Source organism: Lagopus leucura, unplaced genomic scaffold, assembly GCF_019238085.1.
Source record: "Lagopus leucura isolate 7727_CA_CO unplaced genomic scaffold, USGS_WTPT01 Super-Scaffold_100157, whole genome shotgun sequence".
NCBI classification, from domain to species: Eukaryota; Metazoa; Chordata; class Aves; order Galliformes; family Phasianidae; genus Lagopus; species Lagopus leucura.
Window position 1 is genome coordinate 11,050,318 of NW_024962334.1, and position 125,378 is coordinate 11,175,695.

Sequence of the window (125,378 nt, forward strand, 5' to 3'; positions counted from 1 at the left end):
TTTCATCAAGCTCAGCTTATTATACATGGGCTTAGGGAAAAAAAATCCTAGAGGTTTTTTTGTATTCTATGGGTGGGCTTTTCACACCACTGTGCATTCCAGCCCCTTCAGCCAGGGCCTGGCAAGGCTCCTCCATCTGTGAGAGATGTTAGGGATCCCTGGGATGGAGCCTGGGAGGTGCTTGAGTAGAGTGATGCTGGGAGTGCTGGTGGAGGGTGAGCTTGAAGGGGCAGTTCCAGCACAGAAGGGTGAAGCAGGAAGAAGAGCCCAGGTGAGCCAACTGTTAGTCGGCACATCTGCACTGAAATGGGAGGAGGGATTTTGTTCCCCGTCTTTCTTTTTTTTCTTCTTTAATTTTATTTTGTGGTTATTTGTTGCGTCTCTTTGAAACTGCATCCCAAGGGCTTCTGTATGACAGAATGTAATAGCATTAGTCACCGTTTTACACATTAGGGAACTAATATGTGGCTCTTAAACGATTTCCAGCTTCTGAGTGCCACACAAACATTAAAAATATACAGTATCTTTCTTGTATGTTTTTGTTTTGTTTTGAGAGAGAGCTCCTTGCCTGAAGCTGTGCAGCTTCTCTTTCTACTATCTCACACATGAAATGAGACTCTTCTATCACACCTCTGCCAAGTCACAGGCTGTCAGTTTATGGCCTCATACTCTGGAGAAAAGGCACTTCTCTGCTTCTCCCCATTCACAGCTCTCATGCACCTGCCACATTCCTGACCACTAAAGCCCATGCCTCATGTCTGGCAGTGTCATTGGTGGTGTATGGGAACTGTTGATCACAGCCTGAAGCACTGATTGATCACCTGAGGCGAGCACTGAGTCAGCCATGGAGCACAGGTGAAGGCGATTCAGCTGTGTGATGGAAGGGCTGGAGCCTGGCTGCACCTCTCCTAGACCCATTTAAGGGCTGACTGCGATAGAGAATGGCTTCTTGCTAGAGATCCCTCCTCTGTGAAGTCTTTCCTGCAAACCTACCTCTTCAGACAGAGGTGAGCATTCCTTCCCTGTTTGCTTCTTTTCCCGTTTTCACCACTCTAATCTTTCCAGCTGTAACAGGTGGTCAATCAGTGCATCCTTTGGCAGCCTGTCCCATTGTCTGTACAATCAAAATGACAGGATATTTCATCAGCAGAACAGAACCTATCCCATAATTTGAGTCTTTGCAGCGAGCCAGCTGTTGGCCAGTGAAGAACTTGTGGGGGCAGATTCGAGGTTCATTTCTTTGTGCTGTGCCTCAGTAAATGTTTTTTGATCCTTTGCAAAGCAGTTCTTAATTTTTTTATTATTATTATTATTATTTTTCTCCTGTGTTTAGATAACTGCAAAAGGATTAAGAATACTGTCTCAGTTGGACATTTCACGCAGGGTTTGTATTTGTTTCCTGGCTGTGATTTGTAGCCCAATGAATTCTGAAGAAATATCTTATGTTGGCAAGTGTACTCCTCCTTCAGGCTGGGTGGGATCTCCCATGGGGCATCCAGTCCCTACCTGGGAGTCATTGCTTTGAAACCAGTGGTGTGGCATTGGTTGTGTTGAAAGATCCTCAGTGAAAGGTAGGGAAGGTCTGTCATGATATGTATGTATCACACGTTCAATTTGACAAATAGAAAATAACAAATCTAAGAACAGCCAAGCATATAAATATGTCAATTCTGGAGTCATAACAATCTATGGTTTCCGTGAATTGCATGTGTTTTTCTTCCACCAGCCACAGCCCTGCATGCCTCATGCATTTTAATGCATGTTTGCTATGCAAATACGTTTCAAATAACTCCTGTTTGTCAGAAGAACAAAACTCGCAAAACGACAAAAAGTTTCTCTAGACCCAATGGATGATCATTGCAGTTCCAGCCCTGGCCTGCCCTAGTGTCAGTGCCTCTTTCTCAGCAGGCCTGGGCACTGGGCAGCTGGTCCTCCAGCAAACTGGCTTGGGGAGGGGGTTGAAGGAAGAAGATGGAGAAGGATCTAGAGAGCAAGATGTATGAGTGGCTGAGGTTCCTTGGTTTGTTTAGCCCAGAGCAGAGGAGCTGAGGGGAGGCCTTGTAATCACTCTTTTGAACATACCTGTCCACTGGCTTGTGCAGCCCTCCCCCACAGCTGTCTCATAGTCCCATTGTTTTTTGCAGGATAGATGTAACTTGCTGATATTTAGCTGGAGATTGTTCATGTATTTGTCTGCAACAGCTCAGCTGAGAGAAAAGTCTTTTTCTAGAACACAAATTTGAGACTTTTCTACTTTGGAGATGCATGTTTTCTCAAGTCTTACCTGCTCTCACCCAGTACCCATCAATCCCCTCATCAGCATTTGCAAGTGATGCTTTGAAGTATTCTAGTTCTTCTAGGGCAGAACCATTTATCTGCAAAGAAAAACAAGTCAGCGATGATACATTGCTCCTCCTCTTCCCTTAGCACCTCTGTGCACAGTTTGGGTGCCGCGCTGACTGGCAGCTGTTGATCTGCAGACAGAAGGAAAAGTGATTCCATAAGCAGCATAGGTTCCAGTTCATAATTAGCAGGTGCATGGAGGCACCCAGGATCTCCTATCAGTTTTCACTAGCTTGCTCAGATTTGCAGAAGTAGGCAATGCACAGATTATTGTTCACAGGCTGTGCTCTAGGGCACACTCTGCAAGAGAGCTGGGAGGAGGTGAATTTCCCTGGTGTGGGCTCTTCTGCACAGCAAAGCATCAGGGTGATCTGGGTTTTAGCAGTGGTTAAAATGTCTCCATTACTGTTTCTCCACCCAGCCCACAAAACTAAAATAGACTCTGGATAAAGCCATGGCCTTGCAGCCACCCCTTGTGCCAACTGAATGAAAGTCAGCAGATAGTGCCTTACTGGCAAGACTAAATGGCCATACATACTGTGTTTGGACAATGTAAGGAACTGATAAAGGACACTGATTAGCTTTAGGAATATGATGTAACCTTCTGCTCCTCCTGAAGAAGAAGGCATTCAAGCAAAGCATGCTTATTTGCTGTGACCCAGAAGTAGGGATGGAAGCTGAGCAAAGCAGGCCAAAGAGGTGGCCAGCAAAGAGAACTTGGAGTGACTGACAGTTGAAGTCAGCAGAGAGGTTGTAAAATAAATAACAGTGTAAGGATCCAGGCATGAAGCAGAGAAGTAATGCAGGGTGTCAAAATGAGCAATTGTCAATGGGCAGTGCATCCATCACACAGATGTGACACCTCAGAGGAATCTCACAGGTGACGGAATGGAGAGGGCACAGGTGGAGTGGAGAAAGGCCCCCACAGGGCTGCAGGACCCACTTCAGGCAGAAAATCAGAGCGTGGGAGCAAGAGGGGTCCTTTTCCTAGGAGTCAGTTAATCCAGTGCCATTCAGCAGCATAACTGCAGCAGGAATGCAGCATTTCAAGCGTCAAGTAAATTTATATTAAAGCAACTGCAATTATACACAGCCTGCACTCACTCCCATGGGAGGCTGCAGCGGGTTTGTGATGGACTCCACTGGAAGCAGAATTAGGATGATAATCAATACAAGCACAGCCATCATTCTGCATTTTCTTATAGCTGCCAAAGCCCACGATAGTATAAAGCAAAGGGCTTTTTAGATTACAGAGCAAAGGCCTGCAGAGATTTCAGCTACTCTTGGAATAATAGCATGTGATCAAGTCCTTTTGTGAACAACGAAAGAAGAATTTCCCACTACGTGCATGTAATTCCAATGCTACGGTAAGTTATTTGTTTTGCTGCTGGCTGGATCACTGCACAGTGTTCAGAGGCATAGCACGTTTTGGTCAATCAATGCATTTTTTTTTCTCTCTGGTATAAATATTGCTTCATGTCTGAACTGCATTAGTGGCAATTGGATGTCTGGTTTAAAAAAGCAAAACGAATTCTGATACTGCGCACAACCCCCTGTGCTCAAAAATTAACCACTTTCTTCAGTTACATGCACTACTTGGTACCTGCAAATATTTAATATATGAAAAGTTTGCTTTTTCAGAAACAAAACAGAAAGAAGAGCAGTTTGCTGATCCAAATGGCAGTGGGCTGAGTTTTGGCACTGGGACAAAGGGGATTAATAGGGGCAAGCAGTGTTGCAGGTAGAAGCAGAAGATTGCTCCCCCAGGGCACCTGGAGTCAGTCAGTATGAGGGCTGCTGGCTGTGCACTGCTACTAGGCAAAGTTGAGGGCTGCAGGTGACAGCGTGATCCCATTGCTGAGTGGCCAGCAAGGAGCATGACCAGCCCTTCCCAGAGCTGCAGCTTATTCCACTCCTCTGCCTTGGAGATTATGGCAGGAAAATCCTCATTTGGCTGCTATGCTTGGCTAACCTAGACAGAATTTATTTTCTAAGTAGATAATTTAGGGCGCGCCTGGACAATCCCCACAAACCTCACAGAAGGAGGATTTACACCACACAACAGCCTGGCAGCACCCATTTTTCTTCCTGGGACTCTATCTTGGTAGTGACATGACCTCTGGATTTCAGCAGATACTCAGAGAAGTGCAGTGGGAGTTGCATGTGAGGAGCAAGCAGCTCTATTTGCATCTGAAGGCATAAACTCATTGTTCGCTTGCTTTCATTTGATGCCAGTGATGGTAGTCATTAGAAAACTTCAGTGGTTATGATAGAAACAGAAAAAATGAATCTCAGAGACAAATAAAAGAGGCAGTGATCTCTCACAACGTACAGAGAACAAACATTCAGACAGGCATTTCCAGCACAAGAGGCCTTCACTTCCTCCAGTGCTGTTCCTTCCCACCATGTGCCAGTGCATTTGGTGAGCAGTTGTCGCCCTCCTTGCAGACACTGTGCTGCCAACCCATTCCTTCTTCTCTGTGTCCCTTTCAGAGCATACTCAGGCATTGCCACTGTTCTGGGAGGAGCAGTACACGCTTTGGCTTCTGGCTGCTCAAAGTCCTAAAGGAGCTTGCGATGGAGAAGGGGATCATGATGACAGACAGTGGGAGCCAGAAAAGGGAGATCCAGCTGCCTGGCTTCTCACCAGTCTCAAGGTAGTCACCCCTCCTTCTAGTGACCGAAAGCCTTTTCCCTGAGGGCTGGTAGGATGTTTGTGCTTTTCACAGTATTTGTGTTCCCTCTGCAGTCTCTAAGAGAGAACTAAAGAACTAAACTAACTTCATCTCTGCAAAGTTTTCTTCTCTGGAGGCTGTAAAGCAAATGCTGCCTCTTTTCTCTGCAGCCCCAGGCAGATGGGATCACTGTGCCCTTGGTGTCCCTGGGCTGAGAGCAGGGGACACACATTGTCCTTTCTTGCTCCACTGCGTGTATTCCTCCTGGGAAGATGGAGATGAGCAGGAAAGGTTGCTTGAGGCAAGGGGTTGTCCCACTCTCTCTGTGTGGCTTCACCTTGAGCACTGGGTACAGCTTTGGGCACTGCAATATAAGAAGGATGTAAAGCTATGAGGGAGTGTCTAAAGGATGGCTACAGGGATGGTGAAGGGTTTGAAAAGCAAGTTGTATGAGGGGCAGCTAAGGTCCTAGTTTGAATTTTGAGTGGTCCACTGTGGAGCCGGGGGTTGGACTTGATGATCCTTGTGGGTCCCTTCCAACTCAGGATATTCTGTGATTCTGTGACTCTACTTCTGCCCTGCTGCTGGGGGAGCACAGCACTGCGATGCAGTATTGAGGCAGACTGAATAGTTCTGAAGCATTTGTTCATTCACAGAGAAAATGCTAGAGCCTGGCAAGGCACCTCCCTGCCTGCTTTCTGCTGAATGCAATCAGGAGCAAGGATAGTTCTGAAAAATGGTCATCTCACTCTGCTAGTATTCACTGTGACTGCGGGGGTTAAAAGGGTTTGAATTTTCAGCGCTTTCCTGTGCATGTGCTCCTTTGGACAACACGATGCCTTCTCACAGCTATTCTGCAAATCTCTTGGCTATGCTGGACAGATAAGTGACAGCAGATTTGGGTACTGCAGGTGCCATAGGACAGGGCATGAAGATGAGGAGTGCTGCAGCCGACCACCGGCCTCCCCTGGGTGCCCTGGGGTCAGCCAGATTTCATGTTTGCATTTTGCTTGATTCATTCACCGCTCTATCAGCGCAACCCAAGGCAACATGGGGGACATTTATTGTTAGCTGGCCCCTTTTTCATTAAGAATTGGCCTAAATCCATACACATTTAGTGGTAATTGCCAGGCAGGCAGCACAGAGCAAATACCTTTTATTTCAAATCCAAGACAAGTCAGAGCTGGCTGATAGTTTGTTGGCGCTTTCCTACATTAATTAAGTACTTCTCATCTAATACTACACATGGTCTTTCTGAAAACCTCCAGTGAAAAGTCTATTTGTTAAAAGTGCCAGTTTAAGTCAAAACAACATCCAATATTGCAAATTAGGACTCCAGATTCCAGGATGAGATCTATTAGTCTTTCTCTGTTTAACTAATTAAAAACAGAGAGGGACAGAATTTGTTTTGTCATTCTTCTGTCCGTAGGATTCCTTCCACTCGTTGCAAAAAGGACACAAAATTCCCGTCATTTATCTTAAGATATCGGCTGGCTCACCCATCTGTGAGCAAAGAATGTTTTTGCTTAGCTTGCTTGACTAAATGAAGCTTGGTTCACTTGCTTGCAGCTGAAGACAAATTAGGCTGATTATATAGGAAAAGGAATACAGTGCATCTAGGAATTAAACCGCGACTGGATATTTGGGATGAATAGGCTGCAACAGCTCTGCATCACTCTGAGCAGTCAGCATTCCCCCTCTCTCTCAATCTTTTTAAAGCTCTATGAAAATAATTCTGAGTTATTCTCGTGTGTGTTTAAGCTGCTGTTTTGCAAGGATGGATTTGTAAAGAAACAAAGAAATCTGCATGCAAACTTTGTCATTTTGGTACGGAAGCATCGCAGAGCTGAGCCGCTCAGTACATCAGCAGCAGAGCTCCTTCCAGCCCATCCCCAGGTTGCTCGGTGTACAAAGGCAGCAGCAGCACTGCATCCTTCAGCACCTTGCTACCCACATCACTCAGTCTGTGAGATGCTGTGGAACATGCACCTTACCTCTGCGAGTGCCTGCCAGGTGGTTTATCACATTGCCCGCTCTGGGGGGGATGGGGAGGAGAGTGAAGTGCTGAGTTCTTCACATGTGGACGGTTTACAGTTATTAACATATTTCAGCCCAAATCACAAGCATCCTCCCTTGAAAAGAATGATAATCAGTGACAAAATCTTTGGCACGCTGTTCCATCAATTGCAATTTTGGGCTAATAACATGGGCTGTGCTGGAATAAAGCACACCATAATTTCGGTAAGAAGTCATCTCTGCTAGCATTTTAGGCACAATGATTTTTGAGGAGACATCCATTATTTTCGTGTTTAGACCATAAAAGTGTGTATTCAAAAAAAACAAAGATTAAAAAAAATCTCATAGGAGTGTTCTTGTGGCATAGCATGAAGATGAGACCATCCCTTCTATGCCTGTTTTTTTTTCAGTAAAACTGAAATATCTGTACAAATCAAAACAATGGAGTTTTAGTTGTGCAGATCCCCTCTGGAACACACGTCCTCCTTTCTGCTTTTCCAGGTGCTTGCTGAGGTGTGCTAATTTTAGTTTGGTGGTCTCTCCCCTCAGCATGGTGTGAAAATAAAGGTGGAAGAGTGCCTCTGTGCTCACTGGAGTCTATACAGACTTTGAACACCTTCAGCCCTTTTGCAGTGCTGCTTCTGCAGTTCCATAACCCCCTCACAGGGTCGGGAAGATTTTTGCACCTGTGACTGATGTCAATGGGGGAAAGAAAAGTAATTCCTCTTGCAATAGATAACATACATTTTTTGGATAGTGGATGTTGCACATATGCTGAAATCAGATGAAAAATAAAAGGAAAATATTTGTGCCAGGACAGGATAAAAGTTAAAGTTGTTGGGAAAGGTGATGGAGGCTTGAGCAGACAGGAATGCTACCAGGGAATTTCCCATGGAAATTCCACAGAATCAGAGAATATCTGAGTTGGAAAAGACCTATAACAATCACCGAGTCCAACTTCTGGCTGCACATAGGACCACCCAAAAATCAGACAGTGCACCTGGGAGTGCCCATGTCCGTGTCCAGATGCTTCCTCAACTCTGGCCACCTCTCTGCCCTAAACCACTTTTCCATGACCCCTTTCTCTAAACAAAGGACTCCACAAAGATCTGTGGATCTTTGTAGAGATCCATAGATCTCTTCTAGACCAAAAGTTCTTTATCCTGTTACGATCATCTTGAGGAAAGATGGTCTTGAGGAGCAATTTGACTTGTATTTCCAACTGTGTGTAAAGCCTCACCTACTGGCTATTGTGTACAGATGAACTAATACCTCTAAGGCACCATGGGCAAGGAAAAGACAGAAATACTGAAGTTGTTTCACTTACTGTGATGCTGGGACTCCAAGCCAAAGTGAATACTGAACCCAGGTCCTCAGAGTCCCAGCTGACAGTTTCGGCCAAAGCCATCTCTTTCCCATCAGAAGTTTCCAAAATTTCCTGACTTTCCTTTCCAACTCCTTCCTGCAGCTTGGCCATCCTCTCTCCCAGCTGACCCCTGCCTGTATGCCCAGTCCCATCCTCTTTCCCTAGATGACCAGTTGCTCTGGGTAGCTCTGAAGCCTGATGTCAGTCTTGTATTTTCCACGCTGTTTAAGCAGCATGGATTGTCATGGCAGGCTGCCTCTTCTGTTTCCTCATTTCAGCTACTTTAAGGAATATTCTGTCTACAGAAAAGCAACAGAGCATTTTCTAAACCATAGACAAAAGCTTTTTTCTCTCAATAAAATATTCAGACCGCCGTAGTAATGCAGACCCAGTCATTCTCTGTCCACTGAAATGTGATGCTGATCTTATTAAGAAAATCTGAACAAACCTTTTCTTTCAAAGCTTGCAAAAAACATGGGAAGCAAATATAACAAGCCAAACCCGCAGTGTGAGATAACGTAGCTGATATAATACAGTTTAGAGGGTTTGGTCTAAATTGGATGCTCTCTTCCTAAATGCTGTTAGGTGTTATGAATATAGGATAGCTTGCTTTTATCTGATGTTTTGGTTTTCTTCTGATATAACAGCTTTACCATATAAACTTCTTTTGATGTATTGATACACGATGAATTTGTCAATCCTGGGGAAAGCAGGACAAATGATCATAATACTGTTTCTTTTGTAACACAGTTGTTGAGCTTTCATGATACAAGCATCATAGTGAAATGACTAACTGCATACAGGAGTGCACATCCAGCTTTCTTTTGAAAAATTGCATTCCAAATGCACACACAGATTTCTATAGCAGCCTTACAAATACAGACACTCAGTCATATCCTAACTTACAAACCGTACGCTACAGGCAACCAGAGAGATAAACCCTTGTCTGACAATGAACAGCTTTGTCTCTTCCTCGGCTACAGCACTCTGCCGTGCTGAAAACAAATCTGCATCTGCTGGAGAATCCCAGCTCTGCAATCAGAAAACTGCTCTATCTCTGTGCGCTACAGTGACCAGATGCCAGATTAAAATACAGGCAGGCATTATATTATTTCATCACACAAATGAAATATGTGTAATGCACAAATACATCTCCTTTTAGACATTATTTAAGAAACTGCAGTTCTTTTCAGAGAAGACTGCTTAAGAATTTTGGGTTTTTATTACTGTGTATTTATAGTCATGCTGTAGGTATCTAAAGGGAAACAAAAAAGCAGCAATTCACATTATACATATTTGGCATAGAATGGTTAGTTTCTTAAAAATCAGCACAAAGCTGCACCCACCCGGGATGGGAATATTTTGTAAGATAACAGTGCTTTTCTTGGTGTCATGGAGGATAAAATTTAATTGAAATTTTACTTGACTGCTGACACACATTTAATATAACAAAACTCATACCCTTAGCAACATTAATAGGTAGCTTGCCGTAGCAGCTCTCAGCTCCCTGATCCTCAGAACGACTTTCTGCAGAAAGCTGCAGTGTCTCCAGAAATCTGTATGCAGGGAGATTTTATAAAGCAGTCACACAGCAAGAAACAAAATGGGATCAGGGCAAAATGAACAGCAGAAACTCTTTTTTTTTTTTTAGCAGCATAGCCCTTCTCTCATTTGCAGCATCCCCCTAAGGAGGGCAGCTCCATGGCTCTATATGTTGGGAAATGCCTCGCCCTGCCTGCTGTCGGGATATCAGCATGCTTCTTTTTTGCTGGCAGGGCAGCAGGGAGAGGAGTGAAAAGGAGCACAGCAGGGTCAGGGAGCTGGGGGTGACCCAACACCTGGCAACACTTTACCCACACCTCCTCACAGGCACCTAGAGGAGTTTCTGGGGAAAAAACAGGATTTACACACAAGTGAGAGTGCTACGTTTCTGTAATGTGGGAGAACAAGGCTGCACGTCTTACATGTAAAATCGAAGCCAGCCACACGCGCTGGAACTGCAGTCTCACTCGAGCTGCATCATTTTATATTACTGCTGTGCAAAGAAGAGCATGTGCAGCCTGAGATGAGCCCTTCTGGGCACACAGGGATTCCCCAGCCAAATGCCCAGCGAGAGGCATAATGAAAATTTGTAGAGAACGTCTTTCCCTAGAAAAGCCCTCTGTGGATGGACATGAGCTGCAGCCACAATTTTCAATCCATTCACAAGAGGCTTTCTGCTAATAACATTTCTCTTCTAGGGCCTTCCCCTCCACATAAACAAACAACAACAACAAAAATTACAAATAAATTTACAAATTGACAAATAATAATGCACAAGCCATGGTCAGAAGCTGATGCAGACCCACTCTAACAATCACATCTTGATACTGCATACGCTGTTATTTCCCAGTTTTGAGCAAACCTGTCAATGAATACCAACTCTCTTCCACAACCAGGGCAGTGCACAGAGCTCACAGCATCACCAGCCGCCCCTGCAGACACGTTTCCACCAGCATCTAAAACATTTGGTTGCTAATTCCTATCTACCCAGCAAACCCTCCATCCAGGATTTCCTGGAAATCTATTCAGGATTCCCAGCAAGTCCCTGATCTGCCATGTTCTCAAGCTAGGGAAATGTCAGACAAGAATTTTAAAGGGATAATTATGGGAGCATGATACACGAGCCAAAAATGGAAGCAGTGCTTACTATCCTCTAACATTTCCCCTTTCATATTATCAGAAGATCAAGTACTTAAGCCTGCTGAACCTCAAGGGCTATGAAACCCCGAGCTCAAACAGAAGCTGACAATGAAAGGCATTTCCTAAAGCTGCCCTAGCAGTGCTTCCTGCTGAAACGGGGAGGGTCACAAATGTAAATCTCATTTGGAAAGTTTCTAACCCCGGGGATAATATTCAGCGGTGCTGCCACTCTCACTGCCATCTGCACTAGCAAGTGGTTCAGACTGAACGAGGCAGCTCCATCCCACTGTGTGAGCCCAATTGTTTGCATTCTTGCACAAATGTGTGAATGGCAGCCTTCCGGCGAAGCAAATGCTGGGTCTGCTCCCTTCAAAGTGTTTGTGAGTGATCCTTGCCCTGCTGGCTTCATCCTTAATTGGCCTACACGGTGGGGAGCAATTAAAAATAAATGGAGGCTTGCTGCGCTGCTGGAAGGGAAGTTCTGCCACTCCAGGCATGAGCACAGCTACCTTAGTACATGGCACACACAAAGCACGGGGAATGGCAAGAGGGAGCGGAGAGACCTGGATACTGAATGCATGTGCCACGGAAGAAAGTCACCCTGTAGGCTCCAATAAGGTGTCAGCAGACTCAGGCTTCATGGCTCAAGCGTCTGGGGCAGAAGCACGCTTGCCCTGGTGTTTCTGCTTGGCATGTCTCCTGCTATGCCTGTAGCTCAGACTTGGAACTTCTCATAGTCCTTACAAAATAGCTCCTGTTCATGTGAAAAAGGAGGTTTCTTCAAATGAAACTATCACAAGTTGTAAAGATAACTAAAATGTGACAATTTCCAGCTACTTGTTCAGGAAAATCCACTGTAAGGATGAATCCACAATCCTTACCAGCTACTGAATTAAATCCTGAATTAAAAATACAGACTTTTACCACACACCAGCCTGTATATTCAGGACATTCAGTCGCGGATTAAAGCACAAAAAGGGGGAGGTGAGTCACTTGCTTTTTCCTGGTTCCCAGAATTTGATGCTGAAGGCGATCAGCTTCACCCAGGGACTAAGCAAGTAACTCATGTCACCAACAGCCATTTAATAAACACTATGTATGTGTCCTTATGAAACTGCAAGTTTGCATATCTCTTTTGCATCTTGCTGCTTTGTTATAAATCATTTCAATTCTTCTTGTAGCAAAGTTGCTTCAACCCTTCTAGGAAATTTATTAATTTCATAGTGGAATAAAAAAGGGATGGAATCCACACTGAAAAATCTCCAGGACATCCTTTTCTCTTGTCTTTATTTGTTGATACAGTTAATAAAGAGCTTTATGCAGGTCCTGTGATATCCAGAAACAATCTAAGCTGTTATTAGTAAGAGGTTAGATCTTTAAAGGAAGCTGCCACTCTTTCTAAGCAGATTCAACAAGCATAAGACAGGAACAGAGTATGGGCAGGTACTGCTTGCTGCTCTCATTTCTACACTCAGTGTTTAGAATGGAAATCTAGATATATTTCTGAAAATTACCTCTCCTATCGCTGATGTGTGGTGTTCAATTTCTGCAACAAAGGTAGCGAGTGTGCCAGAAAGGTCTACGTCATAGAACCACAGCTGGAAGGGACCCACAAAGATCACTGAGTCCAACCCCACCTCTACGCAGCACCACCCAAAACCCAAACCCAATGTCTGAGGGCGCAGTCCAAATGCTCCCTGAGCTCCGGCACTCAGTGCCATGCTCACAGCCCTGGGCAGGCTGTTCCATGCCCACCGCCCACTGGCACAGACCCTGTCCCTCACCCCCAGCTGCCCTCCCCTGAAGCAGCTCCATGCCGTTCCCTCGGGCCCTGTAGCTGTCACACAGAGCAGAGCTCAGCGCTGCCCCTCTGCTCCCTGTGAGCAGCTGCAGCCGCCATCAGGGCTCCCCTCATCTCCTCTGCTCTGCGTTGAGCAAACACAGGGAGCTCAGCCACGCTTCATATGTCTTGCCCTACAGACTCTTCCCCATCTTTGTTGCCCTCTTTGTACAGTTTCTAATAATTTTATCTCTCAATACTCCCTTTAGCATCTTCCACTTTCAAATTTACTTAATATAACTTCCAGGTCTTTACTGGAGTCATCAGTAATAACATTAAATAAAACTGGTTTGAAAATAGGGTCCTATGGAATCCCATTAGTGGCAATCAAGACAACTCTCAGGCCACAGACTCCCCTTGCCCAACACACCACGTTTTGGTCATCATGGAGCATTCTTAGGGTTACACTGTCATGGCTGTTTGTCACAAGCTGATGACCCGTATAAATATGGGGACCCTGACAACAAAACACCAGTTGCACAGCAACTTGCACCTTGGTGGCAGCAACAACTGACACAAGGAACACTTTGGAGAGTGGCTTTCCCTCCCACTGTGGGAGCCTTTCTGGAGGAGGATGGATCCTCCTCCACCAAAGAAGCTAAAAGCTTCGGAGAAGCACCAGCAAAGCCAAGATGATAGCTACTGATCCACCTGAAGGTGACAGCGAGCCCATGGAGGTGGACTTACCCCCAGAGGAAGAACCAGTGGAGGTGAATTCACTTCCATCAGGGCAGGGCAGGCACTATAACATCATGCTTGCCCAAAGACGTTGCCACATCCATCAGCGGTGTGCCAGGGGGTGTCAGTTTCAGTCTCAGGATTGAATTGTCACCATCTGCCAGAGCCCTTGCACTAGCTGCTGCTCTCTGACACCTTTCTTCCCTATCCCTCATCCTTCCCCAAGACCCCTCACCTCTTCTTTCTCAAGCTCTGAGAAACAGGGAAAGACTGGGATGGGACTGATATCCTTTGAGCTACTGCACAGGGACAACAGAAAGAGTCCAGACAGCCGTGATCTCCTTGCAACCTCCAGGCAAGCCCTGAGGAAGAGGGAAGGACTGGTCTGGCATCCTCTGAGCTGCTGCATCCAGACATCAGGAGGAGTCCAGCAGACAGCCCTGAGCTCCCTGCAGCCTCCAGGAAGTGTCAGAGAAACTACAGAGGCAGTTGTTCCTTTGGAGAAGCAGAAGACTTTGGTTTGGATTAGAAGAAGGGCTGAAGTTCAGCATGAAGGTCCATTCCAGTTGCTCCATTGGAACTTTTTTCAGGACAGGATGACAAACAATTTAAAAGGACAATAGAAAATAATAATAAAACAAATCTAAGCAATTAAAATAAAATAAAATAAAAAAGCAAAATGAATAAGTTCTTCTCCCTTCTTCATACTTCAGAATCTGCAATGGGACTCCACAGTGCCCAGACTCTCCAGCATGGAACAATTTCTCCCTGTGGGGCAAGGGCCCAGCCCTGGCCTTGGTCTGCAGGGCAGGCCCAGCTCTCTGTCCATGCCCAATGGCAGCAGTTGAGCTCAGTCTCCAGACAGAACATCAGGAGGAGGCAAATAGGCTGACAGCATCAGGATTCGCAGGAGAGCATGGCCTGGGGCAGGTGCAGAATCCAGCACTTGCTCTTGTTCAACCCTGCACTCTGGGATTGTAGAGAGATCCACTCTCTTAGGGAGCAAGCTACCATAAGCAGCACAGAAATACTTTTTGCAGTGGATTTCAACCTCAGAGGACAAACAGGTCATATTAATTGGATTTCTGCATAGAATATCTCGAGTCTTAAATTTCACTGGTATCATATGATTTGCTCAGCTGTCGAACTACGATGTCTAGATTTATGTACAAGCACATCCATTTGATGCATTGTTTGTAGACACCGCTGAAACACCTCCAAACCTGCAAGATTTCAGCAGCAGTAGGATGCTGTGGGGGCTGCGGAGAAGCTTTTCATGTTCTCTCCATAGAGAGCTGGAGAAGATAATATAATCCATAATTCTTCTACAAAGCAATGTCACTCATCCAAGGCACTTCCCTTTTAGCCCATTAATTTGTAATACAGTTTGTAAAAAGAAAAAGTTCAAAATGATGCAAATCTCTATAAAACAGCTCTGAGTGGAGAAACAGTGAGGGGCCAGTTGCTTAGTGATAATCACAAAGACAGGGAAGAAAACACTGCAAGCCCAGCTATATCTGTGCAGTCAATGTGATGAAAAGGCCATGGCCTTGCAAGGGAAACAACATTGAGCTGCTTTGTTGTGTTGCTTGCAAAGATTTCCTATATGCTCATTCTACTTGATTACACTCAATACTGATAATTAGGTCTTTTGACTCCAGGGTTAAAATTCTCCTACTAAGTAATGCTCAGAGTTCTAATATATTGTTATTGTGACCTTGATAAGGAAGTCTTTAAAATCAGGTCCTATTTCAAAGCAAAGAATAATCCGATGTGTCTTGCATATACTGTGTGCTCCTCACAAGTATTTAAAACTCAGAGATTAAGCACTATGAAGGGTGTTCAGATGAGGCACACAAAACATGCTGATGATTTGAAGGCTGCCCTAAAAAGTAGTGCAAAGATTTAAGCAACCATAACAAAATGGCACAAAGGGAAATTCAGATTGCCCACTATCTATGCTTACGTACAAACAGAATACTTCTACTCTGTGTGTGCACAGCTGAATTTGCAGCATCCTCAGGATTTCTAACACTTTCCCTTGAGAGCATATATACATGCCAGCAGACAAGGACCTGTGTACCACGAACTACTGGACAAGTACCAGACATATGACCAGTCCAAGCCCTTTCATAGGACTTGGGCAAACTCCATCCCTCATCTGGGGCCACCAGTGCAGCAACAGCTGTGGGGGACAAGCACACTTTAGACGAGATCTTGCCAGCACCAATGGCTGTACCCACCCATCCTTTTTAACACAGACACCCTGAAAAATTTCACATTTCTGCTCCTTCTCTCTTCTTTTCAGCTAAGATAAAGTGATTAGTCATGGTAAGCATATGGGAACTCTTGAGTCAGGGCCTGAAGCACTGATTGATCACCTGAGGTGAGCACTGAGTCAGCCATGGAGCACAGGTGAAGGCGATTCAGCTGTGTGATGGAAGGGCTGGAGCCTGGCTGCACCCCAAAAGAGCATGGGCAGCATGCTAAGATAACCACACTTCTTTTGCTATGGGAAATGCCTCTGTTTGTCCTTCCTCAGGGATCTCCTCACCCTGTGTGTGGTACAGGCAGGGCCTGAAAGACATTACTGAAAAATGAACAAATTCTTTGCTTGTAGAAAGAAATGCTATTATTTAGTAAAATTCTCATGAGTTTAGGTTTAGTGTTTTTTTGTTTGTTTAGCAAAACCTTACCTCTTGGATCTCTTTTAGAAACAAAGCAAGATCTCCAAGTGCTAAGGATCCCTGAATAATATATGGAAGAGATGAACTAAACAATATTATCTTAAGATATTATCTTTCGAGTTAGATATAGGAAAAAATTTCAGGAAGAGCAGTGAGGCAGTGGCGCAGGTTGCCTTGGGAGGTGGTGCAGTCACCATCCCTCGAGGTGTTGAAGAACCGTTTTGTACTGAGGGACGTGGTCAGTGGGCATGGTGGGGTGGGTTGGCAGTTGGACTCGGTGATCTTATATGACTCTAGCATATAAGTTTTATACTGACTGAAAGATCTAGCTGCCAGGACCCTCTGACTGAGTTGCAGGCATTATTTGGTATCAGCTAAGCAACTGTTCATGCCATAAAGCAGCTCAAGATGGCAGAGAGCAGATGTAGTTAAGAGACCTAATTCACTTTGTTAAAGAAACTATTTTTCCACTTTTCCTGGTTACCCCAGTGGACTGAGTTAAAATAGACAGATCTGTTTGTGTCTTCAGGCTTTCTGGGAGAACTAACTTAATACTAGTTCCCAGCAATCAAGAAAGTGTCCTCTGTTATGTTCTTCAGCTAAATACTTTCTGTCTAGAGTTATTATCATATCAAAATATTACTTTGTCATCACTATTTGTCCACAGCTTTGCCATTCACTCCTGAAAAATCCAATCTAGTCTCCACAACCAACATTTCTCCTAAAACACTTTATGATTCTGGAAAACAATTTATCTTGAGAATTTCATAAAATAGCAGGAGCAAATGAGCATATCAATCACATGCATTCCTATCTGTAAGAACTTCTGGCACTTTAATACAACATAGTTTAATTTCCTCAAAATAAAAATAGTTTTTTTCATAAAAGGTACCTTTTAATATTAAGAGTACTATAGTTGAATAATCTGAATGACATTTCTGATTCTGTTTCCAGCTCTTGTGAGCAACAGCAAACAGGAGGGAAGGTCTTTCTGACTAACAGTGTTCCCTGAATCCAGCTAGAGACTACCAGCAGTGGCTATTTACAGTATTAGAAGACAGATTTACATGCCCCAAATATTTTTCAAGTGCTAAATGAATTAGTCAATATTTAAAGGCCATATATGATTAAATTTTTCCTTCAGTTGCCCTGCACACGTTTCTACTGCTATTTCGCACACGTAGCACACAGTGGCAACCTGCTATTTCCACTACTTGGTGCTGCACTCTCGTTCCCATGAGAGTAGTTCCTGACCCAAGAACTTGCAGTTTAAGAGGTCACCAGAACATTCACATAGGTGTTGCTTTGAAAGACAACAGACATGAAACCTGATGTCAGAGTTCAAACCAAGGTTTTAGGTTCATTGTATGAACTGCAGTTTTCATGCACGTCAGGCATTCCTTTAGCATCTATTTTCACAGAAAAGAAGACACAGGCATTATGAAAATTGTTGGTGAACCACTGATTTCAGGCAGCTTTATGGTCACTTTGAAATCCACACATCCCCCTAGTGAAAAGACATGGTAAATGCGAAGAGCGTGGATGCTCGTTCAGAAACAAGAGGTCAGCCCAGGCTGCAGGGCCCAGGGACCATGCATGGGGCTGGGATCAAAGCCTCCCTCCTGCCCCAGGTAAGCACCCGCGGGCTGTGCCCATCACACATGCCTCACACCTTTGCCTCCTTTTATCATCTCAGCGGTGTCTTTGTTGGCTTTTGTCCTGCTATTTTTGTCTGGAGTTAACCAATACCAAAAAAGCCATCACATTGCTCTGTGTGACCCCACGCGTAGCCTCTCAGCAGTGCAGTGTGCCTGGCTGCACTGCAGGTTGCCAGGAGGCGGGTAAGTATTGACATCTACCTCCTTCCCACTCCACAGTTAGCCAAAGGGGAGGACAAGGATATCAGAAAACAGGCCTCTGAAGAAGCAGTGTTAGAAATGAATACTGCACACAGTGTCCAGCCTTTTAAACAAGACAGATGTGTAATTCATCTGTCCATTTTAGCAAATACAGCCTCTGAAGTAAGGCAATACTGTGTGTTCATGGAAGTCTGCAATTAAACTAAAGTAAAATGTTAGCTAGAAATTCCCAAACAGACTCGCAACTAGAAATAATCGTTTGAATGTGGGTACACCTTTGAATTTGCTCAATGGCTAGGAATGGCAAAATGGGAGGACCACAGAGTGTGTTTAAGTGGCAAAATCCTATGTGAAAATGAGATACAAAGGTTATTAGATCTTGTGAAGAGACACGGCAGCAAGTATATCCCTCCAAAGGTGGTGCTTTCCGTCCAGTTTGGCTTAGATGTGATCAGCTGAATAATTTCAGGCATCATTCTTAGCACACAGAAGGCAACAAACAAATTTCACGTGTGTTTTTTCAGATGCCTGAGTATGCAATACGAATGTGAACCATCACCTGGCTCTTTTCATGCTTCAAAATAGAATATGAAGAACAAACATATGCTGCAAGTAAAAATTGCTATTGAAGGCATTTATATCTACAAGAACAACTTTTAAAAAGTGTAAGTAAGATATTTACATTTATTTGTAATTTTACTACACAGCATAAACTACATGTAAGAATGCTTTTCCTGTAAATTCACGTGGTCCAAGGAGGAGGTTCACTTGTTGGAATAATTCTGAGAATTCAGACTTATCACATGGTTAACGTTAGGTGGTTGACTTAGATGTCAAAGTTAGCTGCAGACAAGAAATAATATTAGATCTTTCGAAGCTGTGTCGCTTCCCTCTTTTACTTACAGGTACAATTAGCTTAAAAGACAATTGAAACTACAGACCATGTTACTTCTCTAATTGTTCCAGTTTTCAACAATTCATTTCCAATATCTCAGATCTCAATTCCGATTTCTTGGAAGATGAACATTATATCCATCTTATCTTACAGATTAGTAACAGTTAATAAGATTTAACTAGCAAAAATGGGCAGGAGATATTACTTTGGTTTATTAATATTTCTGTGTGCCTCTGGTGGAAGAACACAAGAACGGTGTACCACATTCTTAATGCTCAGTGCATTTTGATAGCAAGAATACACAAAAATATTCTGTGCTCTGACAGTGCCTCTCCTGGTGTCCTTCTGAGCTGCAGTCTGATTATGAGCAACAAGGGCTCACAGCAGTTCAGCCAGCAGGCAGGTTAATGCCAATCAGCACAGAGTGGAAGGAGCAATTTTGCTAGGAGGTCACAGCAGACAGGAAGGATGAAGTATTGTGGCCAGAATAAAAGATGTCTCCCATGATGCTCAGAAGGAAACAGAGGTCAGAATGCAGCTATTTTAGCTACGTGCTAATACGAAAGTAAGTAAAACTAGCACTGAATCATACTGTCTCAGATGAAGCTGTATTTTTGCTTCCTTAAATGCAAATTCATCAGACAAGCTCCAAGTTACATTTGTTTTTATGCTTTTTGTGATCAGTGTTGGTTCCCCACTTAAAATGTTTCCAGCTATAGAGCAAGGAATTTTTTTCCTATCAGATCTGGATTAACTGAGAAGCCTGATATAATAACTAACACAGGTATGTGTTGGTTAAGCAGGGCAACTTTCCTAAATTTGAAGCATATGCAGTTATTTTTTGATGATGGTGGATATAAACAAGAAATTACTATTAGAAAAAAAATTATTGTGAAAATCTTATCGCTTCCATGCATCCTTTTGTACTTTCAGCCTGCTCCAAGCTTCCAGCAGAGCATGGAGCAAGGCAGTACCAGCCAGCTCATTCAAATCCCTTCCACAAAGCTGAGGTTACTTTGCTGATGCCAGGTTTCAGTGGCAAAATGGTAGACGCAGGTCGAGCAGCAGTGTTACCACCAGAAGGGGACATACCTTTCTTTCCTCACAGCTTCCTCAGAAATCCAGTAACTTATTCAGGCTGCAAAGAGTAATGTCACTTCGCAGCTGCTATCCAGGGTGCCCTGATTTCAGGAAACTGTTAACACACTGAGGGCCTTCTGACCACAAGGATCATAGAATGGCTTGATTGGAAGGGACCTCGAGGATCATGAATCTCCAATCCCCCTGCCACAAGCAGGGCCACCAACCTCCCCATTTAATACTAGACCAGGCTGCCCAGGGCCCCATCCAATCTAGCCTTGAACACCTCCAGGGACAGGGCATCCACAACCCCTCTGCACAGCCTCTTCCAGCACTTCACCACTCTTTAGATGAATAACTTCCCCTGATATCCAACCTAAATCTTCCCTCCCTCAACTGAAAACCATTTCCCCTTGTCCTACCCTTGTAAAGAGTGGGCTTCCCTCCTGTTTGTAGGCTCCCTTTAGGTACTGGAAGGCTATAACTAGGTCATCTTGCAGCCTCTCTTCTTCAGGCTGAACAAGACCAGCTCCCTCAGCCTGTATTTGTGGAGGAGGTGCTCCAGCCCCCAGCCATCTTTGTAGCCCTCCTCTGGACTATCTCCAGCAGCTCCCTGTCTTTCCTGTATTGGAGGCCCCAGTTAACAAGTGTAATTCCTATGAAAGCTCTCTGCTCACATGCATCTTCTCATAAGCTAGATATCCCCTGATAGCAAGTCCTGTCTGTAGCCCTACAGAAGAACTTGTAACCCACAACTCTGTCAGCAGTAGGACAAGATCTGGAACCTGCCATCTCTTTCTGTGGACACTGACACTTACTAAAGACTAAGCCTAGTATCTCTTTTTTTCTCCATGGATCATTTCTCATCTACATGGATGTCTGTTTCCATGACATATGCAGAAATGTAATATCTCTGTGGTCACCATCCCAGCACAGTCAAATTTGGATGAAGTGGCCCAATGTTCTGTACCTACTCAGCAGCCAGAGAGGAATGACTGAAATAAATGGGTACACATATGCCATGTGCAACACCAGCACTGCAGACAAGAAAAAAATTAACTGCCCTACTATTCTGACTTGTCCACTGAGCAGTGACACTGCTATTAATGTATAATCACTTACTGCCAGCCTTATTTCTAATAGAAAGCTTTTGAAAGAACTTCTGAAAGAGAATCTCTTTCCATAGTTTACCCTGGTTGTGCCAGTGGGTAATATTTAGAAACCAGCACATTAAAGCAGTTGTATGCTGCTTCTGTTGGAGGAAGTTTTATAATCAGTCAGTTGCTCAATTCAGTCAGCATGACTGAAAAAATCATTTCTCATCAACTGCAGAAGGTATTGTCATTGTTAGAGCATAGTATTGTCACCAAAGAGAAAAGGGCAAGCTGCAATCATTTCCTAGATCTGCAGCTCAGGAAAAGTGCCATTCAAGTTCTGAAAACATACAGTAACTGCAAATAACTCCACAGGCTTAAAAGCAGTAAAATTGTAGAATATATTGATGGATGTGGAATGATCTGATGATTATGGGTGAAGTGTCCAAGGGGGAAAATAAATAAATAAATAAAGATACAGGAAGCTGTTCTGACTGTAAGGCTCCACATTGTGTGTGTCAGCCACCTCAACATTAAGTGGGCTTCAATGTAAGGTCTTAATGGCCCCAGTACAAGAAACTGAAGCTAGGAGTCAGTCACTGAGGTTAGTTCAATGTCCAGCAGCAAGGTTAATTAGGATTTGGATTCTGGTTTGCTATTGATCAGTGTCACCACCCAAAATTGAAGGCTCTTGTAGTTTTTTTCCTAAGAGTACTGCTGAAGATGCCTTCGTGTTTTCTTCAGTCATTCTGAACCACAAAGAAGATCCTGTGACATTCTGTCTTCACCACACCACTCCTTCTTTTTAAGGGCAATTTTTTTTTTTTTTTTTTTGGAGCAATTTACTTTTCCCAGGTTATTTACTATTTTATTACACTCTGCTTATTTCTTATTCCACTGCTACTGTTTCTAACTCCATGGCTTTTCTAGTGCTGATCCACCAAATTTCAATTCTCCTTTTTAAAATTTTTTTTCATTCAGAAATCATATTTCCAAGTCCTTTTTGGCAGTGAGATGGAGGTGTCACGTACTTGCTGGATTGCAGATGCCTTCCTCTTATGTTCAACATTTTTTTTTCATCCAGCCACTAGAAGAAGTTGATTCTGAAGGCAGATTCAGTGGTAGGTGTGTGGCTGTGTACCATATAGCTAAAGCAAAGGTATGTTTTATTTAGATAATTTAAATATAATTTGAGAGTTAATTTGTATTCTCCTGTTTGATCGATTAACTTCTATACCTGTATTTTCTGAATTTCAAATTCCAGCTACTTAGTTTCTTAAACTCCAACCAGGAGATGGTTTGTTTTTTGTTTTTTTCTTTTTAGAGAAAGAAATGAATGCAATGAAATTAATGAATTTTAACCTAAAGCAGCAATTCTCTCACGGGGACTTAAAACTGATTAGTGCCACTTTCTACAACGTTCAGATCAGAAATGAGCATGAAGATAGCTGGTCAAGCAGCATGATTACAAGTATGTATATATTTAATGCAAATGGCACAGATGACTTTTAAGCTTTGCAAAAGCTCTGTGTGAGAGGTCCTTATTCCTTTTAGGATCATTCTTTGCCAAAAACTGAAGCAGCACAAAATGTGCCAGAGGGAAACATTGATTCCACACAATCAATAATTTTGATTTTCGTGCTGTAATTCTATAATAAATTAGGAATCGGAGGATTTACCAAAAAAAGCCAGATGGTCCATTATGAAATACACCAGCTGTCCTTTCTCCTCCATGTCTCATTTTAAACTAGTGGAAAACGCAGTTACTTTAATCTACTCTGTATGGCCCTATAATAAAAGAAAAACCAGCAACCAAAATAATGGTTGAAATACCAGCCACTCGCTGCATTCACACAGTCTACCCTCATATGTCACACAGTGTAATTACTTTGCAAAGCAGATCACACATCTCCTCTGAGGTACCTCTGCTTTCAACACCACAGCGGCTGTACATCAATTAATAGCTGTACTACTACTATATTTATTTCTAACAATGTCAGCAGTAAGCTCTGGTTTCCAAGTGCATCCATTGGTATCCAAACACAACTGCTGTCTATCAGAGTTCACGGTGACACTGCAGACAAACATCTTTTAGTATGAATCGAAGACGGTTTTAGAGAGTGGTGTATATATCTGGAAACACCGTAATTCAACTGGCAAGCAATAAACCTTTCTCCAAAATGCCCATGTATTTGAATGGAAGGCAAGGAGGAAAGAAGTTGCTTAAAAATCACATTTGTGCTTAGTATCTTTGGGTGCTAACTTTGGAAAACCAATATAGAAAATAATAATTCTTGGGGTTGTAGAAGAATACTTTCTTAGACACCCTGGACTAAAACTCTTCCCTATTTGGTTTTAGTTGTATTTCTTATGGGATTAATTTGGCATACTCTGGGAATGTAACAGACTATGCACATTATTCACATCTCAGCCTCAATTATTACAGCACAGATGAAAACTTCATGCTAAGGTTTCCTGGAGTTAACAAACCTATCCCTCAGCCAAGCATGAAGATGTAAGCAGTGCAAAAGGAAGCAGTCCAGTGGGATGTATTTCACAAGACAATTCATTTTTAAAATGTTTCCAGTTGCCTAAGAAGACTTAATTCCTGTTGCTAGGTGAGTGTATCAGTAATGTTTAAAATACAGCCCAGTAAAATTTGTGTGGGATTTACTCACCTATGTAGCTGTTATTTATGTGTTTCTAAATATCAGCCCTTCAACAACTCAGGGAAAGCTGGTCGAACATATCAGTGTTAGATCTGCAGCCACAACTTCTCCACACTGATAATGTAAATAATGTTGTTGGGGAGGCTAAGCACAAACACTTGCTTCTCTTGCCCCATCCCTGGAGGCATTTGAGGCCAGGTGGATGGGGCCCTGGGCAGCCTGATCCTAGTGGTTGGCAACCTGGCTGTGGCAGGGGGTTGGAACTCAATGATCTTGAAGGTCCCTTCCAACCCAAGCCATTCTATGATTCTCTGAGAGAAGGAAAAAACAGTAATTTTTCATAGTCAATTTCAATAGTAATTATGTCAAGTCAATTTCATAGACTTGACATAAATCGAGTCACATAAATTCCTTTGTCTCTCTTGGAAATTGACAGCCACCTCTGAGTATATCAGTTATTCTGAAAAAATATATATTTTTAAACACTAGGATTCCCTGTTTATTTTCATACACACAGTACCCAGTATTTCTGTGACTGTTAAAGTGTCTAGGATGAACAAGAAACTAGTGAAGCACAGAAACAGATAGCAAAAGTTGAACTAGCTTTAAAGCTTAGATATGGTAACGAAGCCTATCACTTAAAAACATAGGAGAGGCAAGCATTTATCTTTATTTCCAAATAAGACAGAATTTCAGAATATAAGTTTAAACATCTACTGTAGCATTACTAATTCAAATGTTCAAATGTGGAAATAACTCATTTCCCCCCTTAAGCTGTTTATTTAATTTTTAAGTCATTTATACTTTATTAATCTACAGTTTCAATAAATGTTTCACACCATTGGTTTTGTTTGTTTTTAATAGTATGACTTTGTATTAAATCTCTGCCTCTTACTTTAGGCATTTTTAAAAGACAGTTACCTTGATTCCACTCCGAAGGATAATGTTTATACTACCTCTCCTTAGCAATATTTCTGACTGAATGCAGTCTGTTTTTTAACATAATCCACAGCTGCTTCAGAATGTCCTTTCTGAGGCTCTAGTCTTTTTTTTTTCCAAAGGGCTTTCATGAAGAATGTCTTTAATTAGTATTCATTTCAAGTGCATTTTTATCCATTTCATAAAAATCTGGTCTGACTGAAGTTCTCATTATTGTAAATAACTGACTGGATACTAAATCTCAAAAATGATACCAGAAAGCAATAAGCTAATTCAAATGCCGTTTTTCCAGATTCCCATTAATACTGCTTTTTGGTTCATTTTGTTGTATCGCTACTAAAATTACAGTCTATATGACACACTGGAGCTTGAGAAGGTTGAATTTTGCCAGTGATGAATGTTTTATCTAACAGGCACCCTGCAGCACACTCAAGATGGTAGGTGTTGCGCAGTTAGCCCAGGTCTTTACTGTCGCCAGGATCTGAAGCACAGCACCAAGCTGAAGGGAAAAAAGAAAAGCTAAAAATCCTGTATTTTCTGCTTTGGTAAGTTTCCGTGTGTCACTCACTGACTTTTTTCTACTTCACCATATACATGCAATATAATGTTATAAGGAGAAAGTTTTCAAGCCTGTCTTTTATTTCACAGAATCGCAAAATCGTAGGAGTTGGAAGAGACCTCTGCAAATCATCTGGTCCAAATCCCTGCTGAAGCAAGATCCCTACAGTAGATTGCAGGAAAAGTCCAGGTGGGTCTTTGAGTATCTGCAGAGAAAGAAACTCCCCAGTCTCTCTGGGCAGGCTGTTCCAGTGCTCACAGTAAAGAAGTTCTTTTTCATTTTTATATGGAACTTAATTTCCTCACTTTTGGAGAGGTTTGCCCATGACACTGTTCCTGTCATTATTTGGATAGTGATATGTTATCCCTATCTGTAGATGGAGATACAGGCTAATTTAACCACAGCTGTACTGCAGGCCAACGCTAGTTGGCTTGGACTCCAAGGACACCCATACTCTTCAAGTTCTTCCATTTTGCAGCACCATACTTCTAGAAAGGAGAGACACAACAAACTTCTTGGGGTTGGACTGGATGATCTCCAGAGGTTTTCTCCAACCCCTATAATTCTGTGACTCTTTTCTGTGCACAGATCCTGGGGATGATCCCCAGGCAGAAACAGACTGCTCCCTCGGATTATGAACATCTATCTGCCTTTATGCTGATCCCACTGTTGGTGTTAAAGTGACACCTTCCTAAATTCTGGCATTTATGATTTTCCTAGCATTTTCCACAACAGCGTTTTGTAATATAATTTCTGTGTTCACATTCTCGCACAGTAAATGGTCCTGAAACTTTGTTGGCATCAATCTGTGTTGGAGATACTGCTACATTTGAAGCCTAAAAGTCAATTTTGTCTGTTTTCTGACTATATAGTCTGACTATTTCATCTACTTTGTCCCAAAACGCCTCATTTGAAATACAAAGCCTATGTAAACTGCCAGTACGCAACCAAGTGCATCCCCCTCGTTAAAAGAGTTGGGATATCTGGGTTTTTTTTCTTTTCCATTCAGGTCTGGACGACTTTGGCGTTTGCAGCCACCTGGTGTTTCAGAGGCACATCAGCCCCTGCCCTGCCCCAGCTCCCGCCCGGCGAAGGGACGCTGCCGCCTTCCCACGCTCCTACGGCCTCGCCGGGCCTGGCAGGGGCGCGGCGGAGCCTCCCTCACGCCGCCCGGGCCGCCATGACGCGACGCGGCGTGGCTGCAGCCCGCTCTACTCCGTGAGCTGCTCGTCGCTGGCAGGAGGCGCTGGGCCTTGAGAGCCGGAGCAGTGAACTGAGAAGTGGCGACGAACACGCAGTGCGGGGGAGGGGGTGGGAGGCGGCAGAGCCGGTGGTGCTGTTTGTCTGTGAGGCAGCAGGGAGGCGTGGGGTGGGAACTGGCTGGTGGCTGTGGGCGCGCAGGCTGTGCTTCTCTCGGGCCGGGCTCTGCTGCGGCAGGAGAAGGTTGTGCTCCCTTCCTGCTCGGGCCTGCACTTCTCAGGGCCCGGGCTAGGCAGCGTGCTGGTAGAGGTGTGCAGGTGTGTGGGGTTTGCAGGGCTTGGTGGTGTCCCCCACAATGCCGCAGTTAAGATCTGGGAAGGTGGTCGGGGCTGAGACACTGCTTGCTCTCCGGGCTGCGGAGGTGGGGTGTGAGCTAGGGAAGCAGGTGATAGTCGAGCTGAGTCCTCAGCTGGTGCCAGAGAGGGAATCCGAGCAGCCCTCACCTTCATGTTCCCAACCTGCTGCACTCTCTGTAGATTCCTCTGAGCAGTTGACTTTTCTTCTGTCTGTGCAGAAGGAGCAAGCCAAGAGTAGGCAGAGGCCAGGTGGTAAGAAAAGCAAGGGGATACAGAGTAGGGTGTCTTCTGAAAGGAAGAATGATTCTGCTCTGCAGGTATCAGACAGTGCTGTGTGTGAAGGTGGGCAAGCAGTCATAGTGGCGGGAGCGTGTTTGGAAAAGACTGTAGGCAAAGACACAGGACAAGGTCAGCAGTCATTTTGCTTAGGAACTGACTTACAGAAGACATTGTCAGGCAGCCCAGAAAGACCAAACCTCTCTGGTTTCCAGGAGAATACGCGACCCTCAGGAAAAAAACGCAAGCATTCCTATATGGAATTGAAATTGCAAATCCCAGCCTTGGAGGAGAACCTTGAGAGGACAGAGGGGCATAGTGTTGTTTCCTGTTTGTCAGAACCTGAGGTGCTGCAGCCTAGAAAGGGTGCGTGTAGCACTGAAATGAAAGGCACTGCCTCTTTAATGATACTGAATCTGCAAATCCCAGGTCTTAAGAGTTTGGGGACTGAGGAGTCTTTCTTGTCTGAACCAAAACCTCAGGAAGTGGTAGGTAACCCAGAGAGTGTGGATGGGTGTTCCTTAGAAAGGCTGAAAAAGCCAAAGAAGGGAGGAAAGAGAGACTTGACAAAGAAAGGCAGGCAGTCTTTGGTGAAATCAGAACTACAAGGGCCAGGACCTGCCCTGTTAGAGCTGTACACACAGTGTGTGGAGTCCAAGGAAAACTCTGCAAGTCTGACAGAGGAAGACTCATTGCCATTGCTATGTGTGCAGGGCTTAAGTGGCCAAGAACAATCAGAGATTGGAGGAGAGCAGCGCAAGTGTTGCATCCTAGAACATCAGCTGAGCTCGGACCTTCAGAAAGGAGCAGATAGCAAGCAGGAATGTGGTAAGCGTTTGTCCCCCATTGTAGAAGTACAGGTCTAGAATTTGGGCTTTCAGGACAAGGGATGGTGCTCGGTAAGACCTCATTAGAAACTAAAAATAGGAGATAATTTTATTTCTGCAGGTGGAAGTGACTTTGAGGGACAAAGTCATGCAGGCAGGAAAGAGTGGTGTGTATCCTGCCTTAAAGAGCCTGTTAACATGTCGCCAGTCATTTAGCTCTTATCTCTACACTTCTTGAGATAGGGACTTTAGGATGGGGGAAAGCTTTTTTGAAGTAGAAAAGTGGTCATTTAGCCCAAAAGAGAGTAGACCATGTTACCTGGGGGTGAATAGTGGAAGTAAGAGGTATCAGGAGCAGCAGGCCCTGAGTAAGCATTTTAGATTTTATTTTGTGATATTAAGAGGATGATATCAGCTGAACAGTTCTGGAATAGGGTTTTAAAAAAATCTCCTTTTTTCAGGACAATAATCTGTAAGACATTCTTTCTGTTTTAAAAATGAATATATTCAAATGACAAACATTTGCTGTAGTTTACTAATAATTAATCTAGATACCGTATCCTGAAAAAATGAGATATTAAAATTGTTTTACTTTGAAAATTGAGATCTTAACAAAATTTTACCAATATGTTCTCAAGTTAATTCTTCGTATTTTTGCATTTACGGTTTACAGAATCTGTATTTGCTCTCAAGTAAAAGTATTTTACAAAATTGCAAGTCCTGGAATTTTCTTGGATCTGGGACAGTCTTAAGCATTTAATCAGACTATATATCTGAAATAAATGGTTGTATTATTATGTTTATAAGCTTTTCTATTACAGAGAATGTACTGTGTAAACAAAAGATTTGTAAGGCTGATTGTGCAAATGCCATAAGCATTTTCTTGGCAGACTTGCTGTAATTGGTTTCCACCTATTTTCAATATACAGCTTCCATTGACCTTTCAACATCTTCAGGTTCTGTTGTTTATCTGTAGCTTTCTGAAGACAACATAATTTGATACTTTTAAGGCTGCTAACAGTGCTTACTTAAAGAAAAAAAAATGGTGAAATGCAACTGAAATGTGTTTGCCTTATATAGTGTTATGCTCTTTACTAACCTTGACTGTTTTTTGTTCTTTTTCTACAATTCTGCAATAAGGTTGTTGTTTTTCCCTTAGCATGCTGTTTAATAAGATTGCTTTGTTTCTGAGCAGCAAAGAAAAAACAGAAAAAAAATAAACAAAACTCAGGTATACAAGCTGTGAAGAAGTGTAAGGCAAATCTAATGAGATCAGAAAATCCCTGCGAAAAGGAATCTCACTTCTTGGAATCTCCTGCAGTTGATGCATTAAGTGGGACACAAAGCAATATTTTTCTGTGTCATCCTGAAGCTAAAAAGTCTGGTGTACATTTTAAAAAAAGGAAACCCAGAACTGATTCTATCACATGCTTGCAGAATCTTAGCCTAACTGCAGCTGAAAAAGTGATAAATGCAGAACATGCTGATACAGAGAATAGTGGAAACAGCCTAAACAGCTGTAACAACTTGCTTGATGTAACAAAAAAGAATCCATTTGTAAGACTGGAGGCCTGTAGTTGCATCAATACATTGGTAAAATCTTCAGTGAATGGAGGTATCAGCACCTTTAATGTAAGAGGATGCTTCCATAAAGCCCAGGATGAGAGGAATTCCAGTAGTCCTGGTGATAAAGAACAGAGTGATATAAATTGCAGCACTAATAGAATGCAAAATGAGAGATCACTCATAAAAGATAGGTTAGTGTTTAATAAAGAAGTAAAAGCTCAGCATAAAGGGCATTTTTTGTGCAACCAGAGTAAAAACAGTAAGTTCTCAAGTGAAAAAAAATGTAATGCTGTTAGAAAGAGTAGAAAAAAGATGAAAATCACTGAGATGTCAGCCATGCAGACTGTTTTCCCAAATGTCAGTAATGAATGCAGTAAGTGTGAGTTACCAGCAGAAGCTGCAGTTGCCTCTTCAGACTCCTCTGCAACCTTAGGACTAAATAATAAAGAAACAGCTCTGTCAGATTGTGCATCTCGTCTAAGTACAGAAAGCAGTACTTGTGAAGCACAAAAGAGTAGAAAGAATAGGAGAAAGAAGAGTACTAAATTACTTGCATTTGGAGATGGCTGTGAGAAGACATCTGATCTGTCTACAGTAGCAGAAAGAGAAGGTTCAAACACTGTGGCATCACAGTGCTATTCTCCTACTTCAGGTAGCCCGAGAGCACTAACTCATGCTCGTAATGTTTCTAATCATCACAACAGCATGATGGATGAAAAATTAAATAAAGTTAAGAAGAATTTGCAGCAGTTTACCTGTCAAAGAGCAATACCTATGACTGGCATACATGTTTGGCCTATTGAATCTTGTGCCAGGACTTCTGGATGGGTCCCTGAAAGTCGTTGGTCTGTCTCAGAAGGAAAAATAATTTTAAGTCCAGTCTTTGCAGAGTCCTCTGATGAAAGCAGTGTCAAAACTATAGGAAACAGTTCTGTGGCAGGGAATTCGAGACAGTTGGTTTTGCATACATCAGTGGCAGAAGTTAACAAAGAACCTGCACATAAAATAATGGATCTAAGTGCTGACTGTCTAACTTCAGTTGAAATCTCAGAATCCTCTTCTGTGGGTATTTATGAGACTTGTAGAATGAGCAATGAAAATGTGGAATCACCAGTTAATATGGTTAAAAGTGCTGTGTCTTTTAACCCTGATGATATGCAAGAAAATAAAGCAACCTCAAATTTTACAAGTGCAAAAGATAAAGGAACTGAAACAAAGAGAAACCCGTCTGTGGCAGACCAGAATAGTGCATCTAAAGGAAAACAAAGCAGAGTCAACTTAGACCATAAAGCAGCAGTTGTGAACCAGATGCTTTCTGAATTAGAACAACCAACAGTACTGAACACCAGAAACCTGACAAATTTCAAAATACCTTTACGCAGAAACAAACCTGAACCTGGGATATTGGAACCTGTCAGTTCATTTGAGAGTAAAACCTGTAGTCTACCAGAGCTTGATAGCACTGGTGTTTCAGGAAGTCAGAAAAGAGATGAGAAGACTGTCTTCGTGAAGGTGAAGCAGCAGCCTCTTCCTGTAGTAAGTGATGCTGTATCTTCAGCTTCCAGGAAGAAAGAAGCTGATGAGGTCAACAGTAAGGACTTTCGGCACGGTGGCTCTGAAGAGCTTTCAGATGAGATGTCCGCACTCCCCGATCCTGTCTTTTTATACCCATGTCCTCTTGAGAGACAGATAAAATCATCTTCACCTGACTTCTGTGGTACTGATTTTGTATGGAAATCAGAGGTTTCCCGTCATTCAGGGGACGCGGTTGACCACCGTGTTGCATTAGAAATACAAGATGATAGCAAATCAAAAGTCAATCTTCCACAACACAAAAGTGAAAAGTTTCCAGATGTTCTTGAAGCTTACAACAAAGATGTTCTTGTCATTGATGTGATCCAGGATGACCCTGATCTTTTTGGAACCAGTGGTGAAGAAGAGTTTACAGTCACAGACAGTGAAAATTGTCCTGCAAAGGCATGCTGTTCTAGCATCTTCATTAAAGAGGAAAAGCAATATCCCGAGTGTGCTGATACTTCAGAAAACAGTCATTCAGTAAATGGTAATTTTAGGTATGCTTATTCTTCTGCTTTATGACAATAATGCCAAGTACTTTAACCTCGTATTGATAGCTTTGGTTGTAGTTGTCAGGCTTCCTAAGTGTCAAAGCTTGATTGTGGTATGGTAGTTTTCTGAGTGCAAATAAATTTTTCTGGTTTGGTTTTGTTTTGGTTTGTTTGTTTTAAAGAACTAGGATAAACTCTGAATGGAAGGAATACCTAATCCTCAAGCATTGGTATAGATGAAATGAAATATGAAATATAAACAAAGCTGATTATTAATGATAATTGTCTTAATAACTAATTATTTTTGAGTATCTGACTTAAGCAGTATCCCTTTGAGAGTAGATTTTACATGTAAATTCATACAGTATTTGTCTTTTTTCTAGGTGTAGCATATTCTTTTACTCAGTCTGTATGAGTAAGCAACTGTCTCCACAGTAGTGTTCCATTCTCAGTTTCTCTATCCACACTTCTCTTCTACAATCACACATGAATAATTCTCAAATCTGTAATTTGGCTGACATGTTACAGTTATTTGGGATCCTTTATTCACCAAGTGTCTCATATGCATTTGTAGGCATTTGTGTTTTTCTGGATTTTGAAGTGATAATAAAAGTCATGGGGGTGGGGTAACAAGCTTTTATAAATCAAGCCATAGTGCTTTGTGAGATAGGCCTTCCAGAATGTGAAGGAGCCTACAGGAAAGCTAGGGAGAGGTTTTCTATAAGGGTATGTAACAACAGGACAAGGGGAAATAGCATTTGACTGAAGAGGATAAGTATAGGTATTAGGAAGAAATTCTCTACTGTGAGAGTGGTGAGACACCGGAATAGAGTTTGTGGATACCTCCTCCCTGGAAGCATTCAAGACCAGGCTGGTTGGGGCTGTGAGCAGCCTGGCCTAGAGGGAGGTGTCCCTGCCTATAGCAGGGGGTTGGAGCTAGATGATATTTAAGGTCCCTTCCAACCCAAACCGTTCTACGATTCCATTCTGTGATTAACTCATCAACTCTGTAGTCGTGTTTTCTCTCTAAGCTCTGATACTTTTCTTTGATAAAGGAGTTTCAAGATTAAATTCTTTAGGTAGGAACTGCACAAAAATTTCATCTGAAAATTAGGGGGGTTTTATTGATGGGTGTTTTATTTTCTTTCTCTGTGCTTTCTGGGTAGCTTTAGGTTATCTTTATTTTAAACGATAATTTAACTTTTTCCAATGTTGCACCATCTAATAACTGCATTTGTTTTTTTCTGTGTATCTTTGCACTTCTTATCCTTTTCCTGTCACTAAGCTCACAAGAGAGAGCAAGGAAGTCAGTGTGCCAACCAGTTTTCTAGACATGAGAATATTAAGCTTCTTTTTTTACTATAAAAATACTTCTGCTTAAGCAGACCTGTGAAGAGCAGTATTCAGATGATATGTCTTTAGTAGGAGCATCTGACTTCTTAAGAAGTAGTTAGGCTGTGTCATAGTAAATTTGTTAGTATGAGTATTCCCTTTGGGAACAAGGTGACTACCTCTGACAGAGCATCAGTACCCTTTCTTGCTTTTAGGACACTTCTGCTTTTTACTTTCCTCCTTTCAAGTAAAACTCCGAAAATTTAATCCTTTTTCAAATGCAGAGTAACAAACTGAGCGACCCTGGTTAACACAGCTTGTGCTGTAAGGAGATTTGTTTAAATTTAATCAGCAACAGCATGCAAGATCATTCTGCATTCACTACTCAAACTCTGATGACCGAGTCTGTCCTCATTTCCAGAACTCTAAAATGCATTGACTTCTTAAGGTTCTGTCAGTGCTCTTAGATTTCTCAAGCTGGTGATAGATGCAGCATGCTGTATGTGATGGAGGCAACTTCTTGACAACATCTTACGATGTGGCTCCCATAAATGTTCCACACTATGCAGCAGAATCTGGTAAAGATTTGGAAATGGCTTCTGACCTGAACATGAAGATTTCAGGCTCTTGACTCTGTTATATATTTTCCATTCTTAAAAAAAAAAAAAAAAAAAAAAAGTTTGTGATGGTGATAGCTTTCTGAAACTATCTGCACTGCGATTTGAAAGAATAGTTGTTATAAGCAAAATCATCTAATAAATGCATGGGAGAGAAAGGAAAAAGCTTACGGAGAACCTGATTCTGAGAAGAATCCTTCCTATCTCTGCAGACTTGCTGGGGCATAATTAAAATCTCCTTCTTAGTAATTTTTGTAGACCTATGTAGGTATTTGTACCTCAGTGTTGCATAGTTCAAAGTTGCACATACTGGGGAAGTGTTGTTTTCATAGGTTCTTGCAAATTGCCATTCTTTTTTCCAACTATTCTTTAAAATAAGTGAGCGAAGTATCTTTCTGCAAACAGAAGTTTTTCTTGCTGCCTTTAGGATTCATTGTTATGCAAAATATCTTGAATGTAAAATTACTACAAATGACATTTCTTTATTTCAAACTCATGAATTGGTTTGTTAGTACGCTCTTTCAATAATGTACTGTATAGTAGAGATTCCCTTTTTCAGTACTTTAAGCAAAGGTGAAAGGAGGTGATGAGATTTTAGATTTGGGATTTGGAAATGTGTTAGCTTTTCTTACTGTATTTACATGTACTTTTATGGGAATAAGCACAGAACAGCCAAAAGAGATTTAAGAACACTCTAACGAGCATAGTGTTGTAAGTAAGGATCTGTCCATAGCTAAAAGCATTAGTGCAAACTTTAATTGTACAGAACTGGTTGGATTAATTCTGTTTTGCAAGATGAGAATGTTAAGTATACCTTTTGTTCAAAACAGAGACATTAATATACAAGAATCTGGAAAGTTGAATGATGCTGAAAATTCATGGGATTTGATGCTAAAAGGTAAGCGTTTTTAGAAGTTTTTGAACGTGAAATCAAGGAGAAAGTAACCACGAAGATATTCAGGGGGAAAACCTAGGATTTATACTTTCCATATGAAACGAGTGTGTGTCAGCTAATAACGTCTTTTACTGTAACAGTGATTTCCCAGTTATATGAAACGCAGGTCTTTTGAAATGATACGAATCTCTTTCAAGAACATCGTTTTCTGTGATTCCTGTCTGTTGACTGTACTCTTTTGACATCCCTTGCTCTTTAACCAAAAATTTCTGTTAGTTGATTAGACAGTAGTAGGACACTGAGTGTTTTCATATTAGTGTGTTAAGTTCGTGTTGAAGGAGTAAGTTTGGGTAGAAGTAGTATCCTGGAGAAAAAGGAGTGAATTTCTCCTTGGGAATAGTGAGAGGAGAAAAGGTTTAACGTGTTAGTGATTAGAAGGCAAAAATGAAAGGTAATGAGGGGTAAGAGCTCAGGCACCAACACCTCTGAGGAGAAGTAGGGAGCAAGTCTACAGCTAGAGACCTCTTATCTTGTAAATAGGGTACTTATGGTGGCATCTGCAGAATTAAGGTGATGGAAACCAAACCTGGAAGCAGGTCCTGTGCTATTCAGTAACTTCTGTGTTTGTTTAAACTAATTGTTGTTTTACATCATAGTCAAGTAAAATTAGAGGCCAAAAAATTTTAAGTCTTCTTGTGCTGAAAACAAAGAAACAGATTAAGCAGCTCCTTCTTCCCAGGTCTAATTAATGTAGCATTTCGTCACGCACTTAAGTACCCTCATTCATATCAACCTATGCTAGATGTATGACTTCTTAAAAGACAAATGACCTGTACAGAACAAAAAAAGATGACTGATAGTGGTTATTACCAGCAACTTACATGTTCATTTGGAAATACATTTTACTTCATTGGTGCATTGTGTTACACAGGGATGTCATGGCTGGTTGTCTGAGTGGCTTCACAGTGTATGAACGGCAACAAATACTGCAGTTAGGGTTGAGCAGTGTGGATGACGTCAGTCATCTTTGTCTTTCAAGTAGAAATGTTATGTACACTGTCTTCTTGCTGATGTGTATCGATGATGATACAGACTGGTGATGGTCATCCAATGAAACAAAGAATTTTTTCTAATGGAAAGCTCTTTTATTGTGTGTAAAGAGCTGCTTCAGAAAACTGTAGTCAGTTGTTCCTTTCATTTCCTGCAGCGCTTACAGAAGGTTCTGACATTTCCTGGCATTGAATACTGCTTACATGAATTTTGAGTTTTTCATAGCTGCCTGTATTTACTGCCGAGTTGCATCGTGTCATTACAATTAACTTATCCCTTTCTCCAGTAAAGACTTAAGTCATTATTTGCTTAGCAAATTGCTATATATATCTTGGGCTGTTCTCTAACAATAAATCTTAACTGAGTTTATTTTTAAAATACTGAATTAAATGTGATATAAATAAACCTGTTGTATTATTCTGCAGTTACTACTGTAGAACGTACAGCCTACAGCCCGATTGGAATTTTAATTGCAGATTCAGTTTAATATTTATTTGACAGGGCTCATGCTTTAAGTGGAATAATTTTACATACAAATTTTGCATTTACAATGTCCTACAGGTTCTTAAATGTCATTGTATTAAGTTTTTAAAATATGTAGGAGAAGTAATTTTGTCTAGGTTATAGTATGGGAAACAGACGATGTGTTTGTGCATTCTCAGCTTCAGATATTAAAACCCACAATTCCTCCAGTGGAAACAGTCCTATGCGAAGTTTTACTGAGGACTCTTTTGAAGATGGACAACTAACAGAACTGGATGAACTTCTAAAGAGTTTTGAACTAGATGAAAAGGTACTGAGAAATTATACTTTGTCACTGAACAGTTTAAGAAATCCGTGTATTTGGGCGGTTGTTATTGCTGGTGCTGTTTCATCAACGCTTTTATATTCCTGTAATGAAAGGAATATTATTTTCAGAGTGTTACAATTACTACATGCTATTGACATTTACATTTTTGCTTGATGGAACTTAATTTTCTTAACCTGTCATTAATAACCTGTCATCAAATTTGATATGAAACAACATGTTGTCATCTCAGTTTTTACAGTAATTCTGTTTGGAAGGGACTGTTCCAATGGACACACAGACACTTCTGTGCGTAAGTGACATACCATAAAAGCTGGTGTCAAATACTTCTCACCGCACAGTCTTGGAAGAACGGGGTGGTGTTTGAAAGCTGGGGAGCTATGCAACCATCCTGCATCTCAGAAGTGTTCTGTGGTTGATTACTGGGGCGAACCTTCCATGACATTCACTTACTGATTTCCTGGCAATCTGCGGGAGCGTTAAGCAATTTTCATGCTCAGTGACGTTATTTGACCTTTCTACCTTCTATCACCTCCTTCTTCTAGATAAGCTGCCTAGGATTTTTTAAGAGTTGCTGAAGTTTTATGGTATTTACTTATTTGATAATGGATTAAAATTTGCATTTCACTGCCGCTCAGACACAGGTGCTGATAGTGTCTGTCATTTTCCACTACTTCTGGAGTGGGTAATGGTCTTAACTGGGTAAGTTAAACTGCAAAGTACAGATGGCTGAAGATTGGTAAGTGCACGAGTGAGGTAATCAAACAATAAAGAATTGATTTCCTTGGTAAAATCGATGTTTAAAAGAGGAATATAAATGTTTCCTTCAGCGAATGGAGTTGGCACTCATAAAGTCTGATTCATAAAGTGAACAGCACTCTTTTTTTCCCCTACTCTTAGAAAGGATACAAAGGGCTGTCAAATGGTACAGGTTATTAAGTAGTACTTATTGCAGTTCTGCCAGGCCACTCCAAAGATGGGCTACTTCATAGTGTTATGGTTTTATAAAGTCAGGATCCCAGTATTTTGTATTTCAGTGCCGTGAGATTAGCTGTAGGTATTTTCCAAACCTCAGACTTAACCAAACTCAAACCATAAAGGTTTATTTTAAATATCTTTACAGTTCAAGTTTGCAGATGGAGTGGCTGCTGTGGAACCAAGAGAAAAAAGCGAAGCTGGAAAAAGGTACATGTACTGTGTCCTTAAGGTAACATGATGTTCCCTAGTCACTCTACAAATGGAATATGATATTTTTACCAGTACACTGTCGTCATTTTAATTAATGTTTTCTGTTATGTAAGAAAACAAAAGTGAAATAATATAATTTCTGTGTGCTAGCTACAAGTTTATACCAGTATTCTAGTTAAAGCCTAACAGGACAACAGAAGATATTTTGTCCTCCAGCAGCTGACTACATTTATTCCCTTTATGCCAGAGTCTCACTTGTTCCGGCATCTCTGTATGAGTGCAATATGAGATGGATATATCTTCAGCCACAATAGTACTTGCTAGAATTCAATAAAAATAACACTTTCATTTCTATATCTCTTTGAACTTGACAGAATTCATGAGAGGATTTAAAGATTTCATTCAAATTCAGGCTGACAAATACCTGAATGGAAAAGACACTTAAAAATATGGCATGTGGAGTTAAGCATGTGCTTAACTGTTATGTCAGCTTCAAGTGGTGCTTACACTATTTATTGTATGTGTGACTTGCATATGTACAGTTCAGAATCCTTCAGTTGCAACCTCCATTCAGTGTCAGTGGAAAAAAATGAAGCAGAAGATGACTTTGTAGAAAAAATATCAAAGTTATACTTAAATTATGGAATATTCCGGTAATCAAAAGAGAAATTGAATCATAGACATTACAGAGTAATTTTCGCAAGTAGTCAAAGAACTTTAGCATAGAGTATTGCTTTTTTTCAGCACCACTCACATTTCTGTGACTGAAGTCTGTCAAAGAGTGCATTAAATGGAAAATGCTGCATCTAATCATTAATCAGCTGGAAGCTCCAAGCTCCTCCTTCTGTTGAAGTGTTTTAGATTTCCTTTATAGCATATATGGCTCTTTGTGCTACAGAAAAAGTAGATTATGCTGGATAAAAAAGTTTGTGCAAGGGATACCACAGTAATTCATTTCATTCTTTAACAGAGCATTAGAGCTAAGATGTGCTGTCATAGTTGAAACGCAGCACTCTGCACTTAGAGAAGGGTTTAGTCCTTTATTTGGAGTAAAACTGTTTTCTCTAGTTTTACTGGAAAACATTACCATTGCAAAATTTCATCTAGAAGAAAACACAGTTGTTATTCCTTGTTAACAAACTCTGCTTCTAATGGTGACTTCAGTAAGCAAACAGATTGTACAGCTATACAGTTTAGAGTTCTTGGCAAAATTATGTGTAGTTTGATGTCAAGATTAAAAAGAGCTGAGACTGCTATCCTGAAGGTGGGCTGCTGTTAAAATCCTGTTTTATCAGCTCTAAGGCTGGCATGACAGAGATATGCTAAAAAACATTTTATGCGGTGATTGCAAAATTCTGGGCTGCTAGGTGCATGCACCTTGTTTTCCCTCTGGTGGGGAATAATAGTCTGTACTGACTGAAAGAAGGATTGCTATTGAGGAATTTGGGCATGGTGGATGCAATTTATTCTCATCCGCATTAGCATTTTTCCTAAAAACTGTATTAAAAACTGTGCAGATCAGGAACAGTTTGAGTTACCCTGGCTAAGAGCTACTAAACAAATGGAGTGTGACCCTCACAGAAAACAGCAAGTCAGTTTCTTTCTCCAAACAGCAAGCATGATGTGGTGTCATTTGTACTTAGCCTAAATTATTAATTGAAGAGGGAGAAATCTGATTAAAGAGCTTTTTTTTTTTTTCTATGGCTTTATTTACAGATAAGAAAGAGATCATTAAGCATTTTGCTAGCAATATTTGTACCTTATTTTGGAAAACAAAACATATTCAAAATCTAATTACCTAGGATATATATGTATGGGAATAAAGGCAGAATAGGTTTTGAGTTCTCTTGAATACAGTCGATTATTAGGAAAGAAAATGGTTGGCTGTTCAGATGTTCTGTGGATTACTTCTTTGTCAGATATTATATGTAACAGACTACTGAGAAGTAGAGCTTCTTCAAAGGTGGCAGAAATCATCTCAAACTTCCTGTCAGCTAAGTGAGAAGAAAAAAAAAAGTGATTCATGTGTGCCCTTCCTACTCACAGAATTTTATGTAATTACACTCCAGAACAGAATAATCTCAGCTGATACTATAACGAGACTGGACCAAGCTGTGGGAGTAATGAAAGTAATGTTGTTGGGACTGCCAGCCATTCAACTTTACTGTGAATTTTTTAGTGTCACTTCAATTCTTGGAGAAATTGTCATTTTTTATGCACTTAATACCTCCTTATATTTGTTTCTGATATGGAAGAAGCACCTTTTGTAATTTGGCTATATCTGTTTTTTAATGCTCAACAGTGACTGTAAATACAGAGATCTTGTGAGCTGTGAACTGCTCTCAGAATTGCCAATGCATGCCCCGAATGTGAGCGACTTCAGTGAAAGTATGGTGCAGAAACCCTGGAAGAATGGTACTGTGTGCTCTATTGAGAAAAGCTCCAAAATTTATTTTGACGTGTGTTACTTACCTACAAAATTATAAGGATTTTTTTTTTTCAGTTTCCAAAGTCATTTTTTGTTAATTGTGCATCTGGAAGCATAAATGTAAGCTCTCATGATAGACTGATTTTTTGTTTATTGAGTTGTTCACTTGTTTCTTGTTTGGGATTTTTTAACCATTTTCTTATTTGGCAGGGTCAGATATCAATGATTTTATCTTGCTATTTATAGTCTTCAAATACTTTAATTGTACAATAATGTCTGCATTCTTAAGATTTTGACAGATTGTGTATGAACCATGTTATTTGCAAGTAACCTATTGTTCTTTATTTATGGTCAGAGAATGTGACAACAGGTTTTCTTGATTGATTACTATCTGTCAGCACTTCTTGGCAAAGGAGTTTGCCCACCTTGCCAACGATCACAAATTTCTTGTTTCTGCCAACTCAAATGTTTGTGAAGCATTTACTAAATTGGATCAAGGAAATGATCTAGAATTAATAAGCAGCATTTAATTTTGACCTAGTATATTTCATGACTGGGGCAGTGTACCACTGAAGTGTTTCTGCTAATAGAGAAATCTTAATTCAGTGCAGCTGTAGTCATGGTTTCCTTCTCTTTTCTCTGCACATGAGAACTGTGATGTTTAGCCTTACATAAACATGTAGTTTTATTTGGCACACAGGACGGACGAAAACAGGACTATTTATGGACAGATATGCATTTTGTTCCTTTGCAGCACCTGTTTTGGGATATTGTGTTTTCAGAATTATTGGTTAATATGGATATTTATAAATCGGGATTTTTAGAATCGAGATTGGTGTCAGACATTCTTGTTTAATTTCAGATTATACTGCCAGCCTGAGCTTTTAGAGTGATTTTATTATCTTACCAGTATTTTTAGGAAGTGAAAGAAACATAAATGGTCTAAGAAGCAGCTATATGTCTGTAAATATGAAATTACAGACTGAAATATGCAAATCTCCACTGGAACATGACTGTTTATTGGACTGTTTATTGTTCTTTATTTAAACTGTAGTTTTTTGGAAAGCACCCTGCCTTTTGCATGCCCAGTTCTTTAAAGAGGCCAGATGGGCACCCCAGGAAGGAAGGCATTCGAAAGCTCATCCTTCTATTTAAAGATGAAATTGAAGAACTTGAACTCATGTCTTCCATTAATATTGCAAGATTGCTCATTCTTCAGAAGAAGAAAGCTCCAGCATCAGCAATAATTAAGGATCTAAACCCAAGTTTCACGGTTAAGAAATCAGTAACTTACACTGGACTTGAGCTTCACATTGTAGCACTTAAAACTTGTAGGTTATTAAAGATTTTATTTCAGTTCTGGAAAAAAATTCTTGTTAGTGATGCAGCAGTGCAAGGATCACTGCTAAAGGTTTGTTTGTTTTTTTTTCCTTTTGAGATTGGCACTTCTGGATATTTTGATTCAGTTTCTTTTCTCATCTTTCTTAAGATAAGAAACCTCGCACAAAGTAGGGAAGTTTTTAATTCAGAAGTTTAACCTCAAGTCCTTTCTCTTGAAGTTTGTTTACTTCATATCAGGATAATTAAGAAATCTCTTAAGTTAAGATTGCTGGTTTTTAGACTGTATTAATCAGATTTTCATTAATCATGCCTGTGACTGGAAGGATTCCTAAATACAAAGGGAAATAAGATACATGAGAGTGGTTTCATGATGACTCATTTTATTACATGATCCATTTATTGTCCTTATCCTAATTTCTAGATGATAGATTCTCAGGAAGAAGTCTTTCACTGCCCCTGCAAACTTACGGAGATTCTGAGACAGGGAAGACAGACAAAAATATAAAAGTGAGTTGCTGAATCCTTAATGAATTTTGATACTTTGGCAGTAAATTCAGTATGAATATTGAGACAGTTCTCTCTTTATGTAGTAAGAAATTATTGACCTATGTATATTTACGTTTCTAGTCCTCTAAAATGTTAAAAATGAATAAATAGAATTTCTGGGAATGCAGTCAGTGATGATGAGACATGTTCACAGTGAACCTTTGTTGAATTCTGTTTCCCGCTTAAACAAAACATGCATAATGCTCTTTGTTTTATTGTTTTTGTAGAACTGAAAAGCTGAGAAAGTTTCATATTTTTAGGAGAGACTGCATCATCCATTTTGCAGGGTGCTGGAAAGGATAAAGGAATTTTACCTACCCAGAATTCTCAGACAGTTCCCCAGAGCCATGGAGTATTTTGTTGTTTTTATTCTTCTCATACCTAGATACTCTGAAAATCTCCAAAAAATGGACATGCATGCTTTAAAAAAAAAAAAAAAAGCTGCTTTTTTTCTGCTTGTTTTAATTTTGTTTTGTTTTTAGGCTTCCCATTCAGTCCAGCAGCTCCTGGAGATGATTAACCTGCCCCGTAGATACTGCAGATTTTATTTTGTGACTTTGCGTGGCTGTGAAAGATCAAAATGTTGGTTTTGGCATGTTCCTAAACCGGGGCATGAAAAGGTAAGAAGATTTAGTGAAGAAAGAAATAGATTGTAAGTTGCAACTGGTTTTAATGCAAATCAGCATCTCCTGTCCTCGTTTATATTTTGAGAGAGATTAAATGTCAGAGACTGATGGGTCACATGATGTTCAGAAGACCTTTTGAAGATGTTTTATGGTTTGTTCCTTTTTTTAAATGGTGTAGCTTTGAACTTGCAGATTTTTGAAGAGTACAGACATCAACAAAAGAGCAGGTATTAGGGCATGCCAGTATAGAGTAGTAAGTGGGAAGATTCTGAGACGTTTCCATGCAAACATCAGAGACCTGCAAGCAAACCCAGACTTCATGTATGTTCTTAAAATCAAAAGCCACCTGTGATATATTGCTTTCTGCAAACTTTGTGAAGCAGGTGCACGTCTGGTTCACAAGCAGAGCAGCAGTTTTTCCACTTGCAAACAATATTACTTTTATGGTAGTGAGCAAAGTAGCTGTGTTTTCAAACCCTTTAACGATAAATTGAGTCTGTGCTGCTTCCAAGAACTGTGGAAGGCAAACTAATTGTGCTGTCATGTAATGAGATTTTGGAATTGGCTGAGACTTAGGTGGTTATATAAGTCATTTAGAAGGAAATAAAATACTAAAACAACTAAACAAGTACAGATACCTAAACTTGTCCTTAGCTGATCTCACAAGACTATTTCTTACCTAGCATCTAATTGGTGTGAGTTACAGTTTTATCTTGAGTCTCAGTAAGCAAGAAATTAAAGAATGCAAATGTGAAAAATAATGTAATAAGCATTGAACCTGATTGAGGTAAATGCTATTCTAAAATCTTAAACTTACTGTATCAGAACTTCTAAAATAAGTGAGTGCAGTTTGGTGTTATTTCCAATTTCAGTGTTTTTCCTTTTTATGTCTTGAGAAAAGCTGTTTTTTGTGGAGTTTTTTTTTTTTTTTCCTAATGCTTTGCAACCTCTTGGAAAAAAACTTAACATGACAGCTTAAAAATGCTAGGATCATTTGAGAATAATTCATCATGAAATGTTTTCTTTTTGTCTCAGTTGTGAAATGTCTTTGGCAGGAAACAGTGGATATCAGTGATTTTCAGCTAATTTGTATGAATTGTCGTAGTTTGTAGTGCTTCTGTATGTATGTGCTACAGAACAATAATATTTGTGTTGAGCTATTAAATGAGTTTAGTTCTGGTGCAGCACACCTCAGTTTCTGCCCAGCAAACATAACCTGCCTTTCTTGATAGTCTGGAAGTATATTTTCATTTTGTTTTGGAGGTTTTTTGAGTAGGTCTATTTAAAATGATAATTGGCTGCACACCTCATGGTGGCACCAAAGTACATAAAAGGAGGACTGGTAAAGCAGCAACAAAGAAGTCATCGTGTCAAATTTAGGGGAAATAAAGCTGTTTATGATCCATTAAGCAGAACACTAGTCTGCATGGTTAGAATTAAGTTTCCAGCAGTGATTGTTACCCGAATTTTTGAAGAAAGCTATCTTTCCCCACAGTGGAAGTTCCTTCATTTTCATTAAGTGTTGATGACTTAACGCCTAACTTGCTAGGATTTAGTACTCTTTACAGTCCTAATTGACAACAAAACAGGGGTTTAATTCTTGAAAACATCCTTTGTTTTGAAAATCCATGTACTCTTGAGCTCAAAGAGTTCTGCAAATTACAGGTTTTATTTATTTAAATAAAGCTGCCTTCCATTTCACAGTTAAATTTCTTTTGCATTAGGCAAAGTAAACAAGACTATCAAGGCTTCTTTAAATACTCTGCAGAGCTAAGGTGATGGCTTTAACTAGGTTTAGGCATGGCTGGCCTTCCAAGAATAGCTGCCTTTTGAGTTTTTTAGTTTTGTTCTGTCTATTCAGCAGCTATAGGAAATAAGACTGAAAAATCCTGATCACTTCGTACTTGAAATGCCATACAAAACTAAGTAATCTATTGTTTCAGATGTGTCATAAGTGCAAGTACTGTTGGAGCACTGTTTGACGTAGAATAACATTAGTCTTCTGTTGAGATTTCCAGGTGTTTCTCAGCATCAGTGTCTTTCCAGCTCTTAAGAGCTTCAGAAGTTGTAGGCATTTTCAGAAAGTTACGTGGGGTTGCTGTATTTAAAAAGAAAACAAAAAACTTCTGCATGTATGCAAAGGCATCTCACTGCAATTTAAAAGAAACGTATTAATAGTGACAACAAATGTTTTTGACATTGAAGTTAAAATGGCAAAAATATGAGTTGTTAGTGCTGATTTTGCTTGTAAACTGCAGTGTTGTCACCCATTTAAGGCCATGTTTTGTGTTGTTTTTTTTTTTTTTTAATGTAGGAATGCAAAACTAATTGATTACAATAATGAGTTACTAATACAGGGAAATATCTCCTCTTCTTGTATCAGACATCTGCTGTTTTGCAGTGTGGGTGTATCCTTTATTGCCACTTACTGCAGGAAAAATGCTTTAGTATTTGGAGGTAAAAGGTGCCCAGCATCCTTTTTTTTTTTTTAAATCCATTTCCTTCAAGGTGCTGGAACTTCTCATGTTTTATTCCCCTTGGTTGCATGAAAGAGGTTAAACTTTTGTCTGCAAGTACAGTAGATGCATATCACATCCTGTTGTGATACTTTTAACCATTGAGACTTTTACTGTAGATCCTCTAGACCCCCTGGATTGGCTGATCTAAAATATGAAAAATCTTTTTTTGAGAGTCTGACCAATAAACCAATGGGTTTATTTTCATTACATTCAGAGGCCTCAAATTAAGCTGGAGAGTGGTTGCTGCTTTCTGGGCACAATTAGAACCTTTCACGGAGGCTTGGGCAGGAGGAAGATGGTGTTCTTATCCATAGGGACGTAATGGTTGAAAATTTGTGTCAGTAAGACGTGGAGGGCAACACACTGCACAGTATTTAGAGTCTGATGCTGCACAAAGAAAGATGGAGTGAATCTTCTCTGAGAGCGTGCACACGTGGGATTGAACCCCAACTATACCTGCAAGGAAGTGCAGCGAGAGCCTGTGCGTATCAGGCTGTGGGAAGCAGCAACTGCCATGATGACCAGGGCTTCTGTCTTCTATTAGCATGAGAACAGCTCCTGCTCCACCTGCAGATCTGCAGCAACAGATCATAGACTGCAGTGTCTAGATAGCTGATGAGGAGCAGGGAACTTCGTCCCAATAAAGCATTACAGCTGGCTGATGCTTTTTAATCTGGCTTCTTAAATAAAGAGACTTATTTGGTGCAGATCAATTATTACCAACTGTAACCAACGTCAAATAATTTTTAGTCCTGTTGGTGATCTTCAGCCACAGTTAATATGGACTGTGCATTTCAGAGATGCTCATACCCTGTAAGAAATGAATCTCTTAACAAAAGCAGTGCTGCAGCATGGGATTTTCCCTCTTACTAAACATCAGAGTGCACACTGGGAGATGCTGAAAGATGTCATGGGTTTTTGTGCTCATTCTTGTAATTTAAGCACCTCCGTGTGACTGCAGTAGAGCTGTTTTACTGGGCAGTGAGCTGCTTATAAAAGATACACAACCATTTGATTAAGGTTTTTATTAAATTGTCATGTTAAATGATTTCTGGATCAAGTGGTAGGTGACAGAATAGTGTGATCTGCAGTAGGTGACCAGTGGTAGAATAGTGTGATCTGCGTTACTTTTTGAAAACGAAAATCGTCTCTTTCTAGTTTCATGAATATTCATTTTAAATTTATTATGATTAACTCAAAATTCAAGTTTCAAAAACTCAGGATTCTCCCATTTTATGTGGTCTGTATATTCAGTAATACCTTTAAATCAAAACCATTAGCTGAAGCCCTCTAGAATCTCTAAATGAAGCACACAGTCTGTTTCCTTTGCACGTGTAGTGTGTTGTGTCCCATGATTAAATCATACTACGACTGGATTTTCCAAGCAATTTCACTAATAATTGCAACATTCAAAGCTGCAGATGCAATCTTGGCTATTTTTGGGTGTCAGTCCAAAGGAGGAGAAGGATAAGAGATTCCTGAAGAAAGGAGATTGATTTACATACTGTAAGCATGTGCTCAAGTTTGTTTTGGAAGTGCCCTTGGCCACTTGGGATTGTAGATTTGGATTAAATGGGTTAACCCATTGCAGAGTGACAGAGCAGTTTTCCATAAGGGATCTCTTAGACCATTATTAGACAACATTATAATGTTTTTCAAAATAAAAGTAATATTATAATCAACGTTTTTAATGTACAATTTTCATGTAACTTGATCTGAAAAGGTTAATGGTTATATAAAACAAGAAAGGTGTCTTGGCCAGAAGCCAGTACCTCCTGCTTTTGTGATAATTCATTCACTGTAACAAACTCAATGAGTGAGTCCTGCCTCATCTCAGAGTTACCTTTAAATATATGCACAGCTCAATTCTGTGATAACATGTTTACAAATCTGGAAGGGAGAAACTTGATTTTTCGTTATTTCACGAAGCAGTATTAAATACAAGACCAATTTTAAATTGTCTGGTGGAAAGATTGTGGATGTTCCACAAGTGACAAAGGGTATCTGAAGGGGTGTTGCTGTGTTTTGTTTTCTGATTCAGAACTCTGGGTTTAATCTCAGTGGACTTTCCTTTTTCATCTGCAGCAAAATGTGTACATATCCCAAACCTGAGGTTAATGTATTTTTGAAGCAGCTTACAATGTTAAGACGCGAGTGTTCCACTACAAAATAAAACATGAGTGTAGGATTTCTAAAATAAGTGGGTCCAGGGTGAAATGATAACTGAATTTCCAGCTTGTTTCTTTGTGTCGTTACGAGTGAGTCTTCGTGGTGGTCAGTACATTTATAGAATTTTTGTTTCTCATATTTTCACTTCCAATTCATTGCTTCCCATTCTGTTTGTTGAGCGTGCCACATTTTACTAATTGCAAAGAAAGTATATTTTCAAATTATATTTTTCTTTGCTGAGTGTATGCCCACACATGTGTGCAGTTGTGGTCCTAGCAGCTCCTTTCCCAAACATTTTGTCTATATTATTTTTCTGCTTGATTTGTTTTCCTTTGACCCAGTTACCTTCTTGCAGCTTTTATCAGTATTTTAAATAATTAAAAGCAGTGTGAAGGTTTCTTCCTTATAGAGCTCATACTTCTGGGTAGTTCATTCATTTGGCATAAACTGAGGTCATATTTAATGTTAGTTTTTTTTAATTTTTTTCTAGATTTGCATGGCAATACTTAAGACATACATTAGTATCAATGAATCAGGCCTTCTGAAACGTGCAGGTATGGTAGCAGCTACTTGCAGGTAGCTTTTTATGTGTATCTGATACGTAGTTTATTTAAAGCAAGTTAAATAGAGAGACTTGGGAGAAAAACAGGTGACATTTATTTCTACAGTGAATAAAATTGTCATTTTAGAGGAACCTATCTGTTTTCATGTTCTGTTTTCACATTAAGGATGAGTATTTAGGTACGCAGTTATCTGAGGATATTGTTACAAATCTGTTTTACCCAGGAAATGAACTCAGTCTGAATGGAACTAGGCTTTAGAATAGACATGAGTAACCGGGGCAAGGTTTAACAACCAGGATTTTGTTAAGGCACTTTTCAGCAACATCTCGACTAAACATTACAAATCCAGGAACTTTAGAATTAAGCTATTTTAAGTGAAGTGCTGTTACAGCATCCAAACAACTTTAGTTTAGTCCTTTCGCACTGCTGTATGTCCAAACAATTCCAGTTTTCACATTTTAGAGAGAAGAGTTGATTCAGGTCAGTGTGAACCTTTGAGTTCAGTCAAAAAAGACTTGATTTTAGCCTGAGCAGTCATTCTATTTGTACTTAAGTTTTTGAAAGCGTAGAGGGGGTGTAGTACATCTGATGTGAACATATGATTCTGCTGTGTCCTGTGTTCCTTTGATGAAGTAGTGCTGTAATGCAGATAACACTTGAGTTCTCAGGGGCTACAGCACACATCTATTACAACTGGCTCTGGTACGGCTGCCAAGACCATCTACCATGGCATCACTGCACTTCATTTCCTAGAGCATCTGGAAGAGCCTCACTGCCTTGGTGTGCTGCCACTTTTAGCCTCATTTTGTGCATTTTTCTGCTGCTCTAAGTCAGCTAAGCTTTTTTGAATCCTTATAGGAGTAAGGGAGTTCAGCTCAGTGACATGAGGTATTTCAGAATAGTCACTTTGTTCTTAGTGATGTTACCATGGTACATTCCTTGAACCTATATATTTCTACATATCCCCATGCTGCAGTATCCTGGATGATTAAGAGTTGTTACACTGCATTTAAAGATTTAGGAAATAATTTGCTTAAGTAGCATTAGTTGTCCCAAAATAAAACCATTTTAATTGCTTTTTCAGTCCAAATATTTGTCAGGTATTACAGAGAAGTTGCCCGTGGTGAGAATTTTGATTTTCAAGTGCTGAATGATCTTCTCATTTGTTTGCTCAACAAATGTTTGTTGCAAGAATTATTCCAGATGTTGAATGTAACTGCACAGATTAATACACTAGTAAGTGGCCTTGAAATACTTTGGAAATCTTTTACCCACATTTTCTCCATTTGGGGGGTTTTCTTTTTTTTTTCTTTTTTTTTCTTTTTTTTAAGGAATGCTACAGCACTTCTTGTAATACATTCATTTAGTACTCAGCTCTTGGAGAAAAAAGAATCAGACGTTTCTGTTTGAGTAATTGCTGCCTTTCTAGTTGAACAAGATATAAAATCATAAAACTAATTGAGCTTTTTTTTTTTTTTTTTTTTTAAAAATTAGCCAGCTTTAGAAGTTCTTCTGAGAGTTTTTGAATGTGTGGCTTCTTTGAATATAAGAGATGCTGTTCCTACACTGATCAGTGCCTTTTGTAAGGTATGAGCTTGATTGTGCTACTATTTGTAGGAATTTTGGACATACTTTGCCTGTTTTAAAATAGAAAGATATGTATTAAATATTCTTTCAGTAATATTGTTAAAAAGTAAAATTGTGGCTAGCTGAATTTTAGTGTAGGCTTCCATTTATCCCTTGGTTCTTGACTGAGATTCACTGTAACATGTTCTTCCCATTCATACTGGCCTGCCTGTGGAGATAATTAACATAATGAACATGACTTTCTTTTTTTGTTTGCTTACTTTTCCTCTCGATTTGATACTACAGCTTGTTGATGCTGGTATGTTTCTTGAGTATGAACATTTTAACTACATAATTAAACTCCTTCACCAATTGGAAGTTCCAAGCCAGGAAATAGATATTGTTTTGAACATAAAATCCAGGTACGTCCTTCAGGAACTATTTTATAGTTATATCTATTTAGTTCTGTCTTCCAGTTCGATTTTATAAATCTACACAAAAGCTTTAAAGGTGATAAGAAAATGCAAATTTAGTGTTTTAGAGGAAAATACTGCCATATTATGCCTACTTGTATTTTAAAATGCTGTCAATCTACTGTGTTTCAGAGGTCGAGGATTGTTATTCAAAAACTTGGACTGTGGCTGCAGTTATGATTAGTTTTTTTCAGTACTGATCATTACAGTGCATTCTGGTGGGATGCTCTTCCTAGCTGTGGGACAAGTTTTCCAACAGTAGTAGAATTAGAAGTGTAATTGTTTAATATATATTTTAGGCCACATAAATGAACGATACTCCCTCAGTTAAAAAAAAAACAAATTGTAGACAATAAGAGCATTATTTATCATCTGAAGTTGTTTTCTAGTTTACTGTGAGTCTGCAAAAACATTTGTACCACGATGAATGTGGAGGAGGGTGGTTTTTTTCCATATTTTTCATCATGTGCATCATATACACACGCACAAGTTGAATAAATGACTTAGTGGTTCGTTTTACAGGCTTTGGTTCTTGGAGGAACCAAACACGTAGCATTTACTGTAGTATAACAGCCTGACACTGTTTTAAGGGAGAACACCCTAGAAGTTGTTTGCTGCTTTTCTTATTTCCTATAGAATACCTTCCAACCAATGGATCCCAGTGTTTTATCCGGTTTTATCTATTTTAATTATATCTGAGTTTTATCAGTTTACCACACCAGCTGGAGGTGATTTCACTTTTCAGATTAGGATTCTCATTCGTAGAGGAATTGCCCTTTCCAAGTAACCTCAGTACGTGTCTGTTTTCTGCACAAAACTGAGAAAGTTTGTGTCTGTGAAAAGTGAGCAGCTTTACTGCTTCAGTAAAGCAGTACTTTGTCTGAGCTTATTCACATGTAGGTGATTTATCTCTTATTCCAGTGGCAGCATCAGAATAAACCACTCCTAGGTATTTGAAGTGGAATTGCACTTGAGTTTGTGTAATGAGCTATTTTTTTTTTTAACCATTGTGTCAGAAACATATAAAATACAGTCTGCATTTACTTAATGTATTTCAAGTCTTATTCCTACCTTTTCAGTTGCATTTATACTGAGACAAGGGAGTATTCTCTGTGAAAATATCTCTCTCCATTTATTTGTATATTCACACACTATCTTGTTCTGATACGATTGTAAATGTCCGTTTTCAGTGTTCAGTCTGTATTTGTAATAAATCAAATAAATAATTACATCATTTTTAGTCCAAATATAACGAATGGTTGATCACTTCCTTGTAGTTTAGTTCACTAGGATGTGTTAAAATTAAGCATTAACGTTTTTTTCTTGTTGAAGATTTCAGGAGATGCATTTTAAAAGCGACTGGCTTTTTGACTTTAATTTGGTAATGGCAGAAATTCAGGTACAGTGTGTGCATGTTTCAGGTGTTTTGGAATGCTGAAGCCATGACTTCTATGGAAAACAGCTATTTTTATGTCTTTTTAATCTATTGATAATATTTTTTAATGTGAGCCTATTGTGGGGAAATGTTAAAATGCGGGGGAAAGCTGTCTTTGACTTTTCTGTGATGTCAGTTTTTATTTTAATTTGCATACTTGTAGCTTTTATCTTACACCTAATTTTAAGCAACTGTTTGTTGTGCTTGTAATTGGTAGTGATGTATTCTTCCTCACCAGAAATTGTTTAATGCTTTATTCAGTGGATAGAGTTCATACCTTATATAAAAAGGCAAATTATAAAAGGATGTAGTTGGTAACTCTGGGTGGGTTATTTTGAAGAATATAAAAATGCTAGAGAGTAACTTACTCAGTAGGTCTCTGCATTTTTCAGATTGAAGGACAGATTATTTCTTATGGGCAATTGTAGCATAGTTTACATATTACTGCACAGATCCTGAAGCCAAACTTTAAGGAGGGGATCAGGACTGCTTGCAGCTTGGTCCACTCAGTTCCCAAAAATCTCTGTTGTTGACAAAATCCTTGTTGACATGCGTGTGTAACAGATCTCAGCTCACTTGGCTTACCTGCAGACGTTGCACCACAGCACACTGCAGTTATCTGTAGCCCGAACCACTTGTTTTAAATTTAACTCTTCTGTGTATGCCATTAGATTAGCACATTAATAAAACCTGAGTCCTAAAACCCTCAGAAGAGTTACACCGGAGTAATCAGTGTCTCATGAGGACCACACATTATTTTTAGTCCATGTTGTTAGGAAGATTCAAGTTAACTTACTCCTTGATGAAAGGAAATTGGGTTGGTGATGCTAATAAAATTGTAATGATTTGAGAAAATACGTAATAAAAATATGAATTTTCAGAGAGAAAAGGATAAAGTACTGAGGTTGAATCATAGCATCATTAGAAACGTCTGTATTTCATTACAAACTCTTAATGTGAACTGATAGAGACTCTCTGATCTGTTTCTTTTCAAAAAGGGTAGCTAAGGGAAATGTCATCGGAATACGTTCAGTAGTTTCATTGGACACGAGCTATAGATTAATCTTGCTGTTTTCTGCTTAATTATATCTTAGTTATCTCTTGAATTCCATTATATTTTCTGTTTGGTATTCTGGAAACAAATTTGCTAATATTTGTCACTTGCCTTCTTCGCAGCATTGCAAGGAAAAGCATGATTGGGCCAAGTTGGCAGCTTTGTATGTTAATGCAAGAGCTACATGTGAAAATTCTGATGATCTTCAGAAATTGTCTTTATGTATTACTGAAATACTAACAAAAGATTCTGAGAAAGACAGACCAGGAGTTCCTTTTTGTGATTTTGCTGATGCAGGTAAAACTAAGTTGAAGTAAACACTTAATTACTTATCCTATTAGTAGAATTTTCAAGAGGTAAAAGCCAAAACATATACTGACTGTTTTCTTCATATTAGTTAATCTGATTGTATACAACATTCAGAATTTCTTCAGGCACAAATACAAACAGGTGAAATGATGAATAGAAACCATTTTCTAGTGAAGTCCATGGTGCTTACACTTGATGTCAAAGGCCTACCCCTTCTGAAGAGCACACATTTGAGTTTTCTCCTATTAAGGAGAGAAAGCAGTACTGATGGTTTTAAGAGATAATGTCATGTTCTCAGAACAGTGGCAAGAAAGTATATTTCAGTATTGTCCTCTGAAGTGCAGCGCTCTTACTAGCATAAATTAACTTCGTATACTTGTATATATAGAAATGCATTGACTGGGGTTACATCAGTTATGTATCTTTTGTTATGGTTTGGTTGTAGCATTTTAGATTTTCAGAATTATTTGTTACCCTAAGCAACTGAGAATTTTACACAAGGGCTTGGTCAACAATACACCTTCTAGTTTTTTTAATACGCAGCATGTTTTCTGTCCCCCTTTTCTTCATATGCCTCTTCATTTGCTTGTCTGCATCCTTCCTCCCAGTAAGACTGTAGGAGGCTGAGGCTCAGTGCTGTGTCAGTGGGATGTTACGGCTCTGTGTAAAGGATGACTTAGATCTTTTTCAACCTGCATTAACTAATAAGACCCGATGACTTATTTCAATTAAGTGACACAACCTTTTTGATCACAGACTTTCATGCTACAAAACAGCTATCACAGCTTCTGGCTGTGAAACACATAGAAGGCTTTGATGGGACTTGAAACTTGGTCTTATTTCTTTAGAGCAGTGGTCTCCATGCTGTTAGGCAACCCATCAGTGAAAAAAAAGAATTTTACACTTGCCCCCAACATACCATATGTTTATTTATTTATTTGTAAATTATGTACATGTACCACTGCACTAATATATTAGGTATATTCTAAAACATGCACAAAAATGTAAATTAAAAAAGATGAGGTAGAGATAATTTTATTTAACTTAACTTTGGTACCAAAAAAAAATTTTTTTCCATACCTGAATGGACTGTGTGTGCACCACCCCACACTGGAGACCACTGTTCTGCAGTACCAGCAAGGCTTCCAAAGTGGTTAAATGAGATGGTTTGGAAAACCCTGCAATTACACAGTTCTGTAATTGCTGTCATTCAGATGCGTCAGAAAATGAAAGCTTACTTTAAAAATGATGATGTTCATAAGCTATACCATTGCATGCCCAGGCAGCTTGTGGATAAACTAGAGTACTGTCAAAGAGTGTCTGGATAAACTGTTGTTGTTTACTCTAATTTCGGTTGTCAGACTTTAAAAAAATTATTATATTTAATGCCTAGTATTTCAGAAAATGTGTGCAAGTGCTGTGATCTGTAAGTTCTTTAAAGTTCTTTTACTGGTAGAAACAAAAATAATGTGTATTTTTTCTTTCTAGTAATAAAAAATTCCCAGTGTAATGAAGCAGACAGAATTTTCATTGGAAGGGCTGGGATAAATGTAATGAATTCTTATCGCAGAGTACTGCAGTGGATAAAGGTACACTGGATTATAGTAACCTGACTTGAAGAAAAAGAATGAGTCATTTATTTATTAGATATTAAACTGTTTCTCTAGTTTAATGTGGCGTGCCACTTGCCTTCTCATGGTCAACATCCTTCTCACTTGCCTATCTGGATCAAAGTATTTTGACCAAAGTATACTGACCAGTAGTCTTCGAACTTCGCATGTGTTGGGATTTCTTTTTTGTTTGCTTTGTTAATAGAGTGGAAGGAGTTGCTTGTGAGAATGAATATGCTTTTGATTGATTTTTCATGTAATACGTAATTATGACTTTCCTACAGCAAAGCACACACAGTTTGTAGAAATTGTTTTCCTTCTAGTGATAGACATACAAGGTATTCGTACTGCCTGCTAGAAGAATGCAGTTCAGTTCAAAACAAAAACAAATAAATGAACATAATTCTGTCTGGATAGAGTTCATTATAACCTTGTCTTGAGACCTAGAAACTTGATTGTTCAGGTTCAGCTTTTCCTTTTCTGCAGTAGGGGTGAGTCTGGACGAGTAGCGCTGTCCTGCAGAAATGTTACTTTCTTCCATCTGGCAATACTTTTCTATTCTGAGACCATCCAACTCAAGGAATTTTTCCTGCCCTGATTCTTCTGAGCCTGACTTCAGGTGGAATGGGTAGGCTAAAGTCAAGAAGACAGAAGAGAGTCATAGCAGGGCTGCTACTGACTGCACTTAGTGAAATGCTCATCACCCAGATTGTTACTAGAAGTGCTTTTCTTTTGACTCTGGGTCTCTGGGTCCTTATCAGTAGATAAGGAATTGGTTGGAGCGGTGTTCGCCAGGGGTCTGTCTTTACTCTTTAGCATCTTTATCAGTGATGTAGATGATGGAATTGAGAGCACCCTCAGCAAGTTTGCTGATGACACTAAGCTGAGCGGTGCGGTTAATGCAGCAGGAGGGGATGCCATCCAGAGGGACCTTGATAAACTCAAAAGGTGGGCCTCTGTGAACTAGTGAGATTCAACAAAGTGCAGAGTTTTGCACTTTGGTCAAGGTAATCCCAGGTATATATACAAACTGGGAAGGGAAGTCTGTGACAGTAGCACTGCTGAGAAGGGCGTGTGGGTCCTGGTGGATAAAAATCTGAACACGAGTCAGCAATGTGCTCTTGCAGCATGAAAGACCAACAGTATCCTGGGTTCCAACAGAAGAGGGGTGGCCAGCAGGACAAGGGAGGTGATTGTCCCCTTTGTTCTGCCCTTATGAGGCCCATCTGGAGTACTGCATCCAAGTTTGGGGCCCTCAGCACAGGAAGGATATCAAGCTTTTGGAGAGGGCCCAGAGGAGGGCCGTGAAGAGGATCACAGGGCTGACACACCTCTCCTGTGAAGATAGGCTGAAGGAATTGGGTTCGGTCAGCCTTGGGAAGAGAAAACTTCAAGGAGATATCATTGCGGCCTTCCTTTAGATTGTGTCAACCCTAGCCACTCTGTGATTCTCATTTCATACTTCTAACCAGGTTTGGATTTGTGAATCTTGCAGAAAGTTGGACCTCACCTTTTACAATCCTTTCCTGCTATCAGATACCAAAAATTACCAGTACTAAGAGACTGGACTTTTCACAGAATGCTTTATACTCCAGGCCTCATCCAGTATTGATCATGAGGCCTGTAACTATCAGTTAGTGGGCCCAGTCTTGTTCAACGTCTTCTTCATTTACCTGAACGAAGGGATAGAGTCCACCCTTAGCAAGTTTGCGGATCATACCAAGCCGGGAGGAGAGACTGACATGCCAGAGGGCTGTGCTGCCAGTCAGCAAAACCTGGACAGCATATTAAGTTGGACAGAGAGTAACCTGATGAGATTCAGCAAAAGTAATTGTAGGGTCTTGCTCCTGAGGAGGAATAACTGCATGTGTTAGCCCAGGTTAGGGGCTCTGCAGAAAAACACTTGAGGGTCCTGGTAGACAACAGGTTGGCCAGGATGCAGCAGTGTGCCCTTGTGGCCAGGAAGGGCAGTAGTGGTATCCTGGTCCTGCTGGAATGCGGCCAGTAGGTTGAAGGAGGTTATCCTCCCCATCTCAGCCCTGGTGGGGCCATGTCTGGATTACTGTGTCCAGTTCTGGGCTCTTCAGCTCAAAAACGATGGAACTTCTGGAGAGAGTCCAGTGGAGGCCATAAAAATGATTAGGCACCTGGAGCATCTCTGTACAAGGAAAGGCTGAGAGACCTGGGACCATTCAGCCTACAGAAAACAAGACTGAGAAGAAATCTCATAACTGTTCATCTGGAATTCAGAAGTCATATGAGTGGGGCTGGGCACTTCGCAGTGGTGTGCAGTGACAGGACAAAGGGCAGTGGGCAAAAGCTGCAACACAGGTGGAGGTTGGCCACTTCTCCTGCATAACTGGTAATAGTGCTGGTGGGAATGGCCTCAAGTTGCACCAGGAGAGATTCAGATTCTTTGAGAATGTTGTGTTTGTTGTCAAATCATTTTCTCAACAGATCACTCTCCAAAATTCTCAAGTAGGCTTGCAGACGGCCTGCACTGACCACATTGGAGTGTGAATGAGTTTGCACTCTGAATGATTTCTATCAGTACTGACAACTCCCAAATTGATCTCTGCTTCAGGGATGAAGTAAAACTGTTATTACTATTTATTTTCAACCAGCTTCCCTCCATTGTATCTATCTATATATCATAATCCTGTTATTATGGACTCCTGTTACTATCTACTTGATCTTACATCTTGCTTTTTCAAAAAGCAATCCAGAAAATGGGATAGGATGAAGTGTTTGAACTACCTGCTGTGGCCGAAGTAATTTTGGGTTTAGGATGTACTCTGTGCCTTTTCATAAATATTTCAGATACCCTAAAGTTCTAGAAGTGTTCTTCAGACCATTGTCCCTTTGTGAATATTGGACTCTTTTATCTCATATTTTTGATGCAAGGGTAAAAATGTATGCTTCTTGGTTCTAAGGAGAATGTTCTTTTTAAAAATTGATGAAAGTTAATAAAACAGATGAAATTTGAAAAAACGTGCAGATTTGAGATACAAGATCTTCCATGAAGATCTGTCTCCAAGCAACAAGACTACTGTTTGGATACGCAGGGCTGACTAGACTGAGAATATTAAAGATATTAATGCATTAAAGTAAGCAAATACAAATAAATTACAAAATTTATTAAAATACTGTCTAGGAACATTATACTGTGGAAATAATGTTATGGGTAATAGTGTGGAGGGAGCTATTAAACAGTGGATGTTGGGGTTTTTGTCTACAGAATCAAAATGTCCACTACTATTCATTAGAATTTTTACTGTGCAATTCATTTCTTTTTCACCGTTAGTTTGGATAATGTTACTAAACTGATGTGTACAAATCTGTCACCAAATCTGTATTTTGTGTAAGTAGTCTGTGTTCATGACTATCATTGCTTTCTCAGACCTTTCCCCCTTCTCTTCTCACCCTTATTGTAGGGAAGGAAGGTTCTGGATAAATTGCAAGAACTACGGATACATTTTACAGTTCTGAAAGGAGTTACTGGGGCAGAGAGATCAGCATCAAGATGTCAAATTGTTAATAATGCTGCAGAAATTTTTCTTGAAACAGAAAGTTTAGATGGAGCAACGTGGGTGTTGAGAGGTGAGCTTGTCTTAAAAGAACGAGATTTTGGCATTTAAATTTGAACAATCCCATTTTTTAAAGACTTAAAACTTACAAGTTCACCTTTGTTATTAAGTAAATGTATTAATACCAGGGCAGCAAAAATAAAATATGATCCATCTTTTTATTTAGCATTTTGCTTGATATGTGAAAGAAATACTGTAAGTAATACAACTTTTTTTCAGATAAGTTTTTGTAGTATTCTAATGTCCATGCCATTCTATTCAGAAGTTAACATAATGGAGGGGGTAGAGAAGAGAATGCTAGTTGGAAGTGACCTGCCCAATGGAAATTTCCTTTGAGAAAGGTGAAATTCAGTGCAAAAGAAAGTTCAGGCTTGGAAGATTGCAGGGGGTTTATTCCCCCCTCACAGTATATTCATGTTGTAAATACAGCTTTTATTAAATATTAAATTTTTATTCAATAAAATAAGAAGTTACAGGCTTTCTGGAATTCAGCCCCACTGAAAGAAAAAACTCAAAAGTACATACAAGAGTAGAAGATGTTGCATAAAAATGTCCATCACCTAAATTTGCTATCCAAGTTTTGTAAATAAATACATACACATTTATATACACTGCTTACAGTTCATTCCACTAGTATACTATTTAATGAATTTCTACCTACACTTCTAACTCTCTAAGAATACATCTGAAAAGTATTGGTGCTAAGGGACAAATTGGTAATGATTCAAACTACACTTAATGTGAAGTTGAGAGATTTGTTTTCTACTACAGTTCATAGTGTCCTTTTGTCAGCCAAATGTCAGAAGTTTTGCAGTTTTAAAACATAGAAATAATACTGCTGCTCTTTGTCACAGAGTCAGAGTGGATCACCAATGCACCACTGTGGCCCTGCACTGAAAATGACATTGTGGAGCGATGTAACCTGTTATTTTCACTAATGCACAAATACATGAGGCAGAATTTCTACAGGCAGGCGTTTGAAGTTCTGCAGAACTTGCCGGGTTTCCAAATTGGCTGCAGTAAGTAAAGAGACATGCTGTGTTAAGAGCCGACAGTTTAACCAGTTAATCTCTACTGTTCTTTCTGCTTGTAGGTATTACCTTAGTTGGAAGACTGTGTGCTTAGATGTCCTAAAAAAGTCCCATTCCTTGAGGTGTGGCATTGATACAAAACTGCAGTGCAGAATCCCTTTCTCGATGCCCAGGCAGCAAGGTTTTGCCCATGTTGTCAGATGGGTGGAGTGGGCCTCAGGTGGCATGGGCTGGCGGGGACTGTCCACCTGCAGCATGGCAGGCTACATGGTTGGCAGCGAGGAGGCCTGCTGCAGCTGCTCATACAACTTCTGTTGGCAGACTGTGGCAGGCAAGGAACCATGATGGAAAGTGGGCTCTCCTTGCTTCATCATTTTGTTTGGTAGCGTGGCCATATCTTGTGTATCTTCCATCTCAAAGGGGTCGTCCATTGCAAGGAATGACCTCTTTCTTCTCATTTGCACATCCAGGTGTTTTGTTTTACATTTACACTTGCCTGATGGTTTCTCGGCCTCATCCTTTTTTTGCAGCAGAGCGTTGGGTTGGCACTTCGCTTTTTTGCCTGTGTTGAAGCCATCTGATTTGCAGCTTCCTTGAGTTTGCTGCTCAGCCAAACTCAAGGCTGGAGCACAGCTCAGCTGAGTCTGCTTTTTCCCACGTGCTGGTATGTGAAAGACCTTGTGTGTGCAGAGATGCCTGTGGTACAGCAGAGCTCTGCACATCCTCTTGGCCTCTGGCATGAATTCATGCTGCCATCTGTCTACAAGTTTCTCTTGGCTGCCTTGGTTCTACAGTCTCTCACTGTTGTACTTACGTTTAATATCCAGAGGTGGACGTGGATGTTGGCTTTTATGTCCTGATGGCTGATCTGCTCTTTTGTATATAGAATGGCTCTTTATCTGGCATTTCTCTTTTGAGTGCTCATTTCCCTCTGGTGCCTGGAATCATAAAATCGTAGAATTGCTCGGGTTGCAGAAAGTCCTTAAAAATCAAGTCCAACCACAACCTAACCATACTACCCTACCTCTAACAACCCTCGGCTCAGTCATGTCCCTGAGCACCACATCCAAATGGTTTTTAGTCACATCCAGGGATGGTGACTCAACCACCTCCCTGTGGAGCCTATTGCAGTGCTTAACCACCTCACTGGTGCCTTTGGCCTTCTGGGCCACCTGGGCACACTGCTGGCTCGTATTCAGCTGGCTGTCCATCAGTAGAGCAAGGTGCCTTTCCATCAGGCAGCTTTCCAGGCACTCCTCCCCCAGCCAGTGGGGCTGCCTGGGTTGGTCGTGACCAAAATGCAGGGCCCCACACTTGGCCCTGTTGAAACTCATAGGGTTTACCCTGGCCCATCGATCCGGTCTCTGCAGGTCCCTCTGTAGTGCCTTTCTGCCACCCGGCAGATCAGCACTCCCTCCCAACTTGGTGTCGCCTGCAAACTTAGTGAGGGTGCCATCGTGGATGATGCAGGGCCTATTCTGTTCCCCATCCCTATCTACCAGCCCCTGGCCGAGCTGACTCTGATCTGCGTGTGGCTCTGTTGTCACACGCTTGAATGGGTCACATCCATGACCAGCAGATCACAGTTTGTCTCACCGGTTCACATGGCTTGGGTATCTGCCCTTTGTCATTGGCAGTCCTTAGTATTTACCTGCTTGGTGTTAAGGCAGAGCCGCATGATCCGCACGCACAGCTCGTTGATCTCATCGTGCTGGGTGCTGGATGTTGGTGCAGTGCCACCAGCGTGGTGAGCCATGTTTCTCATTGTAAAGGTTGCCGCAGGCTGTGGTCCGCTTGCTGCGCTTTCCTGCTGTCCTGAAGCTGAGGATTTTCAAATGTGGGGCCAAGCAGCCGCAGCAAGGCTGGCCTTTGGTCCCCCATCTTCGCCTGCAGAGCCTTGCCAGAGCAAGCAGGGAAGAGGTGTGTCCTCAGCTGCAGCTGCTCATACAACTTCTGCTGGCAAACTTTGGCAGGCAAGGAGCCACGATGGAAAGTGGGCTCTACTTGCTTCATCAATTTTTTTGGCAGTGCAAGCGTATCTTCGGTGTCTTCGATGTCAAAGGGGTCATCCATTGCTAGGAATGATCTCTTTCTTCTCATTTGCACATCCAGATGTTTTGTTTTACACTTCTGTTTGCCTGATGGTTTCCCAGCCTCAGCCTGTTTTTGCAGCAAAGGTTTGGGTTGGCACTTCTCTTTGCCTGTGTTGAGGCCATCTGACTTGCAGCTTTCTTGAGTTTGCTGCTCAGCCAAACTCAGGGCTGGAGCACAGCTCAGCTGAACCTGCTTTTTCCCCACTTGCGTTGTTGTATGAAGGGCCTTTTGTGAGCTGAGATGCCGGTGGTACAAGCAAAGCTCTGCACGTCTTCTTGTCTTCTGGCATGAATTCATCCTGCCGTCTGTGTGCAAGGTTCTCCCCTCAGCTGCCTTGGTTCTGCAGTCTCTCACCGTCGTGCTTACACTTCACATCCAGAGGTGGACGTGGATGTTGGCTTATACGTCCTGGTGGCCAATCTGCTTTTTTGTAGATAGAACGGCTCTTTACATAGCATTTCTGTTTTGAGGGCTCTTTTCCCTCTGCAGCCTGGAATCATAGAATCATAGAGTAGAATGTAAGGCCCTAGTGGTCAACAGCAGGCAGCGTTGTACCCAAGAGTTGTGCCGCTGAGGAGCATAGAAATAACCAGCTGATGGGTTGGGCTGCTAGGATTGCTATGGCTTGGGTAGATCTGAACTGGCAACAGAAAGGTGAATTACTTTTAGCCCAGTGGGCCCACGGACACCTCAGACCACCAAGGAGGGGATGCAGTGTATAGGTGGGCTCGAGATGAAGGGGTAGACTTGACCATGGATACTATTGCACAGAATATGAATGTGAGTATGAAATGTGTGCTTCAGTAAAGGAATCCAGGTGGATAATGCTTCTCCGGTATGGAGGACAATGGCTGAAATAGAAACCAGGGAAGGCCTGGTGTGGGTTGATTATGTCACACTCTCACAAACCTGCCAATACAAGTGCCGTGTACGTAGAATGGTGGAAGCAGCCACCGGTTGTCTGGAAACGTATCTGGTGCCCCGTGCTGCTGCCCAAAACACTGTCCTGGGTCTTGAGAGGAAAGTCCTGGGCAACGTGGCATCCTAGAAAGAGCTGTGTCAGGCAACAAGACTCATTTCTGAAGTAACCTGATAGACACCAGGGTGAAAGTGCATGGCAGTGAGCGGAGAGGTCGCATCCTCTATCATGTACCAGCCTCTGGTAAGATAAAGTGATACAGTGATTTGTTAGAAACTGGGTGCTGGCACGTTCAAACATTGGACACACAGTCCTTAGTATTTACCTGCTTGGTGTTAAGGCAGAGCCGCATGATCCGCACGCACAGCTCTTTGATCTCATCGTGCTGGGTGCTGGATGTTGGTGCAGTGCCACCAGCGTGGTGAGCCATGTTTCTCATTGTAAAGGCTGCCACAGGCTGTGGTCCGCTTGCTGCACTTTCCTGCTGTCCTGAAGCTGAATATTAGCAATTGTGGGGCCAAGCGGCTGCAGCAAGGCTGGCCTTTGGTCCCCCCTCTTCGCCTGCAGAGCCTTGCCAGAGCAAGCAGGGAAGAGGTGTGTGTTGGTTTGCGTGGGCTGTTGCCAGGGGCAGCCCGGTGCCTCGTCCCACCCGTCTCTAACTGCCCTAACTGCCTCCGTCTTGTCTAGCCTCATAAAGTGTCATGTGCCACCAGCGTGGTGAGCCATGTTTCTCATTGTGAGGGGTGCCACAGGCTGGTGTCCACTCTCTGCACTTTGCTGGGCAGGTGTTTGCTGTACTGAAGTGAAGCAGCAGCAGCAAAACTGGCTTTCTATCCATCCTCTTCACCTGCAGAGCCTTTCACGGGCAAGCAGGGAAGAGGTGTGTGTTGGTTTGGGTGGGCTTGTTGCCATGGCCGAGACCCCGGTGTGACATCACTGTGCTGTCGCCAGGGGCAACCCGGTGCGTCGTCCCACCCGTCTCTAACTGCCCTAACTGCCCTGTCTTGTCTAGCCTGAGTTAAGTTTTGTGTCAGGGTTTTCAGTGTCAAAAGAAACTGTCCCAATAGTTTGTCCCTCCTTCCTGAGGCATTGTGGAGCTCTCTCTTTGGTTTGGATTTGTTGATCTTTTGGTTTTTGTAATTCACCTGCAGTTCAGTGCGATATCTCATAGCCCTCCTCTGCCTAACTGGAGGCTTCTGATGTCCTTGGTAAAATCCCTTCCCATTCAATGCTAGTAATTTTCTCATTTAGCTGTTCTCCTGTGCTTTGTTTGAAACAATGTTCACATGTAGATGCGTTCTCTAAAACAAGAACAAAATTCCAGGCATTAACGAAGTGATCTTCATCAGGTGTTTCTGATTGCACCACAGCTTTTACCCAATTAATCAGTACAGATGGTTCCTCCAGCAGCCCGTCTTGCTTCTCAGCTGTTTTATCTAGTCTTTCTAGATATCTTGGTATCTTGATATCTAGTCTTTCTTGGTGTTGAACAAGTGAACACGAGCCAGCAGTGTGCTCTTGCAGCTTGAAAAGCAAATAGTTTCCTGGGCTTCATGAGAAGAGGGGTGCCCGGCGGGGACAGGGAGGCAACTGTCCCTCTCTACCCCGCCCTTGTTACTGCCCATCTGGAGTACTGTGTCCACGTCTGCAGCCCCCAGTTCAAGAAAGAGAGGGAGCTGTTGGAGAGGGTCCAGAAGAGGGCAGCAAAGATGATCAGAGGGCTGGAGCACCTCTCTTCCCAAGACAAAAGATCCTTGAGGTCCCTTCCAACCCCAGCCATTCTATGACTCGTGTGTTACCGTATGTTTTCTCAGCCTTTTCCACTTTGCAAAATGCTTGGTTTGAGGACTGATGCCCAGCATTGAGAAGTGATTCTGCAAGTAGGCTTGGATTGTATTTGAATTCACTGGTAACTATTTTTCATGTCATTTCAGATACTGTAGACATTTCTCAGTACAGCCACATTTTTAACAAGCTGTTAAGTGCCTGTTATGAGAGCAAGAACCTTGGGGTCTTGTCTTCTGCAGTAGACTTCATGCTTTCAAAAAATATTGCCGTTGATTTTTTCTTACTTAGAGGATTAATCACAGGCTTGGGAAGAAGTTGTTTGTGGAGTAAAGCTCGAACCTACTACAAAAGTAAGTTGCTTTTCAGACATGCTTCTCTGGTATTCTTTGGGCAACATTAACAGCTCAGTCTGTTGGGGTGAAGTGGGTGAGAGTATTTGTTGTAAGGAGAAAACAGCATTTTGTGTCACCATTGGGAATTTATTTGTAACCAGAATGAGTTTTGGGAAATACAAGTCAGTGAATACTACTTGGCACAAAATAAAGGTACTTGTAGTTAAATTAAATGATCGATTTCAGAATTTCAAAATGTGAACCTTGGAATGTTAAAGATGTCCATCATCTTCACATTTTCATCTAGGCAGACTAGATCTCCCTATACTCCTGTTTGAAGCTTGAATTATTGCTAATCATTGTTAAAGGTGACATTTACAACAGTGATTGTTATGAGGAAATACTTGCTGTTGTCTTCTCAAAACAGGCCATTTCACAGATGGAACAGTAAAATCCTTTAAGATTTTGTGGTTTTTTCCCCCACATTCTTAGCCACATAAGGAAGAAAACAGATCCATGCTCAGTATTGGTAATCCTAATTTCTTACATTTCTGCCTTTATTCTCAGCTGCTTTATCATTGGGTTGCTACCCACCACTGCAGGGAAATCTACGTCACAAAATATTGCCCATTCCTTTTTATGTGTCTGAGGTTGAGATGCTGTTGGCCATTGAATTATTCCTCGTTTCAAATGCCAGTGCTATTCAAAGTCCAGGAGCTACTACTCAGACTTTTCAAATAATACTGAAAAGGTATGTTGTCAGATATGTACCTTCTTTATTTGTACTCATCTGTGTGAAGATGTAATTAACAAGACATGTTATTTTCTACTGGCTGAGAAGGAGAATCCTTGTTTCTCAACTTCTTTGAATCCTTTGTTTCGAAACTGTTTGAAGAACAGTCCATGTTTTAGGTTTTGTTTTCTATACGTGTAGCAGAAAAACAGTTGTTCCAGAGTAATGCTGGCCTGTGTTTCCTATCTGAGTATGATGTATGTATTACAAGTGTACTACTGCGTGTTCAAAATCAGCATAGGTTCATAGCTCAGTACCTGAATCCTGGTATTGTAGTTGAACACGTCTGGGGAAGGGCATGGTCAAAAAGCTAACTCCATTAATAAAGCAAATGTAACATTTTTTGGCAATTCTTTGGGAAGTACACGACACCATTTTAATTTATTCTTCTTCTAGGGAATATAACAATATGAAAGTTCAGTGTGTTTTTTTACTTCCTCTCCCTGCAAGATTGAGTACCATTAGATAAAAAATTGCTTTGTTACTTTTACCTCTTGTCCATAAACCACAAAGCACTCTTGTTGGGGTTGTACCTACAACTTATTTTATGAGATTGGTTGACTCAGCATTATTGTTATTTCACCTTTGCTTTTTTGCTTAATGAATAAGTTGTACTCTTTCGGAACCATAGGCATGTTGCTTAGCACATCTTTATTCCAGAGATGATCACATGCTAAACATGAGTGATGCATGTTACGTAAATACTGGCAATTTCAAGTTCATAAAATGTTTTACTTTCTTTTACTGCATTTGCCAGCCCAGAGTCGAGCACTTTTACACGAGATGTGGAAATTGCAGACCTGCTCTGCACTGGCATTAAATTCTTTACATTTCAGTACTGTAAAATATGTTAAAAAGATGACTTCTCCTCACTGTCTAAATTCTTAAGAATAATCAGCTGAAAATTGTCTAGAAATTAGCATCTGTAACAAGTGCAGAGAACACAAAGCATTATTGTAATGATTTTGTAATCTTGTTGCCAATATAAAGCATGAGGCGTTGGATGTGCATGTTGTTATAATTTTGTATTTGTGAAAATTCACTTTCAGATGTGAAGACCAGGCAGTTAAGAATAGCAGTGACTATCAAGCAGGAAGGGAGAAACTCATCCAGGCTGCTCGTACATCTGATCCAAAGCTTTTTCTTCGGCATATGACCGTGAATGTTAATATGGAAGAAGTGTACAGCTTGGAGCTCACATCTGCTCTAAAATGGCTTAAGGAGAATATGAAATGGGCAGGGAAGGTCTGGCTGTTTCAGTAGTCATTAATTACTAGAGTCTTTTGAGGGTTAGTGCTTAAAGCAATCATTGTTACAAATAATAAAAAGTACTAAAGGCAGTTACCACTGTGTTCAGACTGTGCCTTACCAACTTAGAGCAAGGCTTCAAAACTCAGTTGTATTTTTAAATACTTATATTGATGATAATGCAGATGGTAAGAAAGAGAGTAATTTTTTTTCCCAGCTGTCTGGATTGTGATACCAGTTTACATAGATGTTTTTGATGGCATCACTAGATGATGAAAAAGCTGTATCTTTAGAACCTTCACTCTCCTTTTTTATGGAGATTCTCAGACTTTGGTCGAGTGTTTCTACTTCTATTAAGTGAAGGGTTTTCCACATTGCTTCATAGTTTGTAGAAACAATATGTTTTCTTTTCTTTTGTTTATATGGTTTTGTGAGGATGTTGTCCCATCCATGTGCCCCATAGACCTTCAATGTCTTATTCCAAAAGCCCATTAAAAAGTAGTGAAAATGAAATGACCTGAAAATCATTTACCACATTAGACATGCCTGACTTAGGATACCTTTCTTTTGCAGAACGGTGAGTCTACATGAGTTGCTTTTAGCTGAAGGTTTAGTTGTGTCTTGATAATAGCATCTGTTTGGCTTCCCATTTGTATAGCTGTGCCCTTTCACTGAAAAAGAAAACTCACCTGTCCCTTGATGGTGCTCTTAGAGGCAAGTGTTTTTTTTGCCTTCACCTCTGACAACTAATTTTACCATTTTTTAGTTTCTGCCAACTGTATGATGAGATGGAGGCTTCTAGCAAGCTGGTTCTGGCATTCCTGTTACTCCAGGAGCTCATTTTTCCACCTGTAATTCCTGAATCATATCTAGGACATGAATTGTTTCAGTCAGACTTCATTTACTAATGCAGCCTCATAAAAAGGACTAAATGGCAAATTGATGGCACTTTTGTTAAAGCTGAAATTTGTCCAAGCTTTCCACTTTTGTAGTGTCCAGAATCAAATTTCACAAACACGACAGTACAGCTTTTGGTCTGCTTTCCATCCCCGTTGGAGATCTTTTGTGCTGAGAATTTCTGCTCGTTTTCATATGGAAGCTTACAGGTTTTGAAGCCTGTTCTATCCTAAGTGACAGTCAGCATGATGGCATTAAGCTCACAGTGCTTTAGAAGTCTTCCCCTCCTTTGAGGCAGCATGAGTCTCTTCTCAGTTCTAGCAGCATTAATGCAGGTATCCTTTGTCTGAATTGGGAAAGTCATCATGATCTTTGTGCAGGATGGTTGTTGAGGATTTTGGAGTGGTGTTGATGTATTTTTGTTTGGAGGAGAGAGCTTGGCAGCATATTCTTCTTTTGCAGAGATCTCACTTGCCTTCCTTCTTAAGACAAAAAGTTAGATTCAGTGCTAACAATCAGATGACATTTCTTGAAAGCCTCATACCTCTAAATTTCTGTTGAGGAACAATTGACAGTTAATTCAACTCGTCTTTGAGTTCTGCCATTTGGTGATTTCAACAAACTAAACAAGCAGTGTAGTCAACAGTGAGAAACGAAGTCATTTCTGCTAATTTCTGTTTTGTGAAATCCTTTGTAGCTTAATCCTGCTTGGAATTAGACAGAAACTATCTGAACCTCAGCTAAATCCCCCATTTCTGTAAGTAGTGCCAGATGTGACTAATACTATGTTTGAGAGATGCAGAAAGACAAAATACTCTTAGTAATCTTTACAGATTCAAAGCTTGTGATGTTTTAGAGACAGCATTATTTTTCCCTTATAAGTAACCCTGAATTTTTGCTTAGATCATCCCCAGGAAAAAAAAAAAAAGGAAAAAAAAGTTGTTCTGTATTTCGGAGGTTAGTCATTGACATTGTAGCTTAGCTTGGAACTGTGGAAAGTTTATGCAGTGTTTTGTCTCCATCTTCTGAGTGTCATCTTCAGCTGATGTGATGCAATCTCAGTCATGTCTTCTATTAACAGGCAAAGCGAGCTCCCCTCATCATTGCTCAGAAGTTAAGAAGATGTAACTGATGCATCAGAATCCAGCTTTCTGTCAGGACTGTTTTTTTCTCTGTCACCAAGATAAACAAGTAGGCAATGTAAAGAGGTTTATTGTAAGGCTTATACTTCACACTTTTTGATTCCACTCGGAATACTGGACATATCTGGTCTTTTTGATGTGTATAAGAACTTCAGAAAGGTTTATTGATCAACATTCTCAGTAGCATTTTGGCAGCAGAAACTCCATTGCTAAATTAATGGGTGAGCAAAACTCCAGTGCAGAATGGAAACAGGCCTGAAAGGATGAGGAAATGTTCCAAAGGATAAAGTTATTTACAACAAAAATGATACAGTTTTGCCAAGTCAGCTACTATAGACAGTACCCATGTCTTTTCTTTTCCCCAGGTATAAGTTACTTTCTTAGTAGATGTAAGAACCTCTGTGTTAGAAATAAAGCAACTGCTTTATTAGATTTTTTCCCCCATGTAGGAGACAAGATGTACGCCTGTTTGAAGATGGAGAGAGAAAAATTTGGGAAAAAAATCCTATGCTGCACTTAGTATCTACATCTAGAAAAGCTGTGCTTCTGCACTGCTTTTTGAGTGAAAACATGAGAAGTGTCTTTCTTTCTCTGTGGAAATCTTTCTTCAGTTTTCACTGATTACAGTGTATATTTTTGGAACTATTACTTTTGCAGGTATGGACAGTTTCTTACGACTAAAACAGAATAATGTCGTTTGGAAGACTTGGAACAATTTTGTTTCAAAGCATTGATAGTTTTGAGGATATTTCAAAACCCACATCTTTGATGGAAGAAGCGAGAAGTTGGAAATAGAAACTTGTTGGTTTATACGATGTTTCATATTGTAGAAGAAGAGGGGAGGGAGGGTCATTTTGGAGGAGTTGTTAAGATGTTAATAAATGTTTTAATCTTTGTGTGAAATACCCAAAAATGTCTGTGAATCAGTATTGTCATTGAGATATTTAATTCCATTCATATCCCTGTAATTAATATTCATAGGTATGCCAGAGAATAAGCCAATGGCAATGTGGAAGTGAAGAGTTTAATAGCTACTACAAGGATCTGGAGTCTGATATGCTGTGTGAGGAAGTTAGGAATGTGTGAAATCAGACAGACTATGCAGTTTTTTGCCATTCGATAGCACATAATGTAGCAAATGCTCATGAATAAATTGGGCTGAAGCTCCCAGCTGTGGGTATGGCCAGCTTCCAGTTCTAACTGCAGACTGGAGCGGAGGATATAAAGGACAGACCTATGTGCTGTGCTCAGCTCACTGCTGAATACTGAGTGTGTTAGTGAGACTTTTACATGAGGAGGAACATTAAATTGAAATTTCTCTGATACTGTGATCACACATTAATTACCAAAATATTAATGCAGTATTCCTCAGCTTAGGAAAATATGCCTATGTGTAGGCAGAGCTATTGCTAGTTCACATTTTTATGCCTTCACATTCTCTGGATGTATTTTGCATCTTCGTCTGCTTTGTTGCGCATCTCAAGTCTACATTTTGCAGTCTTACCTGTTGTGCATGACTCTTCTGAAATGACCTGATCAAAGCGTGATAGTGGCACTGCTGGCCTCACAGCTTCTGTGCCATTTTGTGAAATGGGACTGGAGAAGTTGATACCACTTTTTGACTATGTTCCGGCTGAGGATCAGGACAGAAATAAGGGGGCAATGAGAAAAAGGCTCTGTCTGTAGCTACTTTATCACAGTGGTTAAAAGTTTCCTTCTGGTAGGAGTAGAGAGCCAGTCAAATACACTTTCCCATGTTAATGATATCTTTTGAAAACCACGCTTTCCACACAGAAATGTGTATATCACTTGATAGAAATCATTTGAATGTATAGAGTACTCCTTTGTTTTTATGGACCCACAGCCTTTCTGCTGACAGGCATACACGCCTGGACTCTGTTCCTGCAGAGATGTGTCATGAAGAACAGGCAAGTCAAACCCACAAAGGAGAACGAGGTATAGATAAAGCCGTAGTGCTGGTCCCACTGAATCTGGTGGCAGTGTTCATAATAAATGGTGAGACTTTGGGCTAAAAGTAGGAGTTCATCCCTGTACTCAGAAGGATGGGAGAAGGTCGTTGTCCTGGACCTGCACAATGGAGCAGGAATCTGGCAGCGTCACCTGCTGCTTATCTCTCCCAATTTATATTTTCCCTTCCTGAGTTTAAAGAAATCCCAGGTGAAACAAACAAATGAAGAGCACGCTTTTCTATTGAATCAATTAAATTTATTTTCCCATCTGCATAATTATGCAACCAATTTGCTTATATAACCAATGGCTTCAATTGGGAGGCAAAAACATGCTTCACATTATGAAAATTATGCAAATCCCCAAGGGTTGTGAGACTGTTGATTTAAAGCTTCACCAAGCTACTGATAGTTCCTAAGCCTTGTCAGTCCACTTTTTAGCCTCTTCTGCTCAGAAATGCAATGGTTTGTATGCAGATAGCTACACTCCCCAACAGTTAATCTCTCTTTGTTCTACTCTGCAGCAATAGATCTTTTTCCCCATCTTTCCCCAACAGTAAGATCCTGTTACAGTGTGCAGGTAGAGAATTTGGAGAGTCGAAAGAAGTTTGTGTAACAGTGTGCTTTTTAAAGCTTACTAGTCTTTTAATTTATGATCCACGTTGTATGAAAATAGTTACATATTTTCTGTGGGGATTTTTTTAGAGAAAAGCATTCAACACTAGAAGGAAACAATGCTTTGGAGTTTGTGTTACTCCTAAGCTAACAATCTGGAGCTTGGTTCTTACAGAAAACCATTAAACTGACGTTAGAACCATTGCTTCTACTTCCTTTTGAGAGATGCAAATACAGATCCAATCTGAGATTTCACCATGGAATGAATGACTACAAGGACATGACAACTGAAAAGGTATTTTGTTTGAACGCTTGATTTCCAGAACCATTAAGTAAATAAAAGAATCAGTAGATAAAAGGACGTGAGAATGCAGAAGGTTCATGACTCACACGTCTTTCCAGAACTGCTCCTCAGGTGGCTCTCGTTCAGGTCTCCCTGCAGGGCAGGGCAGCCACCTCTCATCTCCTGAGGACGGCTTTTTGCTGGCAGTGTTCAGGCAGTTGTGCATCACCTCTCTGGAAGCATGAGTGAGAGCAGAAGAGTAACTAAAAAAATGCAAAGGTGAAGAGTTTGTTGCAGTCAGTTGGGGACTGTAAGAGGTTAAGAAACAGGGACTAAGAGTTTCGGTTGCTAAAGCCAAACACGGGTGTTAAGAAGGTCTGTTGGTCAGATCAGTCCCACGGCTTAGGCTGACTAAAACAAGATATGTTGCAAACTGAACCACGTCCCTGGGTGCCAAATCCACACGGTTCTTGAACACTTCCAAGGGAAAGCATAACAGCTGTAGGCATGCTGCGAGGTAAAAGGCTGCATATTTGTGATGGGATGAAACGGGGGAGAAATGCAGGATTGTTACTCAGGTTTATGGGAGCGGTTGCTGCTTTTAATGGGTCAGGCATGAAACCATTGGCTCTTCTGTGTGCTTCACCTCACCGAGAATTAAGGCATTTTGTGAAAATGCTCAACACCAGTAGCAACACCATAATTCTTTCTGTAGAATTAAAAAATAGAAGGAAAAAAATGGGGGGTGGGGGGCAGAGGGGTTAGCGTGTTTACTTAAAGGTGAGGTTTTGCGCATGTAAAGTCCCGAAGGCTGTAGGTTACTGTCAGGTATGCGTTAACACCCACTGTGGCGGTACCCGCGGGCAGCCCTTCCCTCGTCGCTTTTGGGCGGGCAGGCTACGCACCGCACCCCCACAAAGCTCCCCCTCAGCCCTGGGGGAACTACGGCCGCGCCTGCGCGACCGCCCTCACGGCGCAAGAGGACGGAGGCGAGCGGTGGAACGAGGGCGCATGCGCGCACCGACCCCTCCCGCGGCGGGAATCCCCTCGCCCGCTGCCGCCGCCGCGCCCCGCCCCCAGCCGCCTCTTCCGGGACCGCGGGCGGCGCCGGGCGATGGGGGCCGAGCCCCGGCGGGCGGCGGGAGGAGGGCGGCGGAGCCGTCCGGCCGCGGCGGTGAGCGGGGCTGCGGCTCGGGACTCGGCGTCCTCTGCGCGGGAGAGGGCCGCTCGGCGGGCCCGGAGCGGCGGGGCTCGCTTCTGTCCGTCGCGTCGCCGCGTGCTCTGACGGCGCAGCGCCCGGAGGTGCCGTCTTCGTTGCGAGCGGCGTGCTGCCGCCGGGGGGCTGCGCCCCGTGCCCGTCCTGACGCGCTCGGTCGCGGCCGAACCTTCGGCCGTGCCGTCGGAGCCCCGAAAAACGCCGGCGGTCGGGTTGCCGTAGCCTCCTTTCCTCGGCGAGCACCGCTAGAATCCGCACTCCGAACGCGGTCGCCTCTTTTGTTGACGCGTGGTTCTCCGTCGTGTTGCCGCGAGAATCCGGCACGGGTAAACGGCCCGATTCACCGCCGTGCTCGCGGTATGGAAGCGGCAGCGCGGCGTCGCGTTGGCGAAGGCTTGGGCAGAAGGTCCGCAGCGCGATCGGTGACTTGTTTTCTGGGAGCTGGCGTGTAGGTGAGGTGGGTGGGGGGGAAGGTGGAACTGTGTAAGAGCGCGGAGCTTTGAGATACGGAACGATTCCTGTGCCGCTCGTAGGGCATCGCGGACAAGAAACAGCGATGCTTTGGTCTGGTTACGTAAAGTGCCGGCACCCACCAGGGAGGCTCTCGGTGTTTTTCCGCCCTCCGTCCAAATCCTCCCTGAAAGCGCAGGGAGAGAAAAGCGTTTTCTTTCCGGAAAGCTCGTCAATGCGCTCAGTTCACGGCTCGGGGCTGTTGGTAGGACGCTGGAAATGAAAGGGTCGGTGTCTGGCCCACCTGGCTGGAAATCAGGAGACGGGATTTATAAACCGGGGAGGTTTTAGCTCAGTGTGCGTTTACCTCCTGCTTGAAATATGTGGCAGTGTTGCCCTAATTATGCGTATTTGTGTCGGCAAGGCACAAACGCAAGTATAAGCTGAGCTGTTTGGCACAGCGTCACAGCAACCATCCTGCTGTATGGCAAGCAGGGATGGCATTTCTCAGACAATGGCTTGCTCCCAGGTGCATCAAAATAGCACTTTACTTTGAAAAGCATGAAGAAAAGTATTCTCAGAAGTGCCCTGAAAGCTTGGGAAGAAAACATTGCCAATAGGGATCCTAATCCCTAACGATTATTAGGTGCGTGGTTGCACTCCGATAGTTGAATGGTTTGTCTGCCGTTGGAAAATGCTCGGTTATGGATGTGTAGTCCAGAAATCACTGTTTTCTTTCAAAACTTATCAAGATGCTCCCAGGTGCTATTGTTCCCGTGGCTTTACATTGTGGTCCCAAAAAATACTTGGCATATGCATTTTAAAACACACTTATTTGGAAGGTTTTGAACTTAGAGGACTGAAAAATAACGTGGAGTTTCATTAATTAGAATGTGCTAATGCTTGCAAAGCATTATTTTTTTCCTTTCTGAATAACAGAAGAAGTAGGAAGCACGTGCAATCCTGAATCAGTAAGGATTTTACTTTCCCTGCCTGAAACATCTTTAAGTATTCCTCTTCAGATCAAATCTGGAGGAGGAATTCAGAACGTTTGTAAGACCCCCTGTTCGCAGGGAAAACAGGAAACGTTTTATGTTGAAAACTAGAGTTGTCTATTATGTATTGCTTGTCTGACTTTAAAAGTTACCGACAGGATTTAGAACATGCACTGATAAGTGATGGGCAGAGATGCTGATGTCCACTACTAAATAGGGTTCTTTTCTTTTCCCTTTAAGTGATTGGATGGATGAAAGTCTTCCGGAGCACTGAGTTGCTGAAATGTTTTGCTGTTTGAGAGTTGTGAGAAGGTAAGAAATGCTATTGACTTAATTGGTGTGTGTTCAAGCTTGCTTATGATTTGCATGTATGCAAAATTGATGGGCTGTTTCTGTTGCTGTTGTTTACTTAATGCTTATTTCATTGGCTCTTTCATCTGTGAAGCTTGAGGTTATCAGCACAGTTGAAAATCCCCAAAATCTGTGTGCTTGTTCTCAAGTGAGTAGTCAAAAAGGCTGTAGACAAAGCAAGGGCTGCAGAATTGCTTAGTTATGAGGAAATGGTATTCTTAACCTGAATATGATATCCAGTGTATTACTGAGTTACTAAAGCTCAGAGTTTAAAAATACGTGACTGTATCTGTAGTAGCGAGCTTAATTTAACAAAGTTTGTCAGTGCCAAAACAATAAGCTGAAAGTTAAATTTGGGAGAGATGTAAAGAAGAAGTGAAAAGAGAGCTGAGGGCAATTATTCAATCCATAAATTAAATCTACCCTGGAGCACGATTGCACAATGTGTGCTGGTAGAGATTGTGTTTCATATCTTTCATGGTGTGGGACGGCTGTCCTCAAAGTAGTTGTGACCTTGATTTTAACGCAAAGCCTTTCTCTGCTCTTTAAATCAAAATGAAGCTATTGGAATAATTTATTGCTGCTTCTGTAAGAAGCCATAGGCATCTCTCTTGCGTTTTCTCTCTCTACATCCATTTTAATTAATTTATTTTGTCACTTTGCTTGAAGGATGCCTCGGAGTCGTGTCTTTCACCTTCAGTGAGTGAATATACCCTTCTGTCACGCAGACTAATTTTGGCCTTTGAGCGTTTCTCTTTTAAGCGAGTTCAAAATAGACTTTTGGCTGGAATCCTGAGCCTTCCTACTAGCACGACAGTGTTGTTTAGATACAAAACAAGGAAACTGAAGTTGTCCATACTTGGCCATCTTGCTTGTATGCAGTACCAGATGGAAGTGATGAATAGTTTCCAGGTACACTGGAACTTTTTTCCTAACTACTGAAAGCAATGTGCAGCATAGCTGGAGAATGGATATGGGAAATAGCATGCAAGCAAGATGAAGAGAGAAACAAACCCCCTTCTTCCTCTTGGTAGCTGCACCTAGTAGGAAGTGGGTTTCTTACATGGCTGTTAATCAAAAGCTGCCATCACATAGATAACTCATTGGGTTTACTTGTTGTTTTTTTCCTTTGCTGGAAAGAGATTTTTTCTTTGCATCCACTTTCTGCAAAAGAAAAATATGCAGAAACGGCTGCTTTTCCCTCAGTGAGGCAATTGGTTTTGTATTTCTGGATCCAAATAGTGATGCATATGAAGTGGGCTTTTCATCCAGGGTGCTCTGCTTCCTTTCTTGCCGAGGCAGATGCAGCTTTTTCCTTTGTCACTGAGCAACTGTGGCACTTTCTTGTTAAGAGCTTTTGCACTCTATAAAAGCGGGATATTATTTTCTACTTTACTACTTCAGTTCTTCCTGATATTGTGAATAAGAAGATGATGGCTACTTGTGGTTTAACCTGGCAGACAGCTCAGCACCACGCAGCCCATGGCTTGCTCCCTTCCAGTGGGATGGGGGGGGGGAAAAGGCAAAGCTGGTAAGCTGAGATACAGGCAGTTTAATAGGAGAGAAGAGGAGGAAAAAAATTTAACAAAAGAGTATAAACAAATAATGCAGAATGCAATTGCTAACTGCCCTGCTGCCCAATGCCCAGCCAGTCCCCAGTTAGTGACAGTACCCTGGCATACTCAGCCCATTTTTGTTGTTCAGCATGGCACCACATGGTGTGGAATATCCCTGTGACCAGTTTGGGTCAGCTGTCTTGCTTCTGTTGCATCCCTCGTGCACCTTCAGGCTCCTCGCTGGCAGAGAAGCCAAAATGTCCTTGATTGCTGAGCAGCAACTAAAACATCAGTGTATTATTGGCATTATTCTCATCCTAAAGCCAAAACACAGAACCATGCCAGCAACTAGGAAGAAACCTAACTCTATTCAAACTGATAGCAGGGCAGTTTTCACCCAGCATTCCATATAATTTACATCTTGTCTTTTGATGTGTGTGTGAAGGTATCATTCCAATAGGCTGTGGGCCATCCCTTTAAAATGTACACAGAGTTCATTTAGTCTATAACTGTGGGCTCCACCTATCATGACAGTTCTTCAGGGTAAGACAGATGGTGTGTGGGGGGAAAAAACATTTCTCTGCTCAAGAGGGAGGTTAGAGTGGGTGCACAACATATACTACTCTGGGATTTTACCTGCATGACCCTGGAGAGGATATGTGGAAGTGGGATGAAAAATGTACTTTGGCCATAGAGACAGGGATGTGTGGATTGTGAAGACATGCAAACTCAGAAGGGGGTTCTTCCGAGAAAACAGCTGCTCCAGTTTTCAGGAGGCAGTTCCTCAGGCAGATTAGATGTGCTGATCTTACTAGAGTGTGAGGCCCTCGTGGTCAACAGCAGGCAGTGTTGTACCCAAGAGTTGTGCCACTGAGGAGCATAGAAATAACCAGCTGATGGGTTGGGCTGCTAGGATTGCTATGGCTTGGGTAGATCTGAACTGGCAACAGAAAGGTGAATTACTTTTAGCCCAGTGGGCCCACGGACACCTCAGACCACCAAGGAGGGGATGCAGTGTATAGGTGGGCTCGAGATGAAGGGGTAGACTTGACCATGGATACTATTGCACAGAATATGAATGTGAGTATGAAATTGTGCTTCAGTAAAGGAATCCAGGTGGATAATGCTTCTCCGGTATGGAGGACAATGGCTGAAATAGAAACCAGGGAAGGCCTGGTGTGGGTTGATTATGTCACACTCTCACAAACCTGCCAATACAAGTGCTGTGTACTTAGAATGGTGGAAGCAGCCACCGGTTGTCTGGAAACGTATCTGGTGCCCCGTGCTGCTGCCCAAAACACTGTCCTGGGTCTTGAGAGGAAAGTCCTGGGCAACGTGGCATCCTAGAAAGAGCTGTGTCAGGCAACAAGACTCATTTCTGAAATAACCTGATAGACACCAGGGTGAAAGTGCATGGCAGTGAGCGGAGAGGTCGCATCCTCTATCATGTACCAGCCTCTGGTAAGATAAAGCGATGCAGTGATCTGTTAGAAACTGGGTGCTGGTGCATTCAAACATTGGACACGTTTGCATTTAGCAAAAGCCATGTTGTTAGTCAACACTCAGGATCTGAGAGCTGAGCTAGCTCTGCCCAGTCGAAACTCTTACATGCTGTAGAAGGAGCTAAAGCCCCTGTAGCACACAGGTAAAACGTGCTGGGTAAGACAGTCTGGGTTCTTCTTGCCTTGAGCAAAGGCAAACCCATCAAGGGATCTCTTTTGCAGGAGGACCAGGATACACTTAGTGAGTGATGCACCGGATGTCCCCATCCTTCTGTGTGCCTCTGGGGGATTTGATGTTGGGTGAGAATAGCCAGCAATTTGAATTCAGTGAAGTTAATTGCTGTAGAGTGCTTTATGCCATCCCTATGGTGGTTGCTCAGTGCTTTCTAAGAATCGCCCGGATTCATGAAGAAGGGTTTCTGGTGGAACCAGAGCTGGCCTCAGCATGCAGCAGTCCAGCATCCTCCCTACTTAGCTGACGGACTGTTAGGACAGATGAAGCCCAAAGATGGGCAAAACCACACAAGATCAGTGGACGTTTTAGAGAGATGGCTTGTAGTCTATGGGAATTATACTGTGGGTATGTATCAGAAGGCATGAAGGATGATAGTACCTATTTGGGAAATATGGGAAAATGTGGGACCAGAGTATGTTGTTAATGATAGGGAGTAAGGGGTAGATACTGTCCTGTTTTCAGCTGGAATAGAATTGGTTCTCTTCATAGTGGTTAGAACGATGCGAAGTTTTGGCTCTGGGAGAAAAACAGCATTGGTAACATAGTGGTATTTTACTTGTTGCTGAGCAGTGCATTTCAGCTTCACATGCTGTCCTGCCAGCGATGGGTCTGGGGATGCAAGGAGCTGGGATTGGACACAGCTGGGACAGCTCACCTAAACTGGCCAAAGAGATGCCACTTCCATGTGGTGCTGAATAGCAAAACCAGGGCAAGTTGGCTGGGACTGGGTCACTGCTCAGAAACTGACTTAGTGTCAGCCATCAGATAGTGAACAATTGCACTGTGCACCACTTGTTCTGTATATTCTTTGTGTTTTGTTGTGTTTCTTTTTTTTCTTTCTGGTCCTTTAAGCTGTCTTTATATCAGCCCGCAGGTTTTAACTTTTGATTCTGTCCCCCATCCTGCTTGGTGGGAATCGAGTGAAAGGCTGCGTGGTGCTGAGCTGCCTGCTGGGTTAAAACACAACACACAGTAAAGAGTGTAATTATTAATAGTTTCCAAGAGATGGTTCCCAAAGTACGGAGATGATGGCAATACAGAATGCAAATACCAGATTAATCTCCCAGGCAGTAATTTTAACATAGGTCATTGTTATATAGGATCAGTGTGAGATAGTGAACAGCCCAAAAGGGAGCACAGACAGCAAGTGTTCCATAATGCAACTGTGAGAACAAGCACAACTGCTCTGAGAGTGAAAGGATCAACACTGTCACCAACAACTATTAAACTAATGTAATGTTTAATACAGTTTTGTTTCAACAATCTCTTGTCAGATCTGTTGTTACCTCAGCCTTCAAGCTCCCTATTGGGCACCCACAGTGGTTTAACCCAGCAGTGAGCTCAGCACCATGCAGCTGTTTACTCTTTCCCCCCACAGTGAGATGGGGTAGAGGATCAGAAAAAAGGGAAGACTTGTTATTGAGATAATGACAGTTAATAGGACAGAAAGGGAAAAGAAAATAATAACAGTAGAAGAATATACAAAACAAGTGATGCAGTTACTCACTGACCAATGCCCAGCGGGTCTCTGAGCAGCAGTTTCCCCAGTTGTGTAGTTCAGCACAGCACAATATGGTATGCAATAACCCCTTAGCAAGTTTGGGTTAGATGTTCTGTTTCTGTCCCCTCCAAGCTATCTGTGCACACCCCTCCCTAGCCCCTTTTTTTCAGGACAGCATGGGGAGCTGAAATATCCTATGCACAGAACTATACCAGCTACTAGGAAGGAAATGAATTCAGTCCTCGCTGATACCAGGACACTAGTCTTGGAGTCTTTCTCAGGTGCTGCCATCAAAGAGGTAGAAATTTTTGCCCGTATTAAATGATGTGATTTTATCTTCCATTTAGTCTGCACTCTGAAGAATTGTCTTTAGTCAAAACAGTTGGAAATGTCATCGATCTTCTTACATTACAAGTTTTCCTTCCCACTTTTCTACAAAACTTTTGCTGCCTTCAGCGAGCTGCTGGTTAAATATTTGCCTTCCTTTTAGAGGCAGAAACCATTAGCTTTAACTGCTTTCACATTTCTAATTGAATAGCTGGAAAGGTTGACTGAAAAAAGGTAAAGTAAGGGTCATAGCATCTACTTGACAACTCAACTGTTGTCATTTAACATTTCCCCATAGGAGAGAGACTGCTTATTGTCTGAGCAGAAACTTAGGGCTTTGGGGGTATTTTTTTAATTAACGAGAGCAATCAGAAAATAGTCTCACGTGTTTCTGTGTCCAGGATTATTATTCAGTATAGGATGCTGAGTGAATAGCAATTTGTACAGATGGTCTTGCTTACTATTATTACTATACTATCGCATAGTTTTAGTCTTCTATTACACAAGTAAGCTCTTTGCAGAACTGTTGTTTAATTTACACATAGCAAATAGATCCAATCTTAAGTATTTTCTCTGTTTCTAGAACTTTTCTTTCAGTTCTTACTTGAAGCAGTCATCTTTTTATACCACTGAAATTCCTTTTTGTCCATGTTTTCTTCTCTTTGCATGAAGATCAAAGGACAAAAAAGTGCTGTCATCTTTTACTAGATGCCTTTAAAAGGGTATTTTTGGGAAATGAGATTGAATTTGTTTCTGAATGGTCTGACCATATGGTCCTCAAATGCAGAAACCTTTTCGATTATTTCTGGGTAAACTTTAATACTCTTTGGTAGTGCTTGGAAAAAAAAATGGGAAGGCTGTGGTTTTAACTTGGGAGTTCAAAAGTATATGAGGGTTGGTTTTTAGCAGCAGCTTCAGGAATGTCTGCAAAAAGTACCACTGGAGGCAGTCTTCATCATTCTAACTACATGACTGGGAAATTACCATTTGAGCCTACTTTAGAGGAAAATGTTATTGTGCTTAAATGTCTTTAATCAGCCTTTAGCATCCACTGTGTCTGGAACCTATTAGGTTTGCTCTGTATTAATACAGGATGGTGAGTCCCAAGGGTAAAAAAAATCCAGCCCTCAGACTTCTAGTAACACTTTTAAATGATTATATTTGCAACTGAGAATGTTTACTCCATTCTGTCACATTCTAATGTAATTTATATCAGCTTGTCATGTGGTTGATTGCATCATGCATAAACATTTTATTACTTTGTTAGGTTATGTCTGGAGAAGATATTGCTACAATGCATTATCCAGTCAAGAACTTTGTCAGGAGCTGATGCCATCCATGCTCTCAAACCTTTCTACTTTGCTGTGCATCCAGATTTCTTTGGCCAGCATCCCAAAGAGAGGGTAAAGATCTTGCAGTGGGCTTTCTTTGTAAATGTGACATATGTCAAAGATGGGAGTGATCTGTTTTCTGTGCTGTCAGAGTGGAGAAAGCACTGGGGCTGAAAATAGTTGTTACAGAAGAGCAAAAGGAGGCGTTGTTTCTTTAAGGCATCTATTCTTGTTAAAAATAAACTCTTTCTTTCTAATTCACAGGTTATGTTTTCTGTTTAGTTGTGATGACAATATGAAATTCTTCCAGTCTGATTTATAATACTTACTGCTTGAAAGGCTGTATGTTACATTTGAAATCAATTGATTTTTTTTTTTTTTTTAAGCTAAGTGCCTTAAAAATGAAGTTTGTGCAGTAATGTACAAGCATGTACATCACGCAGTGAATTTGTGCAAGATAATTATTTATGCTGAAAATATGATCTGTATGACTGTTCAGTAAGAGCAGCTGGCAGATGGTAAAAACAAATTCTACGTGTGAGATTGAAGAGGCTTAGATGAGAACTGGCCACATTTGTAATTCCTTTTTTCTTTTTAACAGGCAGTAAATGAAAACTCTCTGAAGAGGTTAAATGGCTACTTGGAGAATCTACAGAAACCAGGATTTCAGTCCTTTAAGCCAACTCAGCTTACCTTTTATGTAAGAGAAAGAGAACCAAACTCTTCTAATGTTCAAGAATCCTTCAGTACTTCAGGTGCTTTTATATCATGCAGAATGTATCTTCCTGTATTAAAATTCTTTAAGAAAGGCCATTCCTTAACTGTGTGCAGTCACAGTGACTTTTCAACTATGAAATTCAACGACTTTCAAACCATGAAAATGTGTATTAGATGAGACCAGTTAAGACTATCTCAAATAGTTAAACAATTTGAACTTTAAAAGCTTTGAAAGAATGAGAATTTAAGGTTGAGGTCAAGTGACAGTATGATGAAGTGGAAAACATAGTTGTCAGTTAGTTGTTGTGCTTTTAGTACCACTTAAGTGTTTAACTGAAGAGTTTTATGTTCTGTATCTTGGTCAAGAAGCATGAGCTAATTGTGAGAGACTTCAGGAAAAGAAAACAAAATCGTACTGTACTCAAGAAAGTAGTTAGCAGTATGAGCAGTTCAGAAGCTTTTGCTTTTTACTCCAGTATTGGCTTTCTATCTGATGATACTGAACCTTAGTTTTATCCAGTGTGCAAGTGCAGTGTTCTGTTCTGAAGCTTTTCTTCATAGTCTGTGAAGAGCTGTTACACCACTGCATTTCCATAGTAAACTCTATGCAAATTGATGATGAGTACTAATAGGAATTCTGTGTTGAACTGCCACAGCTAATGCAAAAACACTTTCTCATGGGTTTTACGGCATCTATGGCTAGGTTTTCAATTTATCCAATCATTCAGCTGCTTTAAAATGTTTACGGTTTTGGGAATGTGTAATTTTAAAGGTTCAAATGCTTTCAATTTTGAAGTGAATGTTGAAAAAACAACGCAACAGTAATTTCTACCTATGTGCACCTTTGCTTTAGTTCTTGTATGAGAGAAATGTGAAAGCATTTAAAGCAGTGTCAATTAAATAATGCTAATTTTGTGAAACTTGTCTTTTGTAGGGTTTCGAGCCGTCAGTTTTACTTTGCACACACGAGATCTCCTGAGCACAGTATTGGATATTCTCAACTCCTGCAGTTTATCTACAGAGCATATTCAGAGTTTGAGTGTGAACTCTCAGCCCCATAAGGAGGCGAAAAGGACGCCAAACAGACCTATCAAATGGGATAAGACTTACTATTCATTTACTGGATTCAAGGATCCTGAGGAAGAACTTGACCAAGCCCAAAGAGTGGAAACAACTTTAATGTATGTAAGGCTTTTATTTGATTATGGTTTTTTTGTAAGATGATAATACACAAAGGAGGTAATACATGAAAATCAGGATTGGAATGTTTGAAGTTGCCAGATGTCATAGCACTGTGCTTCTAATGTGGTGTTTGGGGTACCAGCCTTAAATTAAAGCAATTATAAATGCTGAACTTGATTAAATGCATGACAATTTAGAAGTTAGTTGTTTATGAACTGTCTGTGTGTGCTGATTTTGAGAACAAACTAAGAATGCTGTCTCAAAAACCCTTTTTATAGCAGTGAGACTTAATTCAATTTGAAATAAATTTAACATTGTGACGGTAGCATCTTCAGAGCAAAAAATATCCATTATCCTACATAGCATTTCCCAAGGAAAACTGCTGTGCTTGTGCTACTGTAAAACAGTTAATCAAGAATTACCAGGTAGACAATGTTTTTTAGTGATTTTTACACATTTACAAGGAGCGACGCAGACAGTTATGTATTAACAGTCTTGTTTCAATACCTAGCCATTTGGCACTGAACCTTTTTTGTTCAGGTTTGTGTTATTTATTTTTTTTTCCCCTTGGAGTTCTGTATGAGGCTAAATTAAAGAGTAACTTTCTCCTACAAGCAGAATGGTTTATTTATTCGAAGCCTTAGAAGCGCTCTGCGAGTCGCATTGTTGCGATTACTGGAAAAAGGACGGTAAATCTTTGACCTGTGTAATCTGTGTTCATCCCAGCTCTGTAAGAGTTGTGTAACTTGGCCCTTCAGTACCACCTCCTTTATTTGATGGTCTACGAGGATCGTTTTGGGGTTTGTTTGTTTGTTTAAGATACGATTGGGAATTTCATTCATTAAAGCACTAAGTTCTGAAGCTGCTGTCCTAAATAAATAGCACTGATCTGCTGCTCGCCACTTCTCACAACTCTCAAAATCTAATTGTTGTAACACTGTCAAAGTGCTTTGTTTAATTTGATTGCCTAGTCCCCAGAACAAGAGCCATGACATTTTCTTACTATTTTAAGGGGAAGTGTTCGACTGTCTCAGCTTCTGTCTTCTACTTTAAAAAGACTTTTTTTCTTCTAACTCGAAGTCTTACTGCTAAACATTTTATTGTGGTTAGATTACTGTTTGCCTGAGAGAGAATACAGCATTCTACTTTTTTTCCTTCTTAGATCCTGGTTGGATGGTAATGAAGCGAGTGCAGTTGTAAAGCTGAAGAAGAGTTTGCCACTTAGGAAAGAACTAGAACGTTTAAAGTTTGAGCTCTCTCACCAACTCCAGCTCTCAGATATCAGGTAATAAATTACATCCATTGTATCTTCACGAAGGCAGTCAAAGCAAGTGTGTAATGTCATGCACAAGCTTTAAAGGCTTTTTTCAACAGAACAGCTGTATCTCATGTATAGTAACATTATTATACTGGGTAAGACTTCTCCAGAAGATTTCCAGTGGAACAAGTTTCCTGGTACAATGTATTCAAAAAGAGCTAGCATTTGTGACTTATGTGTAGACTCACTGTTGGGTTTTTTTTGTTCTTTTTTTGAGGGGTTATTAGCCTTCCATTATTTAGAAATGAATTCAAGTACCAGGAACCTGAAAAATAAGGATGTTAATAGAAAGTTGCTGCTTGTCATCCTCCAGTCTAATGCTGATGTTTAGAGGCCTGAAAATTGAAGAATGAGGTTGTTAGCTTCATTCCATGAGTATGTTTAGGATGGCTGAGGAGAAGATAGAATCTGTAAGCCACCTTTTTACATCCCCCTCTAGTGCTACTGAAAATATAGTATAAATATATATATACATAGTATCAAAATAGTATTGCTAGGCAACAGTAGGCAGTTATTAGGATGACATATAACGGACTGAATTGCATTTTAAGTGCTATGGTGCAGTGCCAATTGCTCCATCCCAAAGAGTGTTTTTTTCCAGTCACGGATTTCTCTAGATGAGGTGTAATGGTCTGATCAAAGCCAGCAGCTGAGTACGCAAGGCAGCCCCTCACTCATATACCACCAGTGTGATTGGAGGAAGACAATAGGAGGAGCAAAAGTGAGATCCTGTGGATCAGTATAAAAGTTTTAACAAGTGAAATGAAGCAAAGCTGTGTGCAAGCAAACCAAAATAAGGAATTAATTCCTTGAGACTTCCACTAATTCCTAATGGTTCTTTGAGATGACAGACACTGTAACTACTGATGTCACTGTCTTCTCCTCCTTTTCCTGAGCTTTTATTACTGAGCACAACATCGTATGGTCTTGGAACATCCCTTTGGTCAATTAGGATCAGCTCTGTCCTCTCCAAAAATCCTGCCCGTCCTCAGCATACTTGCTGATGGGGGCAGAGTAGAAAAAAGAGGGAGAACCTCAGTGCTGTGTCAGCATTATGCAGTAACAGCCAAAACATCAGTGTGCTGTCAACAGCTTAAAAAAAGAAAAAGAAAAAAACACAGGACTGCTGTGAAGAAAATTAAGTCAATTCCAGCCAAACCCACTACAACATGGGAATACCAGTTTCCCACTTTTCAACAGTTGGAGGTTTGGCAGAAGAACATTTTGTGTATATATATACTATATATATATATATTTGTATATATATATATATATATACACACACTGGGGCAACTATGATCTAAGCTCTTTCTGAAATGTAATTAATAGCTTTGCTGTGTCTGTGATTGAAGAGATGTCAAAATTACATTTATTAAAGTTACCACTGTAAAACCTGGCTACTGTTTGGTTTAACAAAGGTATTATTATAGAAACAAAGATTTTTCTACTGTAAAATATGATAAAAAAGCAGCTTACCACTAAGAATCATAGGTTTTTGAGCTAGGACAGAAAAAAAAAAAAAAAAGAACAACTTCCAAATACAAAGTATTTGCTCCTCTAGACAAACATTACACAATGTGCAAACAGGAGCTGCATGCCACGTGACTGAATCAAATACTGGGTTGTGTATTGCTATTTACTTACTAACTCCCCTCTTATTGAGCAAGAGATTCAATTTTCAAACTCTGTTATGTCCACCAGCTTTTATATTTGCTTCTCTTAGAGAGGTTTACTCTGCTTTTTTATCCCGTGTTGTTATTGGTGCTTACTTCAAGAGAGATTGTTCAATAGCATTTAGGCTTTTATCTCTTCAAATAGCATAGGATATGGACAGCTTTTCAGTAGGTCTTTGCTTTTATAGGTGTTAGAGAAATGTTGCTTTTTCGATCTATAAACCTCTTGTCTGTATCTTAAATCACTTATTGCTTTGTTTTCTTTGGTTTTTATAATGTTGAGAATGAAATGCTCTCAATTGGACTTTTGTTTAGGTGGCAGAGAAGCTGGGGTATTGCTCATCGCTGTAGCCAGCTGCACAGTCTAGGTCGCTTAGTCCAACAGAGACCTGAAGTATTAAAGAATGTCAAAGGTATGTTTCCATTACTTGTTTCATACATCCTAATATAGTATTGATTCAGAGGTTAACTCGAGTCTTCTGTGGCAGAGGAACTCTGTTGGTTTTCACGAGTGCTTTTGATAGCTGCAGGAAAACTTGTCAGGCTTACTGAAAAGCAGGTCAGAATTTACATTGTCTACTGGCTGTTTTGTTTTTTTTTCAAGTGACCAAGTATCCTTCCATGACATTCACTACACTCAGCTTTTATTTTGCTACTCAGTAAATGCAGGCTGAGCAAGGTGAAGTCAGTAGTCTAAGCAGTAAAAACAAAAAAAGGGTGCACTGGTTAACAACAGTTTGTTACCCCTGGTAGATGCAAGACAAAAATGCTAGTAAATCTTTGAAGAATTAGTATAAGGAACGCTTACTAGGAGCCCTTTAAAATTGTATTATCTTCTCTTATCATGTGTGTTCCATAAAATGCTTACACTGAAGTCTTTTCTCAGGAAAAACTAGAATGTTCCTTAAACCTGACATACTGAAACAGCTGTTTGACCCTTGGCAGTAGCTCTTTGCTGTAACTGTAACATTTTATGACTGTCCTCAGATACTCAGTTTTGAGTGGCTTTCATCTGGGGGTTCACTTAATCCTTTCTGAAAAGGTGAAGTGGGTAGGACAATAAATAAATAATAGATTTAAACAGTATCAGATTTCAAATTAGCTTTTTTTAATTACACGTGCTGAGGATGTAAAGTACTGGAGAGGTCCTGGGAGCCTGTTGTAGTCTCAATTTTTTTAAAGATCTTTAGTAATAACTTAATATACTTAATGACTATTTACAAGGGTGTGTAGTGATAGGACAAGGGGGAATGGTTTTAAACTGAGACAAGGGGAGGTTTAGGTTAAATATTAGGAGGAAGTTTTTCACACAGAGGGTGGTGAGGCACTGGAACATGTTGCCCAAGGAGGCTGTGGATGCCCCATCCCTGCAGGCATTCAAGGCCAGGCTGGATGTGGCTCTGGGCAGCCTGGTCTGCTGGTTGGAGACCTGCACGTAGCACGGGGGTTGAAAGAAGATGAGCATTGTGGTCACTTTCAACCCAGGCCTTTCTATGACTTTATGATTCTGTGATTAATAAATACTCGTCAGTAACCATACAGATGCAGCTGATCTTGCCTTGGAGTAGGATGATGCACTCCATTTCTTGTAGTCAGCATTGCTCTTTCATAAGGATTTTGAATACACAGTTGCTGAGAGCAGGCTCAAATGTCAGTATGCTTAGGTAGAGAGATGGGTTCAACAGAAGCTTTGTTTTTCCCATAAATACTTTTTTAACATAAATATCTGCCTTTGGCATCTAAACATTTGAAGAATAACTGATCTCACATTTGGAAGCCATTATATTCAATTTTTCGTCTATTTTTTTTCAATCCTAGAAATTCCTAATTAATTATTTCGGTCTCAGCTTTACAGTTCTTGGACAGCATAACGCCAAAAGTGGAATTACAACCTTTCTTACAGTTGTTCATTATGATTTTTTTATGAAGGCTATACCTACTCTTATGATCTCAAGAATCCTAGCTTGACTGGCACACAGCGTTTTATTTAGGGATTTTAGACAGTTACAGGCATTTAATGTTCATGCTGCGTAGCTTGCCAATTGTCATCTGTTTGTTTTATGGTAATAAAGTGTCTTTATTTATGTTTTGTTTTTTACACTCTGATTTTGGTGCTTGTTACAGTTCAAATATTCTTATTAACCCTTGTCTTGTAAATGAATACCTTATACTGAAGACTTCTTTTGGAAGCTTATTTTGACAAATAGTTGTGCTGTTACCCTGAAGAATTCCTAAGAATTTTTGTACTAAAAAAAAAAAACCAGACACATTTACTCTGAGCCTTTTATGTTATTTTTATCTTTAAGCAAAAAATGAATAGGAAGACATTTCTGATGGCTTGCATGCTGTGGAGAACCTTGTGGAAGCAGTGTTGAGTGGTTATGCTAATAGTTCTTCTACCTTTACTGTATTCCTGTGTATCTTAAGTGTCCAGCACACATTTCCTTGGGTGTATGTTATTTGTTACAGATTATTTGAAGGAGCTGTTTGCTGTTATGTTCTTTATTAACAGATAGTCTTTGTAAGAAAAAAATCCAGTTAACTAAAAATCTACTGGATCTATCTGCTTAAACAGGGAGAAAACAAAAGTTAGTTAAGGTTCGTATGGAAAACTGTTGAACCAGAGTCTTCAAGAATCACTTTTTTGGATTTTGAGAACAAGGAAAGCAGCTATTCATCTTGTACGTGCTAATAAAATGTGTTGCTTGTGACACATTAGCAGGGTGCCTAAATCTTCCATGACTGTGTGAATGATTACAGTAATGAGAGTTGGTAAGGAGCTTTCTTCTCTCTTTAGGACGCACGGTGGTTTTCACAGAGCGCTCAGGTATGAGTGCAGCAGGCCACATAATGCTGGGGACCATGGATGTTCACCATCACTGGACCAAAGTAAGGTGTCTGTTTTCTGTTGTTATGACATCCTTCTTTAAACTATAATCAAAATTTTGTTGCTGATTACTGATGAGTAATTTAAAGGAACAAACATGGCTGCTGTGCTTAGCGTAACCTTGTACGTTTAATCTTATCTTACAGCAATCAGTGTCAAATCTTTACTGCTGCTTCTACTACAAACCAGTCTCATCTCTGATTAGATAGCAATAAGAAATCACAGAAATAAGAAGTTATGCATTTGTTTGTCTCTAAGCAATAAGTGCAGTAAGCACTGGCAGAATATTTCTTCATCTATAAAGAGCTCGTTCCCACAAAGAATTTAGGAATTCTGTTCTGATTGTTGATGTAAATGAGACTTAAATGGAGTTGTGAAGGGATCTATTCAGTCAATGGCTGCTAACCAACCATCTCTTCACTTTGTCCTTTCAGGCAGATCATAGAATGCTGCAGAAATTTATCTGTAGTGAATATGCAGATTCTGCTGTTGTCTGTATAAAGTTCAGATTCAGCAAACTTTCTGGCATCCTATGTAATAAAGCATTGTATGCAAAGTCACTTTAAGGACTTTTTCCTGAATCTTGATAATTAAAATGCTGGCAGTAGTTCATCAAAAGTATTTCCATGTAAAGCAGATAATTAGAGGAATTTCTGTTGGAAGTTTCACCCAACTAGAGTATAAGAATATTTTATTTCTGAGTTCCAGTCAGTTATAATGTGAAAACTGAGCACTCAAAGTTTTCTCTGGTGGCAATTTGGATTTTTGCCTGTACCTTTCACTGAGGGAGACGATAAACCATGTTTTGTTAATATGGAATGATTTATGTACTTAATGAAGTGAGAAACTGGAGTTGAATGCAAAGCTTTCTACTCTGAGATTTGCATTGATAGTCATTGGAATACAAGTATTTTGCTAATACTGGGGAAAGAAAGCCAGTCCGTTCCTTAATGAGATAAATGCTTCCTCTTTCTAACTTGCCAAAAGCTGCTAGGATTCTACTACTCTCTTGTATCTGTAAAGAGGTTATTCTGAGATCACTTGATTGTCCCAGCAGAAGTATTTTTTTGAATGAAAAACTGTGTTCTGCTAATAGCTGGGTCAGTGGTACGTAGTGACTACGACAGAGTTTCTTCTTACAGCCTTCTTGCTGTCACCAACCTTCTACGTCATGACTCACAAGTCTGATCACATCTTAGTCTTTCTGGTAGAGGTTTGTAAACTAGATGTCTGGTTCTTTCCTTCCCTCCAGACTTCAGATAAACTACATTATTAGCCAAGTCCTTGGAAAGAGCTACTCCCAGTGACACAGGATCTCTGCTTTTTGGGGAATTGATACATTAGGATGGCAAAGGAACTCTTGATGGCAACATATAATAGATGCGCATTTTATGCAGGCCTTGGTTTATAACTTGCTTTAGGTCTGGGACTGTTAATTCTGTGTATATAGAGATAGAGGACATCCATCCATCTTGTCAAGTTGTATTGGTGTATTTATAGCATAAATATTGGAAACACCTATGAACTTTTTCCGTTATATCTCGCCCCAAAATGCATACATTCAGTATTTCTTTTTTTTTTCCACGTATTCCTTGATTGCTGTTTCCATTGCTGTTTGTTTGTTTGTTGTTGGGTTTTTTTGCACTGTACAGATTCTCTTGTTTATTTTTTTCATTTCTTAAAATTAAGTTGTATGCCTGGTAACATAAAAAGTATTTGTGTATGTATGTGTCCACACAGATTTTTGAGAGATTGCCAAATTATTATAAACTTCAGGAGAGGCTGCTGTTCTTGGAAGATCGGATAAGCCAACTTCTGGGAGGCATACAAGTAATGTATGTAGAAGAGCTGCAACCTCTCTTGACTTTGGAAGAGTACTATGACACTCTGGATTCTTTCTATAACAAACTACTTGACAGTCGACTGCCTTTTCATCCACAGAGTCTGAGAGGCTTGCAAATGATTCTAGAAAGGTGAGTATTTGCAGGAAAGAATTATTTCATCTGGAACTTGTACTTTTTTCTTGTGATTACACTGGTTATTGCTTTCACTAAAAAGAAAACTAATAATAATTTCAGATTTTTGGTGTGTCAGTCTTATTTCTAAAGGTGTGTTGTGCCTTTACATGGGTTAGGGAAAGAGGCTGAAGGAAATTATGCATATTTTATTCAAGTTGGAGTCAAGGTTGGAGGTTTTATCTTATGTTGTGCTGGGTTAAATCAAAGGTTTTGTGCTGTCAGAACAACGTTTATTTGTATATATAACGATGTTGAGTATGTATACTTAATATAGTTGACTGTGTTGCTTATGAAATGTAATTGAAAGACTTATGTGTGATGTTTATGTATTCTTATGAACCAAACTTGATTAATTTTTTACCTACTATTCTGATTATCCATTGATAATCTTACTCTTATGCTCAGGATCAATTTTGTAAGTAATTCACGCAAATGGTTACATGGGGGAAAGAAACCTTGTTTTTCATTTCCATCGTGTTTCATTACAGTGATAGATACACACCAAGCTTACATGAATTTGGACACTTTACCATCCCTACAGTCTGTGATCCAGCAACCCTTCGATGGTTTATTATTGCCAAAGCACAGGAAGCAAGAGAGAATCTGAAAAGAAGGGAAGAGTAAGTGTTCATAGCTCGATACTTTTTGTTCATGAAAATCTTTGCACACCATATCTCTCACTTGTAGCAGTGCCAGACCTTTGAGGATAGCATTTTTGCTCTCGTGGTGGAAAAGCAACTTGTTTGTAAGGCAAAACTACCTATCAGCTTTACTGAGCTGAATTGAAGTATTGAATGGAAACGAATAGGAAATGACTGAGGAAGTGATTGTCCTTCATACTGTAGAAATAGTTTCCTTCAGAAATAGAGGATTTTTGCCTATGTGTTTTTTGTTGTTGTTGTTTTTTGTTGCTCTTGTTTTACTAAAGAAGAGGCTTTCCCCTTCTTCCCCTTCTTTTCTGCCCTTTCCTTCCTTCCCCACTGGAAGAATCCTTGATATTGAATAAGAAAATCAACAAACTTCTGTTACTTATTTCTATAGCGACAAGAAAACGGTAAAAACAGCTGAGTCTGACTAGAGAATTACTATTTCTAGTTGTTATTCAATTGAGAAAAAGATCAGTTAGTGCATAGTGAGGGGAATAGAAAAACTAGGGGTAGCATGATGGAAAAAATACCTCCCTGGTACTTTCTCACAGATGCTGATGAGAAGAGAGGATGGCTGTAGTGAGTCACAGAACCAGCACTTATTGTATGTCACAAAATTAATGATATCCAGCACAGCTGTACTTTTGTTGCTGACCTTATATGTTGAATGTACCTTTGAGGATTAAGAGCACTAAGTGGAGATTTTATTTTGAAGAAAGCACTGATATGTAACTGGGTGGCACTGTCCCTTCCCATGTTGTTAGTGCAAGTTTATTTTTCTGCTTGAGAAATCCTGTAATGAACTGTTGAAACATCACGCTTTGTCACGAGCTTATCTATGATGTGTAGACCCAGCATGTTCTCTGAAGGTTGTTTTAAGAATGAGCCTTACTGAAGGCTTTATGGTTCTAGCTCAGTTAAGATCCAGTGCCTTGGGAAGATTCATTTGGGATATGGACTTTGGTAGAGCGTGGAGGCTTACTGGAATTTTTCCATAAGCCAGGCACAGCTCTGAAGGTTGGTTATTTTAGCCATGTGAATGATAACTGATGAATAGTGCTCTATCCAGCTACCCATATTTGACAGATGGAAATGTACGTCTGTGGAGGTTGAGAGGGTGTTGTAGCAAATGCATGCACTTGCACCTGGTACTGCATTCTCCTTAAGCCCTTGTTCTACTCCTCATAATCAAGACTACCCAGGAAAAATGACATCTTTAGGTTAGCAGTGAAAGAAATGTGGGGCTCCCCTCAGAGTATAAGCAGCTGCGTTGTAACAATGTAAGAGGCAAAGCTAAGTATCTCAGTTCTTCTGTCTGTTGGATGATTGCAGGTTTGTGTAAAATAATTGAGAACAGCTATACTTGGTCATATCGAGAGTCTGCTGGTGCCCTGTCATCTTTTAGCTTCTGGAAAGGCTGTATGAATGGGGCAAAATTATGGTGTTCTTTTTACTCTGTACTCCTCTCCAGTTTCCAACAGTCTGTAATTGAATAAATACTTGGAGCTGGAAGCACTATCTCATGTTAAGAGCATTCACTAGATCGTTTCTCCCCTCTTAATTATCTAATTATTTTTTTGAGCCAGCTTATCTTTTGTGGCTCCAGTGTATCCTGTGGCAGCAAACTGTGCAGTTGGATTATGTTTGCCGTGCATGTTAAGGAGGAATGAGGTATCCTTTGTTTTATAAACCTGCAGCCTGATTATTTCTTTTGGCACTCTTGTTCTTCTTCCATAGGTAACATGAAACAGTTATTCTGTATTTATCACCTTTTCTTTTTGGTGTATGTGTGGATATGTGATATTTCTCTGTTGTTAACATATTGCTGAGTCTGAAAATTCCCTTTCCATTTAATCCTTCCTTGAACAGAATTCATTCTGTACTTCTCAACATTCTCCTTAGCCTCCTTTGTTGTTGTTAAAGGGAATCTGAGAGAAAGGAAAGTAGCTGGGCTTCTGTATTGTTTGATAAGCTGGAGAATTTGGATACTACTCTTCTACAAAATTGTGTTACCTATATGAATAATATGTCAGTTGTAACACAGGATTTAATATGAATTTACTTCACTTTTGTGTAGTGTCTGTTTTTATATTGTGTTTTATTGACATCTAAGCATCTTTGAGGAAGCAACTAAAAATAAGCCTGCGTTTCTCACTGTGTGCAGCTAATTTGATATCCTTAAGGGAGCTTGAGGCTTCACTGAAGGGGAGATCTTGGCTCACAGGTGTCAGAGAATGTGCAGTGCTGTGCAAATGCAAGCAGCTCCTGCACTCACCTCAGCTGAAGAGTTGAGCCCCTTCAGCAGACATTCAGCGCAGGTCTCAGTAGCTGTGACCATACTTAGTTTTGGGCTCCTCTCACAGTAGTGCTCATTAGATAAGAGGTAGCACCAGCTCTGGAATCTGGTGGTACAGTCATCCCACCTCTGATGCTGCAGATGCTGTCAGACCAAGCTGAATCCAAGCTGACCTAACAGCAGCACTATGCTCCAGTCCTTCTGCATTTTGAGGACTGGTCCAGTCCAGAGCCAGCAGGAGATGTGGGAGTCTGTAAACTCAGTGTGTAGCAGTGTTCTGATCACCAGCTGACTCTAGAAGATGTGTAGCTGTGTTAATGTGGCACAGTGCCTGAGCTACAGTCTTTCTGAACCTTCACTGTATTCAGATCATACGATCCACAGTTTCAGACACTCTTGATTCTGCAGATTAACTTCTTTCTGAGTAGCCTGAATTTGTCTAGGGTGAATTTAAAAAAGAGCAAACATCTGTAAGCTGTTGTTTCACTACCCTGTATGCTTCCTGCAATTAGTAAGTTAGTAATACATGTAAGATGATTGTATCTGTCATCCATTGTTTTTTTTTAAGACATGCAGAGATCATTGGTCTTGGTTGAGAAGGCAGGGTAGTTACTAATACGATTTTACTCTTGAAGCTTGTACTTTCATGGTTATTAACTTCTATCTCATATTAAAAATGGAGCCTCTGTGGGTTCTTCTTCTTGGTATTTCTCTGACTACCTGGTTGGTTTAAAAAAAAAAAAAAGGTTTTGAAGGCTTTGAAGTGTGTGGGCACGCTGCTGTGCAGTCCTGGGAGCACGTGTAGTCCAGCTTTTTTCTTAAGTTTAATACTTGCAGAAGTTCTAATTTCATCTGTGTACGCCATCTCTATTTGCTAGGATGATGATTACAGAAAAAGAGCTGATGGATACTTCTGCTGAGAAGTTTTCTTTGGAGCGGCTGTACAAGGAGCCCAGCGTCACCAGCGCACAGATGATAGATTGTTGTAAGCGACTGCTGGAAGAATCACTGCCATACCTACAAGGCATGCACCTTTGCATTTCACATTTCTACTCCGTGCTGCAGGATGGAGACCTGTGTATACCTTGGAACTGGAAAAGCTGAGGACATATCTGATAATCAGATGAATTGTTTATTTTCTGTAAGAGGCTATAAATATGGGTGTTTTTAAGAGTAAATTATTTAAATCTGTATTTTGATATCCTCAAATTTTCTTCTAACTGCTGCTCGGAAGGGATTGGACAATTTGCACAATGCACAGTATTACCAGCTGTAGGTAAGAGATCTGTACATTCTCTGTACTGCTGTAGGAGTCCTGGTGTACGGTAGCAGTGCGAAACTGCGTTTTTATAGTTACCAATGAGAAGTTGTTACATTGCAAGACTGCAGAAATATGCACGTGTATTATTTTTAATATACATAAGTATTGCTAGATAGATGTCCTTAAACATGGGGAATACTACTCAAACAAGACACTACATATTGTCATAAAGGATTTTTTTCAATGCAGGAACTGAATACATAAGTTATCTGGTGGCAGTATTGGCATTCTATATTGCTACCTCTTAATAAATTTAAATTTAGAAAAAAAAAATCAGAGTATGACTGCTTTGCAGAAGAAAACAGTACTTAAGTTTTGTCTCTGCAGTACAGTTTCATGTGCTGCTCCAATATTGTTGCCTTAGAATTTCAACATATGCCAGTTGTGCTGTCTGCGTTTATTGTAAAGGAGCTGTCATTCAGTTGTTTTCCAGCATTTGCTTCATAATACAGACCATCCTCTCAAGAGGCACTCCTAACAGATTGCAAATCCCATTCACAGCACTTACTGCCTGAGTAGTTTAATGGATCATCTAAGGAAAAGTAGCACTGGTCTGAGTGGGATTGTCTGCAAGAGTAAGTACTTCTCAGTGAGAGCAAGGAGCTTGCAGTAAGGCTCTGTAGAGCAAATGTGTATCTTTACTGGTACTTTATTCTTTGAATAAAATTCAAAGTGTGAATTTGTCAACACTTTTTCATTGTAATACATGCTAAGATGTATTTTGTATGTGAGCTACTACTTTGAAAAATATCCTTTGAGAAGAACTAACAGCTTAACGGTTCTGGACTTTAATTCACCTATAACAACTGGTAAAAGAAAAAATAAAAAAGATTTGTCTGATATTGACCTGTCTTGTATTTACATCTGTACTGAGTGAAGGTAGTTGTTGGGGTTCCCTGTTGTTTTATTGTTGTTTTTTCCCTGCTGTGAAAGGTTCAGTTTTAAGTTACTTTGGTGCCAGTGATAAAAGAAGCCATTATGATATCAAGCCTGTCTTTTTATAAAGTGCAGAGGCAGAAGCAGAGATGATCTTGGGCCTTTACTTCAGTCCATTTATTGGTAATTCTTGCTGATAGATTCTAAAGATAGGCTGATAGTTTCTTCTGAGTAAGCAGTTTATTTCCATTGCATGTTACTCCCCCTCATTCCATCTAGCATTGACAATAATGTCCGTGTCCCACTTGTATTAAGCAAGTGAGGCACTCCCATCAATTGTAGCCTAGCCTCTCTGTAATAGCTCTTTGCAAGTAGGCTGCCTTTAGGAATAAAAGCAGTTTTCTTTTTCTTGCTTGAATTGAATACCTCTTTGCAAGCATTCAGGCAAGAGAAGCAGCTGTCCAGTTTGACTGTAGAAGAGAGAAAACGTTTGATGAGGGAAGGTGAGTAGACTCGACCAAGAATCTGATGTGACTGCAACAGGAATCCCACTAAGCAATTGCGTGAGGACTGACATTAATGTCACAGGAAAGCAGGAGCTAGACCTGGGGACCTTCTCTTTGAATCTTCAAGAAGACGACTAAAACTGCCTGGAACGTAAGCTGTAAAGAGCCTTTATGAATAGAATGTGGGATCTTTCAGCAAGTATAATTTTCTGGTGAGGATCCTGACCTGGCAAGACTGAATGGAATGGAGCTGAAATGTGGGAGTAATGGAAATAATCTGCTAGACACTTCCAATCTGGAGCAGATCCAATGAGTCTTACCATTCTTCTAGAGAGGAAGTATAAAATCTTCTAGCAAAATACGTCAACCCACAGAAGAGGTTATCAGCCTTTGGACGTTTGTCTGGACTCTTGGGTTTGTGCAGTAGGTCAAGGATTTTCAGTTTTACTGCTATCCCATCCAGGGAAAGGAGAGACATGCTAAAATCTCTAAAAACTGCTCAGAAGTTGAGCTGTAGTAAAATTGAGATTGTCTATAGTCCATTGTAAGGTTTTGTCTATAGTCCATTGTAAGGTTTTGTCTATTGTCCACTGTAAGGTTTCAGTCTTAAATGACTTTTTACAGCACATTTTCTGTAGGACAGTTTTGCTGCAGACTGGTTGAGTTGGCTTTACAAGCATTCTGTCCTCAAAACATTCTTTAAATGCGTTAAGAAAAACTGTGGGGAAAAAAGCCAATGTTTAAATTTAATGCATGGTATAGATATATATTTTGATAACTTTGCTTTATTTTGAACACAACTGCCCGTATAGGTGGCTGTATGCAGGCTGAATCTGTCAGAATTATATTCTGGTTTCTGGTGTTCTAATGAGGGAGAAAATAAGATGTAGAATTCTGACAGCCTTCTGTCGTAATGACAAAGGAGAGATGGAGATTTGAAAGTTTAATCTGCTCCTAAATGGGGCAGAACACCTCAAATCCTGCTCAGCAGACTGTGTGCTATCAGCTCATTGTGAAAATAGCTTTAAATGAGTATTAACATCTACTGTCAGTACAGAATTCCTACTTGCTCTGTGATCAGCAACAAAAAACATGCCCAGTACTGAAGTTTCAAGAACTGTTTTAAAAGCAGGTTCTGATATTAAATTAGTCAGAGTTGATGTCTTGCCATTTGAATTATGAATGCTTGGCTTCATTTGAGTTTTCTTCCGCCCGTGTAGAAACTTGCAGTAAACATGTGAAAGATAATTAAAAATCTTTACCAGCGATCAAAGAGTTGGAAGGTGTGCTGCTCATCCATCATGAGTTAATAAACCGTGATGCCCAGAGCGTGTCGTTCAGCCGCTCAGAACAGCTTAAGGTTTTAGTGCAGCTGCCAGAAGAAAATTAAAAGATTCAATGTTAGAATAAAGATGCGGGAACTTAAGAATAAATTAATCGCTTTTAATGAGTTATTTTGAAGCTATCTGATATTTTGGCCCTGAGATGCACGCAGTGGTAAACAGCAATTTCCATTTTGTCAGTTGTCTGCTTTCACATTTTGTAGCATCAGCTCTGTATGAATTCCAGTTACTGTTTTCTGCTTGTGTTTCAAGGCTTGATAAGCAACTTTGGTGCCTTCAGCTATACGTAAAAACTGTATGAAATATGTGAAATAGTACTCATCACTGTGCTTTTGGCTATTGTGATACAGTTAATGGACTTGGGTTCATAGAATCATAGAACATTTTGGGTTGCAAGGAACCTTTAAGACCATCTAGTTCCAGCCCCCTGCTATAGGCAGGGACACCTCCCTCTAGGCCAGGCTGCTCACAGCCCCATCCAGCTTGGACTTGAATGCTTCCAAGGATGGGGCATCTGCAGTTTCTCTGTTCCAGTGTCTCACCACCCTCACAGTGAAGAATTTCTTCCTAATACATAGTCTAAATCTACTCTCTTTTAGTTTATAGCCATTTCACATTGTCCCGTCGCTACCTGCCCTTATAAAAAGTCCCACCCCCCCTTTCCTGAAGCCCCCTTCAGGTGTGGATGGCTGCTATATTTTGCAAGGCATTACAAATAGTGGTTATGAATCTTGAAAAAGACTTAAGGTAAATAGTGCAGCTGGTGTATTTATGCATACTCAAAATGCATCTGAGCTTTCCTTGGAGAACGTGAATGGTATGGATCTAGTTTGTGTACTTCCAGCTTAAAAGCTTTATGAGGAAATGGTGGCATTTTAAAGCTTAAAAATGTAATTTTGCTGTTCTGTGAATGCAGTATGTATCCAAACACGGTTATCTTTGTGATTCCTTGGGCTTATGCATGAACTACATCTGTACTCCATGTATCCAAAGCTCAGCCTCTTCACTTAACATTCTTTATAAGCTTAACAGTGTGGGGATTTGCAACAGGAGAATCTTTAAATGCAAGGCAGCTGTAAACACAAAATATTGAGAGATACAAAGCGCGTTTTTCTGTTGCATGTAAGTACTGGAATAATTTGACTTAAAAATACACAGCAAAAAGCTGAGATCTCAGTTCTGTGCATCGAAAAGTAACGTTTGAATTTCTCCCAGGAAGAAAGCAGCAGTATGGGTTGCAGTAAGAGGAAAATACTTGTTTTGCAGTTTGTCCTTTCCAGCCACATCTTCATTACACCATCGCTCAAACACTGAATAATTTAATACTTCATTTTTGCTAACTCCTCTGGTATTATATTGTACGAAGTCAAAGTAGCCAGACTGATTGATTGTCATCTCAGTAATGTCTGGGGGAAAAAAATAAGAAGCTTTTGAAGATATTTTATTTGGTAGAATTGCTGGGTGTTGTTTCTGTTGGGTTGTTTGTTTGTTTGTTTGTTTTGCATTCTGAAAGTCTCCTCGTGATTTCCTTTCCATAGCTTTTGGATGTTGTGTGACTCTATTTTAGCAAGTTTAAATAGTTCTGGGGACACTTTTGCTCATCCTAACATGTCTGTCAAAAGAGACCAGCTTTAAATAGGCTCCATCTCTGCTGTGGGCTGTGCTGACTACAGCCTCCTCCCTGCTCCCCTAGCAGATGTCATAAAATGAGCTGCTGGGTCCCCACTTCTCATGGGTTTCAACAAGGGAAGTAAATAGGATTTTGGAACAGTGACAGCAGCCAGTGTTTGTGCCAGAGGTACTGACTGCAGCAGCACGAAATGATGCTTAACGCTGAGGTTAGATAAAAAGAGCAGGCTCATAATCTTGTTAATTTAGTTCCACCATCCCCACCTGGCAGCTCTGGAGAACAAAAGACAATTTGATGTAGCTTACGATCACAGTCGGCTTTAATTTCTTTTTGATTCGTTCTCTTTAATCATCTGCTTTGCCATTTGATGTTCTATGTTGCAGGGCCATAGCCGAGCAGTCAGCGGGTGCCCATGGTAGCCGTGTGCACCCTGTGCCTGTAACAGGATATTCTGGGGCCATTTGCTAAAAGCAGCCATCGGATGAGAACCTGATGTCTTCCCTCAGGACCGCCCTGTGATCTGGCAGCCGCAGTTGAAGATCAAGGCGTTTCCTTGATAGCACTTTGTCCTGCCCACACGTTGTGCTGCCACTGCTTTGCCCTGCTCCTGGGAGCCTCACATTCAGGGCTGGCTTTTTAATGTGGTGTTTCGAGTTTGGTAGGTCAGCGGGGCATAGTTCTAGATGGAGTGATTGAATTGCACTTGTTTTATAACCATAAGGGCATGGGCAACTCCTGTTTCCTGCTTACTGGATGCTTATGTAACTACACCATCACAGAATACTCAAAAAGGTGTTTGAAGAATAAATGCAAATCTATCGATCTCACAGCTAACTAAAGTTACCAGGAAGTGCTTACCAAGGAGCACTGCTAATGTGAGCTAATGTTAGAGCTCTCACTGCACTTCCAGTGAGGGGAAGATTCCTGTGTGATTCCTGTGTGGAGTGGGTCCAGAGGAGGGCCACTAAGGTGACCAGAGGTCTGGAGCACCTCTCCTCTGAAGAAGGATTGAAGGAACTGCCTTGTTCAGCTTGGAGAAGAGAAGGCTCTGGTGAGACCTCATTGTGGCCTTCCAGTACTTGAAGGGAGTGTATCAGCAGGAGGAGGAACGGCAGTTTACGAGGGTGGATAGTGATAGCACAAGGGAGAATGGTTTTAAACTGAGACAGAGGTGATTTAGGTTAGATATTAGGAGGAAGTTTTTCACACAGAAGGTGGTGAGGCACTGGAACAGGTTGCCCAAGGAGGCTGTGGATGCCCCATCCCTGGAGGCATTCAAGGCCAGGCTGGATGTGGCTCTGGGCAGCCTGGTCTGGTGGTTGGTGACCCTGCACATAGCAGGGGCATTAAAACTAGATGATCTTTTTCAACCCAGGCCATTCTATGATTCTGTGATACTATGATTCTATGTGATGCATAGTCCCTCTAACGGCTGACATAGCGCATACAGGGTACTGTGTAGCTGACATTAATATTCAAATGTTCATGTATTGGAAGTGACAGCTTTATAATGCATGAGAAGAAAAATTTGTTCTTTGTTATGGCTGGTAGTTCCTGCATGTTTGCATGAGACCTGATCTATCTCCGATAAATTATTTATGTTCTGTAAATTCATCAGCCCAGTACGCATCTGGATGGGAGGCTGTAAAACAGCCTGTTACTCAAAGTGTTGGTATGAGGCATTAAATTGAAGATATGGGTACATAAAAAGCTGAGACGACGTGGCGTGAAAATAAATGGAAACTCAGAAACCTGAGAGATAAGAATGAGACCATAAAGAGGAAGACCATAAAGAGGACCATATTCTATCTAGTGATAACTGAATCAAACTTCTACCTATGTGTTTCTATATACACATTTAATCTGTGCAAACAGAGCAGTATTTAAGAGCAGAGTGGAAAGGACGATGCGCTGAGCACATCTGTCTCACTCTGCCTTAAGCACAAGTGTTGGAGGTGCCCTGGTGGTATTTTGTAGAGATTCTATTGAATTATGGAGCTACCCATAGCATGGGATGTTTGAAAACTTCTTTTTTCATTGTTTTAAAGATGATGCTGTTTAATTGCTTCCTTGCTTTGTTATGCTTGTTTATTTCAGAGATAAGCCAGCCTTTCTCAAGAGCAGAGTAAATACCAGGTGAAATACTGGCATCAATTAACAGAAGCCTAGGTGCAGTTAGCAATTACATAAAATGAGCAGCAGCATTTCCTAATGATAATTTTGTTCCATACAGATTGGTTCTGCAGACAATTTATGACACCATGTTCTTGGATAATGATTTTTCGAAGCACATTCAGCATCGCCCCAAGGCACTGGCAGAAATGGCCTTGTCATTGGCCCTGCTTGACAAGTAACTGTGACGGGTGGGACTGTGCAAATGACCTGCACAATTCCTGATTTCTGAGAGGGGAAATAAAATTAAAACATGACCGTGTGAGGGAAGAGACCTGGAGAACCTCAGTGTTACCATCACAGCACTGTGGAAGTTTTGGAATAAGTCTTCAGGTAAAGGCAGAGTCCTTACCTGAGGCGTAACAAAAGGTACGTGAGAAACGAATGGGAATAACAGTAAGCTCTCCTAATGCTTCCCTTTCTGTTTTATTAGTCGCCATAAGCCTCCTGCTACCCAGGTTGTAACCTTGGGGTTTCATTTTATTTTTTTTACGACGAACGTGTTTAGAGTGAAATTTTGTGTCCCATAACTTTAACTATAGCGTGTTATTAAAAATTAATTTAATGGTCCTCTAGGATCCAACTCTGGAGGTAGCAAACAAGCGTCTGGTTATATATTGTCTTCAATTATTCATAGAGAACTATAGGGATTTTCAAGAACGTATCTCGAGCCAAGCACAAAGCTGTTCCCTAATGCCAGCAACAAAGATCCACCACTTAGTTTAACAGAAATGGACGTGATTTCCCCATTGGGTTTCCGTGTTGGAACTGTGTAATATTTTATTGTATTTATAAAGTTTATTACAAACATGACTTGGGATGAGAAAATCCTGGTGGCAAGGCTCAAGCATCATTTAATTTTGAAAGGACATTTTGCCAACAAGAATTTTAATATATCATTATGCGTGTGAGCACAATAAGTAGTTTAACACAGCTTACACAGCATTGTTATGGGTCATTTTCCCACACACTAGAACCATTTTCTCAACTCTTTGAGCTCCTGATTACATGTAAGTTTTGCAGGAGCAAGTCATTGTGTAGCTTCAGTGAAACTGCCAATGATTTCCACCACAGCCCACGTGTTTTAATGTATTTCCCAGTTCCCCAGGTGCTGCCACGACGCCATGTTTCTGTAATCCCTGTTGGATGCCAGGAGCTGGACTCAATCACCCTGATGGGTTTCTTCCAGCTTGAGATATTCCCTGATGCTGTGCTCAGCTCCCAGCAATTCCCTGCTCAAACAACAGTTTGTCTGTACAGATGAAATCTTTGGATCTTTTTTAATGCAATGCCTGTTTTTCACAATTATTTATCTGAAGATAAACCTACTTCGAGGCTCAGCATGGTTCAGGGTGACTCTCTCCAGTGCTCTGACAAAGGGAAGGTGCCTGAGCTCACAGCTCTCCTGCCAGAGGAGCCACCCGGCGCATGTGATGAAAGATATTCCACCAGGGATCTCCAACACATGCTGCCCACAGATTCCTGGTATTTATTACGGAGGGGAGGGAAGACAAAAGCTCCAGGGAAAACAAAAATCTAGGTCTGCCTCAGGTTATTATAAACTGAGAATTGATAGGCGGTCTCAATTGCCTGTTGCTAAGCAGCCAAGAGAATTGGTTGACCATGCCCTGGTCCTTTTAAAAAGAGAACACAAAGCAGAGAGCTGCGTGTGTGTGTTAGGAGTACGTGAAATAACATGTGAATGTCGCGTTAGATGCACGGCCCCAGCGGGTTTTGTGCTGAACGTGTTCAGGAGATGCTGCTGTGTGGGTGGTGTGAGACTTGCCAGGCCTGGGGCAGGAGGAATAAGCGGCGAGTGCCCTGCTCCACAGCACTGCACGAGCACCAGATGGCCACCGACACGGGAGCCCTCATAGTGCTGGGTGTGCAAATGGACTGGAGCTCTGCCAGGCAGGGTCCGGCCACCCCATCCCCTCCTTCTCCCAGCACGGCCCTAAAAATAGATGTAATCAGGTTTCAAAGAGGAAACGGAGCGAGCGGGTCAAGTGTCACGACCCCAGGCCTGCTCTGGGGCTGCCTTTGTCCCACCCCAGCCCTCTGCTGGGCCTCCTGACTGCGTTTCCGGACCAGCAGCGGCCGAGCAGCGTGCCCTGAGCACAGCCATGGGCAGAGGCCTCTGCAAAAAGGGAGGCGAGCTGAGCTCATCTTGTGGCTGAGGAGCACAGCACTGCTTGATTTTGCTCTTTGATGATACCATTTGATTAGGTTGATACAGTAGATGATCGTGTATATCACAGATACCAACAAGATGGGTGATAGTGGTTTGAAATGTACATGCTGCAAAATCACTCTGAAAGGCTGTACTCAAGGTAATGCCTCTTCCTCCTCACACAGGAGGAAATGCTGCTCAGCAGGCATATTCTCTGCTTAAAATGTTCATTGGCACAAAGCCACTGCTCTGCATTTTCTGTTTCCATACATTTAAGACCTATTCTGGGCACATGCCTTTATCTAGTGATGTATGGAAAACTCGTTGTGTGTCACGTTGGTGTTTATTTGCTTTATCTGTAGAACCAGGCTCTGCCACCTGAGGTGAGATTTGCCCTGAGATCCTACAAAACCTTTCAGCTCTGCAAATAAGTGGAGCAGCATTGGTTCCTGATGGCCTCTCCCTGCAAGCCCTGCGTGCCAGGACCAGCAATGTTTTGGAGTGGTAGCCATGAGGAATGCTGGTTGGAGAGGGCAATGCATGGGGTAAGCTCTGTGGAGATCTCCCCTGAGGCTTGCGTGGGGCTTGCTGGGCAGCCCCTTTCTTAGTTCAATCTCTAATGAGACTTGGGAGGAAGGAACTAAGCTTTGCTTAATCATCATTTCCAAAATGTTACCTGATGGAGAAAACATTCACCAAGCTGTCTCACTGGCCGTAGGACTGCTGATGTGCATGAGACTGCGTCAGTGCTGGGAGTCACGGGGCTATCATGTGCCTAGCCCAAAAATCAAATGGATTTATACAAGCAAAGAGGCTGGACCCAAATTTCACTTTACGCAATGTTTGTTCATTGTGAACAATGTGAATTCCTCGTGGTGCTTTGGCACAAGCTCCTTCGGCTCCACTGTCTCCCCAAGCTATGAGACTTGCATCAGCTGTCCACACAGGCATTTTGTCTGTTTCTATGCCTTCTTGAAGGCAATTTGGCTTTCCCACGGGCATGAACCCTTGCTTGGCAAATTAAAATAGGTCTTGGCATACTTTGTTCACGTAGGACCTGACTGGAGGAAAGCCAGGCTGGAAAGGATCCAGTAGTGAAAGATGTTTAACCAGGGAGAATTATCCACTTTGGATGGGTAAATGCTTGATGGGAGGAATGTGGTACCACTAAAATATGCAGCTCATGTTTCTTTCTGCAGCTCTTCTGTCTGACTTAGCCATGAGGGTCTGCCTTCCCATCTCCAAAAAGGGGATTGCCCCCCTTAATATCAGGCACCCAAAAGAAGCACCAGTTACCTGAGATCTTGTAATCAGTGGAGGAATCTGCTCTTCTGAGATAGGATTTCACAGGACTTGGTGCCTTTGATAAGACTGAGAGCTAGATGAAGGTCATTCTGCTCCAGATTTTTGTCGTGGACATGTTTGCAAACCTCAGTTTGCAAATCAGAAGGCAGCAAAATGATATCTCCAATATTAATTCAGTCCAGCAGGACAGATCAAGAATATTTTCTCAAAAGCTGCTTAATAAACTTTTAAGGAATGCTGATGATTTATCTGGAGAAAAACATCTCATCTGAGCGCTCTCAGGAAATGAAATGGTGTAAAAAATGAGAAATGTATAGCAGAAAGTGAGAGTGATGACCATGGGCCATATGTGATCTACCTCCCCATCCCAAACCTCTTTCCAGCAAAAATGAGTAACAGATGTTTAAGGAAAGATGAGAAGTGGGGTAAATGCAAAGTGATCTTCTTCTACTCCCTCCCATCTTTTGGCACACAGTGCTTTTGGCAAAGCTCTTAGTGCCAGGGGAAAATCACATACGAGATCTTCTCCAGTTCTTGTTGCTGTAATACATGAATACGGGATTCTTGTCTTGAATCCATAGGAGCTCATTCACAGGCTTCTCAGAAAAATTACGTTATCACAACGGCCTGATCTTCTGCGCAGTTTTCCACATGACTGCTGTTAGAGGGCAGCCTGCCAGGCCCTCTAAATCCAGCCAGCAAGCCTACAAAACATTGTTCAACAAGTCATGCTAACTTCAGCTTCTTAGTGGTTACCTTAATGGTTGCTACTGCAACCACAGAGTGAATGGCTTGTGTTCCTTTGCAGTGTGAGAGCAAGGCTGCAACACTGTGTTGCTTGGTCCTCCAGGGCTGATGGACCATTTGTGGCAACTGGAATTCCTGCAGCTCAGCTGAACATCCCCAAGACTTTTGTAGAGAAGGGAAGTGTCTAAAAAGTGGAACAGGTTGCCCAAGGAGGTTGTGGATGCCCCATCCTTGGAGGCATTCAAGGCCAGGCTGGATGTGTCTCTGAATAGTCTGATCTGGTGGCTGGTGACCCTGCACATAACAGGGGGGTTGAAACTAGGTGATCATTGTGGTCCTTTTCAATCCAGGCTATTCTATGTTTCTATGATTCTATGAAAAAATTGCAGGTGAGCATAGTTTTCCTGGTCACAGGGGCTCTCCCCACTGTTTGATGGATGGGTTTTGAATGAAATGGACTCCTGGGACCAGCTGATGTTTGCACAGCACATGGAACAATGAGGACCCTTCCCAAAATGCCTTGCCTCAACTTTGCAGGGCAGAGGATAGAGTGGGCTGAGCTGCAGCTCTGTCCCCTCTCCTGGCCACCTCCTACGGCTCAGAGCAGGGGCTGTGGGTCAAGGAGAGGACATGGCCATCTGAGGGGCAGCCCAGGGCTGTAACCCACACCGGAGGCCGCCCGCCTGCTTTCCTGGTCTGAGCCGGGAGTAGGAGAGAAGGGGAAGACTTGGAGCAGCCTAATCCAGCATTAAAGTCCTGGCTAATTCTCTCCTTCCTGAGGACACCTGAGATGCAGGGCTGGTGTGGGGGCTGGTAGCTGCTTCCCAGTTAGTTCTGACAGCTGCAACGAGTTGATCTCCTGTGCTCGTCTCCGGCAAGGTACGGTTTCTGTGGGATGGATGTCCCAGGGTTGGGTTTCTGTGCCTCAGGGGCCATCACGGGCCTGGGAAGAAGGGATTCAGCTTTTGGGAAGAACTGAGAAGGTTGCTCCAGATGTTCCAGGTACAGGATGGAAAAATTTCTTCCTTGAAAGAGCAGTGATGCAGTGGTACAGGTTGCCCAGGGAGGTGGTGCAGTCACCATCCCTGGAGGTGTTGAAGAACCACGTGGATGTGGCACTGAGAGACGTGGTCAGTGGGCATGGTGGGGGTGGATTAGCAGTTGGACTAGGTGATCTGAGAGGGCTTTTCCAATCTTTATGATTCTCTGATTCAAAGTAAGCAACTCTCCGCTGTGCCAGGTGAGAGATGCTAAACTTGTGCTGCTCTCAAGTAGTACTGCTTGGGAGGGGGAGGAAGAGCTTGAATAAGATCAGAGCTCTCCCTGTACCCCAATGATTTGGCCTCCACGAGCAAGGAGAAACGTACTGAGAACCCAGAACAGGAGAGGCAGAGAGAAGGCAGAGAAACCCTCTTCCATGCAGGGAATGGGGCAGGTCATGTTATGTGCAGTTCATCTGAAGATATTTTTCCCGAATTGTGGCCAACAGCAAGAGGAATTGATGAGACAGTAAAAAAGCAAGATGAAAAAACTCAAAGTCGTTCCTAAAGGTAGGTTTGCAGAGTAATAATGGTGTGTAGATCATCGCTTTGGCTACTTAGAATGTGGGGATGCACACACGCAGCTCCAAACTAACAGCTATGTCAATTGACCTGAAAAAAAATTCAGTCAAACTGATGCAAATCCTGGAAGGAGAAAAGATACAATAATGTGCTTTGCATTTCCCCATCTGCTTGAGTTGTTAGGCCCATTGAGGCTGAAATAGCTTTCAAAAGTATAAACAAATCAAAGAACTAAATGTTCCACAAAGTGATTTACTCACCCAGCCATACGTTTACAAGTGATGCTTACAGTTACAGTAGTAGGATTCAGACTGGACTTTTTAAGCCCTTCCTATGTTCTTTAAGTATGCCCTATACTGTGGCTAGTATACATATCTACATCCTTCAACAACTTTGCTTTCTACCTTTCGCAATGATTTTCTCCTCCTTATTTTTGTTTTCTGCCACTTGGAGAATGAAATTAGACAGGCCAAATAAGCTTTCAGGTGCTTCTGGCACAGCACAAAGCAGTCTTTCCCTGAGGATGAGTGCAAGTCTTCCCTGAGGAGCGTGAGGGGCAGATGTGAGCTTCAGCCTTGCAGAGGGCATGTGCTGGTGAGCAGGCCATGGCAGTGACTCCCCTGAGGTTTAGCACTGACTCAGCCGTGGGACTGCTTGCCATCCTCAGGGAAGCCCAAATCCTGGGCCACTGTTCCACATAAAATGGGGTAATGTTTTCCAAGCTTCATGGCTGCTGGGAAGATGGTGACCAGTAATGGACGTGAAGAGCTCTACCACTGGGAGATGTGGGCCTTATCAGGGCTGTTGTCTCTCCCTTGAGAGAAAAGGATTAAGCAAAATCAGCTGTCTCCACTAGAATTAGAATTGTTATATCTTTAAGTTGTCTTGCTGTCATCTTTCTCCTTTTAGAACTAAAACTACATTTAAAAGCTCTAAACTGCAATTTACTCTTAACAATTTGCCAAAATTTGTTGAAAACGGGGGTCGGATCTTGCATTTGATTTTCTTTTCACGCTTCTGAACACAGCTGGGTTTGAAACTGTAAATATAACCAGTTTCCAAACAAAAATGACTCTGGAGTCTGAGGAAAAATGAAACCATCGTTTGGAAGCTGTTCAAAAACTGCCCATTACCCTCCTTCAAAATAATAAAGCACAGAGAGTTTTAGCAAAGAAGTAACATCAGTTTATGAGTTCCTGGCCCCATACAGCCAGCTTCCTACCCCTGACTGCTATTCCAGACTGCAGCTTAATTCAAGTGTGTATGTGAGGATGCCCTATTGGGATAACGCAGTGAATCTCACCAATGTTGCAGACATGAATGCCTTTATTCTTCTGGAAATAAAAATGGTGTCATGGGATCTTTCACGACTCCCTGCGGACAGGAGCTTGATTTAAAATGTCATCTGAGGGATCGCATCACTGGAAGCACATATTATTTCCTAGCTCGGTGTTAGGGTGTTGACAGAAAGCAATAAAGTGTCCTCAGCCATGACATGCAGTCAGAAGTTGTGCTCCGGAGGCACTGCGGCAGCTCAGCACCCAGGAACCTGCATTGCAACGAGGGCTCTTGGGTCCTTGGACGGCACAGGCAGGATTGTGCCCTTCGCTGGAGAAATGTTTCTGCTCTATTTGATGTAAGTACGGTTTTGTACAGAGCTAACAAACTTGAAATGACCCCGGTGCAGCCCTTATTCAGCTTGGTGTTTGACTGTGTAATTTACTTCTCCCCGCTCATGCTGCTATTTTTCAGACACAATTAGTATTCATATTTCAAGTATAAAAATCCTTGTTATGCAGAAAGTTCCCCATAATTTAGCTATGATTTAAGCTGTCATTGAATTGTGCTAGTTTAATGGTGTCAGTAACCTCCTCTGCTTTGGGTTCCCACTGTACCCCTGAGAAGGGCTGGATCCTGGGGCTGCAGACCAGCAAGCAAATGTTCATGCTGTCAGCAGGGAAATCATAGTCATATAACTGTTTGAGTTGGAAAAGACTCCTAAAGGCCATCTAGTCCAATTCTCCTGCAGTGAACAGGGACACCTACAGCTCCATCAGGTGCTCAGAGCACTGTCCAGCCTGACCTTGAGTACATCCAGGAATGGGGCACCCACCACCTCTCCGAGCAACCTGTGCCAGTGCCACACCGCCTTTATTGTGACAAACTTCTTCCTTATAACCAATCTAAACCTCTTCTCTTTTAGTTTGAAACTATTTCCTTTTGCCCTGTCACAACAAAACTGCTGAAGAGTCTGTCTCCTTTCTTACAGTCCCTATTTAGATACTATATATTTAGATACTAGATACTGAAAGGCAGTTCTCAGGTGTCCCCCGATCCTTCACTTCTCCAGGCTGAACAGCCCCAGCTCTCTCAGACTGTCCCCGTAGGAGAGGTGTTCTATTCCTGGGATCATTTTCACGGCCCTCCTCTGGATGTGACCCAACATGTCCATGACTGTCTCGTACTGAGGACTCCACATCTGGATGTAGCACTGCAGGTGAGGTCTCGCCAGCAGAGAGCAGAGGGGCAGGATCACCCTGTGGGCCTGCTGCCCACAATTCTTTTAATGTAGCCTAGGATACAGTTGGCTTTCTGGGCTGTGAGAGCACACTGCTGGCTGATGTCCAGCTCCTCATCCACCAGTATCCCCAGGTCCTTTCCATCAGGGCTGTTTTCCATCCTCACATCCCCCAGCATGTACTGATAGTGCAGGTTGCCATGACACAGGTGCAAGACTTTGCACTTGGCTTTGTTGAACCTCATGATGTTCACCTAGGCCTACTGCTCAAGCCTGTCTAGGTCTCTCTGGATGAAATGCAGGGTGCAGCAAGCTGCACCACTCCTTCATCCAGCATCAATGGGACTGGTTGTCACAGGACCATCTCTCAGTCTGAGCATCCTGACCCACCAAACAGCTGTATCTTCAGGGGTAATTTAAGGTAAAAAGCCTTAGGGATCACCTGTGTCCTGCAAAGTCTTCCTCCAGCACAATAAATGAGCTGAAACACCATAAGCTGAATTTTTTCCTGAAAAAGAAAATGTTGTGTTCTTCTCTGATTTGCTGTCTTTACGTTGCAGACTGCACTCTGCGCTGTGCAGCCTCACCTTGAGCACTGTGTGCAAATTTGAGCACCGCAATACGATAAAGACATAAAATCATTAGAGGGTGTCCGAAGGAAGGCTACAAAGGTGGAGAGGGATCTGGAAGGTAAGAAATACGAGGAGAAGCTGAGGTCCCTTGGTTTGCTCAGCCCAGAGCAGAGGAGGCCCCTCCACAACTGGTCCTACTGAAATACATCCCTCGCTTTAAACCAGCTGCAGTGAAATGGAAGGCTTTGAGAAAACAAACTCCCTCCAAACATATCCTTAACTTCATTTCCTCTGGTGGCCCTCCTTGATTCTGTGCTAAATTTCATGGGTCATTTTGTATCTTTTTTTCTTCCTCTAATTTTAGTTCTTATCCCACCAGGGGTTGTTCTTTTGTAGAAACCTAGCCATGAATTCTCAGATGGCTGTGAGAGCTGAGATGAGGACTGACTGTATTCCATCTTCTTTTTCCTTTCCTCTGCTCTCTAGTTTTAAAGCCGAGTTCTATCAGACCCCATACTTTATTCATTTAGGAGGATTGTTTTAAGCCACAAGAAGTTGATTGTCTGCCAGTCTGTAATTATGCTAAAAAAAATTAAAAACAATACTAAATACGGTTTTTCCTAAAATATTTTTTCCACCAAACTATACTTCTTTTGAAATTTAGCCATCTGAGCACCAGCTCTTTATTACAATTCATCAGGAGTAAAAGCAGTGGGGCTTGGCATCCTGTTGGAGCTGTCTTCTGGATTGGAGCCAGCAGAGATAGCAGATAATAGAATCACAGAATCATTAATATTGGGAAATCCACTAAGATCACCTAGTCCAACCATCAGCCCATGCCTGTGACCACTCACAGACCTCGTCCCTCAGTGCCACATCCATGCGGTTCTTGAGCACCTCCAGGGACGGTGACTGCACCACCTCCCTGGGCAGCCTGTGCCACTGCCTCACTGCTCTTTCGCAGAAGAAATTCTTCCTCATATCCAACCTGGATCCTTCCTGGCACAACTTGAGGCCATTCCCTCTCACTCTATGGCTGTTACATGGGAGTAGTGGCAGGCCGGCTCCTGCTCTCCAATTTGTTCTCTCCTGTGCTTCCACAGCTGCAAGGCTCACCCAGTGGATATCACCAGTTCACACAGACAAGCAGACCATTACATGTTAGGCATGATTACTGTGGTCTTTGTTACCCTAAGACAAAGAGTTACATGTCTTTGGCCAAAAACCCATCTTTAAATGCAACAGTCTTGACCCAGGCGCTCTGACAGGATTTAAAGCTCCTGGTGAGGACCAGGAATTGGGATCATCTGACAGATCTTCTTTGCAATGCTCTTCTTTTGCACTTCTCTTGTTGGCACAGCTTCCATCTGGCTCTTGCAACCCAACGTCTCCATTTCATGAGGGCTCCTGAACAAACGCTGCTTTCCAGTAAAAGAAAGGCCCTGGAGTGCACAGCTCCCTTTCTCCTGGCATGGCAGCAGCAAGCCCACACCTCCACTCCGGCTCCCAGTTCCCCCACCTGCCCCTACCCTAACTATGTGACCCCAGGGGACAAGGCCTGCCCTTTGGTGGCTGCTGTCCCTCATCACCGCCCGGAGACGAGCAAGATGGATGCGATGGAGCAACCCACCGCTGGGTGCCACTCTTGTCCTACCAAACCCCTCCAGAGCGGCTGCAGAGGAGGAGGAAAACCCAGGAAGCGGCTCCTGGGACGGCCGTGGGGATGCCTGGACGGAGGCAACTTCTGCACGGAGCCACGCCAACCCTCCGCGCTTAGCTTGTGAGCTGGCCGAGAAGCGACGGGCAACTGCTAGCAAACGTGATAGCGTCAAGGGCAGCTGGACAGTGTGCTCATTTGGCTCTAATTGAAATCACATAACTGAGACATCAATATCAGAATTCACCTAAACATGGGAAGCTCTGACTGCAAGTGTCAAATGGATTTTCTTCATGAATTATTGGCGATGCCTACTAAGTAGTGTTTTATCTGTTTAGTAGATGCCTACTAGCAGTATAAACAGGAATTCAGGATTATGTAGGACATATACACTGACAGAAAGGGAAAGGGGACACGGAAATGATTCTGTAAATACCGGTTTCAGATTTAACGTCTACTGAAGAATTCATGAGGTACCTACTTACCTCTCTGTTTGACCCCAAGGCCATTAACCCCAGAATAAAACCCCAATGACTACCTCGCCATGTGGGCTCTCCATGTTGGAGCAGCCTTTCTTCTTGTGCCACATGGTCTCCTTTCAGAGGAAGCCCCATCCCACACGTGCACAGCAGTAGTGTTCCCATAGCCCACAGCAATGTCTTTGCAGCAGTGTTCCTGTGTTACATTTATGACCACTGGAGATGGATGGACCTAGATCTCCACTGACACCCTTCTGTGTGTGCACAGCCTGTGCTCAGTCAGATGAATCGTTCCTGAACATGTGAGTATTGATGGAATGTGGGCTGTATGGGCTTTCATATGCTGTGGGATCAATCTCTACTCAACCCACATGCTGGGGAGGAAAGTTTAAGCAATATGCTGAGAAATTTTGTCCCCCAAAAACACTAATCTCTCTACCATTTTTTTTCCTTGCCATATTTCTCTTTAAGCCTTCTTCAGGAAATTGCTTGTGCTTTTAAGGTAAGAGCTCTGATCTACCAGCAAGTGCATCTCCCCTTGGCCACAATCTGTGCTTCACACACAAAAAATATTTCAGCTGTTTCAGGTGTTTGTCAAAGCACTGGTATGTAAACTGAGGTGAAAGAAAAGATGCAGAGAATGGAAAAATGTGTACCTGGATCTGAGGCAGATGGGAAAGCCCACCTGTGGGGCTCAGCACAGAGCTCTGAAAACCAGGACTTTTAATCAGAGCATGGGCCACCCCCAGTCTGCTCATTCTCCTGAGGAAATCATCAACCTGAAATACGTCTATCTGCTTTAAAACGGAGCAGCCAGGAGGCAGTGAGGCAGGCCAAGGATCCAAAATCCTGCAGTAGGCTATGAAGATTTCAGTCATGTCCAAAACATGCAAATAGGTCTTCTATTGTTTTTTTTTTTTTTTTTGGTGGTGGTGGTGGTGGTTTTTTTTTGAGGGGGGAATGGGGGTGGGAGAGGGGAAGGGATTGTTTGTTTTTTTTTTGTAATTAATATCTTCCCAAATATCTCTGAGCATTTTCATTACTTTGTAAAATTTCACCAAATAGTTCAGGCAAATTGTCTTCAGCAGATGGCTTGTTATGAATAGCTTGTGAATTTTTCACTCTGACATCTGTACTGTGTTTGTTGGGTGGTTTAATCAGTTCCTGGGCGGAATGACTGAGATGTTTGCAAGGGAGGAAAAATGAACACAGGATACTAAACAAGAAACAGCGCGTTTCAAGGACAAACATGTTAAGCTGACTGGAGTCACAAACACTTCCAGAGATTTCCAGCCCTCACCGACTCTATCGTGGATGCTGGGGGCAATCGTGTATGCTTGCAAATCAAACTCACGTTGCTCATTCAGAAGGGGGATTGTGAACCTATTCTCATTATTTAAGAGCTACATTATTTAGCCAGAACTTATGAGCAGAATTTCCATTCTGAGGAGTTATATTTTAACCGTGTGCCCAGTTCTTACTGTCTGGACACTGACCGGAGGGTATTGTTAAGCAGAGCTGCAAGTCAAAATGGGCTGTGTTTATCTCCTTGCTTTGTCTTTCTCAAAATAACATCAGAAGATAAGGAGCACTCTTTGATCATGTAATCTCCATCTCCTGAGTGGAGGCCACAAAGGATAAGTGTGCACTGAACAGAAGTTCTAATGGCCGGCACAGCTCGCGATTACAGTTTCAAGGAATGGGGAAATTGAAAAAGAAAGCAAAAACCCAAAACATCGGGGAACCTGGAAAGGAAGGAAAAGGGCCAGTGCAAAAAACTGCAAACATCCTCAACAGAGCAGAAACATGAGACAAACAGGAGTATTTGTGAATGGGAATTGACATGTGGTCATTTTAGCTCCATCCTCTCCTAACTAAAGATAACTTAATGAGAAAATCACAGTAACAGGGATCAAATTATTAGACAAGACAAGATTCATCTTTGCGGTACATGGCACCACAACGAGCTCTTGACTCCTAGTGCTGCCATCATACAAATACAAAATAGAAACAGGATCAGGAGGAGTAGCAGGAGGTTGTACAACTGCAGCAACAGTGGCAAAGCTGGCTACAGCAGTGCAGGCTGCAAAAGACTGCAGGGATGGCTGTGCCTTCTTTAACACCAACACTGCTGTGCTGGCCACCTCTGGTCTTCCCAGTCCCAAGGATGCCCAGCAAGTCACAGCTGCCCTCAGGTTTCTTGAAAGACTTCTGATTTTCTAGGCTGAGTTGCCATCCAAAGGGTAAGTAATAAACACTTTAATAATTCATAGCCAGTCAGCAATACCTTAAATAATTGAACGAACAATTTGTCATCTTTCCTTGTGATGGAAGACGCTGGCTGCAGAGCAACTGCGAACAGCTTCGTGTCCACCTCACCCCTCCCCCAGGAGAGTGCTTCACCCCAGTGCGTTCTGCAGCCTTCTGCCATCCATACTTGGCGCACTCAAAGCTTTGTTGCTGGAGCCATCCTCCTGCCCACCAGCTCAGTGATGAGACCCTGATGTCCTGGCTTCCTCACACCCACTTGGCTCTGGGGACAGATTTCACTGCTCTGCAGAGTCGTGTAGACTCAGATACCGCTGTTCCCACCTTGTGATCCAAGGGCTGGCGGCAGGAGGAATCCTGGTGAGCCAGGTGGCCTTTCATTCCCACACTGCCCAGCAAGTCCCAGCAAGATGGATGTTATCTTTCAAAGGCATGGAGAAGTCCTTGGAGCAATGCTCAGTTCAGAGAGTCAAATCAGAAGATAAAATCCCAAGAGAAGTGCCTTTCAGCTAAAGCATTTGTTAGGTCTGAATGCATTTTTTCATCCAAGAGGTGAACAGTTAGCTGCCTGCTGGGGCTGCAGCACTGTATGTCCTCATGCAGCTCCAGTTGCAGCCACAACGTCCCTAGCATGCTTTGAGGCAGACAGCTCAGTTGTGCTACAAGAAGCTGTCCAGCCCAGGGAAGGGGGTGAAACTCCAACAGCATCCTTCTTGCCCTGCAAACACATCTGTGCCTAATCAGCATGGCAAAGCACTTCCACAAGCAGCAAAGCAAGGCTTAGGAGCTTTACCCGTCCCACGAACAGGTGTAAACTTCTAAGCATCAAATCTTTTTGAAAATTCCCTCTTGGATTAGAAGTCACTTTGGTGCTTTTGCACCAAAGAATCTGTCTTGTGGCAGGAAGGCTCTATTCTGGGCCCTTTGGTAGCAGCCCAGGCAGCAGGGAGGGCAGGGATGACAGACCCAGCAGGCCCATCTGTGTCCCCTCAATAATCTCAGAACCTTTTTCCATGAGATATGAGCGGACATGCTTGGCTGATGTCAGGAAAACTGTCAGTTGCTGTATGGGCAGCAACCAGCCTTCTGGGAGATGCAATACATTATTCATCATCTTCCGAAGATCATCGAAAGGTCAGGCTATTTTGGCCTCAAGGTGGATGAGATGTGCACTCAGCCTCATGGGCTGGCTGTGCTCCTGTACCTGAAAGCCAGTGGTGTTATACAATGTGCTTTCATCGGAGACCCATAAAGCAGAGGAGGCTGCATGGCCATGCGGAGCGCTCTTGATGGGACCAGTTAGGGTGGCAGAAACTTTCAGCTGCCACTACTGGACTTGGGAGTCTTCATTTTCCTGACTGCATGGTTTTCTGGGAGAGCTCAGTGTTGTTTTGACAGCCATACCACCCAGTCAAGGCTTGACCAATATTTAAAGTATCTTTGGGAGGTGCTTAATGTTCCAGATTAAACATTTCCAACTTAAAAACAAAACGTAACTTCCCATTAGGTGGCATCTTTCAGGATGATGTGTCAAGCAGTTTTGAGACAAGATAAAAAATGAATTTAAAAATACTGAATTTCACTTATGTGACACATAAAGAGACAGTGATTGAAAGAAGTTTAATTCTAGTATTGCTATGACCATGCACAAATGCTGCTTGCATCCAGGAAATATGACGCACTCCTTCATACCTCCAGAAGTACCATGGTGCTCGTTATTTGCTCTGATGTTGCCTTTCTTTGAGCAGTGAAGGTGGCCAAGTCCAAAAGACTTAAGCTAGACTGGGATCCCATGGCCAGATTTGCCTCTGACCAAGCTGTACATGCAATTGAAAGCACTAACAAGTAGGAACAGAATCACATCAAGCTACTAACAGTGGCAATGAGGTAGGATAGCATGTCTTTTTCTTCCTCTTGAGGAACATCTGTAAATCATTGATGATGTTCTGAAGAATTTGTTAGAAAAAACTGACAGTGACATGGTGGATTGGAACTAGAGAGTTCCATGCAAAGTTCTGTAATTTTATTTGCAGTTGCTGTCACTGTCCTGTGTTGCCATCCTATAGCTGTGATGACATGAGCTGCTAACACACTGCACAGGGACTCTCCATGCTCCTTTTATTTCACAAGGCTGCTTTGTACACCCACCAGCTTTAACCAGGTTTGTGTTTGAGCCGCCAGCTGATGCCTCACTTGAGATTTGCCATTAGCATCAGCCTGTGCATGGCCTGGACAGATTTGGTTGGTGAGATGTAAGACATGACACTGGTTCAACACATTGCTTGGACATGCACAAAGCATACCTGGCCGTGATGGAAAATGCAACTCATACTTCAGTTGGTGGAGGGCATTCATCTCTTTCCATCTTGGGAAGTTGGCCAACGTTGCTGCAAGGCCACTCTGTCCTCTCCAGAAGGTCATGGCAACTGGAAGAAGACCCGGATGACTGGAGAAAGAAAAAAAGGCAGAAAGGAGAATCTGAGAAAGGAGCAGCCGGTCAGCCCCATTCCAGTGCCTGGGAAAATTATGAAGCAAGTCCTGAGGGACTCTGTTTTCATGTCATGGAAAACAGGAACAGCCAGCATGTGTTCTCCAAGCACAAGATGTGCAGGACCAGCCTTTCGCTCTTATAGTGGAGCAAGTGACCCATCTGCAGGGGAGAGGAGGTAGTGGATATAGCTCTCTTCAGCTTCAGCAAGGCTTTCACCATAGTCTCTGTCTCCCATAGCTTCCTTGTAGCCACACCAAGGTGGTATGGGCTGCACTGAGGGACTGCAAGGAGAGTCAGGAAGCAGCTGGATGCTTGGGCTCCAGAGGAAGCTGTCAGAGCCCATCAGCAGCCACTTAGGAGCAGTGGGGCCAGAACTAATTTATACTGCCATCACCAACAATCTGCACAACGGTAGATAACACATCTTCAGCAAGTTCGCAGACAGTATCGTACCAGGAGGAGATAATTTCCATGGAGGGAGATATCATAAGCTGCTCTTCTGAAGGACCTGGACAGGCTGGAGAAATGGGACAGTTAGGACCTCTATCACAGATTTGCAGAACAGCCCTTGTAGACTTTCTCTGCCTACTACCAATGCATCAGCTGCTCTTTCAGAAACTACTACGAACAAACATTTTTTAGCTGGCTTATTCCTAAACACATAGCAAGAGCCAGAGCAGCAAAACATGCCATTTGCCGAGTGAGGAGCTGAATGCCTCTCAGGACACCAAAGCCATGACTGGCCCCAGGGCAGTGTGAGGGCAGCAAGGTGAGTGCCTAGGGCTGAGGCAACTCTTGGTCTCATCGCCTTGGTATGGGCTTTATGAAAGGATCGAGAAAGCTGCTAGTGGCCACAGTTTAGCTGGAATTTGGCCTGGAGTGAAGCCGACAAGAAAGAAGAAAAAGAAAAAAAAACCAACTGACATCAAAGCTTTCTTTTCAGGGTCAATTTACACCTTCCTTTGTCCGTTCTGGGTCAGTCTAGCAGCTGGATGCTGCACAGGGAGAGGCTGCTCACCTCTAGCACCCCTGCCTGCCCTGCCCCAGCCCTGCCGTCAGCTCCTGGCAGTGTCTGGCCACGGGCAGCAAAAGCAGTAGCTGAGGGAAGGAGCTCAGTGAGACCCTTTCCAAAGCACTGAGCTGCCAGATTGGCTCGGCCACCTCCTGTCACCTCCTGCCAAAGGGCTGGGAGGAGAAGGGACCTGCTGGAGTGCCTCGCAGCAAAATGAAGTCCTGCCATTGGGAGGGCACAAGACCAAACTTCCCCAACCCAGATGCCCAGCATGGTGGGACTAATGATCAGCTACTGATTCTTACTTAAAGTAACGCAGCAACACGTGCAGCTCAGATCATCTTTCTTCTCTGTGCACCATAACCCATAAGACTGTTTTCCTGCCACCTCAGACTAGCCACTGTAAAGCAGTCCTTCAGAAGCTTCCTGGCACGGCCTCCAAGTCACTTATTATTTCTAGTTGTGCTGTGCGGTCCATTGCATGTTGAGGCCACAGGACAAAAGCCAGGAGTCCTACAGAGCAGCCACTGCTCAGTGCCTTGGGTGTCTTCCCCCTGATACACAGCAGAGATTGGCAACTAATCTATATATAGTACAGCACTGCAGCCCAGACACAATGGCAGCATTCAGCGTGCATACATGATGATGTCAGCAATGGATGTTTAATTGCATCATGGGAAGTGAGGGGAGAAAAGAATTGGAAGAAAAAAAAAAGAAAGGGGGCCCCTCGCTCCTCCACTTTACATAATTTCCTTCGCCGCCAGATGGGAACGCATGGGAATGCCGCCCCACATCTCAGCAGCTCCCTCCCATAAGCCTGGCATGGCCACATCTGTTTCCCTGATTTCCTACGCTTCTGATCTTCTTCACCTGCCCTGCACCCCACCATCTTGGGAGAGCTTCCTGAGATGCTGCGGCCGCATTTGATTTGGCTTCCTGAGCCTTGCTCCCTCCTTCCTTGTTTTTCTTTCTCCGTTCATGGCAGCATCCAGGGCTGGCAGCTCTGAAGGGCTGAGGAAGGGAAGGGTCTGCACAGCAGGGACCACGAGGGCTGCTTTTATTTCAGCAATGAGCATCTGTAGCACAAGGCAGTGGCGCACAGAGAGGGCAGTTCCCGTTTGAGACCTGGAGCACCAGCTAAATCCTCATGCGTAGAGGTTGTATACATTGAAGTCAACACTGCCAGGCGAGAGCACATGCAACATACAGACTACCACAGCGCTTAGTTTCCAGCTAAGGGCGCTGCAATGGCACCTCTGCATTTGTCTCTCAGTTCACACCTCTGCAATGTCAGTTCCACACTGACCACACATAGCACAGTCAACCGAGGCCGCGTGCCTCTTTCTGCAGGTTGTGGCTGGCTGATGCTCCTGGAGCAGCACCTGTGTCCCCACAGGAGCAGTGGAGCCCAGGGAACAGGTAGGAGATGGGTAGCAGCAGGCTGCAGCCAGCCTGCATCAGGGGACACGCACCTCCCTCACTGGGGGCTGCTACCGAGGAGCCGCAGTGCCGGCAGCCGGCTTGGGGAACAGCTGCCTGCTCCCCGCGTTTACACAGCTGCGTGGAAGCATTAGCAGCTGACAGGTCCTCTCCCTGCAGCAGCCCTATGTGCTGCCTCACGCTGCTGAACGTGAGGAAATGGATCTGTGGATGTGGAGGGGAGCACGGGCAGGGCTGCCTCATGGGCCATGGTTGGGTTGGCTGCAGGGGCAGGATGACAGGAGCTGGACTCAACAATCACTAGAGGCCCTTCCAACTTGAGATATTCTATGATTCCATGATTTTAAGATCCTATTAGCCTGGAGAGCCGGCACCTACTGTCTACTTCCAGCTGCAAACAAACAAGCATTTCTTGACCCGCAGAGCATGTTCACAATACATGTATCCTCTGCTAAGCTTTCCTAAAGGGATTTGGTGGGATATCTCTCTGCTGGTGAGTTGGAGTGCCTTTTTTATGCCACTCCAGCATCAATTTTCACATGTGTTTTACAAAGTCCAACACCCAGTCACTTCCAGACCTGGATTCAGAGCTTTCCTCAGGCAAGCATTCCCTTTGGAAACCATTAACTGATTAAGTGAAAAGAGCAGACATCGTCATTTTCTGCCCCCCAGACCATCCTGGAGGAGAACAATTGTTGTGCCATCAGCATTAGCGACTGCAGACAATGCAGGTACTTGGTCCAACAAGAGATCTGATGGGGCAGATGGGGAATGCAGAGAGTCGGAAGGTCTGGAAGAGAAAATTATTTCTGAGGTAGAGTTATTGGGAGAAAAAAGTGCTAAAAGTCCTTGTGAGGCAAATCCCACCTAGTGAATAAAAATACCTGATTTTCAGCCAAAATTTCTGTACGGAAGAAGGAATTAATCAGAAAGCACAGAAAAAGAAATGTTCTCATGCAAAGATACATACTCGCCAACAGGATCTAGAGGTTCAACTTGCACAGGTGTACAGGGGGAGGCCATCTCTGTTCCCTTCTGGATCCCACCAGATCCCTGTGAGCACATCTTTAAACTCATGGTGACCCCTCTGGAGGGGAGATGGAAGGGCAGAAGAGGGGGCTTAAATTAATGTGTTACTTGAGCCAGCTCCCCTGATTTACACCGTAGGGACAACACTCAGCACTGCTTTGCTCCCCAGCCCTCCTTGAGACCCAGCATAGCATGCAGGAAACTCAGCAACGCAGACAGAAAGCTGAAGTCAACTACTGTACTTACTAATGGATCCAGTGACAGATATATGGCTGAGCCAGAGTCAGTGTGCAAGAGCAGGCATGGCAAATGTGGAATCTGAGGCAAATTTAGCAGTTGTGTTCTTGCAAGGAAAAACGAAGAAAGGGGGGAAAAAGCACAAATCAGTGCTAAAGTGGCTGGACTAATGTGGCACAGTTGCCTGTGGAGTGCAGTCATGATGAAAGCCAATAAGAAAAGATGGATATTCCTCAGAGTGTAATGAATAAGTCACTAACAGCGAGTTAAGGAACGACAGCAAAACCTTCCTCTTCCATTTATTTGGGACTATTTGACAAATGAGAAATCCCCCAAGATGAAGGCAGCATCAAAGTCTTGCTGAAGCTTTTATCATGGTGACATCTGGAGAGATGTTCTCCAGGTCCTTATAAGCAGATCGGCCACATTGCCAAGAGGAGCTTACTGCCATTCGTTCACCATTAAGTGTGCATGCTAAGGGATGCACACAGCCCCTCAGCCTCATCAGCTCTCAACCACACCGAGCTTTGAGCTCACACACGGCTGTTGTGCTCAACACAGAGGAGAGCTGTCTGACTGCTGGGCCACTGCACGCAGGTGGCGCAGGCGAGAGCTCCTCGTGTGAATGTTTGCCTCTAAAACTACAGTAAAATAACCCCAAACTCACAGTCACTGTACCTGGTTCTACTTAACAAAGCTTTTAACCTCCAGACCCTGGACTTTTCCAGCTGTACTGCTGTTGGCAGAACACCTCTCTGTTCGTCCCATCAAGCTGCTGGCAGAAAGCAGATGCTTTCCTCCAAGCAGACAAAGTTTCCAAGTACAGGAGGTGGAAAGTACAACCCAACCCCTGCAGCACATGCTGGGGAGCTGTTCAGGTGCAGCCCTCCACCCCAGCATCCTACTTTCCTCTGCAATAAAAGGAGAAAAAAAAAATGTATTTTCAATGCAGAATTCAGCTGCAGTGGCTGGGGAGTTGATCAGATGTTGCCAAGTAGAGATGTTCCACTTAGGTGGCAATTGGCTCAAACCTTCAGAGCTATTCCAAGGTGAGGTGGGTGTCTCTGGACATCTGCCTGGGCCCAGATCTTCACATGGTTGGAACACTTTAATATTTTAACGCAGATGTGATGTGGTCATGGCACAGCTGCAGTGGAAGTGATGGCTTCGTGAATCGCTTTGTGAATGTGCTACACCATCTCAAATTGAGAGCAGCAGTGGTGTGTGAGATGGGGACAAAGGAAAGACGAGATAAATGGGTGTGAACAATTTGAGAGAGATGGGAATAAATGCGAGAAAACTCCACAGAGCAACACAAAGGAGAAGGCACAGAATGCAGAGAAATGCCTCAGCCACCCACGGAAGCAGTGAGATTTCATTTATTTGGCACAGAGGAACAATGGCTGCTAACCAGGATAGCCATTGTTCTTTTGTTTTTGGAAACAAAAAGTATACATGTGCAGCACGAGCTTCCCAGGGAAAAATCACCCAAACAAGTTCTCATCCTGCTGTCTGTGAGGAACCCGTGATCTCACACCTCATCCATCTCCCTCGTGCTGCTACTCGCCCGCGTGCAGTTGGCTTAGAAAATGAGTGAGGTACGTCGGGGCCCCGCTCTGCCTGCAGAGAGCTGAGGGACTGACGGCTGGATGTAATGGATTAAGCAGCACCGAGTCACTGCACCGAGCAGAACGGTGCTCAGTGCTGCTCTGAGTGCTCCGGCAGCTGCTGGTGCAGAACTAAGCGTAGGGCTGGCGCATCCTGTCAGCTTTTTTTCTGGGATATTCGTAAGGGAAAAAGAAATCTCCTCATAATCAGCAGAAACCTCAGAATGCTGCGTTCCCTCCAGGGCAGTGGAAGGAGAAGGGACAGAGGCACTTGGACTTAGCAAGATGGAGGACTTAGCTACAACCTGAGGATGACAGTCAGGGAATACAGACCCAGAGGAGTGACAGTGTCACTGTGCTTGGAGATGTGCATCTGGGAGCTTCTGCTGGGTTCATGTACTTCCGAACACAGAAGATGAGGGTTCCAACCAAGGGGGGTACGCAGAAAGCATTCTCTGGGAACTAAGGCAGCCTAACCAGGTGCTTGTTGGTCTTGGAGTTGCCACTCCACACCACTGACTGCATCCTCTGGAAAAAGACAACTCCATGACACCATAGTCCTCTGCCATGGCCGCAGTGCAGATCAGAGAAGGGGCTCAATGGTTTTTTACACTCTGCAAGTCAGAGCTGTGGTGGGCTTCACCTGCTCCCTCTGATGTGAACACATGGATGTGTAATACACAGAACACAGCCCATGAGCCCAGTCCTTTACCAAGACATCACACTCGTTTCCAGTTGCAAGCACTGCTGAGGGCTGTGACAGCCGTTTGCACTGGTTTACAACTCCACGCACATGGGCCACCCTGTGGACCTCTCCAGCGATGCCACCACGCTGTGACACGTTGACGCTGTGCTGAGGAGCTTGGGCACCAGGCATCTGTGCTTGGAGATACTGGCAGCACAGATCCTCGCTGCTGCCTTCCATACCAGTCAGCGGGGGACAAAAGATGTTTTATTTTTGAGCGGGCACGTTCAGTGAGCACCCAGACATCTGTGTGCTCGAGGCCTGACCAGAGCAGCAGTACCACTCGGTACGTTCTAATAGCAAGGTTTCCTTTTTCCTATTTCTTCTTACCCATCACCATCACTCCACACGCGTTCGTCGTGAGCGCGTTTTGCTTCCCCCAGACCCGCCGCCCCCGGCCCGCATCCCGCACGCTCGGGGCGCCGCAGTTTTCCGGGCGCTCGGAGCGTTCACCGCACGCGCTCGCTGCCCCGAAAGCGGCGGTTCGAGGGGACGGAGGCGAATCGCCGCCAATTCCGCCGCGTCGGAGGAAGGGAAGCGACCGCCCCCGGCCCGATGCTTTCAAAGAGCGGCCCCAGCGCCGCATCTCCGAGCGAAACGGGGAAGAGCGCGGCTCGAAGCGCATGCAGAGGGGGGGGTCCCCGGCGCCTCAGCCCCGCGCGGCGGCGGGCGGATGGGGGCAGGTCGAGCGGGAGGAGGGCGAATGTTTCCTGCCGCCGCCCCCCGGCCGCCCCCCGGGGCCGGGCGGAAGTCAGCCCGCGCCGTCGGAGCTTAAAAGGCTCCCGCACGCCGCGCCGCCCCAGTGCCGCGGCCGCAGCCGAGGCGGGCCCAGCGCTGCCCCGCGCCCCCCGCAGCCCGGGCCGGGCGGCACGGCCCGCACCGCCCCGCAGCGCCCCGCCGCGATGGCTCTGCCCGGATCCCGCGCCGCCCGGGACGCCGCCGCCGCCTCATCGGTGAGTGATGGCCGCAATTCGGCCGGGTCGGGCGGTGGGCTGAGGGCTGCTGGGGGGCAGGGCGGTGTGGGGGTCGCCGCGTCGCTCCTCTCCTCCCTCCCCCTCTTCGGGTTTTCTGATAATTTTCTCAATAAAACACCACGCGAAGAGGCGCGATGACAAAGGAAATGTGATCCCGGGCGCTGTAGGGGCTCGGAGCGAAGGAGAACCGGAGAGGAGGAGGAGGAGGAGGAGGAGGGGGCGAGCGAGGCGCTCTCGGATAGCATTGCACAGCGGCTTCAATTTGTGCGAGCGAATATAATCCACCCTCCATGAATAATGCAGGGCGGCCGGCGGGGACCTGCCGCCGTTCCTCTGTGCCGGGCACCTCGTGCGGGCAGCCCCGCTCGCAGGGAGGGAAAGAGAGCCCGGGGCTCCGACCCCGGAGCCGCCCTCGCCGCGTCCCGCCCGCGTGGGTCTCCGCCGCGGGGTGGGCGCCGCCTCCAGCCCTGGTCATGCGGCGGAGCGGAGCGGGCGTCGGGAGCGGGCTGTGGGGGGGGAGAGGGGGGGTCGGAGAGTTTCGGTGCTTGGGTGCCTCTCCTAGAGTCGCTCCGCGCTGCAAAAGCGGAGGGAGGAACTGAAACGAAATTTCCCCTTTCCCCCCGCCAAGCACAGGTTTAGAGGAAAAGAGGACACCGCGCAACGCCCCGAGAAGAGAGAGCGCAGCGGAAGGTAGAGCTCCGCCGCCGCCCGGCTGAGAGCGACCCACGCAGCCCGGCACGGACGGAGCCGCTCCCCGCGCCGGGGGGCCCCGGGCCGCCGGGCCCATGCGCCGGGCGCCGGGAGGGGGACGAGCGCCCGCAACACGTCGTGAGCCCGCGGCCCCGAGGAGGAGATGAGAGCGCGGCGCTCGGGACGGAGCGCTCCGGGCACCGGCACCGTTCGTCTCACGCCGCGGGGAGCGGGCGCAGGGCACTGAGCGCCGTGACACCGAAGCGCGGCCGGGCCGGGCGGCGGCCCCGGCTCCCGCAGCGCCGGATCGATGACGCCGCGTGCGCGGAGCCGGCCCCGCGCTCCCGCCGGGCGGAGCGCCTGAGCGATGCCCGCGAGCCGGCGCTGAGCCCCCTCCGCTCCCGCCCCGCTCTGAGTGCCGCTCTCCCTGCGCCGCTGCCCGCTCGGGCGGGGCCGCGCCGCCCTCTCCCCCCCCGCCACCAATGGCTTCGTTCCCGGAGGCCGACTTCCAGGTGTGCCCGCTGTGCAAGGAGATGTGCGGCTCGCCCGCTCCGCTCTCCTCCAACTCGTCCACCTCGTCGTCCTCCTCGCAGACCTCGGGCTCCTCGGGGGGCGGCGGCTCGTCGTGCGGGGGCGCGGCGCGGCGGCTGCACGTCCTGCCCTGCCTGCACGCCTTCTGCCGCCAGTGCCTGGAGGCGCAGCGGCACCCCGCCGCGGGGGACGCGCTCAAGCTGCGCTGCCCCATCTGCGACCAGAAGGTGGTGATCTCGGAGCCCTCGGGCATGGACGCGCTGCCCTCCTCCAACTTCCTCCTCAGCAACCTGCTGGACGTCGTGGTGGTGGCGGCCGCCGCCGACGAGCAGAAGAACGGCCGCGCCGCCGGCTCCGGGCCCGCCGCCGGCTCCGGCGCGGGGGGCGGCGGCGCCA

General features: G+C 42.6%; 3 protein-coding genes across 6 annotated transcripts in view; all 3 read left to right on the top strand.

Annotated features, from left to right (window-relative positions):
- Positions 1–26,937: 26,937 nt before the first annotated feature.
- Positions 26,938–68,147, top strand: TOPAZ1 (testis and ovary specific TOPAZ 1). The gene is made up of 21 exons (XM_042889007.1): positions 26,938–28,039; positions 29,234–31,679; positions 34,453–34,520; positions 36,230–36,360; positions 37,499–37,560; positions 39,866–39,978; positions 41,754–41,839; positions 42,361–42,498; positions 47,683–47,746; positions 48,840–48,991; positions 49,250–49,342; positions 49,628–49,743; positions 51,127–51,193; positions 52,406–52,580; positions 54,081–54,181; positions 57,637–57,802; positions 58,644–58,808; positions 63,768–63,971; positions 64,521–64,704; positions 65,796–65,991; positions 67,973–68,147. The coding sequence occupies exons 1-21, from the start codon at positions 26,938–26,940 to the stop codon at positions 68,021–68,023; spliced, it is 5,880 nt and encodes a 1,959-aa protein (XP_042744941.1). The 3' UTR covers positions 68,024–68,147.
- A 3,856-nt stretch (positions 68,148–72,003) lies between these two features.
- On the top strand, positions 72,004–95,267 carry TCAIM (T cell activation inhibitor, mitochondrial). 4 transcript variants are annotated; one of them, XM_042888926.1, is made up of 11 exons: positions 72,004–72,072; positions 73,800–73,871; positions 80,299–80,434; positions 80,964–81,117; positions 82,014–82,260; positions 83,424–83,546; positions 85,568–85,665; positions 88,050–88,141; positions 89,880–90,112; positions 90,646–90,777; positions 93,979–95,267. In XM_042888926.1, the coding sequence occupies exons 2-11, from the start codon at positions 73,843–73,845 to the stop codon at positions 94,202–94,204; spliced, it is 1,470 nt and encodes a 489-aa protein (XP_042744860.1). In that variant the 5' UTR covers positions 72,004–72,072; positions 73,800–73,842; the 3' UTR covers positions 94,205–95,267. The 4 variants fall into 4 exon arrangements, with proteins under 4 accessions (XP_042744860.1, XP_042744861.1, XP_042744859.1 ...); XM_042888927.1 differs by lacking the exon at positions 72,004–72,072 and adding an exon at positions 72,294–72,566; XM_042888925.1 differs by lacking the exon at positions 72,004–72,072 and adding an exon at positions 72,294–72,520.
- A 29,666-nt stretch (positions 95,268–124,933) lies between these two features.
- TRIM71 (tripartite motif containing 71) overlaps positions 124,934–125,378 on the top strand; it is a 50,889-nt gene continuing 50,444 nt past the window's right edge. Inside the window, exon 1 of the mRNA XM_042888880.1 lies at positions 124,934–125,373. Coding sequence (XP_042744814.1) covers positions 124,934–125,373 — 440 coding nt within the window. The remainder of the gene's footprint in view (positions 125,374–125,378) is intronic.

Coding starts and splice junctions, on each gene's coding strand:
- TOPAZ1 (XM_042889007.1), top strand. CDS start 26,938: ATGCCGCAGTTAAGATCTGGGAAGGTGGTCGGGGCTGAGACACTGCTT. Junction 31,680..34,452: donor TCAGTAAATGGTAATTTTAG/GTATGCTTATTC, acceptor TGTTCAAAACAG/AGACATTAATATACAAGAAT. Junction 49,343..49,627: donor TGATCAGTGCCTTTTGTAAG/GTATGAGCTTGA, acceptor TTGATACTACAG/CTTGTTGATGCTGGTATGTT.
- TCAIM (XM_042888926.1), top strand. CDS start 73,843: ATGTTTTGCTGTTTGAGAGTTGTGAGAAG. Junction 82,261..83,423: donor AGAGTGGAAACAACTTTAAT/GTATGTAAGGCT, acceptor TTTCCTTCTTAG/ATCCTGGTTGGATGGTAATG. Junction 85,666..88,049: donor AGTATTAAAGAATGTCAAAG/GTATGTTTCCAT, acceptor TTCTCTCTTTAG/GACGCACGGTGGTTTTCACA.